Consider the following 110,723-nt stretch of genomic DNA (forward strand, 5'->3'; position numbering starts at 1 on the left):
TTTGGTTTTTCGAGACAGGGTTTCTCTGTGGCTTTGGAGACTGTCCTGGAACTCACTCTGTAGACCAGGCTGGTCTCGAACTCACAGAGATCTGCCTACCTCTTGTCTCCCCAGTGCTGGGATTAAAGGTGTGCACCACCACCGCCCAGCTGTTTTCTTTTTTTAAAGAAGTTTGGAGGACAAGGTTTCACTATGTAGCTCAGGTTTGAGCTCTAACTTGTGATCCTCCTGCATGAGCTTTCTGAGTGCTAGGGTTATAAACATGACCACCATGCCTAACTCCATTACTCTTTTATGATAGCTTTACACAAACATAAGGAATTCCAAACTAATGAGCGGAAGCCACCACTGATGCTTTGAATAGCAAATCAAATCCTAAAAGTTAGAAACTGGGTATGCCTTGACTCAGTAGAAACTAAAAAGTAAACATTCAATCATGTGATTCTTTTCAAGTAACTACACTTACTCTATCACCCATCACTGACTCAGTGGCCTAAGTTGTGAGCAATCCTCAAGTGAGAATGTGAGCTCCTAACTTCCCAGTGTTAGACTTGCTCTATACAGAGTCCAGCCTCCAGGGAGTAAGATAGATCCCACCAAGCTCACTCTACACATAGCACTTAATGTTTCTGCTTTCACTTTCTTCCCAGAGATGGACAAATAAAACTCACTAGCTGAAAATAAACTGTAAACAACCCCAATCCCAAGAGACCCTACAAATCTTTCCCATAGCAAATTAGAGACCAGACATGAAAGGAAGATCACCCCTTAACAGACCACATAACTTCAGACTCCAGTTCCCATGGCCTGGTCAACTACTTACAACAACTCCATCTAAGATGTATACAATTTAGTTGTTTAAGTCATTACTGTCGGATTTTTCGTTGGGCCTCCAGCTCACAAATAACGACAAGAGACTTATTAATATGTAAGTTTGGCCTTAGCTTCATCTTGTCCCACTAGGGCTTATAACTTAAACAATTTATTTTAATCTGTGTTGTCGAGTAGCTGGTTACCTCATCTCTGTACTACTCATGCTGCTTCCTCGGTGTCTGGCTGAGGATTCTGCCCTTCCTCCTCCCCGAGTCCTCTCTGTCCCCAGAAGTCCTGCTAACTCTTCGGAGCTTCTTATTACACCAGTCACAGCAAGTTATTTTCACTGGGTACAAATATCCCACACACCATGATTTGATTGATTTTGAGACAGGGTTTCACTATGTAGCCCTAGTTGGTCTCAAATTTACAGAGATTTTCCTGTGTCTGCCTCTAATTTGTTTGGTTTTTGAGACAGGGTCTGACTATGTAGCCCTAGTTGGCCAGGAACTCAACATTTAAACTACTCTGGCCTCAAACTTACCAAAATTTGCCTGCCTCTGCCTCCAGTGTGCTGGGATTAAAAGCTTATATGCTACTATTACCACAAAGACCCTAAGCCATTTTTTTAAACACACCTGAAAACCATCTCTTCTTATATTATTATATTAATGCACCGGGACTTCATATAAGAAGCTAAATGTAGTGGGCTCATACATTCCAATAAACACTTAGGTCATCTCTCACCTGAAGCAAACCTTCTTTACTGTCTACAGGACAGTGATCTGACCCTTAGCTGGTAATTACAAATGGTTATGTTCTAAGTGATACCTGTTTCTTTCACTTCTCTGAAAGCTCTGAAAGTTTAATCTCAAGAATGAATGAGCAGTGGTGGTACTCTCCTTTAATCCCAGCACTCAGGAGGGCAGAGACAAGCAGATCTACAATGGGCCAGCCTGATCTACAAAGTGAGTTACAGGTCAGTCAGAGCTACACAGAGAAACATAGTCTTGAAAAGCAAAAACAAAACAAAAGAGAATAAGAACTGTTATCTCTTGTTGGCAGCTGTCACCCCCAAAACAGGAACAAGGTAAAGAAAATGTACAGGACTTTGACTCTTCTACACAGGTATACATAAAGTTAAGTTTATTAATGACTATTTTTGAAGCCAGCCATTTTGTTCAATATTTAAATAACAAGCTATTTAGTATTAAAGCAGAAGGTACTGCCACAATGTGACAGAAATACAGCTCTATCCATAAACCCTTCACACAATTATATATTAAATGCTAGTTTTATTTAAGCAAGGCACCCCTACTTGTTCTAAAATATGGGGTGGCTACCCCACTGGAAAAGCAAATGAGGAGACTCAGGTTTGTTTTTTTCCTACCTAGAGTTGGTTTAATTCAAGTGAAGCTATTAATGTCCTTACCAGTCTGGACTGCTTTGATGTGTCATTTTATGATTTCAAACCTAACAAACAGCCTTAAGATTTGTTTAAAACAAAACAAAACTAAAAAGGAGACTCAGTTAAGTTTTAAGTTATAGCCTAGACTTCCCATGACAAAGACAGGCACCCACATTAAAAGTCTTTAGGTCAAGGCTTAGGGAGGCAAAGTGTTTCTAAAGACAAAACTGCCAAGTGACCACTTATGCTCAATAGCCTGTGGTTTGTATTTTTTAAAATTTCTAGCCCTAAGCAATTAAATACAAACAAAATTAAGCACTACTTGACCAAATCAGACTGGCTTATTAAAGTTCTAAAACCTTCCCTTGCTTTGGTGAGTGTTTGGCAAAAATATACCATATTTTATTCCATGAGAAGTTGTACATCAGAGCTCTCAATCATAGGCAAAAACGAGTGGAAATAAGGTTCTAAAGAGCAGCACAGAATGGAACATCATCTGACAGCTGTGACATATCCTCTATGACAGGAAACTACGTTACATAAACCAGACTTTCTCAATCAGATCCAGGACTGTTTAAACAGAATTTTAAATTTGTAGCTTATTTCGTAATCTTTCTCAATCTAAACACTCCACTGTGAATTTTTCTTAGAAGCTCTATTGTTGGATGCCCAGATCCTTTCTCCTCCAGTGGTTGCTACCAATCAACTGGATCTTTATAGCCCATGTTCAAGAGAGATGTGCAAATGAGGTGCTCCCTGCTTCATCCTGAAAATAAACAGAAGTGCTGCATGTTTAGTCACAATGAAAGATGTTTACGTGTTTTCCCACATTGCTTAGAATGAAAAATTCAGCCTCCCCCCACCCCCTGTTAATTCAATGCCAATTATCTGACAAATCAATGAGTATAAGTAAGGAAAATTAGGCATTAGTATATGTACACAGCCTGGATAAATCCAGAAGTGAACACAAAATATATTTTCCAAAGAACTAAGCTAATATGTGTTTAACAGTTAGAAAGTATTGGAGCTTTATGTCCAAAAATATATTGCCTGTGTTTTTAAAACACAGCTAAGTTCCTTAAAGAATCCATCATTACATTCAGAAAACAAATACAAAGAAATATATCGAAATATATGAAAACCAAGAAAACAGGAACTTCATATTTATAAGAGAAGAAACATCATGATGTATTTAGCAAAATGTTGCAGGTAAGTTATCTATATATGACATCTTAAGACAGAAACTTATTTTACAGACAGGTGCAGTATATAATACAATAAACCCCAGCACTCAGGATGCTAAGCTGAGAGGATTAAAGTTCAAGGCTAGCTTCATCTATACAACATAAACCATTTCTCAAAAAGCCAAAATAACCACCACCACTAGTGTGTGTGTATCATGAGAAAAATAAACCCGTTTCAAATTAACTCTGAATCAAAGTCAGACCACATTAAGTATAGCACTCACCCCTCATCAGGGAAGCTTTTTGTAGGAAAAAGACCATTACAGGGACCCAAGACTGGCTAAATGCAAATAAATGGCTGTGGGTGGCCAGTCCCCCTGATAGATGTACTACACAGCCCAAACCTAAGGCTCAGGAGCATCTCATGAGAGGAGGTGGGAAAAGGATAACGGCCAGATACTCAGCGTGCCTGCTGCAGCAGTATCTTCTAGACAGGAGAGGAAACGCTGCAGGGTGAAATCTCAATAATACGGCTGCCTATGACAGCAGACATGTCAACATGGATGGGGGAAATTTCACAAAGGTCTACTCTAGATCAAGAGCTATGTGTGGGCAATCAGCCAAGTGGTGGTGGTGCACACCTTTAATCCCAGCACTCAAGAGGCAGAGGCAGGCGGATGTCTGTGAGTTCGAGGACAGCCTGGTCTACAGAGTGAGTTGCAGGACAGCCAGGACTGTTACACAGACAAACTTGCTGGGGTGGTGAAGGGGGGGGGGGGCTGTAGAAGCAACCAATGGCTGCTGAAAGGAAGAGTCAGTTTTCTCTAGGGATGAGACCTCACAATAGTCAACTCAAATCAAACACATACACCGGCAACACTAAAGGGACTCAGGAAGGATGCATATAAAATAATCAAGAAATAACCATTAATTTGAGAGGAAGGAGGAAGCATGGGAAGAACTGGAAGGGAGACGAAGGGTAGAAAACATAACACTCAAATATGAAAGTCTATAAAGAAATGTCTTGTGTGTGTGTATATATATATGTAGTTACATATCTTACAACTGAGGAAATAAACTTCAGTTTTAAAGGGATGAAATGCTAATGTAAAACATTTTCTGTGTTATAATTACAGCTATTAGAAATAGCTGTACAATTAGTTTAGACATAAAGCGTGATGTGAAGAATTACTGATGCTTAAAGCCACTGCATAATCAAATTTTAATTATATTGATCTTTACCGAAGAGAACAGTTTCTGTCATATTACCAATTAGTGATTTGATTATTAATTACTACAAGTTTTTCCATAGTTGTAGCTTAATTACCTTATCATCTGGGCTTCTGCTGGTCTTATTTTCCTTTAGGACATGAATTTAGGAACAGCTCAATATACCTATGTTCTAAATATATATATAAAAAAAAGTTAGTTTTGTAAAGACTAAAAAATACTTAAAGCCCTTTTTATCATACTTCAGAGAGCAACACACTTTACCCTTTCCCTAATTAAATAAAAACGAAGTTCAGTGTGGTGGCACACACCTCCAGTTACTTGGAGGCTAAAGTGAAGGATCACTTGAGCTCTTTGAGATTGAGACCAGTCTGGATAACACAGTGAGACCCCCCCCCATCTCAAAATGACAATAATAACTGGGTATGTTGTCCTACACCTGTAACCCTGGTACACAGGAACCTGGGAAAGAGAACCCTGAGTCCGCTACTGCTCTAGGCTACAAAGTGAGACCCTGTCTCAAGCTAAATACATAAATGAAATTTAAAAAAAAAACAAAAAACAGGTAGACATCAAGAAAAACTAACTAACTCTAGCAGGTCAGTGGTGCAGAGACAGGTAGGTTTCTGTTGAGTTGCATAGGCCAGCCTCATTTACAGAGTAAGTTCCAGAATAGGCTTCAAAGCTACAGAGAAACTCTTGTCTTGAAAAACCAAAATAAAAATTAAAAAGAAAAGGAAAAACTAACTCTAGACAGAAATATACAAAATAATCAACAAACTAATTTTGATCCTTTACATTCAATTTAGCCGTACTAAGGAAAAAATTCTCGATCAATTCCCAAATAAATGTATAAACAAAGCAGTGTGACAGGAAAACATTGAGTCATACTCACGAACATGGGACCGATCCTTGAGCATAGCTGCAACAGCATCCTCGTGGGTATCAAAGTGCACATCAGCTTCTCCAGTGGCCTTCCCACTAGAACTGTACTCCATGGTGATTCTCACAGGCTTCAGTGGAGCAAAGAACTACACAAGGCCAATCAAAACAAACAACTGAGTTATGAATTGAAAACTGTTTTCATCTTTTCCCTGGTTAGCAATACACAGTGATATACTGGGTCAGGACACTGAAAATGGCCAGCGAGATGACTCAGCAAGTAAAGCACTTACCCACCAAGCCCCATACCAGAGTTCAAGTCCAGGACCCACATGGTGGAAGGAGAAATCCGACTCCCACTAGATGACTTCTGACTTCCATATACAGACCAATCCCCCTCACCCACCCCACCCAAATTCCACACAATAGTTTTTAAAAGATATGGCCAAGTGGAAGAATTCCCTGTCAACCTGAGAACACAATCACTGCTCCACAGAAGCTGCTGTTAGGTTGAGCAGGTGAATTGTATGACGTGCACTTTCAACTTGTGATGGGAGTACCAGGACACAACCCACTGAATGCCAAGGAACATGTCAACAGCTGCTCTGTACTGGCAGCCTGAGTCTCCTGAGTCTAAGGGCCTAAACTAAAAGTTAATAGATTGAATCAACTTACTCAAAAACCGAATTTCCTTACTCTGATTATTAAACCTACACCTTATTTGTATCTATAAAATCCTGATGTTTTTCACCTTAAATTATAATATACTTTTCTAACTACATTGGCCAAGCTTGCCCCAAACTCCTGGGATCATGTCCTGTGTCAGCCACACACTGCAGCTTCAGAAGATGGAGATGCTAGTTGACAAGGATGCTCCACAGACAGTGTCCCCACCTTCCTCAAATGCCATACAAGTCCAATCTAGATTGCTCGGGCCTATGAAGCTCACTGCCACGCACATTTATAATGTCCTGGGCATTGGCTTGGAAAGGCAATCCTCTCATGTGGACAAAGTGTAGTGAGGGCGTGGATCCAAAATCGCCAGTCTCTGGGAGTTTTTCTGACACCTCCTTGGGCAGTTCTGAGGAAGGACAAAAAGAAGTCAAGGACACAAAAGCTTCCAGAGCTATTAGCGGATTATAATTAGATATGACCTTTTTAAGATGAAATCCTCAATTCATCTTGACCCAAAACACATGAGCATTAAAGGCAAAAACCTGCAATTTCTGCTACTTAACAGCTGTCACCTGAATGACCATTAAAAGCACTTAGGAACTCAAACCATTCCCAAATGAGACTTTATCTCATATGACAATAAGATAAAATGGCCATTAATTAAACTAAAATAGGAGACACTGTCTCATCTATAGGTATCGAAAACAAAAAGATAGCAAATACAATAATGGTATAATCCTGAAGCATTGGATTTGTAAGCATTTCCAAAGACACCAAATGTGGCTCTGGAGTTACAAATGAAAGAGAATTAAATCCAGGGGCAGACAGAAGTCTTTAGTCAACATCCCTGCTCTCTATCCAAATCAGTTCCCACTTTAGCTTAAATGTTACCATTTCACTTTGGTCTGCTACATTTGTACCACCCAGCTTATGATCAGGGTAAAACACCAGGCTGGTGGTCAAGAGCACTGGCTGCTCTGTTAACAGCATCCACAAGGTGGCTCACAACCACCTGTACCTCCCTTTGTCCGGGGGATCTGATACCATGTAATACACTGATACACAGTCACACACAATAAAACAAATAAATAACAAAAACTAATAGAGAGCTGGAGAGATGGCTCCCCAGTGGTTAGCATGTACTATAGCAGAGGACCCAAGTTCAGTTCCCAGAACCAGTATTAAGCGGTTCACAATTGCTTCTAACTCCAGTTCTAGGAATGCCCTTTGGCCTCCATGGGTAATAGCACATGTACACAGACACACATACACCAATTAAAAAGTTAAAAATAATAATTTTAGCCGGGCGTTGGTGGCGCACGCCTTTAATCCCAGCACTCGGGAGGCAGAGGCAGGTGGATCTCTGTGAGTTCGAGGCCAGCCTGGTCTACAGAGCGAGTTCCAGGACAGCCTCCAAAGCCACAGAGAAACCCTGTCTCGAAAAAAAAATAAATAATAAATAATAATAATAATAATAATAATTTTTAAAACTAACGATTAGCTATCAGTCAAGATTGTTCACTCAGTAAAGGTGCCCTGACAACCTAATTTCTATTCCTGGGTCACCTAGTAGAGAGAACCAACTCCCAAGTTATTTTCTGACACACACGTGCAAGGCCACATGGATTCATATATACATACAAAATACATGCAATTTTTTAAAAATATAATTAAACTTTTGTGTACCTAGACAAAGTACATTCTACGATCACATTCAATCTTTAACTTGACCCCCCTGCTCTGGATCTCATAACTTCACATAAGCTGACCATGAAAACAGTTCAACAAAACCTAAACATACAAGGCAATTTTAAGAGGCAGGACCTTACCTATCTCTTTATCACTTTCAAAAGCTGTCATAGGCCGAATATCTTCATTTACTTCATGTTCCTCAAATACCACTTCTGGCTCAGTTATATACTTAGCAGTAGGAGACGATACCATTTTCTTTGCCTTATGAGATCCAACATGTGTTCGAACTTCATTCCTTCTGCTTGGAAATATCTCTATGTATCTATACATTAACAAAACAAAATGAAAAGGCACAAGTGGTGTAGAGTAACTTTACAATGAACTTAAAAATAATAATTAGGTATATGTGGCTGGAGAGGTGACTCAGCAGTTAAGAGCACTTGCTGCTCTTCAAGAGGATTCTTGTTCAGTTCCCAGCACCCACCTGGGGCATCTGTAGCCCACTCGAGCACAAGGGAATCTGATGTCTTTGAGCATGTTGGAGCACTCGAACATGTGCGCACACACAACGTACCAGTTTTTTAAAAGATTAAAATAACCAGTTATGTATTGTATTTCCACAGCTTACATAAAACATAGGCACAGAAAGGTAAAAGCAAGAATAAAAAGTCCACCTACACATTAGTTTATGCCAAAGTACTTTCAACAGAATAGGCCAACATGCTAATTTTAGTAAGATTTTTACCCCAAAATATCAGGCTCATTTATGAATGTTTATGTATATGGTACTTTTTATTTAGATAGTTTTTAAATGTGTGTTTTTTGAAAGAGATTATTATTATTATTACTGCATGCAGTGCACAGATAATCATGTGAGCAAAACGTAAGTAAATCTAAAAACATGGATTTTTTTGTTTTTTGTTTTTACGAAACAGGTTTCTCTGTATTGTTTTGGAGGCTGTCGGTCCAGCCTTAAAAACATGTTTTAAAGAACATACAAAACGGTGATTTAAAAGTATGCATTTTTACTAGCTCTCCAAAAGGGAAGTTAAAACACACATCTCCTACCTCTATATAATTGTATATTCTAATTCAATATGAATATGAAACACCATATAAGACAGCTGACTTTTTCAAAAAGCAGATCATTGTATCTTTAAAAGAAGGCCTGGGCTAGGAAGAAGGCTCAGATAATTAAGTGTTAGATGGATGTGAGCGAGGATCTGAGTTCAGACTCCCAGTACCCACATAAAAGTCAGATGTGGTAACCTATCTTTACCCTCAGAGCTGGAGGGGAGGAGGGCGGACACAGGTGGATCCCAGGGGGCTGCTGGCCGTTTGTTTAGCTAATCAAGCTCCAGGTTCAGTGAGATCCATCTCAAATAAACAAGGTGGAAAGAGCTTGAGGAAGATACAATGTTAACATCTAGCCTCCAGCATCCAGGTGGGCAGGCACACCTAACACATGCACACTCATAAAAAGGAGAGGGACTGCCTGCCGTGGTGGCACACACCTTTAATTCTACGAGGCAGAGACAGGCAGATCTTTGTGAGTTTGAGGCCAGCCTGGTGTATAGAGTGAGCGTCAGGACAGCCAGGGCTACACAAAGGAACACTGTCTCAAAACACAGAAAAAAAAGGATAGGGACTACGAAAATAAAATGTGGATGTGCTCTAGTTTCATAAAATCAGTGATCTATCAAATGAACTATATTATATGAACTGCTCAGATTCTGATCACACCAATCAATTTTAAAGATTGTTATTACAAATGGGAAAAATGTGATTGTGGGCAGCTATTAGACAATCAAATAGTGCTAATTTTGTTAAATATTGTGATTATGAAAGAAAACTTCATTAAAGGCACATACTAAAACACAAACACCAAAAAGCAAAAACAACTAAGTTTTGCCTGGCAGCCCTTAATCCCAGCACTTGGGAGGCAGAGGTAGGTGGATCTCTGTGAGTTTGAGGCAAGCCTGGTCCACAAAGCAAGTTCTAGGACAGCAAAGACTACACAAAGAAACCCTGTCTTGAAAAACAAAAACAGGGGCTGGAGAGATGGCTCAGTGACTAAGAGCACACTGTCTGCTCTTCCAGAGGACCCTGGTTCAATTCCAGGTCACCCACATGGCAGCTAACAGCCATCTGTAACTCCAGTTCCAGGAAATCCCATACCCTCACACAGATATATGTGCAAGCAAAACATCAGTGCACATAAAATAAAGATAAATCATTAAAAAAAAAAAAGGAACTCAGTTCCAGGACAGCCTCCAAAGCAATACAGAGAAACCCTGTCTCGAAGAAAAAAAAAAAAAAAAAAAAAAAAAGGAACTCAGAACACAGCTATAATGGGATTTTATAAGACTACCTTTCACTTAGACCTCTCGCTCAACATTATCAAAGAAGTTAACTTGAGTTATGAGCATTTAGTGGCTCATCGTGGTACCCTAGTTTTCTATGTTTGGATAATCTGACAGCCATAGTACAAAGTACTCATCAAAATGACCTGACACTTCTGCTAACAGCTGCTTCACTCACCTGTTACCAATTTCTTCCCTGTGCTTTAAAAGCGCTTGGCTGGCCATTTCTGGTTCTTCAAACTGTACATAGGCTTCCCCTGTTTTTCTCCTTCCTCTATAGTCCATCACAAAAGTTATGTCCACTATGTTTAGTCCTTGAATACAAAAGAATTTGCAAGTCAGTGCTGCCAACAAGAGTTTTCTTCATTAGAGTTAACAAGTTCACTCATGCACTAATAAAATTTAGATACCATTTGTCAACTTCAAAGCTGTACAAGCTCCAGCACAAGCAATCATCATGTAACCCAAACCCCAGAACCTGTCAAGTAAAAGTAGGGATACAAAAGCAAGGCCAGCCTTGGCTTCAGAATATGTTTGAAGCTGCAGAATGTTACAAATAGATACATGTGTATATCTCTCAAAGTTTTTCCCCAGCCATTTTGGGGGGAGAGGGACTACTGGTTCTATCTTAGGAGACAGTATTTAAACAAGCAAAGTTACTGACAGGCATATTTTTCAGCTAGAAGTTAAACACTGCTTTTCCTTCCTCTTCCTCTTCCTGGTGTTTGGATTATAGATGTGCACCACAATACCCAGCTTCTTCAGTACTAGGATCTAATTACGGGGCTTTGTGAATGCTAGGCAAGCATTCTACCAACTGACCTACATCCCCAGCCCAGATGCTTTTAAGTCATGTAAATTATTATTGTCTTGGACAAGTATGAGCACTATTTTAAGAAAATAGTTTCTTCATAGTTAAACAATGTCATGGAACGGTTCTGAATGTTGACACGACCCAAAGATCTGCCTGAAAGACTGAAACACCTCAAAGGTACAAAGGGGAGAATCAAGATGGGAAAGAGAATGTAAGTCCAAACATGCCACAGCTGCCAGGCACCTGCAAAGAAGTCGACAATGTCTTTCTCGTTGCAGCTATAAGGAAGTCCTCTCAAGCGAACCACACCGTCATTTACCACAGGTGAAGATTTGACATGCAGGCTCTTCATTAAGGCATCTACGTCTTCATTGTTTATCTCATATACTGCAAAGAAAAGCACAAAAATGGATTCCAAACTTATATGACAAAGGAAATCCAACTTTAAAAAATCAAATTATATCTTTTCTGTCAAGAATATAACAAGTGACATTTATTGAATATTACTGTGTTCCAGCTATAACATATTTAGTCCTTACAACCTTAAGATAAAGTTGGGCAATACTGCACAGGCCTTAATCACAGCACTCAGGAAGCAGAGGCAGGCAGATCTCTGGATTCGAGGCCAGCCAGATCTACAGAGAGAGAGAGTTCCAGGACAGGCTCCAAAGCTACATAGAAAAACCCTGTCTGGAAAAACAAAAGAACAAAAGCAAAACAAAACAAAAAGATCTGAAAAAGTCAGAGCCTGAGCTCACACACCTTCCACATAGCGCTGCCCCATGTACATCCGGTGCTTCTCTAAGGCCTTCTGCACGTCCTGCTCCGACTCCATCTCAATTAAGGCATCGCCCCTGCGTTTCCCATCTCTATTTAAGAGGAAATGGATTCCATTCTCACTGTTGCGGACTCTGCAGTCTAAAAATACACAATTAAAGTCACTTAAAAAGAGAAATCAAAGTTTCGTCTCAATTTCACATGTCACTAAAATGATACTTTTGACAATGCAGGAACTAAAAATGCCTACCAAATTCTTTTTTTCTTTCATGGACAATATACATTTATCCTATTTTCCCCTCCTCCAACTATTCCACTCCCAGATTCTTTACTGAAACCATCCAAATGCTAATGAAGGTGGTGGCAGAGTCTAAAAATGTCCCAAATAATAAAGATAAGTGGGGCACGCCTTTAATCTCAGCACTTGGCAGGCAGAGGCAGGTGGATCTAAGTCTGACGCCAGCCTGGTCTACAGAGTAAGTTTCAGGACAACCAGGAGCTACACTGGAAGGCCCTGGGGGTTGAGGGGAGCATAAGAAAAGCAAACCAAGTACAAAAGTTCATTATTGCCCACAACCATTAAATGGCAACTCAAGTTTATTCCTAATCATCTTCCTTTAAAAATATATCCATAAAGTGTCTTCTGCAAAAATAATCACTACAATAATCTAACATTCCCCCCTTTTCCTTACATCAAAAGACAACTTTATACTGCCCATTTCTTATCATGGAAACCCAAGACATAAGCAGTGAGTGGCTTATAGAGAATGTCTGACCCACACGACACCATCGAGTTTACCAGAGTTGACATGTTCAATTTAAGAGGAAGATTTAAAATCACAGAGTGGTAATAAAAACTGGCCATACACCAGGATGTTTCCCAAATGTATTAGTAAGATAACTCAGTGCAACTGATCATCTAGATGTATGACATGAAGGGCTATTCTTCTACAAATGCCCATGAACATAGTCATGCACAGAGCAAAACTTGAGTGTTAACTGATTTCACACTCTGTAATTTTAACATTACTTAATTTTGTTATACTCAGTCTTTAAATCTATCTGCACTACATAGAGCAGGCACCCACAGTGACACATGGCACGAACGGGTAATTAGCCAGAATAGGGACCATTCCTCACCCTGAGCTACCTCCAGAGCATCTAGACTTGGATTTTGTAGGACTACTTTCCAGTTAGACCAAAGTGCTTACTTACAACACACGTAAGATATATATACCTGAGAAAAAGTTAAGAACATCTTCCACAGTGCAGGACCAAGGCAGCCCCTGAGCTCGAATGAGGTACACATCATCCACCTCCTGTCCTAACTTGGACGGGCTCAACTCATACTCAGACAGTGGTGGGAGGTCTTCCAGGTAGGTCGTTTTGGACTCCTTTCAAGAAAAAAAGAATTGTAAAAATATCTCTTGGACAGCCTACCTAGAAAATGCTTATACCTACAAACAGATGCACATGTTACTTCTGGTCAAAAGGACACGTCTCCATCCTCCGCTTTTGCTTCGGTTTGAGAGTGTGTCTCTCCATGTGGCCCAGGCTGCCCCAACCTCACCATAATCCTCCTGCCTCGCCCCCCAGAGTGCTGGCTACAGGCTCACTATACCAGTGTGGCTTTGTTTTGGGCTTATATTTTATATCCTAAGACAATGTGCTTGTATGGTGATAGTACACGCACTAAAGGCAATACTGCCTTCCAAACACTGCAGTAAGAGTGCTCTCACTAAGATCAGTACAATGGTCCTTCAACTGACAATACTTAAGGGCCCCATACACACAAAACACATCAGGACATCATCTCAAAGCACTGACTACCTAGAATAAGGCAAGATACAGAACAAGATGTGTTATGTTACAATTAAAACACAAAATACTGTAGATTTTTTTTAAATACAGAAAAAAAGAATAGTTACTGGATGGCCTTACAAGAGATAGAAAAAATAGGACATTCCGATTTGAGAGGCATGGGGAAAGCAGCATTTGAAAAATAGCAGTTCCATCTGTCTAAATTGGACATTAAAATAAGAGCCAAAGACGAGCTGGCAAAAGGAACTCAGTACCATACAGTAACGGATGGCCTTCCGATGTTGGCCCTAATGAAGGAAACGTCACTTGGTAGGCAAATGAAGTCAATAAAAAGGCTTTGGGATGTAGGTAAAAGATCAACATCAGAACAAGTGGATTCGGGAAAGAACATAAAAGACAACGGAGGCAGTAGCCTGAGACACGGCTCCTTTCCGTGTTTTCCCAGAATTCCATAAACATCTCAGGCTTTTGCATAAAAGGGCAGCAGAAAGTATTGGGCCGGGATTCAAATCAATTAGCTCAGCTACTGGCAGACATCAGCCATGCAGATTAACCTCCCAGATATCATTAATTCAAGCAGACGCAAAACTGAATTAAGATAAACATGGCCCGTGGCATCAGGGGGTTGGTAGACCAAAAGCGTGCGGACACTTCCCGGATGCCACGTAAGACACTTCACAGACAGAGGACAAAATATTTGCAATATGAATTTTTAAAATGTCTTTCTTCAAAGACGGGAAACTATAAAGAAAACGAGCATAGGCTCACAACTGAAGCACCCAAATCCTCACCCACCGACGCCCCCGCCCATCACACGTTCTCCCCAATTTCCCAGGTCACCCCAGAGCGACCCGCGGCCCCGAAAGGCCCTTCTGTCAAGGCAAGTGGACTTGCAGAGGTGACCTTCAGTCGGGTGGCCGGCCGCCTCTCCCCGCGGACGCGAGAGAGGGGCGCGCGGGGGCCGTTCCCAGGCTAGCCCACGGTCCCGTGCGCGCGGGGCTGCGCGTCGGTGGCCGGCCGAGGAGGCCCGAGCCGCCCGGCCTACCGCTGCCACCGCACGGCCGGCCCCGACTCTCGGCGGGCTCCGACCTCTCAGCTTCACCTCCAGCGGGGAGAAGGCTAGGGGGACGCGGGGTGGGGGGCGTCGGCGGCCCCCCAAAACCTACCATGGGCCCGGCGGGAAACAAGGCCTCAACATTCACCCCAGCCACACTTACACTGCCCAACCGCCCAGACTCGGAGGGAACAAAACAAGGAGAAAAGCCGGGGCCGGGAGAGCGTCCCTTGTTCCCGTGCCCAATAGGAGGACGGAGCGGGAGGGAGGCGGGGGTGCGGCGCGTGCCGCGGATCCCCGGGCGCGCACGCGAGGCGCACGCGGACGGACGCGGACGGACGCGGACCGACGCGGGAGCGCGGCCGCCGAGGGTTCCCGCCCCCCCCCAACCCCGCGCGCGGCGTCACCTACCTGACTGTAAGCCCGCGCCGGGCCCGCGGCTGCAGCCAGCGATCGCGGTAGCAGCGGGGCGCGCAGGGCGGAGTAGGACGCGGCGGCGGACGCGGCGGCGGAGGGCCGGGCAGGGACGGGACCCGCCAGTCTCCCGGCGGGCGCGGGCCCGAGCTGCAGGCCGCGCGTCTGCGAGGCGGCGGCCGCGGCGGCTCCGAGGAGCAGCAGCAGGCGGCGGCGGCCCGAGACGCCCGACGGGAAGGTGCCGGCGGCCGAGTAGAAGGGCAGGCAGGCGGCGCCGGTGCGCCGGCAGCTGCTGCAGTTGCAGCCGCAGCCCCGGAGCAACGCCCCTAGCACCCAGCGCGTCCCGGCCATCGGCTCCCGAGGCGGCGAGAGGACCGGAGGTGGCCGCTGCGGCGCGAGCCGAGGGGAAGTGGAATCCAGGGCGGGGGAGGGAGCACCGCGCACATGCGCCGCTCGCACCGGGAGCTGACACCGAGTCTCGGAGGTGGAAGAGAAGGAGCCGCTCCGCCCTGGGGGCGGGGCTGCCTGGCCGGTAGGGGTGCAGACCGGGTGACCTGAGAGTCTCTGGAGTGACATCATCAGATCCAGGCCCCCTGCTCAGGATTGAGTGGAGATGTTTCTGGAAGGGATGTGCTACCTGACTTTAAGACATGTGGGAGCCGGGCGTTGGTGGCGCACGCCTTTAATCCCAGCACTCGGGAGGCAGAGGCAGGCGGATCTCTGTGAGTTCGAGGCCAGCCTGGTCTACAGAGCGAGTTCCAGGACAGCCTCCAAAGCCACAGAAAAACCCTGTCTCGAAAAACCAAAAAAAAAAAAAAAAAAAAAAAAAAAAAAAAGACGTGTGGGAACGATGCTCAGGGGGTGTTGGGATACCCTCAACCTTGAGATAGGTACAGAAGGCCAACTCTGATTTGAACTGAAGCACTGATTTTGTGTTACGTGTGTATAATTTATATGTTGTATATAATAGATATTATGAAACCTTCCTTAATAAGACAGTATAGTCACAAACGGACATGCAGAGATTTGCAAATAAATAAGTAATGAGTGGTTGTGCAGTTTTCCTCCTGTGGCCAGGACCTGTCAAAGGCAAAAATGATAAAGACAAATGGAAGTTCTTGGGTTTAAAAAATGGAGGGGCTGATAGTGTGGGAGAAATCTCTGTGAGTGGGGTGTATCTTGGTGACAAGGTAATAAACTAAACTGCCCCAACGTACTCATAGAGGTGTGGATAAAAAACAAAACCTTCCTTCTGTAGACCAGGCTGGCTTTGAACTCACTGAGATTCTGCCTCCTGAGTGCTGGGATTAAAGGCATGTGCCACTACTGTATCTATTTATTTTTTGTGTATGGGGAGGGTTGCAGGTGCCATAGTACCTGTGTGGTGGTCAGAAGAGAGCTGGGAATCAGTTCCCTCCTTCCGTTTATGTCCTCGGAATGGGACTCTGGATAGTGGGCGAAATAAGGGCTTTATCCACTGAGTCACCATAATTAAACTTTTCCTTCTTTAAATTATTTTATTTTTATATATTTTAATAATGTATTTAACTTTATTTTGTGTGCATTGATGTGAAGGTATCAGATCCCCTGGAACTTAACAGACAGTTGTGAGCTGCCATGTGGGTGCTGGGAGTTGAACCAGGATCCTCTGGAAGAACAAACAGTGCTCTTAACCACTGAGCCATCTCTCCAGTCCCCTAAACTTTTCTTTCAAGGAAGAAAATGGGTTATCCCTTAAATGCAGAGTACAAATTTGCAGAGTTAATGAAGATCTACTTATATTCCTTTTCACTTTTTGTATATATGTATGGGCTTGTGGAGGCCAGAGGTCAACGTCAAGTGTCATTCTGCCACTCTCAATCTTATATTTTAGACAGGGTCTTTCACTGAACCTGGTGCTCAGGTTTCCACTGACTTGGCTGTCCAGCGAGACTCCCCAGATGTGTCTCTCTACATGCCCACACTGCTGTTATGGATGTATACTGTGTATCTAGCTATTACACTAGAGCTAGGGACACTAAAGCTAGGGATGCAAACCCAGGTCATCATCTTCACATGGCACTTTACCCACTGACACATCCCACCCACTACTCTTTTTTTGTTTGTTTTCAAGACAGGATTTCTCTGTGTAGTAGCCCCAGCTGTCATTGAAATTAATCAAAATTACCAAAGCCCAAAATGCATAAAAAGATAACTTGTAGCTTGTGTGTGTGTGTGTGTGTGTGTGTGTGTGTGTGTGTGTGTATGTGTGTTTTTGAGACAGTGTCTTACTATGTAGCTCTGGGTGCCCTAGAACTCACTCACTATGTAGACCAGTCTAGCCTGGAACTGACAGAGATCTCCTGCCTCTGCTCCCTGGGTGCTGGGATTAAAGGAATGTGCCATCACACCTAGCTTTTAATCAGGAATAAAACCAAGGATTCAAATAGAAAAGTCCTTTTTACTTAGGGGAAGTTGGGAGGATTATAAAGGAGAAAGGAAGCAGGACAATTATTCATTTGCCTAACAAACATGCATTAAGTTCTTTTTCTGTTCCATTTGTAACTTGTACACTCAGAGATGTCTCGGGCTTAGGGTGAACTATAATGTGATGTTTACATGGGTTCATGTCTAGATTTACAGAGAAAATGGTAAGTTTTGTAAATTGAAACTAATAACATTTTGGAACATTGTAGCACTGCTGGGCATGATGGCACAAGCTTTTAATTCCAGCACCAGGGAGGCAGAAGCAGATCTCTGTGGGTTGGAAGCCAGCCAGGATTACATAGCAAATTGTGGGTCAACCAAAGCTTCCACAGAACAATGCTGTATCAAAAACAAAGAAACACATAAAAGTCCACTATGAGTGGATGAGTGGCGTGTGTGTGTGTGTGTGTGTGTGTGTGTGTGTGTGTGTGTGTGTGTGTGTGTGTGTGTGTGTGTAGCTGTAGCAAGCATTCTTAACCCCGGACACAGCTCTCCAATCCATGTTACTCTTTCAGAACAAACCAGAGGTGAAGAAATAAAAACAAAAGCCCCCAAAAGGCGATTTGTAGGTGAAGAAGGGGTTAAGGCAATCCAGGAAGTATAGGTCAAAAAGTTGAGATATGTTTGGATTTAATTTGATGCTATCAGAGTGATGTTGGGAAGGGCATAGTTGATAAGGACTAAGTAGCCCAGAGAAGCCAAATGGGCTTGATATATGATGAGTTCCAAGGAAGGTGAAAAACCAGGCTCAAAGCTCAGGTACAGAGATAACTTCAGAGAGCAGAGATCACTGCCATTTTCTCTGTAAGTTAATCATAAAACACTGTTTTCTGGTTCCGTTGTAAGTAGTGTCTTAGCCATAGCAGCTTGTCAACCTGCTTAGAGCTAGTCTACATTGCTGGAAACAGTAGTTGGGGGAGAGTAAGGAGAAAAGTACCAAGCCCTCACAGCTCAGCAGAACCCATTACCATGAGGGCATTGCTGTGGTTGCTAATAAAGGAAGAGTTCATTTTTATTGTCCGTGCCCCTCCATCCTGAGAGGTGAGCATCCTCTGATGTGTAATGAAGCCAAATTCATCTCAAAGGACCCCCCATACACAACCCTCTTTGCATTTGAAAGGAGCTGAAAATCGTGAGCCACACTTGGCAACAAGCCTGGGGTGGCAGGAGGAATGGGAGTCAAGTCCCATAAAGAAATGGCACCCATTTGTGTAACCTTGGGTTGAGGTGCTAGGCAACATCCGAGATTAAAGGCAGTTTATTAGGTTGAATGGATGCAACAGAGCTTTAAGAATTGAGGCTACCAGTTATTTCCAAGAAAAGACAAAGAAATACCTTTGTCACTGCCATCACTCCCTATTCCTTTTATCTGAGAGAAAGCCTGGTCCTCCAGAGTCACAAACTGGGACTCATCGATGGTGCGGTGACATGTTCAGCTTGGTCAGTTGGCCTATATTCGCTATGGACAAATCTATACTAAACAGTTTTTGTCTCTCACATAGATTCCTTCTGTGATGAATAAAATATATATGATTGACAGCTGACACACTAGTACATTTCCAATTGCTGCCACATCTCCTCTGGTTAAAATTGAACCAGTCCTCTGTCAAGATGTTCAGTCAAGAAAGAATAATTTCAATAAAAAATCAAATGGATGTTTTAGATTTATTTTTTAATTGCATTTTATTAATTTTTGCAAGATTATGGCAAAATTGTCCTGTATTTTTTTTTTCTGGGAATATTTTTAATTATTTATTTCTATTTTATTTGTATGGATGTTTTTTTTTTTTATATTAATATTTTTTTTATTTTCCATTTTAAATTTAGATAAGAAACAAGGTTGCTTCACAAGTCAGTACGAGGTCCCTCTCCCTTTCCCTCCCCTCCTCCTGTGCCCACCCCCTGTCCTGTATTTTTCCTTCTTGAGACTGAGACTGCTGTGTTGTGCAGTCACAAAACTGTGAGTGCTGAGTCAGAGCTACTATGAGAAGCGCAGTGTGGGGATACTTAGAAAGTGGAATGATGGACTATGGCATCTTCAAGCCATGTTCATGGAGGCAGGGTGGAAGACGTGTTTGCTGTGCAGCTACTGAGCAGTTATGTCTCATGTTTCTCCTAGAATGATAAACAGTAGTTTATAACCATGTAGCCCCAGATACAAAATGTAGAGGGACTATGAACTCTTGCTCAATAGGAACCGTTCTCAATAACCATCACATAAACAGGGTAAAAGAGAACCAGTAAAACTGCAAGATTGTATCTGCACAATACAAGTATGTGTGCACACTGTTTCTACCCTCTGCTTACTCTAGTGCAAGAGTGTACCTGCACACATACAAGTGTGTGTGCACACTGCTCCCCTCAGCCTACTCCAGTGTCATCCAGTCCTGGAGGTAGATGCTGTTCCCACTTTCTTGTGTGTCCCTTCAGGATGGTCATGCAGCGGATTTTCACATGTAGATTTAGTGACTCCTTTGTACCTCAGGTTCTGAAAAGTTTTGTACCTGCTACAAAAGGGCCTGCTGAAGCTGCTGTGCTCCTAAACTGAGGAAGAGGAAAAGGGAGTTCAGTGGGTAAGCCAGACAGAGCTTGTATCTCAAGGAACAGAGGACACCGAGGAAAAGATGGAGATGAAAGCCAGCAGCAAAGCCCTGAGGACATCTGAAAGAATGTCCTTCATCAGCAACAGAGCTTAGAGCATAACTTTGAGGTTGGTAGTTTCTTTTTCCACATAGTTTGCTTCCAAGTAAAATTAATTTTCCTTAGGAAAGAAACTGCCCTGCATCCTTTTATGCCAAACCAATATTACCGCAGAGTTGGAGGGAAGAAACATACATACAAGACTTTAAAACATAAAACACAAAACCTTAAAATTAGACATTTTAATGTGGCTGTATCATATCTAGCTTTGTTTTTTTTTTTTTGGTTTTTTTTTTTTTTTTTTTTTTTTTTGGTTTTTCGAGATAGGGTTTCTCTGTGGCTTTGGAGGCTGTCCTGGAACTCGCTCTGTAGACCAGGCTGGTCTCGAACTCACAGAGATCCGCCTGCCTCTGCCTCCCGAGTGCTGGGATTAAACATATCTAGCTTTGTGACTTGGATCAAGGAATGTATCTCTCTGAACTTTGTTGTCCTAATTATAAACACTGAGATGATGCTAACGACCACATAAAGTGATGCGGTACCTCACACATAGGAAGACTTGGTAGTTGGTAACTATCATTATTTTGTTAGCTGTTGTTAAAATAGTAATGATAGTAGTTTTGTGTTTCTTCCCTCCAATTCCATCTCAGTATTTACTTGTTGATAATCTATCTTGACTCCAAGAGGGTACAAGTCAGCTGCCATCAAAACAAATTGTCTTTTAAACAAACTCTATGGAAAAAGGAACTGTCAAGCTTAAGTTATGCTTCAATAGGCCTAGTTAGCATATCCAACATATTAAACAGGTAAAAGCCCAGCTAGACAGCAACACATAGGAGGGATGCAGGTTTGGGGTTTGATTTTGTTTGCCCACAGTGGCCTGGGAACTTGCTATGTAGCCCAGGCTGGCCTTGAACTTGTAGGGCAAGTCTTACTTCAGCTTCCTGAATGCTGTTATTATAGATCTGCACCATGTTTTATTTTTACTATCTCTAGCCCCCCCCAAAAATGTAAACAGTCAATGATAAACTTGATTCTGGATGGAACACTTTTTTCCTAATCAATATAGAAACATACATTTAAAATTTTTATTCATGTGTGTCTGTCTGCATGTGTGCCAGTGCTCTCAGAGGGCAGAAGAAGCATCCTGTCTCCTGGAGCTGGGGTTTCAGTCTGCTGCAAACTGTCTGACATGGATGCTGGAAACTTGGATCCTCTTAAGAGCAGCCAGCACTCTTAACCACTGAGCCATCTCTTCAGCCCAGACATGCTTTCGAGTAAACTTCCTGTATGTTTTAACTGTATGCGTAGGTTCCTTATAAAAGGACTAGAAGTCTAAGGAAGCATGCTTCCAGCAATCTGTGTTGTCATTTAAACAAAAGCCGTACCTTTACTTACAGGATAGCATGGGAAATAATTCAAATAGTGTATAACTCCACTATGTTCAGTTGTAGTCATTTACACAACATCAGTTCATTGTTCTATCTGCTTTATTAGGGAGAGTGGAGATGCTACCACTAGTGCTACTGTGGTAACTCAGGGCAAGTACAAGGCAAATGCTCCATCAGCCACAGAGCTATACCAGCAGCCCCTCTACCAACTACAATGACCATAATTCAATCTAGATTTCAGGATGGGATCAACTGGAATTCACAGGCCTGACTTCCAGGTTTGGTTTGGCTTGTATGTTTTTGTTTCTATGTGGTTTTAGTTGGTTGGGTAGAGACAATGTCTAACTATTAGCCCTGGCTGGCCTGAATCCAGCTCTGTGTAGACCAGGCAGGTCTCAAATTCTCTATGTAGATCAGGTTGGCCTTAATATCACAGAGATCCACCTGCCTCTACCTTCTGAGTGCTGGGATTAAAGGCATGTGCCACCACACCTGGGTTGGTAGGTTTTTGTTTGTTTTGTTTTTGTGAACATAAAATAGGAGAGTATGATATCATAAGAACTGTCCCCAGAGCCGGGCATTGGTGGCACACGTCTTTAATCCCAGCACTTGGGAGGCAGAGGGTGGCGGATCTCTGTGAGTTCGAGGCCAGCCTGCTCTATAGAGTGAGTTCCAGGACAGCATCCAAAACAATACAGAGAAACCCTGTCTCGAAAAAAAAAAAAAAAAAGAACTGTCCCCAGAAATTTCCAAGAAAGTTAACTGCAATCCACACCACTGTCACCATCCATGACACTCCTTATACACTGTGGGTATCGCCTGAAGTCCTAGGTCTCTATTAAATGTGTATGTTGAGGATATTTCAATAGTGTACCCATCCATGCTATGATCTGGTCCTTTGCAGTCTCCCACTCAAGGATTTGTTGCTCTGTCATTCACTGAAGTTCTGTTACAAACGGTGAATCTGATTAATCCTTCTTAACGACATGGAATCAGGAGTTCTCTGTTCTGAGATAATTCCTTCCAGAAATGGTAATGTGCACATTTTGTGGTAGAAAAAAAATTGTAAGTGAATATAGTCCTCTCTTTCAAGGTTCTCACAGTATGGAAAACACATAGGAAGCCAACTGTAGAAGAATGCAGTTAGTAATTAGTTGCTGTAATAAAGTGTCCTTAGGATGCCATGGGACTTCAAAGGAAGGGTATTTCACATGCTTATGGAATGGAAGATGACAAGAAGTTGACATCAAAGTTGGATTGTAAAGAAATAAAGATTAACAAAATAAAGGAAAGACTTGCTATTCAAAGCCCGGGAACTTTTTTTTTCTCCCCTGAAAGAGAACCTGGAGAATTTGGTGAATTTCAAATGGTTTACAGCAGGGATTTGGGACTGGCTAGCAGAGGTAGGAACATTAAAAGGCCTCACACACGGGTGTGTGTTTCTTTTCTTTGTAGTGTTGGGCATCACACCCATAGCCTTGGTCACACTGGTTAAGTGCTCTGCCATAGGAGGCCATCTTCAACCTTTATATTTGAAGCACTTGAATTTTATCTGGAAGAAGATGGATGGACTGTCTATTGAAGTAGAAAGTGGAAAACCAGATTTATATTTAGAAATGCAATGGATTTGAGGAAGGACTATAGAAAGATAAAAGAGCAGAGGTAGTTAGGGCTAAAGCAGTAACTCAGGGGAAAGCAGGCCCTGAAGCAAGAGAGCGATTTCAATAGATTTCAAAAATTGTATGGACTGTCTCTGAAGATCATATCCTGAAAGGGCAACCTGGGGAAGGCTTCCAGGGAGAGCAGCCAGCAGAGCTGTGGGGGGAGGAGAGATAAAAAAGGTCCTTTTGGGTATCTGAGAGGATAATAAAGTGTTTGGGAAGAAAATAATATTAACAATGATTGAAAGATTCTAATCCAGCTTAATCTTTTTACAATATCCCCTGACCTATAATGACTCTGTCTACCTGAAGAGTCGCAATAGGAGCAAACGTGTATTCCTTAGGAAAACGATTAGGGGGAGAGGGGAGGGAGGGGCGAGGGGGAGAAGGGAAGGTTATTCAATCAGACTTGCAAGTGGAGCTCCAGGTGCTGCCTAGCGTTTTCCATTGATGTCATTTGCACCCTCATCATGAAATTCACCTCTGCGCAGTGATTTGTATACGGAGGAACAGATTTTTACAATGGGTAAAAGGAAGTGATTCCCTAAGGCATTTGTGGGGCCAGGGAGCAAAGCTTTTCTTCCTTCAGCCCCTCCCCACCCTAACCTAAAATAAGGTCTCACATCCACCATTAGCATTTCTGAAGAAACAGCACATTAAGTCACGTTAAGGTGTTAATGACCTATCAGATAGCCTTCATCCTGGCACAGGGACCCTAGGAAGTACAGAACAGCCAGCAAAAGGTCCCTGAAAGAAGAGATGATGCCCAGGTTCCCAGTGATTGGCATGGGGGAGGGGTAGGGGAGGGGATAGCTAAATGCTTTAGGACCTGTGCAACATACTAGTTCCAGGATTCCCTCTTGTGTTATTTTGTTTTGGTAAATCCGGGTTGGGTTTCTGGGAGATTTTTGATATGTAGCCAAATTTAAAGGTTGTTAACTGTGCTGTCTCATCAGCTAACATCACCACCAAGACTCCCACATCACACAGACACAGGAAGTCAGTGTCTTCAGGCTGGTGCATGCAGCCATCTTTGTTCTAGGGAGCCGTCTCATGCTAGACGCTAGGAAGCGTCTCTGAGGCAGATGTTCAGGGGAAAATGGCACATCAGATGCCCGATGAAGCGTGTTGCTGACACTCAAAGGTTCTGGGTGGCCCTCAGCAGCTTGTGTGTGAGTGTAATGTGGTGTGTGTACCTGTTAGTGTGTGTATGCCGTGCAGATGCCCCTTCATACACATGTGAAGAAGGCAGCTGCAGCGAGTCAATGTGTGCCTATATCCTTAACCCAGTCCGAGGAGTAAGAAATGACTTTTGAATCTCCTGTGAGATGCGCAAGGTTCAAAGTACTCAAGATGAATTTGAGGAATGAAGGGAAAATTTAAGTGGATAGAATAAAAGACCTTTATGGGCTGGAGAGATGACTCAGTACAAAAGAGCAATGGCTGCTCATGCAGAGCACGTGAGTTAAATTCCCAGCACCCTCATGGTGGCTCACAACTGCCTCTAACTCCAACTCCAGGGGACCCAGTGTCCTTTCTGGCCTCCAAGGTCACCAGGCACAGATATACATGCAGGCAAAGCACAAATGCATATAAAGTAAAATATTTCTTTTCCTTTCTCTCTCTCTCTCTCTCTCTTTTTTTTTTTTTTTTTTTTTTTTTTTTTGGTTTTTTAAGACAGGGTTTCTCTGTATCTCTTTGGAGGCTGTCCTGGAACTCGCTCTGTAGACCAGGCCTCCCAAGTGCTGGGATTAAAGGCGTGGGCCACCAACGCCCGGCTCCTTTCTCTCTTTCGATGTTTCGTTTGGAGACAGAGTCTCACTATGTGGGCTTGGCTGGCCTAAGAGTACACAGATGGAGCGGGGCAGTGGTGGCGCACGCCTTTAATCCCAGCTCTCGGGAGGCAGAGGCAGGCGGATCTCTGTGAGTTCGAGGCCAGGCTGGACCGACAGCCTCCAAAACAATACAGAGAAACCCTGAAAAACCAAAAAAAGCCGGGCGTTAGTGGTGTATGCCTTTAATCCCAGCACTCGGGAGGCAGAGGCAGGCGGATCTCTGAGTTCGAGGCCAGCCTGGTCTACAAGAGCTAGTTCCAGGACAGCCTCCAAAGCCACAGAGAAACCCTGTCTCGAAAAACCAAAAAAAAAACAAACAAAAAAAAAAAAAAACAACAAAAAACAAAAAAAAAAGAGTACACAGATGGAACTGATCCTGAACTCAACAGATCAGAGGCCTCTACCTCCTGATCCCTAGCATTAAAGGTGTGGGCCACCATACCCATCAAATTGCTTCTTAATTAAATACTAAATGCTTGGTAACAATTCAATGGCTGAAGAACATGCTAATTGGCTGCTTATTTAAAATACTATACCTTCTGTATATTTGGTGTTACACAACTTATGAAATATTTAATGTAAGAGTTCAGATATGAATTCAAGGAAAGGATCATGTCTTATTATTGTCGTCTCTCTCCACGATCCCAACTTGCCAGTGACTTTTGTAGCATCATGTAATTTCTTCTGGTCAGTGAGACACAGGTCTTCAAAGTCAACTACGCAGGGCTTTTGCTGCAGCCCTTTCCTACAATGCAAGTATTCACTCCTCATACTTCATGTTAAAGCATGCTGTGTATTTATGTTTATAGCCAGGGTTGTAAAGTGCTACTTCAGTCCAGTTCTCAATTTTGCCATCACTAGTAGGACAAGATAATGTACTTACTACTGTGCACAAGATAAATTATAGTATCATTAGTCATTTTCTAGGCAGATTGTGTGTCTTGAATCAGTATACGCCTTTTACATCGCTTTACATTTGTTTAGTGTTTGTGTGTGGGGAGTGGTATTAGGGGACAGTTTATAGGAGTTCCTTCCCTCCTTCCACTGTGTTTGCCCTGGAGATGGAACTCGGGTCTTCAGGCTTGGATGTGAGGACCTTTGCCTGCTGAACCTTCTCACTGCTTATCGCCTTTGTATTGAACGTCTGGTCCATGGGAAGCACGGGAGTAGAAGAACAAGCTAACTGACTTCATGAGAAGCCACTGGACAAATTCTGAGTGGGTACATTTTGTAGAGTGTGTGATCTCTTCAACAGGTCCATGTCAGGAAAGAAGAGTGGAAGCGGGAGGTGGCAATGTTGCTTTAAAGAATGCCCAAATACCACACCTTCTCTGTTTCAGTGTGGTCTATGGCCACTTGTTCTCACCCAGAACAATATGGAGGCGGCAGGGGGGGGCGGGAGGGGGCTGTAATGAGCAGCATCAGCACCTATGTCAGCGCCATCTCACATGGGTCCCACCCTCCCGCAGTTCATCTGATGCCTGCGTTTTGTAATCTCTCTCCTGTCCAAAGCTCTCCTGGAACAATGAGATGCTTGAAACCCAGAAAAACAGTAGCGGCCGTGGCAAAAATCTTCGTCAACCGGAAATAGCTAGTGGATAAATTCCTCACGGACTTCTCTAAAACACATTGCTTTGTTCACTCGGCCTCCCAGAAGATGGCCCCAGAGGACCAAGCACTCAGTCACCCTGGGTCGAAGGAGCAGCATGTACAGTACACATTGACTTTAACCTCTGCACTTTGCATTGACACAAAAGGGAAAGGTAACCTGGAAGTAGGAGCCGATGCACTGGAGGCTCTGGGATGTAGAAAGATAAATGCATTTGAAAAACTTTCTCTAAACAAAGAGAGCGTGGGGATGGTGTGCTTAAGTAAAAGGTCTTCCTGCTCCAGCCGTTCCTGCATGGGGGGCGCGGCTGCGCTCATGGTCCAAAGCTACCGACGAAACATTATGCCTACAGCAGAACCTGGCACTGTCCACATGGCTCTAGTTTTGAAGGAGTGACAGGGTCATTGAGGTTTTCAACAAAATTTTTAAGAAAAACCGAAGAAGTCGGGCTATTTGTAGCAGGGTCAAAGAGTCCTTTGAAGGAACCCCTGAGCAACCTACGTGTACAATTGTACAGTGAAGTCTAACTTGCAGTGAGGACCCTGGAGTGTTGAGGAGACCACAAATGTGTGCTAAGAAAAGCTATAGATGCTAAATGGGAGAGGCTGTCAGTGCTACAGGTGGCAGTGTGGCAGGCACAGGGCGGTTCAAGTCCATTAAGCACTTACAGGATGACATCATGTACCTCTGACAGAAGACGTAGAGCTTCAAAATTCACTGTTTGCCCTGCTGGGTTTTGGTCTCGGTCTTTTCTTGCTTTTCTTCTGTTGGTCCCTTGACAATGGGGATATTTGCTTTGTGTCATTGTGGATTGGGAGTATGTAACTTGTTTCCTGTTTTTTACAGGGTAAACAGTTAAGATTTTGCCTTAAGTTTTAGAAGCATCTTTGAACTTTGGAATTTTGAACAGTTTGGGTACAGCTAAGATTATGTCCCACCCCTTAAGCTTTATTTTGTGTTTTTTAAGATTATTTATTTTTTATTTATACAGTATTCTGTCTGCATGTAAGCCCGCATTCCAGAAGAGGGCACCAGATCTCATTACAGATATTGTGAGCCACCGTGTGGCTGCTGGGAATTGAACTCAAGACCTGTTGAGAGAAGCCTTTTTCTTGGTTTTTCCCCACCAGTCGCCTGGGCTCTGCTGCATTGTAATCCCCAAATAACACACAAGACGCTGCATTAATTATGAAGCTGTTGGCCTTGCTTGTTTCTTACTGGCTAGCTCTGACTTAAGTATTTATCCCATAATTGTTCATCTAAGTATTTCTCTTACCGGAGAAAAGTTCTGGATATCTTAGTTCTCTGGCGGGCTACATCGTGACTCCCCGTATTTCTCCTACCCAGAGTCCTCCTCAACTCCTAGTCCCACCTATCTTGCTTCCCTATTGGCCAACAGTGCTTTATTGACATATACACAGGACTTCCCCCATCAAAGACCTCTAGAAGAGCAGCCTGTGCTCTTCACCTCGGAGCCATCTCTCCAGGTGGCCTTATTTTGTTTTTAATTATGGGTAAATATATGTGAGTGCAGGTGCCCAGGGAGTCTAGAAGAGGGCACGGGATCCCCTGGAGTGGATTGCAAGTGATTGTGAGCCACCTGAGGTAGTTGCTGGCAACAGAACTTGGGTACTCAGCAAGAGTAATATATGCTCTTGACAACTTAGCCATCCCTCCAGCCCACACATTTTACTGGGAGGGAAGACAGAGACAGAGACTGAGAGACAGACAGAGAGACAGAGAGAGAGATACACCAATGACTGACAAGCGGTAACTAACCCAGTTAAATATAATCAAGATAAACTACCTAAAAATATATCTGTTTAGTTTTCTAAAATATCTTAGTAAGTCAATCCAAAACTAACTAGAAAGTTAGTGAGATATGATCCAGCACCTAGTATGAAATATGAAACCAGATTTGTTTCTACTTAATTGCATGAAAGAGATACTGCTTTAACTTTTCTTCTTCTTCTTCTCCTCCTTCCCCTTCTCCTTCTTCTGGTTTTTTTTTTTTTTTTTGGTTTTCTTTTTCTTTTTTTTTTTTTGGTTTTATGAGACAGGATTTCTCTGTATTGTTTTGGAGGCTGTCGGTCCAGCCTGGCCTCGAACTCACAGAGATCCGCCTGCCTCTGCCTCCCGAGTGCTGGGATTAAAGGTGTGCGCCACCAACGCCCGGCTGTTTTTGTTTTTTGAGTCAGGGTTTCTCTGTATTGTTTTGGAGGCTGTCCTCCTAGAACTTGCGTTGTAGACCAGGCTGGCCTGGAACTCATAGAGATCCACCAGCCTCTGCCTCCCAAGTGCTGGGATTAAAGGCGTGTGCCACCATGCCCGGCCGGTACTTTTCTTTTTTAAATTTTATTTTTTGTGTGCGTTGATGCTTTGCCTGCATGTATGTGAGGATGTTTGATCTTGGAACTGATGTTGCAGACAGCTGTGAGTTGCCATGTGGGTACTGGGAAGGTCCTGGGTCCTTTGGAAGGGCACCCAGTGCTCTTAACTGCTGAGCCATCTCCCCAGCCCCTAACTTCAGAGAAGAGCATAATTGGTGAAGTCGAGAGAGCTTGCACAAAGTGTTCATTGTTCTGGTGGAGTACATCAATGTTATTGCAACTCAGACTCTAGCCTCCCCACCAGTCTGACAAACAAAGCTAAATTTCAAATAGAACACATAGCCTTTCAAAAAAAAAAACATAAAAACATCTCAGCAGTCACATGAGAGAGAAGGATGGAGGGGACCAGGCACTGGCATAGAGTAGCAGATAGTGGGGTTCTCTGCTCTTTGTGTGGCCTGACAGTAACTCTTGCTTTAGTTTCCAAACCCTGACCTTCAGGAGGATGGTAAAGGAGTGAGTGACTCAGCAGACGTTTTTCTGGGGCTAGTGCTCTCTTTGCCAGGGATCCTTGGGAAGCCAGTGTCTCCATCTCTGAACTCTCTCTCTCTGAGATGATGTATGCATGGGGACAGTCCGAGTTACAAAACTAATACAGTGTTTTAAACAGGAATTAGGTCCAATGACCCTTTGACATGTGGCTGCCTCTGTAATCCTCTGGGATATGTGATATGATGTCAGGTGTAAACCCTGGCCTGACAGATCTCAGACATCATAGATCTTCATAGGCAAACAAAAACTTGTAGAGAAAGCAAATAAGGCAAAGAGAATCATCTGATCATGTGGGTTCACTCTTAACATTTTGTGTATATGTTAATTATTATGCCGTATAAACTTGTCATAACAAGACCTTTTTAAAAATACAGCAACTTAAGCCGGGCATGGTGGCTCATGCCTTTGATCCTAGCACTAGGAGTGGGGGGGGGGTGGAGGCAGGTAGATCTCTGTGAATTAGAGGCCAGGTCTACAAAGAGAGTTCCAGGGCTGTTACATAGAGAAATCCTGTCTCAAAAAACCAAATAACTAAAAATAAATAAATAATAAAATAAAATACCATGACTTAAACAGGAGAGACATTTCGCTTATATGGAGCGTTCTGGGCTGGTAAGAAGGTTCTACTGTATTCAACATACAGATCTGGTCTCTGGGCCCAAGCTAGGTTTGCTTTCACATCCTATTAAGAGCACAGGAAGAAAAACATGTAAATGGAAGGCCGGATTTTGAGGGTCTTATTTCTGTTTGTTTTTGAGGCAGAGTCTCATTGTGTAGTTCATGACAAATGCTAATTTCTCTAAGGAAAATATCTAATGGTGACAGAAATCATTTCTGTTCATATTCCATTAGCCGGGACTTAAGACAAATGGCCCCAGAAAGCTGTAATTGTCTGGTTAGGTGGCACAGAAAAATTACAGTGCTGCTATGAAGTGCTTTACCTATCATTAGTCTGGGTGTCTGAAGTTTAGATGTGCATAAAACTGTTGATCAGAGCTAGGGCAGGGAGTAGGGGGAGTTCAGGCGTAGAGTATTTGAACAGCACACACAAGGCCCTGGGTTTGATCTCCAACACACCAAAAAAGGTAATTCGTGTCATCTTGTATATTAGTTACATCTGCAACCTGCGGTTTCCCAGTCTTGATGCCTCAGAATATGGAGGCATGGCGCCGTTCATGGTAATGAGACAATGGGACGGGGACTCTCCATATGGCAGTGGGAAGAAAGAATGGTACTAGAATCAGGGGCTAGGCCTAACATCTAAAAGCCCTCCTCTACCGCCCAGCTTCCACCACCCAGACTCCACCTCTGAAAAGTCCGCAGCCTCCCCAAATAGCTCTACAGCTGAGAGAGATGTACATTCAAGGGACATTCTAATTCTAAACATAATATTCCACCCTGTCACCTATAGACTCTTGGCAGTCTTGTGATGCAAAATACATTCGGCCCAATTTCAAGAGTCTCCATAGGGCTGGAGATGGCTCAGGGTTAAGAGGAGCTTATACTGCTCTTCTGGATGACCCAGGTTTGATTCTGAGCACCCATGTCAAGTGACTTATAATGAGTTGTAACTCCAGCTCCTGGGGATCCTATGCCCTCTTCTAGATGTGAACAGGACTCCCACCCCCCCACCCCCGCTTATATACACATAATTTAAAATATTTTTTATTAAGTGAAACTGAGCTAGTGAGATGGCTCAGGGCTCATCATGTAAAAGTGCTTGCAGACAAACCTTAAGACCTGAGTTCGATTCCCAGAAATAATATGGTATAAGGAGAATACTGTAATCCATAGTTCTGACCTTTATATTCATGGTGTATACCCTCTTGCACAATACAGAAGCATATGAAGATTTTTTAAAGCAAAACCAACATACTAAGATTTTATGACAAAATACATTCTCCAGAAAGAGAATAGAATTCTATATAACATGTTATAATTATTTTGCTTAGCTTATACACACACCCCAAAAATCATATTGGGTAATCTTATTATTTTGTGTTTATTAGTGTTTTTGTCACAAAATGGCATCAGATCTCCCAGAACTGGAGCTACAGACAGCTATAAACCAGGATGTGGGTGCTGGGAATAGAACTCAGGTCCTCTGGAAGAGCAGCCAGATGTTAACCACTGAACCATCTCTCCAGCCCCATATTGGATAATTTTAAAACACACACACATGCATGTATGGGCGCTCAGGCTATAGTAATTATAGATTATGGTGATTCACCGACTTCAGTATAGGTAAGTCATTTCTGCAATGCAATATTTTCCCATGTAAAATAGCAATACTTTTTTTTTATTTGATTACTTTATTTGGGTACCTAATATGTGTGTGTGAGAGACAGATACAGAGACAGAGAGAAAGAGATGCAGAGAGAAAGAGATACAGAGAGAGAGAGAGAGAGAGAGAGAGAGAGAGAGAGAGAGAGAGAGAGAGAGAGCGCAGCTGCCTGCAGAGGCATTGGAAGCCGCAGAACTGGATAGACAGGCTGTTTTGAATTGTCTGACATAGGTTCCGGGAATTGAACTCAGGTCCTCTGGAAGAGCAGCAAGTATTCTTAAAGGCTGAGACATCTTTCTAGCACCATTTTTTTACCTTTTAAAATACAATGCGTTTTTTAACTTAAGAATTTTATGCAACATATTTCAATCATATTCATCCTCTAGTGTTTTTTCTTTCTTTTCTTCTTTCCTTCCTTCCTTTCTTTTTCCGAGACAGGGTTTCTCTGTATTGCTTTGGAGGTTGTACTGGAACTCACTGTGTAGACCAGGGCCTCAAACTCACAGAGATCTGCCTGCCTCTGCCTCACAAGTGCTGGGATTAAAGGTGTGAGCCACCAACACCCAGCCTCTAGTGCTTTTTCTACCTCCTCCCAGAATCCACCATCCACCTCCTAATTTTGTGTTCTTTTTTTCCCCCTCCAAATTTAATAACTCACCGAGTCTAATTGGTGTTGCCCATATACTGTAAATATGGGACCATGTGTGGGTGCATGGTTTGCCCTCCAGGGGCCACAACCTTAAAGAAAACTAACTTCCCTCCCGAGGAGCCATCAACTGTCCACAGTGCCTCAGTTAGAGGTGGGGGCTCATGAGATCTCTCCAGAATAGAATGTAGACTGACTTTATTTTGTGCAGGTCTTGTGCAGCAACTATAGTTGTAGGTTTATGAGTGTAGAGGTCCTGTTATGCTCACTAAAACTCCAGTTCTCCCTACCCTCTTGCTCTCACAGTCTTTCTGCTCCCTCTTCCATAAAGGTCCCTGAGCACTGTGTGTGTGTGTGTGTGTGTGTGTGTGTGTGTGTGTGTGTGTGTGTGTGTGTGTGTTGATATGTATGTCACATTTATGGCTGAGCACTCCACTAACATTCATTCTCTATACGTTGACTAGTTGTGAATTTCCATATTAATCACCATTTCACTGCCCAAAGAAACTTCTCTGATAAGGTCTGAGAGCTGCACTCATGGATGGATACAGAAATACAAATTTAGAAGGCAGGTTTATACTGTGTTCTATAGTAGCAGGTTCACTCCTGAGGCCTATGAGCTCCCCATTCATGGGTTCTTGGTCAGATTTACAGTAACAGGCATGTGTTTCCCATGATGTTGTTTGTTTGTTTGTTTAATTGGTTGGTTGGTTTTCTGAGACAGGTTTTCTCTGCAGCTCTGGCTGTCCTGGAACTCACTTTGTAGGCCAGGCTGGCCTAGACTTGTCTGCCTCTGCCTCTCAAGTGCTGGGATTAAAGGCGTGTGCCACCATATCTGGCTATGCGTTTCCTATGTTGTGGGCCATATATCCAAATCAGGAAGTGGTTGTTACCGCCATAACATTATTGCCACTGTTGCATCCATGAACATTTCTCAACACATATTTACTTTTCTTTCTTTAACAATTCTTTCTCTACCCTGTCAGCCAACTCACAAATGATACGGAGACTTATTATTAATTATGAAAGCTCAGCTTATAGCTTAGGCTTGTTCCTAGTGAGCTCTTATAACTTAATTTAACCCATTTCCACTAATCTACATTTCACCTTGTGCTTTTTACCTTTCTTTCATTCTGTATGCCTGAACCCTTCCATGTCTCATTAGCATCTCCTCTGCACCTCAATTATTTCTTCCTACTTCCTCTCTATGCCCAGAAGCCCCGCCTATACCTCTGGCCATGCTATTGGCCATTCAGCTTTTTATTAAATCAATCACAGCAATATATCTTCACACAGTGTACAAATATCCTACAACATCTTTCTTTATATCCCGTGACCCCAAGACAGGGTTTCTCACTGTGTAGCCCTGGCTGGGCTGGATATTACTGTGTAAAACAGGCTGGCCTCAAACACAGAGAGTTTTGCCTGCCTCTGATTTCTGAGTGCTGGGAAATATATTTAAAAATATTAACAGTATGACAGTTATGTAGGTAAACACTGGCGATACAAAGTATAAATAAATTATCCCCAGCAAATTTATATTCGAGTAGGGAGATTTTAATTTAAATAGTATATAAACTCCTTAAATGTGTTTGTATTTTAATTATGAAATAGAAATTCAAGTTTTAGATTTAAAAGGCCTCAGCAGTTAAGAGCTTTGTCTTCTCTTCCAGAGGGTTCAAGTCCCAGCATCCACATGGCCGCTTACAGTCATCTGTAACTCCCCAGGGTAACTGATACACTCTTCTCTGGGCACCAGGCATGCATGTAACACAAATACATACATATATGTAAACAAACACTCACACTGAATAAAAATAAATGAGCATGGTGGTCCACACCTTTAATCCCAGCACTCAGGAAGGACAGGCAGGAGGATCTCTGTGAGTTTGATGCCAGCCTGGTCTACAAAGTAAGTTCCAGGACAGCTGGGGTTTTTAGATAGGCTGTTACCCTGTCTCAAAAAACAAACAAAAAAGTTAAACAAACAAAAACACCTTTAGATAACACGGAGTCACACACCCAAATCCCGTGAGAGGTACTGATTATAATTGCTAGCTCAATGGCTGCATGGACAAATGGCAGACCCAAAAATAAGGAGGGGTACACGTATAGAAATTAAGGTGGACCTACAACTAACTGTTTCTAAGGACAAAGCCTCCCCATTCTCCCTGTCCCCTTACTTTATCTGTCAACCTCTGGGGACATGTGCCCTCTATCACAGCTGCTGTCACAGGGTTGCCTTGATTGTTATTTGCCTAAGTCCTCCCTGGATCATCTACCTCCCTCTTGGGGCCAAGGGCTGGTTCCTCCCAGGAGGACTATGTGGTTACTGTGGATAGGACTGAAAGCAGCCCTTGTTCTCTGAGACATCCTGGGGTCAAGATCCTGGTTGTTCCTGTTTGGCCACAGCTGCTCAAAGAGAGCTTGCATAATCATGGAAGCACATGAGAATATGGGCCAGGATTGGAAAGAGACCCCAGAGTCTTCAGGGAAAAAAAAGGAACGATTTTTTTTTCTGTTCTGTATGTAATTTCTGCCAATACTCTATGCATCATTTAATCCTCACCACAACCCTATAACTTAGAGGATGTTGTTTTATGATTAAAAATGTCATCACATCTGATATTTGACCTAGTAAGAAGCAGATCCAGAGTCTGAGTCCAGGTCTGTTTAGTCCACATAGAGTCAGTTTGTCCCAGGGCTTTTAAGTGGGGGGAAAATAGCATCATGTAGCATTAAATCACATATCAAGAAAGTTCTCTTTAACTTCACCTTCTTAAATGGAATGCTGCTTATCGACCCCACTCCCAGGGCTCAGGGACCATTATGGAAGAGGTAGAAAGTCAGAGCCACTGGATGGAGAGGTGTATAAGTTATTTCTCTGTTTCTATGATTAAAATGCCATAACCAAGCAACTTACAGGAGAGGGGGTTTAGTCAGCAGCATCTCTCTCTCTCTCTCTCTCTCTCTCTCTCTCTCATCGCTATCCAACTGGTGCACATGTCTCTCTCACCTCTCAATTATAATAAAACAAAAATATTTCTAGACATTGTCAAAGTCCCCAGGAGACAAAAATCGCCTTTTGCAGAACTGTTTATGAAAACTGTACTTTGAGATGACAGATACCTAAAAGTATTATGGGAAAACCTGAAGCTGGAAAACTTACTCTAAATAAATACTATTTGAAAACTAACTCTAAAAATAATAATTTACTATTTTTATGTGAAGGTTATTAATACACTCAGTTTCTTATCCAAACTAAAAAGTATTCAAACTTTAAGAGTGAAGTGCTAGTAAATGCATGAAATTCATTTTAATTTTCCTTCACCTCCCTTTTCTTCATGAATGATGTTTTAAGAAAAAAAATTAGGGGCCTGGAGAGATGGTGCAGCACTTAAGAGCATTCACTGCTGTCCCAGAAGTCCCGGTTCATTCCCACACCCACACGGCAGCCACAACCACCTGCAACTCCAGTTCCAGGGTATTCTACACCCTCTTCAGGCCTCTTTGGGCATTGTACACACATGTGTACGGAGACATGCATTCAGGCAAATACATACATAAAATAAAAAAAATAAAATCTTCAAATAAAAAAATAATAATTTTTAATTTATTTTTTTGTTTGTTTTATGTGTATTGACATTTTGTCTCCATGTGTGCCTAAAGTCATTAGAGGTCAATGATGTATGCTCAGCTCCAGCGTTGTCTCTGAAGCTCATGAGCTGCTGTGGTTAGATAAAATGGTATAACATGCTGGAAGTCACCTGTCAACAAATGCATAGTTATAAAGTATCTTTCCTTGAAGGCCCTCTCTTAAAGAGTAACAAAGTGTTAGTGTATCAATGCTCAGAGAACAATGAGAAGAAAAATGTCAGAATGCTAAAACTAAAGCCTTATTAAGACAAAAAATGGGATGCTTTGGAGAACTTAACTACAGGGTTCAGAGTTCAACTGTGTTCTGCCCTCATGTCCTTTAATTAGGTTAGGTGGTTTTACTTTCTTCTGTCCCACCAACTGCAAGGTTGTTTTGGTATTTGTCACTCAAAATGCCAAGATGATGAGGGTGAGTGACTCCATTGATAACTCATAATTGGGGGCCAGGGTGCAACCACACGAGAGACCAGAGACCAGGTGGTGGGGAGGCTGCTCATGGTCTCTGTGACTAACGTTTTATCAAAACCAGTGCGAATCAATCATCTCACGCTATAGTATCCATATAAAAATAAACTGACTTAAATAACTAAGGAAACATGTAGCATGAATTCTAATTAGTATTTGATAATAAAAACCCAGAGGCAGGCATTGGGGATAAAGCTGAAGATCAGAAAAGCAAAGCAGAGCCAGGCGTTTGTGGCGCACGCCTTTAATCCCAGCACTCGGGAGGCAGAGGCAGGCGGATCTCTGTGAGTTCGAGGCCAGCCTGGTCTACAAAGTGAGTTCCAGGACAGCCTCCAAAGCTACAGAGAAACCCTGTCTCGAAAAACCAAAAAAAAAAAAAAAAAGAAAAGAAAAGAAAAGAAAAGCAGCCAGCCACCAGAGAGTTCTCACCTCTGCCCATGTTCAGAGGGAAGGGGTGATCCTGTCCTCAGGCTGCATCTGTCTCCACAAACTCAGTTTGCACTGAGCTCCTGTCTCCTTCCATTTTGTATTCCTCTCTAGTGATGGGATTAAAGGCATGGGATCCCAAGTGCTGAGATCACCTTTGTGTGAGCTCTTTCTCTTTTAGACTGGGTCAGTTTCGTGTAGCTCAAGGTGGATGTGAAGTAACAGAGATCTGTCTGCCTCTGTCTCCTGAGTGCTGGGATTAAAGGTGTGTACCACCACTGTGTGGCCCCGTGCCTGACTAGTGTGACTAGCTTTTCACTCTGATCTTCAGGAAAGATTTATTTGTTAGATCATAAACAAAATATCATCATAGGAATTTCACATTATATGAAAATATCTATAGCAGGCCATGGTGCTAGCATCTGTAAAATTTAACTGAAAGGGTGCACAATGTCAGGTTAGTCTAAAGTACTTAACAAGGTCTTGTCTTAAAATAATACAAAAATAGTGCTATAATTAAAATACCAATTGGCCTTTGTGTACCTCCAATCATGTAGCTGCTGTCAGTCTTGTCAATAATTCCTTTCTAATCTGAACTGTCCACTCATTTTGAACAAAGCATTCTTGTTATTTGCAAACAAAACAAACATTAATTTAATGTAATCCCATACCTAATAAAGACAGCATAGGCTAAGAGAAAAAGGAACTCTTTTTTTTTTAATCACTTTAAAAATTTTTTTCTTTTCTTTCCTCTTCCTTTCTTTTAAATTTAAGTTAGAAACAAGCTTGTTTCACATGTCAATGCCAGCTCCCTCTCTCTTCCCTCCTCCCCTGCCCTCCCCACAGAGAAAACAGGAACTCTTACACACTGCTAGTGGGAAAGAAATCTGGTACAGCCATTATGGAAATCAGTACGAATGTTTATCAAAAAACTAAAAATAGAACTAACTACTTGATGACCTCACCGCACCACTCCTGTGTATATATACACAGGGCCAACGTCAACACACCGCAGGGGTACTTGTACCTTGATGCTTCTTACTGCTGTACTGACCAAGGTAGTCAGGAAATGGAGGCAACCTGGATTCCCATCAACAGATGTGTACAGAAAGAAAATATGGGTCTTAGACACAATTGAATATTATGGTGGGGTAAAGAAAAATGAAATGTTGATATTTGCAAAAACATGAATGAAACTAGAGACCATTAAACAAAACAAAATAAACCCAATTTGGAACAACAGACACACCTGTTTCCCCACATGTGGACTCTACATTTTAATATATGTATGATACAGATAATGAATTCGTACACATCTCCCTGTGTGTGTAGGTCATGAAAGTACAAAGAGGCTACAAACGGGACTTTAGTTAGTGCCCAACCCACTACCCCTTGCTTCCTAGTCAATATATCTTTCTTCCTGAAAGATAGAAAGGGGACCATGAATGAGAGAAAAGAAACAAATCCTAAGGGATGGGGAAGGGAGAGAAAAGGCGTGTGATATGAAGACAGAAGGGAAATATTTGAGGAGAGGAAAGGGACTAGCAAGGACAACAGGGTTACGGGGGAGCGCGGTGGGGGATGGAATGAAGAACAATGTCTAATATTGTGTGTGTGTGTATCTCCAATGTTAAGTTAAAATTTAAAATAATTTTAAAAATAGAATCATCAGAAAAGTTGAAATATACAAACTCAACCAGGATAATTCTAAAAGTGAGGAGCATGAGGAGGAGGGAGTAATATAAAGGACTATTCAGTTAACATCTTTGAATACCTGAAAGGAAAAGTAGGTCAATGAAAAGAACAGAAATGAGAGAAGTACCAGGGTGTGGTGGGTCACACCTGTAATCTGAGTAATTTCCAGGCTGAGGTGGGAGGATCGCCATGAGTTCAAGGTCAGCCTGAAGTATGAGTTACAGTTCAGTATATATAGAGAAAGACCCTGTCTTTTTTTTTTTTTTGGTTTTTCGAGACAGGGTTTCTCTGTGGCTTTGGAGGCTGTCCTGGAACTAGCTCTTGTAGACCAGGCTGGCCTCGAACTCACAGAGATCCGCCTGCCTCTGCCTCCCAAGTGCTGGGATTAAAGGCGTGCGCCACCAACGCCCAGCTGAAAGACCCTGTCTTGAAGAAACAAAATAACAAGATTAAAATTGAATTCATGTTTCCGTGTGTGTGTGTGTGTGTGTGTGTGTGTGTGTGTGTGTGTGTGTGTGTGTGTGTGTGTTGTGTATCTCTCTGTCTGTCTCTGGAGATGAAAGACAGAGCCTTATAACATGCTAGGTAAATATGCTATCATATCTTCACTCTGGAGAGAATTTTCAATAATCTTAATCTTATTAGGAAAAAAACCATTTCCAAATTAACGTAACTCTAGAACCCATAAAGATATTCAAATCAGTTGTCAATATAATTGATAAATGTGGTATTTTGGGTGTAATTGTCCCCCAAAGCTCATAGGAAGTGGTACTATTAGGAGGTGTGGCTTTGTTGGAGGAAGTGCATCATTGTACAGGTGGGCTTTGAGGTCTCCTGTGCTCAAGCCACATCCAGTGCCTCAATTCACTTCCTGTTGCCTGCTGGTTAAGATGTAGGACTCTCAGCTCGTTTTCCAGCACCATCTGAACACTGCCATGCTCCCCACCATGATCACAATGGACTAAATCTCTAAAAGTGCAAGGCATCCCCAGTTAAATGTTTTCCTTTGTAAGAGTTTCTGTGGTCATGGTGTCTCTTCACAGCAATAGAAACCTAAGACAGTGCTTATCTGTGTTTATCATCATTTCCCAAGTCTGCTGATATGGTATGGAAGTCCCCCTAAGACTGATGTTGAAATTTCATTCCTTTGTAACAGTATTGGAGTGGAACCTTTAAGGGATGATTGGGTAAGGAGGCTCTGCCACCTCCTGGCTCTGTCCTTATGCATGAAGTAATGCCAGGAACGAGTTCCTGATAAAAAGGACAGGTTTAGCCACATTTCTTCTCTGTCTTGAATGTCCTCACTTGTCCTTCCAATCTAGGCAATTCGTCATTTGAGGTTCTATCTTCCCAAGTGACTGGATGATATCTACTTGAAAGCTGAAGATAACTAATACAGATACACAAAGAAGTAGAACTCTAGGGCTGGGGAGATGGCTCAGAGGTGGGGAGCATGGGCTGCTCTTCCGGAGGACCTGAGTCCCATTCCCAAACACATGGTGGCTTCACAACCATATATAATGAGACCTGGCGGGCAGGCGTACATGCAGGCAGAACTCTGTGTACATAATAAATAAAAAAAAGAGAACTCACAGCTTCAGACAAGCTACTGAACTCTGGAACTCTTGCTGGCCATTGTCCTTCCTTGTTAATGTGTTACTTCACCTTACTTTCTTCTTAACATTAGAAAGTTTGGTGTTGCTTACATTCCGGTCTATAGAGAAATGCCTGCTGTTAGCATGCTCACTCATCAAAACAGCACACTGATGACTGGTGCATAGATACTCTTGTGATGTCTCGAGATTTGGAGAACTTGACTTCACTCATTCAATGCATCCCACCCTATTCACTGAGGACTTAAAGTGTGTCCCATAGGACTGGAGAGATGGCTCAGCCATTAAAGGCTAGGCTCACAACCAAAATAAAGTGTGTCCAGTACTCTGAAGGTACTACATAGACAACAGGACAGATACAGTTTGTTGTATCAACAAGACCAAGTCATTTATTTTGTAGTCTCCTTATTTAACCAGCATTTTTGCTATACAACTGACATTTTGAGATTATAACATAATTATATCATTACCCCTTTTCCTTTCTTCCCTCCAACTCACCCCATATCCCAAATTCATGGCCTTTTTTTTCTTTGTAACATATACATAATATATTCCTGAATATAAAAATACAACTTGCCCTTATAATATTGCTTGCACATATGTGTTTTCAGGGCTGACCATTTGGTATTGGATAACCAATTGGTTTGCTCTTTCCTGGGGAAGACCGTGTCTCCTTCTCTTAGCATTCCTTAGCTGCCTGTACTTCTTTGTCTAGGGTTGAGGCCCCGTGAGCTTTCTCTACATAAACAGCTTTTATTTTTAAACATAAAACCTCAGATTGTCATAGAGCATTGTGAATTAATTGCCCTTGTTGTGCTGGGGATTGAACTTTTGCCCTCACATGTGCACTATAATCGTTGTAGGGATGAACCGTATCCCTAATTCAGTTTTCTAAAATTTGCATATCAATGTCAGATTTCCTAAAATATAGCTTCCTCAAGAATAAGCAGCCAATACAAAAATTGAATACTACTAGAACTAGAAAGCAAACTATTTGGAGGGAGAAAGGGAGACTCTGGGATTCTGGGATGAGGGAGGGGGACAGGAGAGTTATGGGGGAGGATGAACAACATACAATGACATGAAAATATCAGCATGAAACCCTTTGTTTTGTATTTCATATGCCAACTGGAAAGGAAGACTGCTACTACTGAAATACAATTATAGATTTATCCTTATTATTTTTACTTATATGTGTCTCTGTCAGACGATTGTGGGTTCCCAAGATGGCCAGAGAGAGTGTCATATCCCCTGGACCTGGAGTTCCAGGCAACTGTGAGTTGTCGATGTCAGTGCTGGGAACTGAACTCAGGTCCTCTAGAAGAGCAGCAAGTGTTCCTAACCACTGTTCCATCTCTCCAGCCCTTGAAATATATTTTTTTTTGTTTTGTTTTTTCGAGACAGGGTTTCTCTGTGGCTTTGGAGGCTGTCCTGGAACTCACTTTGTAGACCAGGCTGGCCTCGAACTCACAGAGATCTGCCTGCCTCTGCCTCCCGAGTGATGGGATTAAAGGCGTGCGCCACCAACGCCCGGCTCCTCTTTCTGTCTTTACTGTCCATCAAATTTTCCACACCTGGAGAAGGTCTACTAATTCCTTAAGATAGGTTCTTGGTGCTGGGGGAGATGGTTCAGTGGGCAAAGCTCTTGTTGTACAAGCATGAGGACCCAACCAAGTTTGGCTATCTGGCACATGAAAAGCTGGCTGTGGTCTCTCAGCACTCAGAAGATGGGCATAGGTAGATCCCTGGAGCTTGCTGGCCAGTTGGCCTAGCCTAATCAGTGAGCTCCAGCATCACTAAGAGACCTTGTTTCAAAAACTAAGGTAGAGTACATTTGAGGAAGACCCCTGATGTTAACATCTGGTCTCTGCATGCATTTTCACCACCCCCACCTCAGACACAGATAAAAAGATGGGGCTGCAGAGATGGCTCAGTTGTTAAGAGCACTTGCTGCTTTTGCAGAAGATCCGGGTTCGGTTCCTTGAACATATCAGCTAGCTCCCAAACACCTGTAACTCCAGTTCCAGGGAACCCAACATGTTCTTCTGACCTCTGTGGGCATACTGTGCACATACACATATGACTAAATTTAAACAAATACATAAAATTTAAAAAAGAAAATTAAAAAAATGATTGGTTTTTTCCTCCTCGACCTTCTCATGATAAAGTAACCCCATGCCATCAGATGGGAACCTCTAATCCTATGTATGTAGTCCCTGTCATGAGGAATCCTTTTGTGCTATGATGACTTCTTACAGGCCAGTTCCTGAACCTAGAAATGTTATTTGAAATGGTGATGCTGTCTGTCTCTTTCTTGACCTCCCTGTTACATCATTATTGATTGGGTTATAACAGGTGTCTCTTAAATGTTACTGACAGTCTATAGGAGATTCACCAGGAAGGACCCACTAAGGTCCCAGGGCTCTCAGAATCAGTCACTACAAGGCTCCTTCTTTTTGCTTTTTGTTTTTTTAAAGATAAGGTTTTACTGTATGATCTTAAACTTTTAATTCTCCTGCCTTAGCCTCTGGAATGCTGGGATCATAGGCATGTGCCATCATGCCCAGGTAAGGTTTTCTTTTGAAATTAAATGATTAGTGGGGAAACATAGAATTACTTGAAAACAAATCAGATTTCAAAATGGATTATTTTGATTTTTTCAGGGGTGGGGGCCGGTGGGTACTTTGAAACCATAGAGTTCTCAAGAATAGTAAAAGCCAGGAAGAATTGCATTTGTTCTCCTGACGCAAAAGAAGATTCTATGTGATGAGACTCCTGCAGGGGCGGGGCAGGGTAGTTGTGCTGTGTAAGGTGGAATATCATGTCTCCAGCTCTAAGAGGATTGTAGCCTGCTCAGGTTGCTATGGTTGTGACTATGACAACTAAAGAAAACATGACTGAGATGCCAAGAAGCAGGTGTAGCCATTGCTGAGGGAGAACAAATGGCCAAACGAGGGAGTGCCTGGGGTCCTTGGAGTCCATCAGTCTCACAGGCAGGGATCAAAACTGTACACAAAGATGAATTCTCTCCTCTCCTCTCCTCTCCTCTCCTCTCCTCTTCTCTCTTTCCCTCCCCTCCCTCTTTCTTTTCTTTGGCCCAGAGCTCACTATAGAGCTGGGCTCACAGCAATTCTCCTGTCTTTGCCTCTGGAGGGTTCCATTATTTAAATTTATACAACCCCTTAAGTTCTCATAACTGATCCCTTTCATTCTCCCAGGCGGCTTTTTGTTATTGTGAGGTAGAGAGCTGAACAGGAGGGCACCCCACCCCCAAAGGCAGCGGCTCTTAGAACAAGTGTTGTTTTATTAAGCCAACTGTAAATGTGTGGGAGAAAGTAACAGCTGTTTGTTCCTAGAGTATTTTTAAGTGGTACCCAGTTGGGATGCTCTTTATGTCTATATATGGTCCTTCAGGCTACAGGGCCTCCAGGAGATGATGGGCTAAAAACATCGCCTCCTTGAAAGAATGCCTTCATCTCTTGACCTCCCTCTGACAGCACATCAGCAGCCTGCTCTCTGGGAAATCTCAACAAGGTTAAAAGTTAAGCCTCCTTCTGGCCAACTCAGTTGTGACTCCTTCAAACCCCACACCGTTTCCAGGCTTTTCAGAGATCTCAAGGAGAGACTTGTTTAGTCTCCATATATTTCCAAGCTGCTTAGTTACCGTATCTTGTGCACAACACGCACTCCAGGCCAACGAACTTTGTAAGAGTAGACTGGCTTGAAGCAGCAGGGGAACCTAGCCAACTGAGTCCCCCGAGCCCACGTGCTATATGAAGCAAACCAAATCACAGCTGGTGGTTAATTTTAGACTTCAGACCTTCCTTGGCAATGGCCTTCCCCTTTGTGAAAGGTAACTGTGGATAACTTTTAAGAGGATTCTCTCTCCTCATCAGCATGCAGCATACCAATGAAGTAACTGTGTGTTTGTGTCTTGCGGGGAAGACAACTGTGGGCAGCACTAAGCTTCTTGATCAAGAAATAAAACTCTGCATTTACTAAAAAAGTACAAGGTTTGTTTTATCTGACATTTTAAAGATTTGAGTGTGTGTGGGGGGCGGGTGTGTGTGCCACAGTGCCTATGCTACAGTGTGAGTATGTAAGTCAGAAAACAACCTTCAGGGGTTAGTTCTCTCCCTCAACCATAGGTTCTGGGGATCAAACTCAAGTCAGCAGATGACTTCAGCCACACAGGCATCTAGACAACTCAATTACTTTCTCAGGTGCTGCGGGTTGATCTAGGCCTCGGAAGAGTGTCTTCGGCTTCCACAATGCATCCTGGGTCCTCTACGCTCAGTGTACAGAGACAAATTGCTGATACACAGTTTCTAGTTATACTTATTTACTTATTGTCAGCTATGGAATTCATGAGAGAGGCGAGATGTCTTCTACACATTTCCCCCCCCCTTTTTTTTTTTTTTTTGGTTTTTCGAGACAGGGTTTCTCTGTGGCTTTGGAGGCTGTCCTGGAACTGGCTCTGTAGACCAGGCTGGCCTCGAACTCACAGAGATCCGCCTGCCTCTGCCTCCCGAGTGCTGGGATTAAAGGCGTGCGCCACCAACGCCCGGCTTCATTTCCCCCTTTTTTTCTCAAAGCCCATCATAGACAGTAAATGCCTGTCAAGTGGGCAATTATGATTTGTCACTAAAATCTAGTCTTTCTGTGCACAAACCCATGTATAAAGAATTAGCAACTTGAAGATGAAGTATTTTAGGTTTGTGATCAAGAGATTTATTTTTCTTCCATCTTCAGCAAAGGGTGATTGAAAATAAGCTTTTGTTCTGCTTTATCATTTTTTTCCACAAAGGAATACATCAAGAGACATCAAGCTTTCTGAAGCAACTTTTCATGCTTCCAATCTTGCGTGTGTTGAATGTGTGTGCGCACGCACTTGCCTATGTGTGCACATATGGAGGCTGTCTGTATGAAACGCTCAGTGTTTTCCTAGGCCACTTTCCTCAGTTTTTGAGACAGGGTCTCCCACTGATTTGGGAGCTGGTCATTTTGGTTGGATTGACTAGATAACTAGCAAGCCTCTGGAATCCTCCTGTGTCTGACCCACCCCCAGTGTTGTGGATACAGACATGACCAGTGCAACTGTGTTTCTTTTTTGCTGTTGTTTGTTTGCTTGTCTTGAGATAGGGTCTCATCAAGTATCAATGGCTAGTATGAGACCCATGGAGATCTGCCTGCCTTTGCCTCCTGGGCTCTGGGATTAAAACCATGCCCAGCTATGCTTGCTTTTTTTTTTTTTTTTTTTATGTGGGTGCTGGGCATCCAACTCTGATCTTCATGTTTGCACAGTAACCATTCCTGAGCATCTCCCCAGACTTTCCATTAAACTTTTCTAGGCCAAACTATTCTATCCATAGAATCATTTATAAATATAGTTTATCTTTGATGAAACACAAAGTCAGGTTGAATTGCTGACTATAAGTAGAATTGTGTAACTTGCCAAAATTTACTTAGAATATATTCATTTTAATTCAGTCTAGCTGGGAGGGGGGAGGGTGGGGAAATGGAGATTTCTAAGTTCAGACTGTACTTCATTTTGTTTATAAAAACATATAACATTAACCTCCTGAAACAATATGAGTCATAAATGAAAATAATAATCAGAAAAGAAATAAAATATGTGAAAATTTAAAGTGGTTGGCTCATAGGAATATTTGATAAATTGCAGCTGCAAAAACAGTCTCATGCAATGAATTAATCAGATAGAAAAATTATCGTAGCTATCTAAATATTACACAACCAAAACATCCCTGTAGGACATATTGCATCTTATCAGGTTACTAAGGCTTTGTCACCAGATATCTTCTTCTAGATTTGTTGTTTAGATGCCCAGTCTACCAAAAGCAAATCACATTTCTGAGTCAAAAGAGAGCAGCTGCTTGCGGATTCTGAAGGATTTGGGGCTGGAGTAAGCATTTCTTCCTTCTGACATTAGTAATATCTACTTTTAGTTTTATAGTTGCGAGATAGTATCTTTAAATAGATACCGAACAAACAAAAGCTGGCTAATGTGGGGTAAAGAATGATTCCTGTAGTTCATGAAGCATTATCTTCCTTTCTGGCAACTTTATTCACTGACAATTCATACCTATATATAATGTATCATGATAATACCTACCCCCACTCCCTCCTAGTCCCTCGGGACACAGAGACAGATGTTGGGTTTAAGCTGAAGATCAGAGAAGCAAAGCAGCCAAGTTACTAGAGAGCTCTCACCTCTACCAAGGCTGGGGAGATCCTGCCTTCAACATGACTGGAGACTAATTGCCCAAGACTGAGTGCCAGCTCTGAGACCCTATCCCTGTCTTATATTCCTCTCTGGTGCTGGGATTAAAGGCCTGTGCCACCACCACCCAGCTTCTATGGCTAACTAGTATGGTTGCTGGGATTAAAGGTGTTTACCACCACTGCCTGGCCTCTATGGCTAACTAGCATTCTGATCTCCAGGCAAACTTTACTAGATCATAAACAATATATCATCACAATATTTTCTCTCATTTTCAGGACCAACATGTTTGTTTTCTCAGATGTCAACTCAAGGAAGCATTTCTAGTGATGGACCAGAGCAGGCTTCTGCAGTTTCGTGTGCAGTCTTTCCTCTGTCCGTCCTTTTCCTGAGTCAGTGTGATAGGATGTATAGAAGTGACATCAACCAAAGGCAGGACCACTTAGGCTAAGTCGGGGAGCAGGGAGGAACTGTGTGCCTCTGGCAGGATAGGACTTTATAACTGGAAAGTATCTCAAAGGTGATGTAATAGCCAGTTCATGGCGGCGCACACTTTTAATCACAGCATGGGAGGTAGAGGCAGCAGATCTCTAAGTTGAAGGCCAACCTGATCTACATAGTGAGTTTCAGGACAGCCAGGGCTACACAAAGACATCCTGTCTCAAACAAAAACAAAACAAACAAAAGATCATATAATAATCAAAGCTTTATTGGGCTGTGTTTCTGACTCTGTGTCTGGCTATACAGTCCCGGGCTGGTCTCACACGAACTATCTCTTGCCTCTGCAGCCTTCCTTCCTAAGTACAGCCATGTCTGGTTTAAAGATGGGTGAGATGGAGGCTCTGATGTGTTGCCTCAACTATTCTTTCTCAAATATTTCCTAACCTGGTGAGACAAATCTCATTTTACATCACCAACCTACTTATTGCTTTCATTACAATAAATCCTCTTTTTTTTAGACCTTGTCTCTGGTTGATTTGGCATTCAAGATGTAGACCAGACTACAGGCTAGCTTTCAACTCACACAGATCTTCCTGCTTCTGCCTCCCTGTTCTGAGATTAAAGGCAGGCTTGAGCCACCACATCTTGGCTTCTTATCTTTTGAGGCTGTCTTTTCAAAAATTATTATTTGCTATTCCTGAGAAAACAAGGTTCAGCTTGCTTGCATTTAGTTTTAATTTAATTTTTTTTAAAAACCACTCAACCAATGCAGCAAATTACTGGTATATAAATCAAATAGGATAAATTTAGCATTCGAATCACCACCTTCAAGTGTTTTTTTCCCTTTTGGAGTGGTAAGCTCAAGTTGGGTTAATATCTACACTGTGTTTCATTTAGATTCCTTGAAAACTTAACCTGTAGAGCTGATGGTGTAAGTAAAAAAACTTTTAAAAAAATGTCCATAATGGAGGCTGTCAGTGTCGTGTTGTAAAAAGCCAAGCGCTGCCACTTCCACCCCGCCCCCACCCCAGACCTTATCTTCCTGTGCTGTCCTGGTTTACCTCAACGTGTGATCTTTTGCCTTCATCTCTTAGGTGTAGGGGCAAGCACCACCATGCACAACACCAACCATTCTTTAATTTTTCTTATTTATCTATTTATTTATTTGGATATTTACTTATTATTTACTTGTGCTCATGTGAGGGAGAGGACAACCTGTGGGAACTGGTTCTCTTTACTATTTTGACTATACGGATTATCAGATTTGGGGACAAGCGACTTTACTGGCTGAGCCATCAAGGCCAACCATTCTTAGATATAAAGCTTTGCCCTCAGCCTCTTAAGCATGTGGGGATTAGAGTTTCTCCAAGTGCAAGGCTGAATAACTCTTACTTTATCAAGTGCTTTGCGCATCAGTACTTAGACTGGACCCCACAACTGGCCACGGAAGATCAGCTTCCTGCCATTCTGGGGTTCGTATGTACTGACCTCAGCTCTCCTGGGCTCCCTCAGCTTCCCTATCTGCTGCCGACAGCCTAGTTCGCTTGTCCTTCGAGTCCAGTGTTTTGTCATCTGCCCATTAGATGAAAAATTTCGAAAACTCACTGAATCCCTTTCCCCCAAATCCCATGCCCGAGTCATTCCAAGCAGAAGAAATGTCTGTTTCTTTTTTAATGCGAGCATAGAGGGATTGGGGCTGGTGGAGTGCTTGCCTAAACCCAGCACAGAAAGCGAGCCCGTGGCCTTCCACGTCCTTGCTGGGCACTCTTTGACAGCGACGTCCTCCCTCTCTACAAAACCCAGGGCTGGAATGGCAGCCCACCTCCCTCCTAAGCTCCGAACACTGCCGAGCAGCTCCGAGCAGCTCCGGATGCCCTCGGGCCAGGACCCCGGACCACGTGCTCGGGCAAGCTCTCCTGCTGGGCCGGTCTGCGTTCTCTAGCCGAGGTGACCTGAAGGTGATCCCGGGGTGGGCGGGGCGCCTGGGCTCTCGCGAGATCTCTTTGAGGGGGCGCGGAGCTGGCGAGGAGGACGGGCGGGCGGTGCTTCCTTGGCTGCCCCGCTTGCACTCGGCGGAGCCAGCCGAGCTCTGGTCTTCCACTTCCGCCCCCCTTCGCCGGCCGCTGGGAGTACCGAAGCCTAAGAAGTCGGCGACCGCCCCGCAGCCGCGCGTCCTCCTCCCGTCGTCGCCGGCCGCGCCGCCCCAGGCTTCGCTCTGCCGAGCCCGCAGCCCACGCCGCGGCCGACATGAGCTTCTTGTTGTGAGTAGACCGGCCGCGCCGGCTTTGTTCCGCCGCCCCCTGGGCCGCGGGCTCCCGAGGCCCTGTCCCCGCCGTGGTTCCCGGCTCTGCCTCTCCGTCCTCCCTGTGCTGCCCCGGCCCTCCCTCCCCGTCCTCCGTGAGCTGTCTTGCCGCGCCTCTCCGTCCTCCTCGACCCTGCCTCCCTGTCCTCCGTGTGCTGCCGGGCCCAGCTTTGGTCATCCCGGTGCTGTCGGTCCTCCCAGGCCCTGCTTCTTCGTCTTCCTGGTGCTGCCTTGGGCCCTACCTCCCTGCGACCCACATATATTTATACGCATATGCATCTGTGTATACATACATAGAGAGTGATGTGTACATTGTGTGTATGTCGTTGTAACTCACCTCCCACTCGTGTGTGCCTGTGTGTATTTGCACACTTACCTCCCACTCTCCCGTCTGGCTTCCGACGATTGCCAGTCTCCCGTCTCTGTGTCTGCTGCCCATTGCTGTTTTCCGAGTCCCAAGCATAGAGGATGAATTGTTGTTCTCCGACTATCCCCATACCTTTAACATCTTAGGTCCTACAGTTGAGAAATTGAGAGTCAAGTTCCATAGAGATAACTTCAAAACGGGGCTGTTTGAGGGCCTGGATTCCCTGGTGACAGCCTGGGACCCCCGCCTCCTTCTTGGCAGTGCTTTCTTGATGTGTAGGGGTTAGGTTTTTTTTTTTTTTTTTTTTTTTTCTTTTAGATATCCTCCAGGTAGGATCTGGGTAATGTGAGCCGGGTTAATTTAGGTCCACTGGGATGTAGGTTTACCAGTCTTGGTTTTTCGAGACAGAGTTTCTCTGTATTGCTTTGGAGCCTGTCCTGGAACTCACTCGGTAGACCAGGCTGGTCTCGAACTCACAGTGATCCTCCTCTCTCTGCCTCCCGAGTGCTGACCAGTCATTTTTTAACACCGACTTCAGTGTTACATTTAGTGTTGGTCTTTATTTTACTAAATCATTTCTTTCAGACGAATTTGATGTGAAGGTGGGGTTGGGGCAGAAAAATGGGACAGCAAGACTAGGTTTTGTAAACAACAAACTTCAGGTCCCTGGGGTTACCCCTGAAGAGTAGCCCTTTTGAAAACTTTCTGTTTATAACAAAAATAAAAACAAGCCCTTTAAGGGTATAATCCACCTCATACGCCTCTTGCCCCTTTATTGGTGTGGAACAAACAGCGTTTAGTAAGTCCATTCAGGTTTCTTTCCCCACTCCCATAAATTTTAGCTGTTACATTGGTACCTGAATCCTGGGTATTCACTTTTATTTTTGCATGCTCAAATACTGGATATCATTTCTTTTCAGGGTGTTTAGGCAAAACTGAACTATTGGCTCACCCTGGGAAGATTTTCCTTCTGGGCACAGTGTCTGGCTTGTGTCAACCTGCCTGATATGTTTGAACTTGTTAATTTATTCTAGGGCTGATTCTGAGTTTGTCAGTAGATGAGAGAAACTGAGTGGCTTATACAATAAGCCGTTGATTCATATTTTGCCTTTAATAAATATGCCCAAGCAACTCATGTTGAGTGCAGTTTTGCATTACTTATATTCAGTTCTCAAGAATTTAAATGGAATGGTTGCTGCTGACAGGCTGTGTCTTTTGGAACTCATAAGTTAGAGTGGTTGAAGTGAAGGAGGGCCATATTTGGCGGGAGCTTGATGATGGGAAAGGTTCTGTTTTTATGTGGCTCGTATGAGGAGCAGATGCATGGTGGGTTAGTTCTTTTTTTTCTGATGAATATTAGCTATAGAAGATGTTACTGCTCTTACTCATGTGACCATCTAGAGTGTGTGTACTAATTAATTGAGGAATGGTTTTCTAGCAAGGTCACAAATAGAAGTTAATATACTCTCAACAGGTTTTGCCCATGGGTTTAACAATCCAGGAAAGTTAACCTGGAGGGAACCAGGCATGGTGGTGCATACATTTAATTAGAAGGCAGAGTCAGGTCCTGCCTTCTGTAAGTTCAAGGTAAACCTGGTCTACTTAGAGAGTTCCAGGCCAGCCAGGGCTAATAGTGAAACTCTGTCTAAAAAACAAAAAGTTAATCTGGCAATTTTTGTTTTATAGTTTCTTGAGTATTGTTTATGAAGTATCAGTGGAAGCAGAAAAAGAAAGAAAAATTAATAAGTTAAGTACAGATGCCCTCTGGTTCTTGGAACCTTTTTGGGAAGGCTACTGTAAGTAGAAAAAGCAGAGGAAATGGGAGAGTGAGAGATAGGTTAGAACGTGGTGAGTTGTGTCTGAGGAGGAAAGCCCTGTTGATTAGAAGCCTCACAACTTCCACTGTGTTCTAGCAGTATCATTTATGTGAGATAGACAAGCTTCCTGTTTAGTGGAGTGTATCAGTCAGTGACCACAAGTGTTACATGTCAGTAACTTACTGGGGAAGAGCAGATGTGCTGTGGGACAGAAAGGCAGGGCAAAGAGCTTTTGGGTAGGACGTGGAGGCAGTTACGGGTAGTCCTGGGGGGTGCACAAGCGGTCTTCCAGAGTGATAGTATAGCTTTTGTACAAATGCTCAGGATGCATTTTCCTTGCATTATGTGAAAAGGCTGGCCTAAAGCTGTGGTTGTACTGCACATTGGCTGCTGCGTGTCTGTAGATTAAACTGAACCCCTAGATGGTGAATATAGAAACTTGACAGAAACTAAGCCAGCTTTGTAGGTTCAAATTCTTTTTGCCACCAATGCCCCAAATTCTTTTTGGTTTTTACAAGATAGGGTTTCTCTGTAGCTTTGGAGCCTGTCCTGGAACTCTCTCTGTATACCAGGCTGGCCTCAAGCTTACAGAGAGATCTGCCTGCCTCTGCCTCCCCAGTGCTGAGATTAAAGGCATGCGCCACCACTGCCCTGCAGGTTCAAATTCTTAACTCCTTCTTCAGCTATGTGGAGAGTTAGTAGATGGTATATCAAAGTCATCTCTATGGGCATAGTCCACTCATGAAGTTCCCAAGTATAGGAGCAATTTGTTCTAAGTACGTTTCAAGAAAAAAGTGATATGACATCACTTTTGTATTCTATGAAAATAGTTGGGTGATACCTAGTGAAAGGTAAGATTTCTTTAAGAAAGAAAGGGGCCAGTGGTACATTTTACTTGGGAAATAGGAAATTGCTTGTGAACTGTCCATTTTGAAGTATGTATAAGAAGCTGCAGACTTTTGAAGTGATTAGATGGGCTTTTCCTAGAAATAGCCTGTTCCCTATTTTACTGAAGGAACAAAACCACAATCACCAGTTTAGGATTGCTGGCCCAGTCTTTGAAACATAGGCTCTTTACTTAGGTTTATTATTTTTTTTTAATCTTGATAGTTTGTCTATGTAAAATGCAGAGAAATTGAGGATAAAAGTGATTCTTGGTAATAACCAAAAAGAATATTGAGTGTTGTAGAGTATTGTCTTTCCGCCAGCCTGGTTCCAGAGCCGCATCAGTCCCAAATGAACACATAGGGGGCTATATTAATTATTAAGCTGTTGGCCATTTGCTTTTTTCTTACTGGCTATCTCTGACTTAATTATTTAACCCATAATTGTTAATCTAAGTATTTCTCTTACCGGAGAAAGGGTCCGGACCTCTTAACTCCTCTGGTGGATACTTGATGTCTGCCTGTGTCTCTCAGAATTCTCTTCAACTCCTAGTCCCACCTATCTTGCTTCCCTATTGGCCAACAGTGCTTTATCGACATATTCACAGGACTTCCCCATCATCTCCTCTTTTCTGTCTAAATAAAAAGAAAGGTTTTAACTTTAACATAGTCAAATTATATATATATAACAGAACAGATATCAAGTAAGAACTATAGTTACAATATTTAGTCCATTAACATTTAGTAAGATTTAAAGAAAATATCATCTATCCTATCTTTGTGAGTCTAAAGTCTTATATGTAACTTATCTTTTATCATAACTAAGGAAAACTATAGCTACAACTATCTGTCTTTGACTCAAAGACCACAGAAGGGTAATAATATATAAACACTAGAATTCTCAGAGACATCTCGCTACCTGGACAGTCACCCAAAGTTCCTCTGTAACGTTGGGGCATCCATCTTCAGCTCATAGGCCACAATGTGTCTGGAAGACTTCTCAGCAAAGCAGGAAATTTTAAGCTGTTCATCGGCATTGGCAGTCTGTCATTCACTTTTCTGTGTCCTGTAGAAAGCCTGGTAGATTCTTCCATGAAGCAGGAACCCTATAAGACTGAGTTCAGCAGTCACTTTCCTGTGGGTCCTACATGTCCAGTTTATACAGCGAAGTCAAGCAGTCCAGGCAAGAGCAGTTTCTTGCCCAAATGACTCATCTTGCCATGTTGAAAGCAAACTCCATAATGAGTCTCTTCGATGCCCATCCTTCCACGTGATTGGTGCTGCCAGGAGCAGACATTTCTCATTGTCAAGAAAAACCCTAAGCCATTTTAAATGTCATGTTTTGAAGGTCTTTGAAAGGTCTGAAAGACTATCTATCTCAAATATATCTCTGTATATCTAGAAAACCTAACTAACCTAACTATAAGTTCTGACTATTATAAGTAACAATAATCTGTATTTAATTATGCATTACGTTTTTAAAAGATTAGTATAAAAACAATACTTAATCAGGAGGAGAAATATACATATCATTTTTCTTTTGTAGCAGTAAAAAATGTAGGAAAAAGACCAGCATTTTATGTGAGTTCATGTGTCTTTCTCTTTTCTTCTTGCACTTTTTTCTGTGTTCCTCCATCCTTATTTCTTGTTTTTAAACAGATGAGTTAGCTTATTTTAGTGCTTTACAGTTTTCATTTATAACAGAAGTTAATTAATAAATGCCAAATTGTAACTTGATGAATTTTACTGTGAGCCAGGCACTGAGGACTTGAAAGGTTTACTTACTTTTATTTTATGATATGAGTGTTTTCCCTGCATTTACGTATGTGAACCATGCGCATGCAGTGCCTGTGGAGGCCAGAAGAGGGCATTGGACCTGAGGAAACTGGAGTGTCATGTGGTTACTAGGCTCTTATGCTGTCTTGTCTGTACCTCATGGTTATATTTTCTATATCCTCCCTAACACTGGTGCTGACTAGAAAGGTGTTCCATCAGCCCATATATACTTGTATTTTTCAAGTTGGCCCTGTTTTTCGGAATAGTCTGTTAGCAGGCCCCATGCTTATACTGGTAGGATTTTTTTTCTAAGATTTTTGTCACTAATTCAACAGAGGAAGACAAAGGGGAAACTTTTAAACCTAATAATATTATAACTTATTCTTATTAGTATTAAAATAAGTTTACTGGAGATACTACAAAATGCAGTTAAGCAAAGAAAGAAAATAATTCCTGGTGGGCATGCTGGTACATGTCTGTAATCTCTGGGAAGCAGGAGGATTGCCAGTTTGAGGCCAGCCTGTACTGCATAATGAGGACCTGCATCAGAAAGTCAAAGAACATAATTTACAACTAGAACTTCACAGATAACTATAGTTTATATTTTGAGTATAACATTGCAAGTATTTTCTGTCTCATTATACAAGTTGATAATTTATCACAGATAAGTATACATACATAGACCGGGTTATTCATGTGTCATTTTCTTCATGATGGTGCATAGACTTTTGGGCAAATGAAATGACTCAGCTGGCCAAAGCACCTGCATGCAAAGCCTGACATCCAGAGTTTGACAAGGACCTTTTACAAGGCTAAGTCTCTTAAGGGTTCCACTGACATGCAGTAGCATCCTGGGAAGCAGCCCTTTATACACTAATCTTTCAGGGGATACTGCCCATTTCCAAACTGTAGCACTAATGAACATAAGACTTTTTATAACACCTTCAACTTGATAGTAACATGTGAAAATTATAGAAAAATTTTATTAGAACTCTTAAGAATCAATAATTAAAATTATAACAATTACAAATCATAGCTGCAAAATCATTTCATTTGCTGAATTGTTTAACATTTTATTTTTTGCTAGGCCTGGTGGTACAAGTCTATATCCTCTATATGGGGGGGGGAATACCATGGCGTGTGTGAAGAAACTGGGTCCAGGTGTGCTTAACTGTCTTTTATAGAACAGTGTGATTCATATATATTACATCCAGCCTCTTACATACTGGTTCCCCACTCCCAAGATAGGGTTTCTCTGTAGCCCTGGCTGTTTTGGAACTCACTGTGATCCGCCTGCCTCTGCCTTCCGATTGCTGGGACAAAAGGTGTGCACCACCAATGCTAGGCTCCTCTTACGTACTTTTAAGCTCATGTCTTAGTTTACTTACACAGTGGAAGTGCAATACTGTCTTTAGAGAATGGCAGGGAAACAGTATATTTAATTTCCCCAAGTATTTTCAGTTCTTGTTTGATTGAGTCAATTTGCAGGCTCATATGGAGGGCTGACTGTATATATTTGTATGTTACATATACTGCACTGCATGTGTATATGTATACATTCTGAAATTTGAACAATTAGTTATATTAACTACCCATTTAACCAAAATTCTGCATTAAGATTGATTGCAAATTCTTCCTATAATTGGGTAGAGGAACAGTTAGCTTCTTTTCCCCTTGCTGTTAGAGAAAACACTTTTGTGTATTAAAATGACAAACAAGGCTGAATAAGAAATCAAATTGCTAAATACTTATTATGGAAGTGCTTTGTAGTCTGTAATCTAGAGTGGTTAGTTTACTGTGGGGAACTGGATTAGTTACAGCTGAAAGTTCTTTTTCTCCTTCTGAGTTGAATTAGAGGATATAGTGAATGTTTGTATGTGGTTTGTGTTTTGGGTAGATAACACAGTCATTACAGTAACTACATTATTGCTAGGATTAATATAGCTAGTGCAGTTTAAGTTTGGGGGCTGAAAGTGTAATTCCTACTAATTTTTTGGATATTTAAGATGACTTTTATTTTACCCAGTAATAAATTGTAGATTCTTTCACTTTCATTGAATTCTAGGACGTCTTTAATTTCTTTCTTATTTCTTCCTTGACCCAGAGATGATTCAGTTGAGCATTGTTCAATTTCCACGAGTTTATAGGGTTTCTGCAATTAGTATTGTGTTGAATTCTGACTTTAAGCCATGGTGATCTTATATGATACAGGGGGTTATAAGGTTTGTTTTGTTACTGAGTAAAATTGTAGATTCTATTGATAGTATTTATTTAAATAATAAAGTATCCCTCCTCCCTTTTTTTCTGCTCATAGTGGTAGTCGCTCTTCTAAAACTTTTAAACCAAAGAAGAACATCCCAGAGGGTTCTCACCAGTATGAGCTCTTAAAACATGCAGAAGCCACACTTGGCAGTGGCAACCTCCGGATGGCCGTCATGCTTCCTGAGGGAGAAGATCTAAATGAGTGGGTTGCAGTTAATAGTAAGTAGCCTTTCTGTTTCTCAGCAGATTCTGCATTGGGTCAGTGACCTTACTGCAGGTGAAATGTTGAGGTACTATCTGTTGTAGGACCTATTTTCCTCATAGTCACAATATAGTGATGTCCTAATCCAATATTAGTCTTCATGTTATTTTATCTGAGGATGAAATTTTATGAAATGTCAGTAGAACTTCACTGTCGCATTATTTTTGAATTATGTAATTATGATGTGATTATAAGTAATATGATTTCTGGACTGAGAGTTTTGTTGTTAGAAATAATAAAAAGATTTGTTTTTTCACTTTATTGGTGAGCGACATCTTACCTATAAGATGATTTTTGTGACATCTCAAAGATAATCAGAATAAATTTCTTTTTTTTAAACTTTTTTTTAAGATTTTATTTATTTACTATGTATATAACATTCTGCCTCCATGTACGCCTGCAGGCCAGAAGAGGGCACCAGATCTCATTACAGATGGTTGTGAGCCACCATGTGGTTGCTGGGAATTGAACTCAGGACCTCTGGAAGAGCAGCCCGTGCTCTTAACTTCTGAGCCATCTCTCCAGACCCAGAATATATTTCTAATGTACGTGTACATTATTACAGGGTCTCACTGTGTAGGCCTGGCTGGCCTAGAACTCACTATGTAGATTAGGCTTGTCTTCAATTTAGACAGATCTACCTCCCTCCCAGTTGCTGGGACTAAAGGTGTGTGCTACCATGCATGGCTCTGCTCTGCCCCTCCTGTTCTTCCTCTCTTTTTCTCTCTTCTCTCTTCTGCCTTTTGACACTTGTTTGTGCTTTTGTACTTTTGAGACCCCATTTATTTATTTGGATTTTTCATATTTATTTATTTGTGTATTTGCATGTATGTGTTAATGTGTATGGGTACACATGCCACACCAAGTATGTGGAGGTCAGAGGACAGTCTTTTCTCTGTACTGTGTGAGTCCTGGGGATCGAACTCAGGTTGTCATGCTTGGTGGCAAGCACACCTACTCACTGAGTCATTTTGCCATTGTGCATATGCTAATTAAGAATGGCTGTGTAAGCCGGGCAGTGGTGGTGGCCCATGCCTTTAATCCCAGTACTCGGGAGGCAGAGGCAGGCGGATCTCTGTGAGTTCGAGGCCAGGCTGGACCAACAGTCTCCAAAACAATACAGAGAAACCCTGTTTGTAAAAACCAAAAAAAAAAAAAAAAAAGAATGGCTGTGTAAAACCCTTTATTGTAGAACCCAAGATATTAGGTATAGAAGCAGATAATTACCTTCTGTCTGTATTTTCTTTTTCTGAGTAGCTAAAACTGAGTGTCTGTGGTCCTGGAATAGCCATCAGTGTCTTTCTCTAGCCCCCGAATGCATACACAATTCAATTCACATTGTGTTGGCTTTTTCTATTTTGAAGTAATGTTTTTGCAGGGGGTAGCTTTAGAATGGCAACCCATTAGCATTTAAATTTGTGATTTCATTCTGTCAACATTTTTCATAGGATTTTGATTATCTAGAAAGGTTTTTTTGTGAGGGGGCATTTTAAATTGTTACTTTTCCTGGTGTATTGGCTTTTCTTTCTCACATATAGTTCTCTGTCTATTTTATGTATACATTTTTTTATGTGGGTTGCCAATAATTTTTCACACTCTTTTCTTGCTCTCTATTTTATATAGTTAGCAGTTGGGGCTTTGATGTAAGCTTTCCACCTGCTTTGGTAGGGAAAAAAACCTGGGGTTCTGCTTAAATAGAGTAAAGTTACTTTTTTACCGTCTTTTTTTTTTTTTTTTACTTATAATGGACATTTGCTTTGCAGCTGTGGATTTTTTCAATCAAATCAATATGCTTTATGGAACCATCACAGACTTCTGTACAGAGGAGAGTTGTCCGGTGATGTCAGCTGGACCAAAGTAAGATATGGTTAATAATCAGTTTTCCTTGCTCTTAGGTGAGAAGGAAGTGTCTAGCCTTGCACTTCCTGGGTTCTAGCAGTTCCCTCAGTGGTCTTCCTGTGCTTGCCTTTCCTCTCTGTATACGGTATCTTTCCCCATCCACCTGAACTAGCTTCCTGGAAACTCCTTGCCAGTTACTGTTTCTTCTGAAAAGTTGCTTCTTCTATCCTTCTTGGACATTTTTCTTCCTTTGTGTTTCTTCTTTTTATCTTACGTTAAAGTTTTAAAATATCTCACCCTTGTTCCAGGCCCCTGCTGAACATTTTGTCACTGGAGTTCTTCAGTGTGGATGGGCTCTTTCTGCCCAGCCTTTCCATTTTAAAAGATTGTTTTTAGTGTGTGTGTGTGTCTAAGTGTGTTCATGTGAGTGTAAGTGCTCAGAAGCATCTGATCTGGAGCTGCTGCAGGTTGGAGCCTATCTCAGATCCTCTGGAAGAGCTTTGCAGGCTCCAAATAGCTGAGGCATCTTTCCAAGCCCTAGTAGTTTCTCTCTTATAATGATACATTTTTTTTATTATGTTGTGTTTAATCCTGTAATATTATATTAGGGTTCAAGCTGAAGATCAGAAAACCAAAGCAGCCAGACCAGTAGCCCTTACCTCTACCAAGCTGAAATTGCAATCCTGTCTCCTCGAATCCTCAGAGACAGTGTTCTTCAGGAATCCTCAGAGGCAAATGCTCAGACCTCCTGTCTCCTCCCGCCTTGTATTCCTCTCTCTGCCCAGCCATATCACTGCTGTCTCCACCTCCCTAGTACTGGGATAAAAGGTGTGTGATCCCAAAGGCTAAGATCTCCTTTGTGTGAGCTCTTTCTCTTTTTAGACTGAACCACTCTTGCGTAGCCCTGGGTGGCCTTGAACTCACAGAGATCCATTTACTTCTGTCTCCTGAGTCCTGGAATTAAAAGTTTGTACCACCACTGCCTGGTCTGTATGCTTGTGGCTAGCTTTGCATTCTGAACCCTCAGAGGAGCTTTATTAAATCATAAATAATATCACCACAATATTGTATGTGCGGTCAAGATCAAATCAAGGGTGTCAGGTGTGCTACTCAAATTCTTTGTTCTTTTAAATCTGTCTTTGTGTAAAGATAGCATTTATCACTTCCTCAGTAATCAGTATTGGTTGGCTCTGCCCTTTTGAAATTAGCTTTTATAAAGGCCACTGCTATTTATTTAGTGATATGTAAATATATCATGTATCATGACGAACATACAGAATTTAGTCAGCTGATGATAGATAAACTTGCAGCAGAGATATGGAAGCTCGGGAAAGGTGGTGTTGCTATCTTAGGAGGTCAATACACATTGGTCATTCTTACTAGAAAAGCAGAGAGCTCTGTTTTGCCCTACATTACTTTATTGCCCACAGGAGGGAGTTTCTCCACATCTCACTTCCCTGCTTCTTTTAGATTTCATCTGTTAGAATTGTAACTGGTGGTTTTCACCTCTTGAGGAACTCTTTATTTTGGAGAACTGTTCTTTATGGAACTTTTGTTGCTGCTTTTTTGAGACAGTCTTTGTGTAGCCCAGTTTGTCCTGTAACTCCCTATGTAGATCAGGCTAACCTCAAACTCACAGAGATCTGCATGCCTCTGTTTTCTGAATTCTGAGATGAATGGTGTGTACCACCACACCTGACCCTTTGTAAATCTTTAATCAGAAATGCCTTTTGTTTTCAAATTTGATTTTAAATGAATTAGATGTTGCTTTGGCTAAATATTGTGGTTTGGACAGATGAAAATGTCTTAGTTTTATCATATTTCTGTCCCTTGTTATTTTAAGATCTCATAAGAAAAAAAGGCATTGGAGAAAATAAATTTCCTTTTATAACTTAATTCCTATTGGTACTATTGGTGTTCAGTTCAGATGTTTAAAGTCTCCTGTGGAAATAGATGGTTTAAATTTTGTTATTACACGGTTAGTATGTATGGAAGAACAAAGTAGCTCTACCTTTGGGAAAGAAAAGCAGATTCTTCTGCAGCACATTGCCTGCCCACCTGCTCCTCACATCTTCCCTGTGCAGTTCAGGTAGGCATTAGACGAGAATCCTTCTTAGTTGTGTTGGGATTATAGCTGTGCCCACCATGCCCAGCTCTTTTTCCTTTTCCTTCCTTCGGTTTTTGAGAGTTTTCCCTCCCAAGGCAGGCTTTTTCTGTGTAGCCCAACCTGTCCTAGAACTTGCCAGATTGGCCTCAAACTCAGCTTGCCTCTGCCTCCCAAGTGCTAGGATCAGAGGTATACACCGTTACCACCAGGCAAATGAAGTCATTTGTGTGAAAAAAAATATCTGACAGAAGAGACTTGAAGAAAGGCTCAATTTTGGCTCATAGATTCAGGGCATTTCAGTCTGCCACAGTGGGGAAGGCATGGCTGATGGGTTGGCATGGAGCAGAGATGATCAGGAAAGATATTGGAGGATCAGGAGAGACAGCTCCAGTTGAAATCTTCAAGGCCTGTCCCCGTGATATACGAGCACCATTTGTACATGAGCCTGTGACACATTTCAAACTCACACCATAAGAAAATCTTAATTATAAACATAACAAAAGAAAAGACTAGGGAAGGAATTATGGTTTAAGTGCTAGAGTTATAAACAACATATAGTTGTTTAATTTTTCAAAAAATCTTAGCATATTGAAAGTTGAGATTTTGTAAAACTCCAGGATATTGAATATGAATCTTTCTGTCCCACCAGCCAGTGCCCAAATAACCACAGAGACTTAATATTAATTATAAATGCTCAGCTGATGGCTTAAACTTTTAACTAGCTCTTATAAGTTAAATTAACCCAATTCTATTAATTTATATGCTGCCTCAAGCTCGTTTACCTGCACACTCTCCATCTCATGGTGTCTCCTTGAGACTCTTGAGACTCTGCCCTTTTTCCTCCTAGTCTGACCTTCCCACCCAGTCTCTTCCTGCCCAGGTATAAGCCTGTCAGTCATCTCTTTATTAACCAGTGAGAGTGATACACATTCACAGTGTACAAAGATTGTTCCAGAGCAGTTCTCCTTTTTGTCTAATTAAAAGTAAAATTGTACACAACAAAAACAGTTATCAAGTAAGAATACAATTACAACATTCAGTCCATCTATATTTGGCAAATTTAGAGAAAATACCCTATTATTTATTTTGTCTTTGTAAGTCTAAAATTTTATATTCAATTTACTTTTTATCATAACTTAGGAAAACTTTAAGTCTAATTAATCTTTTTATTTTTTTGGTTTTTCGAGACAGAGTTTCTCTGTATTGTTTTGGAGTCTGTCCTGGAACTCGCTCTGTAGACCAGGCTGACCTTGAACTCACAGAGATCCGCCTGCCTCTGCCTTCTGAGTGCTGGGATTAAAGGCATGCACCACCAACGCCTGGCTGTCTAATTAATCTTTTAACTCCATCAAAGACTCCAGAAGGGTGGAATGTTACCTAATGACAGGGACATCTGGCTGCCTGGCCAGTCACCCAACAGTCAAAAACCACAATAACATATGGGGTCCAGACTCTGTATTTTTCATCTTTACATGGCTTATTATATTTTTTAATTGCTTTCATCCTTTTTAAGGACTTTATTATTTTTAAATTATATTTTATTCTATGACTGTATATATTCTCTTTTTTTCTCACAAGCTTATGTGTATCTTTAACACACTGTAACGTGTTTAGAAGTTTCTTTTTTTTTAAGATTTGTTTATTATGTAGTATTCTGTCTGCACATATGCCTGCAGTCCAGAAGGGGGTGCCAAATCTCACTACAGATGGTTTTGAGCCACCATGTGGTTGCTGGGAATTGAACTCTGGACCTTTGGAAGAACAACCAGTGCTCTTAACCTCTGAGCCATCTCTCCAGCCCTAGAAGTTTCTTTCATCTAGATCTGTCTTTATCGAGCACCTGTAGTGTTCTCTGATTTCATGAGATGAATCCTAACCTGCTATGCCAGCTGCTGGCTCAGCTTAGAGCATGGTGGCGGGAGGCTGGCTCCATCCTGCAGGCAGCTGCGGGAAGATGAATCTCTGTACTGTGACTGGCGTGAGAGACACGAGACTAGGAAGCCATGTTTAGCTCCATTCTTATTGTTTAGAACCGTTTTTAAACTCAGGTCTTATGTGGGTGTATGCCCCACATTGAAATGGCATTTGTAGCTGGACTTTTCTGTCCCATCAACCAGTTCCCAAATAACCACACAGAGACTTAACATTAATTATAAATGCTTGGCTGATAGCTTAGATTGGTTTTAATTAGCTCTTACAAATTAAATGAACCCATTTCTCTAAATCTAGATGCTGCCCCAGAGTCTCGTTTACCTCATGTATGTGTTTCCCATTCTGTTCACTCTGCATCTCATGGCGTCTCCTCAAGATTCCTCAGACTCTGCCCTCCTTCCCAGGATCCTCCTAGTCTGGCTCTCCATCCCAATCTCTTCCTGCACAGCTATAGGCCATTCAGTTCTTTATTAACCAGTGAGAGTAATACATATTCACAGTATACAAAGATTTTTCCACAACAAATAAGCTAACAAAGATGTTGTGATGAAAGGGTAAAGGCTTTCAAGTTTCTTTTTTTTTTTTTTTTTTTTTTTGGTTTTTCGAGACAGGGTTTCTCTGTGGCTTTGGAGGCTGTCCTGGAACTTGCTTGGTAGTCCAGGCTGGTCTCGAACTTGCAGAGATCCGCCTGCCTCTGCCTCCCGAGTGCTGGGATTAAAGGCGTGCGCCACCAACGCCCGGCCTGGCTTTCAAGTTTCTTAATGTAGAGAGAAAATATAGGTGCCCCTTTGTTTCTTTTTAAAAATTTTTTTTATTTTATGTGCAATGGTGTTTTGCCTACATGTATGTTTGGGTGAGGGTGTTGGATGCCCTGAAACTAGAGTTGTAGACTAATGTGAGCTGCCATGTGAAGCTAACAATTGAACCCAGATCCTCTGGAACAGCAGCCAGTTCTCTTAACTAATGAGCCATCTCTCCAGCCTACCTTCTTGTTTCTTTCCTTTTTTTTTTTTTAGTTTTTCGAGACAGGGTTTCTCTGTATTGTCTTGGAGGCTGTCCTGGAACTCGCTTTGTAGACGAGGCTGGCCTCGAACTCACAGAGATCCACCTGTCTCTGCCTCCCAAGTGCTGGGATTAAAGGCGTGTGCCACCAACGCCCGGCCTACCTTCTTGTTTCTTAAAGATTCATTTGTTTATTATTTCATATGTATGAGTATGTACCATGTATATTCAGGAGCCTGCAGGGGCTAGAAGAGAGTAAGTATCAGATCCCCTAGAACTGGAGTTACCAGGGTAGCTGCAAACTACCATTTGAGTGCTGGAAATTGAACTCAAGTCCTCTGCAAGAGCAGTAAGCACACTTAATTGTTAAGTCATCTCTCCAACCCTAAGTTCATGTTTCTTTAGTGAAAAGTAATGATAGTCAAATCTTACTCAAAGAAAAAGAGGCCTAAAGTTGCACTATTTAAATTTTATAATAGAGGAAATTCTGACTATGAAAGTGATTACCCATCACACCAGGGTACCAGGAAGTGTTGGGAGACTCTCTCCTTTGAGACTTCACAGTGGATTTGATGGTCATTCCTTGTGGTTGAAAGTGATAATAAAGCCTATTCTTTTTTTTTTTTTGTTTTGGTTTTGGTTTTTCGAGACAGGGTTTCTCTGTGGCTTTGGAGGCTGTCCTGGAACTTGCTTGGTAGTCCAGGCTGGTCTCGAACTCACAGAGATCCGCCTGCCTCTGCCTCCCGAGTGCTGGGATTAAAGGCGTGCTCCACCAACGCCCGGCAATAAAGCCTATTCTAAGAATGTTTATTAAAGTGTATTGTTGCTTAGATGTTTTGGATTACTATTAAGGTGTAGATTTGATAAATAGGAAGGATCATCATTCATACTATTTAAGATCATTTTTACCTGTTCAAACACCATGTAGTAATTCTCTGTTACATTGCTATTTTGTTAGGCTCACTGGCCTATTCTTCAGTCAGGTCAAACTCTGGGGGAAAGGTTAGAAAACAGTTGATTTAAAAAAGTGAAGTAGTAGCCGGGCGTTGGTGGCACACGCCTTTAATCCCAGCACTGGGGAGGCAGAGGCAGGCGGATCTCTGTGAGTTCGAGGCCAGCCTGGTCTACAAAGTGAGTTCCAGGACAGCCTCTAAAGCTACAGAGAAACCCTGTCTCGAAAATCAAAAACAAAAAAACAAAAAACAAAAAACAAACAAACAAAAAAAAAAGTGAAGTAGTAGCTGGGTGGCGGTAGCACTAGCCGTTAACCCCAGCATTTGGGAAGCAGAGGCAGAAAGATCTCTATGAGTTCAAGGCCAGCCTGGATTACAGAGAGTTCCAGGACAGCCAGGATTACACAGAGAAACCCTGTCTTGAAAAACCAAAAAAAGAAAAGTGAAGTAGTGCTGGGTGGTAGTGGCACTCTCCTTTAATCACATCACTTGTGGTGGAGGAGCAGGTGGATCTCTGAGTCCAAGGCTAGCGTGGTATACAGAATGAGTTCCAGGACACTCAGGGCTATACAGGGAAACCCTAACCCAAAAAACAAAACAACAACAAAAAAAGTGAGGTAGCAGAAGAAATGTTGGAACCTAAAAATCTCCATGCCAATTCAGTTTATACATTTCTGTATTTTGGAGTTTCAGCTGTTTACTTAGTTCCTTAAGCCTAGGTTGATGTATGTGAATACTGTACAGTCTGTACTCATTTTACAATACACACAGGGAGGTGTGTGTGTGTGTGTGTGTGTGTGTGTGTGTGTGTGTGTGTGTGTGTGTGTGTGTGTGTGTGTGTGAGAGAGAGAGAGAGACATGAAAAGCTGTTTTTAAGAAAATAACTTGAGGGTTTAGCCTGAATATAGATCAAGTAACTTGTTTTATATTTGCATTTATAGATAGATATTTCAAGGGTAAATTGTTAATTTTAGACAGGTAGTTCATACATATTTTTATTTATACATTTATGGCCATCTGTTCTACTAATCTGCTTTTCAGAGTAGGGGAAGTACATTTCATTTTAGTGTTCCTTGTTCCTGACCTTGTGTTTCTCACATGATGGTTGCATATTAAATCAAAGGGTAATATTAATACTGAAAACAAGAGCATTTTTGAGTTGCCAATTTCTTTTAAGGGTATATTAGTTCCTTGTATAAATTACTAAACTAATGAACCATTATTTATATTAGCTTTACTTCAAATTTTCTGTCATTCTTTATACTTAACCCCAAATTTAAAGTTCCAAGTAAAAAGAATTACACTGAATTTTATGTAAGGAAGGAAAACAACTATAAAGTTCAGAGGTAGCCATGGAGTAATAACTTCCATTTCAGCAATATATTATTTTACTCTGTGTTAGAGAGAACTCTGACGCAGGGGCTGTGCTTGGCAACCTATGCTTTAACCCCACTATTTGGGAGGCAGAGTCAGGTCGATCTCTGAGTTCCAAGCCAGCCTGATCTACACAATGAGAGACTTTTTTCTCTTTTTTTTAAAGAAAGAAAAAAGAAAGAAAGGAAAAGACAGAAAATGGAATAAGTGAGAACATCTAAATAGAGGATGAGTTTGATGGAATCTCCTTAGGTTGGATTGTGATAACAGCATAACAGGCTGCTGTTGATTAAAAATGTGTACTTACTTGGAAGAACAGATTGTTTACAACACGTCTGTGTACACATTTATAATACATGCACATATCTGTGCACATTCATACCTCTCCTGATGTTCTGTGCGCTTTCCGTCTTTTCATCACAGATACGAGTATCACTGGGCAGATGGAACAAACATAAAAAAGCCTATCAAGTGCTCTGCACCAAAGTATATTGATTACCTGATGACCTGGGTTCAGGACCAGCTGGATGATGAAACATTATTCCCATCAAAAATTGGTAAAATTATTTTATGTAGTTGGGATAAATTGTGATGTATTTAATTTTATAGTTCTATAATTACTGCCTCTTTCTTCCTGTCCTAACCATTTGAGTGATTCCTTGGGACTGTGTTGATGAATGTGTTTATTATGCAGTTTCTAAGAAGAGGCACCAGAGCCGGGCGGTGGTGGCGCACCCTTTAATCCCAGCACTTGGGAGGCAGAGGCAGGCGGGTCTCTGTGAGTTCGAGGCTAGCCTGGTCTACAGAGCGAGTTCCAGGACAGCCTCCAAAGCAATAAAGAGAAACCCTGTCTCAAAATATCAAAATAAGAAAAAAAGAAAAAGAAAAAGAAAATAAAAAAAAAAGAGGCACCAGAGCTTGCTGAGTCATAGCATAAGCAACTGTATCATGTAAATTGTTTTTTTCACTCTTTCAACTAATGTTTTAGATACATATTAGTTGAAAGTCTACACTTGAAAGAAAAGATCTACTTCTTGACTTAATTTACTATTTGCTAAAATTTAAGTTCTTTTTTCTTCCAAGACACGGTTTGTCTGTGTAGCTCTGGCTGTCCTAGAACTTACTCTGTAGGACAAGCTGTCCTTGAACTCAGAGATCTGCCTGCCCCTGCCTCCTGAGTGCTGGGATTAAAGGTATGTGCTCAATATTCAAGCTGCCTTTTTTTTCCCCTTTCTTTAAAGAAAAAATTATAAATACTTAGTAGTTTTCCTTTTCAGTAGCAAATTCCAGATGGAAGCATATTACTGTTCTAGCAGCTATAGCAGGTTACCACGTCAATCAAAATGTTTCTAATTTTATACATTTCAAGAGTGTTCTTGTGTCCCTTTTCCCACTAAATTTATTAACGATACTGCCTTACAGTTTTAAGTGATGGGCAGATGAATTTATGATATAGGAAGGTAGTAAAATCTGGCCTATCCTAAGACAGCTAATAGTACCTATTCCTGTAAACTTTCTTTTTCCCCAAAGTTCACATAACTTGTATTTAGTTTTATACTTACGATAAAGAAGAGTGTGGTTTCACGGGGCGTTAATCCCAGCACTTGGGAGGCAGAGGCAGGCGGATCTCTGTGAGTTCTAGGGCAGCCTAGTCTACAGAGTGAGTTCCAGGACAGCCTCCAAAACAATACAGAGAAACCCTGTCTCGAAAAACCAAACAAAAAACAAACCAACAAACAAAAACAAAAAAAAAAAAAAGGAAGAGTGTGGTTTTTATGGCTCATAAAATTTTTTTATTTTGTTCTTTTGAGTTAGGGTCTCTCTCTAGTTCAAGCTGGCATCAAACCCGTGGCAATCCTGTCTGAGCCTCCTGAGTGTGGATATAGGCATAGGCCATTACACATGATATAGATTTTGAAATCAAGATATGTGAGAAGAAAAAACTAGATTTGAGGATTTGGCTTGACATAGATTGAGTGACTGCTTTGGTGTATTTGCTTAAAGTAGACTTGTCAATTCTACCTTGTTGCCATTGGACAGTTAATATGTGTTTGTACCTTTTCAAACTGTTACAGCTATGTTTTTAATTGATTAACCCTTAGAGTGTTGTTAAACAACTTTTGGCTAAAGCACTGTTCTCCTATCTTAGGTCTCGTTTGTGTTTTTCAGGTTTTCTTAGTAATGTCCTTTCTAGCTAAAGATCATTGGTAGTGGTTTTTATACAGTGCTGTGTCTAGAATATGTGCACTTCAGTCCTTTTTCTTCATGACTTTGCTATTTTAGAATGTCCTTTGGTTGTGGTGTGCTTGTTTCCTTATGATTTATGAAATGGGCAATAGTATTATGACATTGAGCCAATAATACCAGTGTTTGCTTGTATTGCCAAGTTAAACATTTAGAATATAGGATTTTATATTCTTTTAAAAAAGTTACAGCCGGGCGTTGGTGGCGCATGCCTTTAATCCCAGCACTCGGGAGGCAGAGGCAGGCGGATCTCTGTGAGTTCGAGGCCAGCCTGGTCTACAAAGTGAGTTCCAGGACAGCCTCCAAAGCCACAGAGAAACCCTGTCTCGAAAAACCAAAAAAAAAAAAAAAAAGTTACTTATGACTACTGTGTATATGCATGTGTGTGCATGTGAAGTTAGAGGTCAACTATGTGGAGTCGGTTCTCTCCTTCATCTTCTTATGCTTTCTGGAGATTGGACTCAGGTGATCTGGTTGGCCCAGCAAGTACTTTACCTGCTAAACCATCTCCCTGGCTCAGATTCTTATTAGAATAAAAAATTTTATATATTTGTTATAGATATGATGCTAAGATATATATTGATAGTAAAATAGTTTTTATAGTAAAACAAATTAATGTGCATTGTGTTACAGTTAATCCATTTTATTCTTTTATGAAGCAGCTATAATTACCCAACTAATAAAATCTCAGTAAGGTATATTATTACTAGTTTTGTTCTTATATTTTATATTAGATCTTTAAACTTGATTATCTTGTGTCTTTGCTATAGACATTTTCTATATATCTCTGACCTACATTCTCTCAAATCCTAGCTCTTTAACCCAGCAACCATGATTTTATTCTCTCTATATATTATTTTCTTTTTCACTCAAAATGTAAGATTGAATCTTTTTAGGTCTAGTGTGCACTTAGGATAATATCCTCCCAAATTCAAATCTCCTTTTTTTCTTTTTCTTTTTTTTTTTTTTTTTTTGAGATAGGCTCTTGCTATGCATCCCAGGTTGGACTTGAACTCACTACCGTCATGCCTCAGCCTCCGACGTGCTTAGATTACAGATAGGTGTCACTATGCCTGGATCAGGATCTCCTTAAGGCTAATTTGTGTGTATCTGTGTGTCTGATATATTAAATATAACAAAAGTGGTTAATATATTTATTCATGCTGGGTGCTGGTGACACACTCCTTTAATCCTAGCACTTGGGAGAGAGAGGCAGGTGGATCTCTAAATTCAGGCCTGGTCTACAGAGAGCTCTAGGACAGGCGCCATAGCTACAGAGAAACCCTGTATTGAAAAACCAAAACAAAAAAACAAAAAACAAAAAACAAAAAAAAAACAAAATAAGAAAGAAAGAAAAGTACATTACTCATGTTGGCACATATTTGTGTGGAGCTTAATGCTAACAGGTCTAACGATCTGCTGCCTTGTAGGTGCTTATTTGTAAAGTGGCAGTATGTTAGAAGTACAATATGCCATAAAGAAGAGTCATTCTTATTTTTAAAAATTTACTTTCTTTCATCATGTGCCAAGAACTTCTCAAAGATTTTATGGGCATGAAAATAGGGATTCATATATATTAAATCTTTCAACCCTGTTACTGCTTGATGGCAAATCATGCTACTTTGTTCTCTTTTCTTATTAATAGAGGGACCTTATCTCTCTACTAGGTGTTCCGTTCCCGAAGAATTTCATGTCTGTGGCAAAAACAATTCTCAAACGACTCTTTAGAGTTTATGCTCACATTTATCACCAACATTTTGATCCTGTGATCCAGCTTCAGGAGGAAGCACATCTCAATACATCTTTCAAGCACTTTATTTTTTTTGTTCAGGTAAGTTGACTCATAAGGCTTTTTTGCTTCATGTTTATTTTTAGAATTCTGTGATGCATATACACAGTCAGACGAACAGAACTTGTTATCTCTAATCTATATCCTGTTTTATACGTTTTATGATATAATGACAGGCTTTTGCTTCTTAATTTCATTAGTCTACAAGTTCATGGTAGTCAGCTCTGAAAGAGTCCCAGAATGCCTTGTCTTGCTTGGACTGCGTCAATTTCCAGGCCATATGAAAGGGCTAAATAAGAAGTCTGAATAGTGAGTCAGATATGATGTTATTTGTCTATAATCTTGGCACTGGAGAGGCTGAAGTGTAAGGATTGAGTTCAAGGCCAGCTTGCTTCTTAGCTAGTTTCAGGCTGTCTTGGGCCATGAAATTCTGTTTCAGCAAACAACAGAAACAAGCAACAAGCAAAATCAAAACCAAGCTGGGCGGTGGTGGCGTACGCCTTTAATCCCAGCACTGGGGAGGCAGAGGCAGGCTGATCTCTGTGAGTTCGAGGCCAGGCTGGACTGACAGCCTCCGAAACAATACAGAGAAGCCCTGTCTCGAAAAACAAAAAAACCAAAACCAAAGTAGGGGAAAAATGGAATCAGAATGTGAACTAGTTGGGCATACCTGTAGTGAGCTTGGTATCAAGTGTTCTAGTACTCCTTCTCTTAAACTTCTACTTTAAAAAGAAAAATTTAGGATTTCTATTAGTGGATTTTCTTATCGATACACATACACACGCACGCGCGCGCGCACACACACACACACAAACAAATATAGGCATATATATATGTATATATATATTACAAAACATACACATACATACTTTGAGTACTACATAATTATTGCCTCACTTGCTTTTTGTTTTTAAAATTTTTTTGTTTTTTGTTTTATTTATTTATTTATTTATTTATTTATTTATTTATTTATTTATTTATTGTGTATACAGTCTTCTGTCTGCATGCCAGTGGAGGGCACCAGATCTCATTCAAGGTGGTTGTGAGCCACCATGTGGTTGCTGAGAATTGAACTCAGGACCTCTGGAAGAACAGTCAGTGCTCTTAACCGCTGAGCCATCTCTCCAGCCCCCTTGTTTTTTTTAAATTTTTTATTGTATACTTAAATTAGAAACAAGCTTGCTTCCCATGTCAGTCCCAGCTCCCTCTCCCTCCCCTCCATACCCACTCCCTCCACAGCCCCCCAAGCCACCCCACCCAATCCCCACTCCATTCCGAAGGGACGGTATGGCCCTCCATGGGGGATCTCTAGAGTTTGTTATTTCGCCCTCCCCCAACTGTCCAAATTGAGATGGGCACCCAAAGTCCATTTGTGTGCCAGGGTTAAATACTGATCTACTACTCAAAGCCCCATAGGTTGCCAAGGCCTCCTCACTGACACCCACATTCAGGGGTTCTGGATCAGTTTCATGCTGGCCTCTCAGCCATCAGTCTGGGGTCCAAGATCTCCCCCTTGTTCAGGTCAACTGTTTGTCTGGGTTTCACCAGCCCAGTCTTGACCCCTTTGCTCATCACTCCTCCCTGTCACTGGGTTCCAGGAGTTCAGGTCAGTGTTTAGCTGTGGGTATCTGCCTCTGCTTCCATCTGTCACTGGATGGAGGTTCTAGGATGGTATATAAGATAGTCGTCAAAATCATTATCAGGGTGGGACATTTAAGGTAGTCTCTTCACTACTGCTTAGTTTGCCAGTAGATCTCTGGAAATCTCACTACTGCTAGATCTCCCCTCAAACCTAGAATGACTCCCTCTATTATGATATCTCTCATCCTGCTCTCCTCTATTCTTCCCCAACTCAAACCTCCTGCTCCCTCATGTCCTCCTCTCCCCTCCTCTCCCTCTCTTTTTCTTGGCTCCCCCACCCCAGTGCTCCCAATCTGTTCAGGAGATCTTGCCACATTCCACCTTCTCTGGGGTGCCATGCATATCTCTCTTAGGGTCCTTCCTGTTTTCCAGATTCTCTGGCAGTGGGATTGTAGGCTGGCACTCCTCTGATCCATGTTTAAAATCCATATATGAGTGAGTATATACCATGCTTGGTTTTTTTTTTTTTTGTGACTGGGTTACCTTACTCAGAATGGTTTCTTCTAGTGCTGTCCATTCGCCTGCAAATTTCAAGATTCCATTGATTTTTTTTTTTCCTGCAGAGTAGTGCTCCATTGTGTAAATGTACCACATTTTCTCTATCTACTCTTCTGTTGAGGGGCATCTAGGTTGCTTCCAGGTTCTGGCTATTACAAATAATGCTGCTATAAACATAGTGGGAACAGGAGTCCTTGTTGTATGAACGTGCATCTTTTGGGTATATGCCTAAGAGTGGAATTGCTGGGTCTTGTGGTAGGTTTATTCCCATTTTCCTGAGGAATCTCCATACTGCTTCCCAAAGTGGCTGTACGAGTTGGCACTCCCACCAGCAGTGGAGGAGTGTTCCCCTTTCTCCACATCCTCTCCAACATAAACTGTCATTGGTATTTTTGATTTTAGGCATTCTGACAGGAGTAAGATAGTATCTCAGAGTTGTTTTGATTTGCATTTCCCTGATTGCTAGGGATGTTGAGCACATTCTTAAGTGTCTCTCAGCCATTTTAGATACCTCTACTGAGAATTCTCTATGTAGTTCTGTACCCCACTTTTTAATTGGTGCTTTGGAGACTTGCTTCTTGAGTTCTTTGTAGATTTTGGAGATCAGTCCTCTGTCAGATGTGGGGTTAATGAATATCTTCTCCCATTCTGACTATGTTTTTTATCTTACAGAAGCTTCTCAGTTTCAGGAGGTCCCATGTATTAATTGTTGATCTCAGTGTCTGTGCTACTGGTGGGTGTTATTGTTCAGGAAGCGGTCTCCTGTACCAGTTCGTTCAAGGGTACCACCCACTTTCTCTTCTAAGAGGTTCAGTGTGATTGGATTTGTGTTGAAGTCTTTGATCCATTTGGACTTTGTGCATGGAGATAGACATGGATTTATCTGCAGTCTTCTACATGCCAGCATCATTTGTTGAAGATGCCTTCTTTTTTCCATTGTATATTTTTAGCTTCTTTGTCAAAAACCAAGTGTTCATACATGTGTGGGTTAATATCAGGGTTTTCTGTCGCGTCAGCTGCTCGGCCTGTGTCCGAGAACGTGCAGAGGGTGTCGGGAATTGACAACACAGAGACTCGTTCAACGATGTAAAGAAAACTTTAAGCAGGTCCCAAAAAGATTCAAGAAAACTTCCTAAGAAAGGCTCCCTCCAGAGAAGCTTCTGCTCTCTCCTCTACCCTGGCTGGTTCTGCTCTGACACCAAAAACTGATCTGGGTGTGTCAGAAGAGGCGGTTAGTCTTTTGACAAGGTCAAGGTCAGGGCGGTTTCCATGGGCAGGCCTTTTCCAGGAACATATTGCCCCGGGCATTGTATTGTTTTTAGTAAACATTGTCTTACAGCTGCCTACTCCCAAGCCGAAGGGGAAATGGGTCTCTGCTCAAGGTCTGGTGTCCCCACAGTTTTCATTTTGATTCCATTGGTCTACCTGTCTATTTTTGTGCCAATACCAAGCTGTTTTTACGACTATAGCTCTATAATAGAGCTTGAAATCAGGGATGGTGATGCCTCTGGATGTGCCTTGTTGAACAGGGTTTTTTGTTTTTCCATATAAAGTTGAGAATTGTTCTTTCAAGGTCTGTGAATAATTGTGCTGGGATTTTAATGGGGATCGCATTGAATCTGTAGATTGCTTTTGGCAAGATTGCCATTTTTGGCCGGGCGTTGGTGGCGCATGCCTTTAATCCCAGCACTTGGGAGGCAGAAGCAGGCAGATCTCTGTGAGTTCGAGGCCAGCCTGGTCTACAAGAGCTAGTTCCAGGACAGCCTCCAAAGCCACAGGGAAACCCTATCTCGAAAAATCGAAAAACCAAAAAAAAAAAAAAAAAAAAAAAAAAAGATTGCCATTTTTACTATGTTGATCCTACCTATCCAAGAGCATGGAAGATCTTTCCATTTCCTGGTGTCTAATTTCTTTCTTTAAAGACTCAAAGTTCTTGCTATCCAGCTCTGTCACTTGTTTGGTTAGGGTTACTCCAAGGTATTTTATGTTGTTTGTGTAAAGGGTGATGTTTCTATCATGTTTATAGTAGGGCTACTGATTTTCTTGAGTTGATCTTTTATCCTGCCACTTTGCTGAAGGTATTTATCAGCTGTAGGAATTCCCTGGTAGAGTTTTTTGGGTCACTTATGTAAACTATCATATCCTCTGCAAATAGTGAAAGTTTGGCCTCTTCCTTTCCAATTTGTATCCCCTTGATCTCCTGCTGTTGTCCAGAAAATTTTCCATTTCCTTTAAACTTTTGAATTTTGTGGAGTACAAGTTTTCAAAGGATGACCTGATGATTCTCTGTTGTTATGTTCCCCTTTTCATTTCTGTATTTGTTAATTGGCATGCTCACATTCTGTCGTTTGGTAAGTTTGGATAAAGGTTTGTCTAGTTGATTTTTCTGAAAGAACCAACTCTTCATTACATTGATTCTTTATTGATTTCAGCCCTCAATTTGATTATTTCCTGGCGTCTACTCCTCTGGAGTGAATTTGCTTCTTTTTGTTCTAGAGCTTTCAGCTGTGCTGTTAATTCTCTAGTGTGACTATTCTCCAGTTTCTTCATGTGGGCACTTAGTGCTATCAACTTTGCTCTTAGCGCTGCTTTCAAAGTGGTCCCACAAGGTTGGCTATGTTGTGTCTTCATTCTCATTGAATTCTAGGAAGTCTTTAATTACTTTTTTTATTTCTTCTTTGACCCAGGAGTGGTGCAATTGTGCATCATGCAATTTCCATGAGTTTGTAGGGTTTCTACAATTTGTGCTGTTGTTGAATTCTAACTTTAAAGCATGGTGGTCTGACAAGATGCATGGAGTTATTCCAATTTTTTTTGTACCTGTTGAGGTTTGGTATGTTGCCAAATATGTGGTCGATTTTTGAGAAGGTTCCATGTGGCACTGAGAAGAAGGGTATATTCTTTTGTTTTGGATGAACTGTTGTATAGATGTCTATTAAACCTAATTGCGTGATAACTTCTATTAGTTCCTTTGTTGAGTTTCTGTCTGGTATTCCTGTCTAGTAGTGAGTGTGGGGGTGTTGAAGTCTCCCGCTATAAGTGTGTGAGGTTTTATGAGTTTTAGTAATGTTTCTTTTACAAACCTGGACACCTTTGTGTTTGGGGCAGTATTGAGACTTCATCTGGGTAGATTTCTCCTGTGATGAGTATGAAATGACCTCTTTCATCTCTTGTGATTGATTTCAGTTTAAAGTCTAGTTAGATATTAGAATTTCTACCCCTGCTTGTTTATTGGGGCCATTTGACTGGACCCAATAAGTTAAGTTACCCTTAACTGAGGTAACATCTGTCTTTGAAGCTGAGGTATGTTTCTTGTATGCAGCAGCGGGATGGATTCTGTCTTTGAATCCATTCTGTTAGCCTGTGTCCTTTTATGGGCAAGTTAAGACCATTAATATTGAGGGATATTAATGACCATTGATTGCTCATTCTTGTTTGTTTTGGAATGATTGTTGTTGGTGGAATTGTATGTGGATTCCCACCCCTTTCCTCTGGTTTTCTCATGGAATATCTTGTTTTCTCCATCTATATTGATTGAAAGCTTTGCTGGGTATAGTAGTCTGGGCTGGCATCCGTGGTCCTTAGTGTTGATAGAAGACCTATCCCAGACTCAGAGTTTTCATGGAGAAGTCACATGTAATTCTGATAGGTTTGCCTTTATATGTTATTTGACTTTTTTCATTAGCTGCTGTATTTTTTCTTTATTCTGTATGCTTGGGGTCTTGATTATTATGTGGCGAGGGGACTTTTTTTTTGTGGTCCATTGTATTTGGTGTTCTGCTAGCTTCTTGTACCTTCGTTGGCATGTCTTTATGTTGTGAAAGTTTTCTTCTATGATTTTGGTGAATATGTTTTCTTCCCCTTTGAGATGGATTTCTTCACTTTCTATACCTATTAGTCTTAGGTTTTGTCTTTTCACGGTGTCCCATATTTCATGGATATATTGTGTTAGGGATTTGTTGGACTTAAAATTTTCTTTGGTCAATGAATCTAATTCTTCTAGTGTGTCTTTAATGTCTGAGTTTCTCCCTTCCATCTCTTGTATTCTGTTGGTTATGATTTGTAGTAACTGTTTGAGATCCCTGGAGGGGACCCCCGCAGGGATGAGGTGATGAGGGTTGCTACTAATTTTGTGGGTCTTCTCGAGCAGATCCGATCTTTTTTTTTTTTTTTTGGTTTTTACGAGACAGGGTTTCTCTGTATTGTTTTGGAGGCTATCGGTCCAGCCCAGCCTCGAACTCACAGAGATCCGCCTGCCTCTGCCTCTCGAGTGCTGGGATTAAAGGCGTGGGCCACCACCGCCCGGCCAGATCCGATCTTAAAAAGCAAACTTCAAGAGGTTAAGGGAAACAGGCTCAAGACAACTTTTGCTGATCAAGAGCGTTTATTTTTGGGGTGAGATAGTTTTCATAGGAAGAGAATCTCAGGGGGCAGTACAAGCATGCCAATCAAGTCTCAACTCAAATATACACCAAATAAGGTAAAGACGAAGCTGTAATTTTCCATCAGTTGCATTCCACAAATGCTTGTCAGCGTAAGCCAGGTGCAGGAATTAAGGAGGGGTAAAAAGTATTCAAAGGAATACATTAACCTTGTGTTAACAAAGACAATTGCTCTATAAGGGTTACTTCCGCCTATCATTATGGTAAAAGCATCCAAAGGAACACATTAACCCTTTGCCAACAAAGTCAATTGTTCTATAAGGGTTACTTCCCCCTGGCTAGGCGGGTGGGCTGCCCTGTGTAAATTTAACTTTTGTGGTTAGCTATTTCCTTTGTCTCAAGGGCATGTGTGCCTGCAGTCACGTAGGCAAAAGGCCCAGAAATGGTTGACAGACTCCATTTTGTTCAAGGTTCTTAGCAGTCCCCAACAACTGTTTCCCCAGTTTTTCTATTTCCAGCATTCCTTCAGACTGTGTGTCTTTTTTTTTTTTTAATTGTCTCTATTTCAGCTTTCAACCTTTGTACTGTTTGAATTGTTTCTTGTAATTTTTTTTGTTTTTGTTTTTTTGTTTTTCGAGACAGGGTTTCTCTGTGGCTTTGGAGGCTGGTTTCTTGTAATTTTTGCTTTGTGTTTTCCTCCCTTTCTTAAATTTGTTGGATTTTTTGGTTTGTTTTGTCTTCCATTTCTTTAAAGGATTTTCTCATATCCTCTTTGAGGGCCTCTATCATTTTCATGAAGGTGTTTTTAAGGTCATTCCTTTCTGCTTCATCTGCATTGGGGTGTTCAGGTCTTGCTGTTGTAGAATCTCTAGACTCTGGCAGTGTCTTATTTGTTTTTCTGTTGCTGAGTGTGTTCTTTTTTTTGTTTTGTTTTGTTTTTTCGAGACAGGGTGTCTCTGTGTCTTTGGAGGCTGTCCTGGAGCTCCTTTGGTAGTCCAGGCTGGCCTCGAACTCACAGAAATCCCCCCTGCCTCTGCCTCCCGAGTGCTGGGATTAAAGGCATGCGCCACCAACGCCCGGCGAGTGTGTTCTTATATTGTCTCTTTCCCATCACTTCTTCCAGTGGGTGCAGAAAGGGCCTCTTCCTCTCCTGGTGGGTAGGCGACTAGGGTTCCCTTTCGGGGGGTGCAAGCAAATCCAATTCTCTCTGTCCTCTGCCCTCCGCCCTGAGTGTGGGCGCGAGTAGACTGACTCTCTCTGCAGGCTCCTGGTTGCTTGGTTGTCCTGGGGTGAGTAGACCTGGTTGCAGTCCCCAGGCCAGGAGATCTGAGAGAAGGCGCCTGGCAGGAATTTGGGTCTAAGATGGGGGCCCGGAGCTCACCTCTGCCCTCTGCCCTCTGCTCTGAGTGGGAGTGGGAGTCACTTTTTGGGTTTTTGAGACAGAGTTTCTCTTTGTAGCCATGGCTGTCCTGCTACTCACTCTATAGACCAGGCTGGCCTCAAACTCGCAGAGATCTGCCTTCTTTTGTCTACCAAGTGCTGGGATTAAAAGCTTGTGCCATCATAGCTCAGCTCTCCCACTTCTTTTTAAAAGCATATTCTAAGTGATTTTGCAGCTAATGACTATTCATCATGTGTTAGGAGAGAAAGGGTCATATGTGTTTTAGAGGTCTCTTACATTTGAAGTGACTTGCTGGTTCATTCCCCTTGTGTTTAAACCTCAGAGAGCTGGCCCTTTCGATGTAGACTTAAGAAACCAGGCATGGTGGCCTCTACACACAATCCCAGTCAGTACTCAGGAGGCTGAGTCAGGAGAATCTGGAGTTGAAGGCCAGCCTGGGTTTACCTGTCAGTACCTTGTCTCAAACAAATGAGGAAAGAAAAAACTATACATGAGTATGCTTTTATTTACTTCTCTAATTAGAGAAATAATAAGGAAAAGTGAAAGTTGGAATTAGATGGGCCAACCTGTTCATTTGTTTCCTTTTTCTGTAGAGATTAGAAGAAGAGGATGGTGGTTGGGAGAAAGCAAGTTTATTTGTGTTGTTTTTGTGTGTGAGCATATGTCTATAAATGCCATTTTTACTTTCCACTAAAGAAACGTGTCCATGTTTGTTAATATATTCCTTACACTAAAGGCACACTTCTTTTAAATTATCTGTAAAAACACATTTTAAGAGGTTGTAACTTTCTAAAACTTTCTTGAGGAGTTGACAGTCTCATCTGCAGACCCATAGCAACAGAAAACACTTAATATTTTAGTTAGCAGAAAATGATTGCCAAAGTTTAGATTGTTGGTTTAAGAGAAAATACTCTTCCTTTGAAAGTGTTTTACTTTACTTTGTAGCTGTACAGCATACTGTTGGCTATGTGCTAGCAAGTAGTGGGGAGTCAATTTAGAGCATTTACAAGTCTTACCCTCCTAGCAACATCCTTTGATTAAGAAGCTCACTTACTTGGGCCTTGGAACTTACTTGGGCCTTGGAATTTAGAGAATCTTGCTCTGACCCCATACAGTCTAGACACTACAGGACCAACAACATAGTCACATAGTATGTATTCCCATGTATGTATTCTCACATGTTTTTGGTCTGGACACCATAGATCTGAGTGGGTAAGCTTCTAATAGTGAGGCTCATACCATCTATGATGAGATCTGGTGCCCTCTTTTGGTATGCATGAATACCTGCACTATATCAGTACCTTGGTTGTTGGCACAGTTTCCACTTACTGATTGGTAGTGTGTTCCAGGTATTATATGAAGTAGTTTACCACATTTACTCTCCACAATAATTTTATGAGTTGGGGATTTATTTTTATATTAGAGATGTAAAAACAGTATCAAGAATGTTAAGTGATTTCTTTAAGGTAGTGAACAATTTTAGAAATGAAGTTTACTTGCTAGTAGTCTGCTTTGGAATTAGAAGCAAATAATGTTTTGTTGTTTGTAGGAGTTCAACCTTATTGACAGAAGAGAACTTGCACCACTCCAAGAACTGATTGAGAAACTCACCTCAAAGGACAGATAAAAGGATGAAAAGCTGCAAATTCTTCCTCCACTGGAGCTGTGTGGGTGTATTTGGGCTTTTGTTATATTTTGTTTGTATCTGGATTGTTTGTCTTAGGTTTTGGGGGCTTGCTTGGGTTCCCTTTTCTCTTCTTAATATATAAAATCATATTTTGTTGCTAGAAGAAGCCAAGAAACATTCTCTACATTTGAAAAGGGCAAATTTTGTCTTAGTGGTATACAGTATTTTCTTTTTATTAACCTGGTTTTGGTTACTTGAGGACTTTTTATGATCCTGTATGCTGGGAACAACTGGCTGAGTGAAATGCAGATGGATTGGATTCTGTGCTGTGTAAATTGTGGCCCACTTGGAAGTTCCTAAAAAAGACTTATGTGTTCTTAAGTGCCTTGATGGCTCACTTCTGAGGTGCAAAGCACAGATATAGGACGGAGCAGAGCTTGAAACAATATTAGGATTTCTATCTAGGGCACTTACTTGTGCATGTTGTAAAGTAATCTGTTATGAAAGCCATAGTTTACTCAAGTTGATGATGTCCAGCTTTTACTACATTGAAAAAACATAATTTGTAAAGTTGTGCATGTAGAACATAAATATAAAACAACAAAAATATTTCTTAATTATTTTTGACATAATTTGTAAAGGTGTGCATGTAGAACTAAGTGTAAAACAACAAAATTCTTAATTATTTTTGATATTGACTAATATGTTCTGTTCAATGGACATTTAAAGTTCTACAAGCAGGTCTTTTTCCATCTTTTAATATCTGTGATATTGTAATTTGAGGATGTTGAAATGTAATAGCTATTGCATTTCAACTTCTTTTTACATGTTAAGTGTAAAACTTCAGGTTATATATAGACTTGCCATCTTCAGAAAGATTGCTGAACTGTGAGGTCTCCTAGCGATTGCCAAATGAGCCATAAGTGCAGAATCCCCTTATACTTCAAAGAGGGAAGAAAAATGAGAATGGTCGGTGGCAGGCATTAGTTGTTTGGGAAATCAAAAAAGAAAGGATTAAGTGTGGGGAGTCAAATTCTAGAAAGTGGGGTAGAATAGTGTTTATTACTTATAAACAGAGTCTTGAAGACTTCCTTTTAGAAATCAGCTTCCATGAGAAGTTAAAAATAAATACTTAGTTTTAGGTACAGACATTAAACATGAAATTTAATGACTATATGGGAAAATCAATCACTTTTTAGCATTTCCATTCAGTGAATGGAGCTGGTATTTGCCTGTCATTTTAAATGATAACACTACCTTGATTATTGGTGCAGTATGAAGCATCCTGACTTCTTATTTTTCCACTGTGAAATCTCTTTTCTTTGTGGTGATATCAAGTAATGAAAATGCTAGCTTAGTAGTTAATAACTTCTAAATTTTAGTTGACATGACATTCTGTTGAATTGTCATCATCAATAACAAGTTCAGGAATTTGGTTTTTATATTAAATGTTGAGCACCCCCTTCAGTTTTGTTCTTGAGAAATACTCTGCAGACTCTGAGTTTTAATTTTGTCAATTTGGATAAATCTGTTTCCCTCAAAATTTTCTCTCTCTCTCCTTTTCTCTCTGTAGTTAGAGACACATACCTTTCCTCTAGTAAAGTAGAAATGCTTGCTCTGAATTTGTATGCAAATACATAGTGGAGGAGTCGAAAATTAAGTCAATTTGGTTTTGTCATTAACAAGAATACAGTAATAGAATTGAATGCCCTTGCAACTATTATCACTAGGAACTGCCTTTTTCTCCATTTCATTTCTCTAATGGTGATTGCTCACCAAGTACCAATAATAAGGAACAAAAGAGCTTGGAAGAGGCAGATAATACTGAACATTTATTAGTAGTGCTTATTTATGAACTGACAGCTAGCTGATTTTCTTAAAATAATTTTTTAGTATCTAGATATCAGGCATTATGAGATGCTTCAGAATTCTGATGTGAGTCCTCTCTGTTCAGGAAATGAAGCCCATAATTACTGAAACAGTCTTCCATAGTATATTTACTTCATATCACCCTAGTAACAAGGGGCTTCCATAGCAGCACCATGTAGAGAGAAGAGTGAGAGGTTGTTTCTGGTCCTTTAAACCTTACGTACAGTAACAATGGAAAACTAGTCCTAGAAATGAGTGCTTGGTAGTAGGATTTGCCTTCCCACCACATTAGGTAGGAGTTATTTTCACTGTGCCAGAATCTCAGGTGCCATGGTTCCAAGAGGTCCCTCAGTTTGTGGGAAATAATTCATGGTGTGTGTGTGTGTGTGTGTGTGTGTGTGTGTGTGTGTGTGTGTGTGTGTGTGTAGAAAGAGTAGAAATACTTTGTGCATGCGTGTGTGTGTGTGTGTGGAGAAAGAGTAGAAATACTTCGCGCATGCGTGTGTGTGTTTGTGCGTGCGTGTGTGTGCATGCACGTGAGTGCGTGCGTGTGTGTTGAGAAAGAGTAGTTCTCTTGAAGGCCTGGCAAGTGTACATGGTGGTAAATGGCTATAAGTAAGGAAACACTAGAAGTCAAGAGAAAGTCAGTTTAATAAAAACTTGCTTTGAGAGCACAATGCCCTTTTATAAAATAAGAATCAAAGTTTATTTTGCAGGAGAGCTTGCTTATAAATGTTTCTTAGATTCTTTTCAGATCTGTTAATTTATAAATAATTATCTCCCTTTTTTTTCGTCTCTTTTTTTGAGACTGGGTCTCTCTGTGTAGCCATGGCTAGCCTGGTTGAGACCAGGTTGGTTTCAAATTCTCAGATCCCTTGCCTGTGCACCCTATATGCTGGGATTAAAATTATGCACCACCACACCTGGTTACTCCATTTTTTATACAGTTGTAACAGTTCAAGTTAGTTTTCCTCATTTTTTCATAGGCTCATCCCATACAATTGGGTGTAATAAAGTATCATTAGGTTGTTACAGTGCTTTGATTACATGTGGATAGGATGAAGCAAGTTTTAGGAATGATTTAGATATCAGAGTCATGGGGATGAAGAGAAACTGACTGAGTGAAATGTTTGTGGTTAACAGTAGGTGAGCTGCTGGCCTTATTCACTCGCTGACTTTTTTCTTCTCTTCCCACAAAAGCCATGCCTGAGACTGCCCCCAGACGTGAGCATGAATGTGTTGGTGGGTGGCTTTGGAGCTCTGTGTATCTGAAAATGAGTTTTAGGTTGTTGCCGATTTCAACTCTCTTAGTCATTGTAAATTCTAAATGGTCAACATAAAATGTATTAGGTAGCAGAGTATATATATATATATATATATATATAGTATGTTTCTGGATTATCAGGATGGATGAAGCACTACAGGCTCTTCCCAGAAAAAATAGGAATATGGTATTTATATTTTGTATATGTACTCACTAGGTTCCCATTTTATGTAATGAGCATTTTCCTTGCTATGGGAAAAGTAGCAAAACAACAGATTTCTTTTATAGCTTTGTCTACATCCTCTCTGAGAGAGGTTTTGATAACCACTGAAATAGTAGATTATGTGAGATGCAAATACTAAGTTGTGGAACTTTCTTTTAAAATGAGTATGTTGTACATTAATGTCCAAATGAGAGTTGACTTTCAAAGCAGTTCTCTTTGGACCACTGTTTATTTCAATTCTGTTGCAAAGTATGTTTCTAGAACTTTGTAATGTGTCATAGGTGCTTTGAGAATTGGCTTATGACCATGTAAGAAAAAGAACCTTTATTTTTTCAGTTGCACAAAAACAATATTCGAAGCTTACTAGAACCCACATTAATTACTAAATCAAGTTTACTAACTTGGCTTTTCTCTGAGAACCAAGCCAGTGTGGTAATCAAGAGTGTCTTTTAGGCTCTAAATCTTTGGAGAAGACTGCTATAGACATTGACTGCATCCCAGAATAGAATGCTTTCCTGGTGTCACAGCTGGAAGTAGGAATCACCATGTACATGTGAAAACATTTTTAAAATTCAATTTAACTACTTTGTATTTAAACAGAATTGTAAACCTAAGGTCTTTCTCTAGAACTTGCTCTGTTTCTTCCCCCTCCCTTTTCCTTAAAACTTTTGAATTGAGTAGGACAGTTTTGATTGAGAGAATAGTGTGAAAAAGTGAGCGCAGTATTTAAAACAGCAGTTCAAAGAAACAAACCCTTTACCTCTGTTGTATTACCTCTGTTGTATTCTGTTTTATTTTAAACAGGTTTTTCTTTCAATTGACTTTAATTAAAGACTAGATGTTGATATACAGGAAAATTATGATAAATTTTATTATGCAAAGTTTTAACCTATCATGAATAGCATTGGAAATAATGTATTCAGCACATATTATTCATAACATTAAATTCTGATTGTTTTTTGAAAATATACTGGATCGAAAGTTCATTTGTAATTTGGAATGTGATTGTGTACTAGGAAAACATCTTATTTTGAAACTCAGCTCAGTCTTGCTCCTAGTGGACTTTAAGCTTTGGGTTTTTGCCATAACAGAGATTTACCATAGGAGCCTCTGTTACCACATGATTATATGTGAGTGATAAATAGAGGTCTGTTTTGAGATTTAGTAGGAAAGTTTAACTAACAACAGACATGCAACAGGATTCTGAATGCAAATGGTTTGAATTTTTAAGGCTTTCTTCAGAAGTTCATCTATGAGACTACCATCTTCTCTGTGTACCCCTCATAGTTGGACTTATTTGTATTCGGACAAGAGAGAAGAAAATACAAACTAAAATAGTGGGCCCTTGATTTTATAAGTGCTTGGCGCAAGTTCCTCACGCAGCTTCCCTCCTTCCTCACCTTTACAGATGTGTCTTCCCACTCCGCATCTGTCATGTGCACCCGCTCACATGCACCCGAGGCTCACTTTACAGTTTGTCATTGTTAGCGTTCTGAAGTATTGCTGACATACAAGTTTTCTTTTGTTTGTTTGGCAGGTTTTTTTTTAAATGTCACCAAAGTTGCAGTTATTGGTGATGTAAAGTGACGATTTTCTAATTTCTTTCATAATTATTCTTTTTTTTTTTTTTTGGTATTTACGACACAGGGTTTCTCTGTATTGTTTTGGAGGCTGTCGGTCCAGCCTGGCCTTGAACTCACAGAGATCCGCCTGCCTCTGCCTCTGAGTGCTGGGATTAAAGGCATGCGCCACCACTGCCCGGCTCATAATTATTCTTATAGGTGGATATTTCTTATAGTTTTGCACAAATTTGCATTTTTGTTTCTGAAATAGTTGTATAGGTTGTAAAATATATTAGTGCATTGTCATTTCAGAACACCTTTTTCCTTAAATTGTTTTGCAGAAATGACTATTTTTAGGGAAAATAGTTTTACAGCTACTAAATTTTATGTTATTTTTGTATATGCATAGCCAGGGTGGTGAAATCACTAATATTTTAGGGAGAACCTTTGTTCTATTTAATTTTTTTCTACACATTTAAGGTATTATTTAAAGTTGTTGGTAGAAATAGTGTCAATGAAACAAAAAATATGAAGAACACTTAAAATCAGAGTAGCAATCATTTCTGAAGACAAAAATCAGAAATACTGCCAGTACCCAGTGATGGAGGCAGAAGGCAGCATTGGTATTATGCACTTGCTTAAGATATGCATGGAGACGAGAGTCTGTTCTCGAGGGGACAGGTTCTCTAGTAAGGTAGTTAGATGGGAAAAAATGATCTAAAATAAGGACTGCAACGTGGGCGCCATATTGTAAATTGTGTCAAGATTATGCAAATTGTAGTTATTGATTAAAGTTTAATTGCTTCATTATTGTTATTTTAAAGGAAATACTGAATGTTCGAAAATCTGTAATATGTTTTATTTGAGAGATGTAAATAATGTACACAGTCTTATATGTAGTGGAATGGGAGGTATTTAAATCCTAGGTTTTTTTTTTTTAAGGAAGAAAATGTTTATAAGAAAAAAACCCTAATAAATAGTTATGTTTGGCCATGAATTCTGACTTTATTTTTACTGTAGTTATTTCTACCCTGGACACATTTCAAAGCAAGGTGAAGGCATATAAAACATATTGAATATTTCAAAATTTGTTAGGCAGAGCTTCCTCACAACACTGGAAGTTACCTTACATTCTAGAAAACTAAAGTCCAGAAATTGTACATGTTACTGGGCCTAGGGCTTAAAGGCTCTTATATATGCCTGAATTTAAAACTAATGTTTTATTTAGTATTTACTATTCCTGTGAAAACAAAGCAAAACTGTGGTAGAATATTATTTTCAGGTGTGAGACTTTTATTTCTGCTGCATTTGTTTAACTCTGTAATGCTGTGTTACAGTGCCTGTCTAAAACACCTGGTGGTCCTAATGAAGAGCTGAGCGGCCACTAGCTAGCAGGAGCAAGGAGAGGCGGGGCTGGCAGGCAGACTGTATAAATAAATAGAAGGAGGAAGAGGAGGGTTGCAGCAGCCAGCCACCCAGTCAGCCAGAGTAAGAACGTAAGTAAGATACACAGAAGTAAGAAAGATAAAAGCCCAGAGGGAAAAGGTAGATGGGTTAATTCAAGTTAAGAAAAGCTGGCTAGCAACAAGCCTAGCTAAGGTTGGGCATGCATAACTAAGAATAAGCCTCCGTGTGTGATTTACTTGGGAGCTGCATGGTGGACCCCCCAAAAGCAAAAAGAGTAAAAGACAACCTCTGACACAAAACGGCATAATAATGAAATATTGTGGACCTTTCTACTGAATTAAGAAATGATCTATTTTGCTGGGTGGTGGTGGTGGCACAGGCCTTTAATCCCAGCAGCACTCAGGAAGCAGAGACAGGTGGATCTCTGAGTTTGAGGCCAGACTTGTCTACAGAGAGAATTCAAGATAGCTTCCAAAGCTACAGAGAAACCCTGTCTCAAAATATAACTAAAAAGAAAAAAAAGTATTTTATCTTCATTATAAATCATCCCACATATATATGTGGTGGAAAGCTGCTAAGGAACAATACACACACACAATTTTATGTTTGTATATGTATGCCTGAGTGTACATATATGCACCAATATGCATGCTGGAACCTGTGGAGGTCAGGAGAGGTATTGGATTCTCTGGAACTGGAGTTATAGATGGTTTTGAACTGCCATATGAAAGCTGGGAATCGAACCTGGGTCCTTTACAAGGGCAACCAGTACAATTAACCCATGAGCTATCACTCCATTGTCTTAATTGAAAATTTTTTTCCATAAAATATATTCTGTTTATGGCTTTCCTTCTCTCAACTCCTCCAACATCCTCTGTCTCCCCACCCATCCAAATCTACTTTTTTTTTTCTCAGAATACAAACAGGCATCTAAAAATAGTAATAAAATATGATAAAAACAAGCCAGCATAGGATGAAGCAAGCAAACTACAAGGAGAAAGCCAAAGGTACAAGAAGCACATACAGACTCACACACACACAGGAATATAAAAACATAACACTGGAAACCGTAAGATATATGCAAAAGACCTGTAAGGAGAAAAAACAAAATAAATGAAACTAATGCCCAGACAAAGCATTAAGAGCCAAGGAATCTCCAAAAATGCCATTGAGTTTGTTTTGTTTTGTTTTGGACATTTATTGCTGGGCATGGGGTCTGTCCTTAGTAGAGTAGTTTGTATCCCCAGTGATGCTCCATTCGGGAAAATAATTTTTCTTTTGCAAACGATTATCAATCAGAGATAACTGCTGGTCTAGGGATGGTAGGAGCAGGGCATGTGTTAGCTTCTTTGAGCTCTAGGACACCAACTGGCTTAGACCCATGCAGGGAATGTGCATGCTGTCACAGTATCTGAGTTCATATGTGTGTTGGTCCTGGGCCTCGTTTCCTTGGTGTCCTCCATCATCTCTGATTCCTACACTTTCTGCCTCCTCTTCCATAAGACTCCCTAAGCCCTAAGGGGAGGGGTTTGATGGAGACGTCCATTTAGGGCTTAGTATTCTAAGGTCTCTCACTCAGCACTTTGTTTCTTTGTGGGTCTCTGTGTTTGTTCCCATCTGTTATAGGGGGAAACTTCTCTGATGCAGGCTGGCTGAGGCACTGACCCAGGGGTATAGCAGAATGTCATTGTCTTATTGCTATGTTCCTTTGGCAGAACAGTATTTGGACTTCCTCTAGGTCGCTGGCCTATCTAGTGTCAGGCCACCGTAACAGTGTCATCTCATAAAAACAAGCAAAAAAGATAATTATCACGTGCTAGGCGGTGGACATGCAATGTTAAGTTACAGCCATGCTGCCGAGAAACATACCTAGTGCTATATAACTTTATAAACAGCACAATGGAGCTTGCAACTTAAAGCCAAGAGCAAGCCCCTCCCCCAGTCCGCCCAAGACTCACCTTGAAAGCCCCGCCTCCTGTCCTCGATATCCTTGCGCAAGCCCCGCCCCCTGCCCTCCGAGAAGCTCCTAGCGCAAGCCCCGCCCTCTGCCCGCCCGTCTCGCCGGTAGGAAGCACGCACTGGGCGTCACTGGCTGGAGAGGGAGAGGCGTGGAGGGTGGAAGTCCCGGCCGTCTGGGCGTGGCCGCTCCACGGGCCCGCCCAGCCGTCTGCGTCTCCGCGCGCCAAAGTCAAAGTGCGGGTCCCGCCTGCGCGAGTCTGACGCTGCAGCCCCGAGCTCCAGGTGCCGTCGCCGTTCTCCTGCAGGTCCCGCGCCCGAGCCGCCGCCAGCAGCCATGGCCACCCCACCCAAGAGGTTCTGCCCTTCTCCTTCCACCAGCTCCGAGGGGACACGCATCAAGAAGCTCTCCATCGAGGGGAACATCGGTAAGGCGACCCCTCTCCGGTGCCGGTACCTCGGCATCCCCTTCGCGTCGCCTTGCTCGCGCCGGCGCGCTGGCTCGCCTGGCCCTGCGCCAACCCGGGGCTTTGTGAGGCGCACGCTCTGGGCCACTGCAACCTCTTTGTTGGGAACTTCCAAACGCGAGGGTTCGGGGCTGCTTTTCTTGAGATGTGACTTGGGTAAGCGACACCCGTTTTAGGTGTGCTCTTCCGGTAGGTTTCCCTGACTTGCCATGTTACCTCGGAATGAGACCATTTTCCTCACCGCACTCTCCAAGTTCCCTTTGTGCTTCTTTGTAGTCAGCTCTTTCTCCCTTCTCATCCATCCCTTTACCAGCCCCGACAGGCTTCTTTTTAATTCCTGCACGTTTTGTTTTTCTACAGAGTCCTGAGCTGAACCAGTGTCAGGTTTTCTGTGCCTTGCTTGGTTTACCAGATTGCTTAAGATTCACTCATGCTGTATTTCTGTAGTACTTTTCTTTTCTTTTTGTTTTATTTGAGACTGGGTCTCTATGTGATGTTGGTTGCCTTGGAACTCACTATGTAGACCAGACTGGCCTTGAACTCTCAGAGATCTGCCTGCCTCTGCTTCCCAAGTGGTGGGATTAAAGGAGTGCACCACCACCACACCTGGCTTCTTTTAAATGTTAAGTAATGGCGGGCGTTGGTGGCTCACGCCTTTAATCCCAGCACTGGGAGGCAGAGGCAGGCGGATCTCTGTGAGTTCGAGGCCAGCCTGGTCTACAGAGCGAGTTCCAGGATAGGCTCCAAAACAATACAGAGAAACCCTGTCTCGAAAAAAAAAAACAAAAAAAAATGTTAAGTAATATCCCACTGAATAGTATACACATTTATTCCTCGGTTGTCAACATTTGGATTGGCGTTTGTAGCAATTCCTAAGACTATCTGGCATAGAGGGAAGAAGTTTTTTAATGATTTTGACAGTTTGGAGTATTTTTTACTCCGTTTCCCACATAACATGTAAACACTGGAGTATGACTCAAAGACCAGTAGAGCTTCTGCCCTCATGGGAATAAAACTACTTAGTGCATGTCATTTTTCAAGGTGAACATCAATCTCCCATTCTTTTACATTTCATACCACAAGAAACCCACTGATGTTTCCTGTTTTGATACAACTGTTATTTTTTGAGCTGCAGGTTGAGTACTGACTGTTCATGTATGCAGCAGATGTTTTTATTTGTACTACATTCAGAGCACTGACTCTTTAGGAAGGCAAGCAGATGTAGATGCATTCAAGAGAGTAGGGCTGAAACACAAGCAAGAGGACTCATTTTACTTCCACACTGAAGACACAGGCCAACAGAAGAGACCCTTATTTCAAGGTTCTCTGGGATGTCATGCTTCCTAGCAATACTCCACATACATAGCCTCTTAGTGAATAAAGATGACCATGTGTAACACAGGTGGAAGTTCTCAATAATGTCGTCTTTGAAGTGAGTTTCAGTGGACAACTCCTGGGGTTCAGAACCTAACAGATTTTTCTTCCTTCTCTCAAACCCAGGCAGGCAACTTACATACATCTAGAAGTCTCCTTTCCTCCATGCATATTTAATCTTCTCAGCACTGAAATAATTTGTGAATGGGTCACTGTTTCCCGTGAACCTGCTCTCAGAGGTGCTTTTCCACACACAGATGCAGTTGTGTTATCTGTGCCTAAAGTTCTTCACTGACCTCCCAGTTGATCTGAAAAGAGCTGGACGTTGATGGCCTGCATTTGCACTCTCTTAGGAAAAATTAGTTACAAGTATTGACATTTTCTTTGAGCATCTAGATCTTTGACCATAAAAAAAAAGAATCTGATGGTTTGGCAACTAGACTTACAATTGTGTTGGAGGAACTGTCATTTAGATTAAACATGTTTCTCAGCACTTGTTACCTTTCCTACAGTAGGGAGGCGTCATCAGTTGCCTGTTGCTTTTGTATGGTTGCTTACATTCCCCTCACTTAATTGTCAGGTCCAAACAACCTGTTGATGTAAAAATTGCGCAATCCGTGAAGACTGGTTTGTAATTCTCCTGTTCTTCCTAAAATTTGAAGACTGCTTGGTCATTTTTAGTTGCATAGTCGTGTAACCTGTTTTCCCTTGCGCAACCTGTTTTCCCTTGTTATGTGTTACTGAGCTATTTCCATAGATTAGATTTATGGAGGCTTTATTGGTTCATTTCAGTGTGTTCAGAGTGAGTGTTAGTATGGTGATGATTGCTTGGGTTAGGAATTGTTTGCTGCCATGACTGGTTGTTTGTGTGAGATGGTTTCACTGTACCGCCCTAACTGGCCTGGAGCTCACTGTGTAGACTGGGCTGGCCTCCTTTAGACTAGAGCGCTCCACCTGCTTTTGAATGCTTGGCATCCAAGTCCTGTGCCACCACCTCTCTTACTGTGACTTGTACAACTATTAATAGGTTTTCTTGCTCATTGTGGTCATTCACCTTCATAGGATATTAGTTTCTTAGCTTTTTGCCATCTCTGATCTCCCTCCAAAAGTTAAGGAAGGAACTGAGTAGTGACTATTTGGGAACGTCAACTGACTATGATTACTCAGCTTGAAGTAAATTTTAGCATTAGCAGTTTTAAAGTATGGCTGTGTGTGCTATTTGTGGTTGTTTTCTTTCTTTTTTTTTTTTTTTTTTACGAGACAGGGTTTCTCTGTATTGTTTCGGAGGCTATCGGTCCAGCCCGGCCTCGAACTCACAGAGATCCGCCTGCCTCTGCCTCCCGAGTGCTGGGATTTAAGGCGTGTGCCACCACCGCCTGGCTATTTGTGGTTGTTAATCGATGTCAGAAGAAGGCTTAATGTGATAGCCTAAGTGTTTTTAGATTCTGGTCTAGTTTGAGCTATTTCAGTGTGTTTCTTGTCTACCCTGAGTATCCTGTTCTCTTTTCCACCTAGTCGAACGAATGATGACTGTTTAAACCATTCTTCTCAATGCATTACTCTCTGTAAACTTGCCCTTTCCACACAGCATTTCAGTCACCCATGTTCTCCCCACAACCCAGTAGACACCTGGTTTATGTTTGCATTTGTTGCTTCCCTTTTTTGGATTTAATACACGTTGTTCTTCACCTGTCCTGTGACCTTATTCACCCCCATTTCCTTGACCTGTGCATGCCTTTCTAATGCCCTGGCTGATCCCTTCTTGTCCTGTGTAATGTTAGAGGTTTGAGTGTACTTCTGCCAGTCAAAGGTAAGCTCTTTGTGCCCATCCTGAATCCATTTTATAAAGAAGAGGACTCTTGGCAAAGATATTGAAGCTATATAGTTGTGGTGTGTGTGTGTTTGTGAGTGAGTGTGTGTGTGTGTGTGTGTGTGGTAAAAGGAAGAGGAAGAAAGAATATAATACTGGTCAGTGATGGATCATTTATAACCACATTTGGTGACTTATGATAGGAAGGGTGTGGTGGTCATTAGAAGTACTGCTACACCCTTTTAGTCATAAGGTCCAGACTCACTGATACTGAAATGATGACTATAGTATGTCCTGATTACACATAAGCTATTTTTGTCTTTTTCTAACCTACATATCTCAGAGACTAGTGAAATTTTGTGAAAAGTAAAGCTATCTTTTTTTTTTTCACTTTAAACGGTTTAGTAGAGGACACAGAACCATAACATCCAGGCAGGTTTCTACAGCTGTCACTCATAGGAAATGCTTTGCAAGACTTGACATAATTTCTGTTACTTATAGGCTTTATTAGGGTCAGATCAGATAATAGTCACATACATTGCCTCTTCATATTGATTTTTGTGGTTATTTCTCAATTGGTTTATTATTGGTAACTTACTTTGGTTGTATTGGGGTCCTTAGTCTTCTTTTCCCCTTTAGAAAAAAAGTTGTTCTTTTTTTGGGTGGCAGGCATGGTCTTACTCTGTAGCCCAGGCTGGCTCAGCACTCACTGTGCAGCCCTGTTTGAAATTGAACTCAGAGCAATCCTCCTGTCTAAGCCTCCCAAGTGCTACAGTTATGGGTGTATGTGTTATTACACCTGCTGTAGTCTCATTATGCAGCCCAGGCTGGTGTGGAATTCAGAATCTGTTTACTTTAGCCTGCTGAATTGGAAGTTACTTGCAGGCCACTCAGTGAGTTCTTTAAGCTGAGAAAGTAGAGTTAGTAGAAAGGAAGGTTTTGAAAATACAAAAAAAAGAAAAGACTAGGAACGACTGTCACTTTACTGATCATCACAGTCTTGTCTTCCTGTGCTACAAGGAACCAGGGTCAGGACTTAGTCAACTTCACTCACCTGGTTGGAAGGACAGGCTTCACCACTCTCCAGAAAGTTCTTTTTCTAAGTGCTTGGCTAAGGAAAGCTAGGATAAAAAGCAGATTCTTTTTTTTCCTGTCATAACATCTTTCTTAAATGTAACCAGGGTTTTAAGTCTTCTTTTCCTTGTTGTTGGTAAACTAAAAATAACACATTTGTTCAGCACAGTTGGCTAGGGACCATCTCTAAGTTTTAATTTATAAAAAAGATGAAGAAAAAGGCCTTACTGTTTCTGTGTATGCATTGTTCTCTGTGAATCATGTAAAAACTAATGACCATTGGTTATGTTTTGCTTTTTTAAACAGGTTTTCATAATTTTGTCTTTTTTTTTTTATGGCAGCTGCTGGGAAGTCAACGTTTGTGAATATCCTGAAACAAGTCTGTGAGGATTGGGAAGTGGTTCCTGAACCTGTTGCCAGGTGGTGCAATGTTCAAAATGCTCAAGATGAATTTGAGGTGTGCAAGTAAAATTTAACTCCATACAATAAAATTCCTTAAGACTGGGGATGGCTCAGAAGGTCCTGTTCTACAGGTTCCCAGTACTCATGTGGTAGCTCACAATTGTCTGTAGTTCCAGCTCCAGGGGTTCTGATGCCCTCTTCTGGTCTCCATGGGCACCAAGAACATAACTTGATGCACAAACATACATTCAGGGAAAACATCCATTCACATTTAAAAAAATTTTTAAAACTCTTTAGGTTAGAGAAGCAGTGTATTTTGTCTCTTGGTCACCCCCCACCACACGCATGCACACACACCTTTCCTTGTAAGATTTATGCACTATTATATCAAAGTTTAAAAGGTTTTAAAAGTTTAAAGACTTACAGCAGCCAGGCGGTGGTGGTGACCGTTTTTAATCCCAGCTCTTGGGAGACAGGCAGGTGGATCTCTGTGAGTTTGAGGCCAGCCTGGTTCTACAAAGCAAGTTCCAGAACAACCAGAGCTGTTACACAGAGAAACTCTGTCTAATCTTTTCAGCCTTTTGTCATGTGTAAGTCCATTTATATTCTTATTTCTTTGAACTATACCATCATTCTTCACAATCTTTTATTCTGGACATTTTTCATCTTACTATCCCTTTTCAATACAGCATCACAAATGAGAGAATAGGGGAAATTTCATTTTTTCATAGTGGAAGTTATGGCTGTCTGTGGTAATGATTGCTAAGAGTTTTCATTTCTGGAGAAATGAAATTGAAAGTAGAAAAATTGGAAAGGACTGCCAGAAAATTGTTCAGTCTAAAAAAAGTTGAAAAAAAAAAAAGGTAGAGCCGTTGATGTGAGGATTTCTGGGAATTATTGGGCATTTAAAATGTAAGTCATGCCGGGCGTTGGTGGCGCACACCTTTAATCCCAGCACTCAGGAGGCAGAGGCAGGCGGATCTCTGTGAGTTCGAGACCAGCCTGGACTACCAAGCGAGTTCCAGGACAGCCTCCAAAGCCACAGAGAAACCCTGTCTCGAAAAACCAAAAAAAAAAAAAAAATAAAATAAAATAAAATGTAGGTCATATGTATATATAAGGACAATCAGTAACAGGAACCTATAGCTTTTGTAGATTGTCTTAGGAAGGGTGACTATTGCTGTCGTGAAACACCATGACCAAGGCAGCTTTGGGAGGAAAATGTTTATTTGGCTTACACTTCCACATCACAGTTCATCATCTAAGGAAGTCAGGGCAGGAACTCAAGCAGGGCAGGAACTTGAAAGAGGGAGCTGATGCAGAGGCCATGGAGGAGAGCTGCTTACTGGCTTGCTCCCCAAGGCTTGCTTAGCCTGCTTTCTTATAGAAGCTAGAACCATCAGTCCAGGGATGGCCCCATCCACAATGAACTGGACTCTTCCCTCATCAATTACTAATTAAGAAGATACTCTACAGGCTTGCTTACAGCCAGATCTAATGGAGGCATTTTCTAAATTAAGATTCCCTCCTCTCAGATGACTATAATTTATGCTAAATTGACATAAAACTAGCCCACATGGGGATATTTGTGAATTTTTTCCTTCCTTTTTTTTTCTTTTTTTTTTAGGTTCTTTTAGATATAAGGTTTTGATAACTAAAAAATATTTCTTACACTTTTGTTTGCAAAGAATAGTTAATTTTAGGCTGGGGTCACAACTAAATATATCCCAATCCTTTGAATATCAAGTACAAAACTTTAAAGGGACTTCCCATATGGAATTCTTAATTTTTTATGTATGAGGCTGTGGTCTTCTGCACTTTAAGTAGGGCTCAGAAAATGTGGGAAACAGTATTTTGTGGATAATGTGAAACATGAAACATTGAGTAGGTAGATGGCTTCTCTTTTCCCTCAGTAACTATGTGTCTATCCTCATGCTTAGCTTATTTGATTGTAGCTGTTTATGTAGTGTTTTTCTCTAACCTGCCATCTAGTGGCTGAAATGTTACTGTGCTACTAATGGGCTACTAGAAGTCTTGTCAAAATAAGACATGGTAAAGTACAAAGATTACATGGTTTCCTTTTCATTCCTAATCCTAGCAAACAATTCTTTTGAAAACCAGCAGATGATTATCATTAATCTCTGTTTTACAGACTCATTCCCAGCAGTGGTTTACTGTCTTCGGTGATTTACATGGCATGGTCCCAAAGCTTTGATTTAATTGCTTCCTTTTTGTTTGTTGTTTGTTTTCCAGACAGGGTTTCTCTGTGTAGCTCTGACTGTCCTGGAACTCACTCTGCAGACCAGGTTGGCCTTGTACTCACAGAGAACCAACCACCTACCTCTGCCTCCTGAGTGCTGGGATTAAAGGCGTGTGCCACCACTGCCTGGCTGATTTTTTTTTTCTTCTCATTTTACTTACAGATTTCCAGAATAGATAATAGATGCTTTAACTATCTCCAAAAATGACAAGTTTTTTGTCTTTTTGTAAAGTACTATGAACTCACAGATTATTACCGTCCATGTTTTTGGATGTTGAGACTTCTTTAACAAATAGAAGCTCCCTTGTGTTGGCTTTTTGCCTTGTGCAGTACCAGGAGATCTCAGATGGTTTCTTTGTTTATTGGAACAAGGTGTATGAAGCCTGGCTTCCCGACTTAGCATCTGATACAGAACACCTCAGCGGGAAAAGTGTTTAGAAGTCATAGCCTTGATGGCATTTCTGATTGTTCTACAGGATTGTTATTGTTCATAAACTTTTGGCAGACTGAGCTGGGAAGCTGTATTTTATAGAAATTAATTCCAGGTGCCCTTTGCAAAATTCCTATTTAAGATGAAAGAATTTTAGACTATTTTTTTCTGTTTATATTTTTTTCTCAATGCTGAAAAAGTTGGTCCTCACAACGTGGCTATTGAATTGCAAGTTTGGGACACCTAAAGGGCCCAGGCAGTAAGTGATTACACCCATATTTAGCTCTATTTACAGTGGTCCACCTTATAATAGGTTTTTTTTTTTAACTTTACGATGTTGTGAAGCATGTCCATACAGTATTTTTTATTTTTATACCTGGGATTTTCCTAGACTGGAGGAATGTGATATGACAGTCTCTTGTGCTAGACGCCAGCAGTGAAGTCAGAGTGGCTTGAGGCAATGACAAGTTTGCTGTAGTGTTATATCCTTTTAAGCTTTGGTGTATTTTCACCCTTTGATAATTTTAGTTTAGGATTTATTATAAGGACAAAACCCCCATTGTAAGTGGAAGATCTGCTAGAAAATCAGAAAATCGGGGAAGTTGGGAGCTGATAAAACTGAGCGTATATGTGCCTTACCTGAGAGACACATGTGTGACTTAGCTGTAGCTGATTTTGTAGAGGTTCGTTTATTTTATTTTATTTATGTGTATGTATGTGTATCATGTATGTACTTGATGCCTGCAGAGGTCAGAAGAGGGCATCAGATTCCCTGAAAGTGGAGTTACAGTGAGCTGTCCTGTGGGTGCAGGCAACTGAACCCGAGTCTTCTGCAGGAGGAGTCAGTGCTCTTAACCAATGAGCCGTTGCTCCAGCCCCCATGGAGATGATTTTTTAAATTTGTTCCTCCACCTCTGTATGGGTTCTGAGGACCAAGCTGGTGTCATCAGGCTGGGGTGGTCAGCGCTTCCTCTGATCTTGCCAGAGATCATTATGCTGTTTATTCTGAGAAGGCAGTATGAGTACAACACTCTTGTTTATCTTTTCCTTTTTAAAAAAGAATGTGTAAATCAAATATTTTTATTTAACTTTTAAGTGTTGATTTTTTTTTTTTCTGTAGGTTGTTAGTAATTGTGAGAAAGAGCTAAGGGTTATTTTAGATCTCAAGTTTTATGAGAGACATACTTTAGAAAAGAGTAAGGAGAAGGAATCTGATTATCTTGCTAATAATGTGTTTATGAGTTTTCTTTTTTAAAAAGATTTATTTATTCTGTATGTGTTTTGCTTGTATATATGTCTGCATCACATGGGTGCAGTGCCCATGAGGCCAGGAGATGGTGTCAGGTCTTCTGGGATTGGAATTACAGTTTTTAGCCACTCCATGGATGCTGGATGCTGGGAGCCAAACTGTGTCCTCTGTAAGAGGATCAGGTGCTCTTAACCACAGAGCCACAGAGCCTTTTCTCCAGGACCCCTCCCCCCAACTTCTCCTTTTGAACTTCTTAAAAATAGCCCTGCATAGTGGCACACACCTTTAATTTCAGCACTTAGGAGGGAGAGGCAGGTGGAGGTCTCTGAGTTCCAGGACAGCTTGGTCTCTATCCTGACTTCCAGGAGAGCCAAAGCGACATAGTGAGACCTTGTCTCAAAAAAACACAAAGCAAAGAAGTTAAAATAACTCTATAGACAATCATATTTTTCTTTGTTGTTTCTTTTGCCAATTTAAAATAGGAATTGACAACGTCTCAGAAAAGTGGTGGGAATGTTCTTCAAATGATGTACCAGAAACCCGAGCGATGGTCTTTTACCTTCCAGTCATACGCCTGCCTCAGTCGTATCCGAGCTCAGCTTGCCTCTCTCAACGGCAAGCTCAAAGATGCAGAGAAACCCGTATTATTTTTTGAACGATCTGTGTACAGTGACAGGTATGCAAATGGCTTATATTTGGCTCTTTGGAGCTTATAACTAGACAATTTCTTTTCTCATTTCCTCGTAGTCAAATTAGAGGCTGATCTGGAGATTTTAGATAGAAAATGACATTGAAAAATACCTTTAGCATTGAGGGCTCTAATGTCTTTAGGACAGAGCCCCTTTTTCCTCCCAACCCTTTAGAGTCTTCATCTGTTCTGATTATATCTGGATTTATATCCTTAGATTCTCAACTAGAAAAAGGAGATAAAAATGAAAAATTTCTACAGGTGCTTTAGCGCTACTCTGCCTTTTCACCTTAGTTATCTTAGTTTTTGGTCTCAGAATTCCTTTTCTTTCATTGTTAAGTAGTCTAAAGAATTTTGTCATTTGATATATATGTTATTAGAAATTAAGGTTGAGTGAGTGTCAGTATACAAATATAAAATGATCAGTCAGAAACATACTCTGTATTAATGTAGAAACTTCTGATAAAAGGTTTTAAAACAAGTATAGTGATAAGGGTAGCATAGTTTTACATTTTTGTAATTCTTTAGTGTCTGAATTAATAAAACTTGTTTTTTATCCATGTTTGACTATATATGTGAATGTGTGTTTTGTTTGAAGTATAGTAGTGTGTGAGGTAACTGGAAGGAACTTAGGGACCTCCAGGGATCCTTAGCCAACATTTTGAAATCTTCTGACAAAGAACCTGTTTCCTATACTTGGAAGGACATTTTCTGTTTTTTCCAAGGCCCTTGTTGCCATAGGATTTAGGAGTGTGTCTTATACCCGTTTCTTTTATGAACTATGTGTCTGTGTTTGAAAGGGCATATATGCTGATGGAGATTCTCTTTCAGGTATATTTTTGCATCTAATTTGTATGAATCTGACTGCATGAATGAGACAGAGTGGACAATATATCAGGACTGGCATGACTGGATGAATAGCCAGTTTGGCCAAAGCCTTGAACTGGATGGAATAATTTATCTTCGAGCTACTCCAGAGGTGAGACTGATAAACAATTGCTTGTGCCATTGAGATTTTAAAGTAACATCAGATTACAAGAGGGATGTAGTAGCGACAATTTAAAACCATCTTCCAAGCTGGAGAGATGTCTTAGTGGTTAAGAGAACTGACTGTTCTTCCTGAGGGCCATGGCCATGTTCAATTCCCAGCATCCATATGGTGGCTCCTAATTATCTGTAACTCCAGTACCAGAGACTCTGATGCCAACACTCACATATGTAAAATTAAAAATAAATAAAATCAACTCCTAGCTCATCTCCTACAAACTCAGAGCAGTGCAGACTTTCTCAGCTAACTAGAAATCAAGATGTTGCAAGTTTGGTCTTCTCTGTTCTTCACCAGCCCTATCTTTTTTTGTTGTAATTTTTAACTTGCTCAGCTTCTCATCCCCTCTGAGTAGAATAAGAGACTTGCCAAAGCAACTTCTAAAATATAGGTTTAATGACGTGGACCTCTGTTTAAATATTGTAGCTACTGTTGAATTCCTAGGGCCAGTGGAAGGTCTGGGACATAGTGGAAACTTAACAAATGATTGCTTTATGACTACGTCAACTGTTGGAGGGTCACTTAAAGAAGCATTTTATGGTTACTTTTGACTTAGTACAAATAAATAGTGGCACACTTGCAAGGAGACAGATCTTTTCAGCTAAGAGAGCTCCCTGAGAAATACATCCTTTATAATTACTTGAATTTTTCTTATTGCTTGCTTTTAGAAATGCTTAAATAGAATCTATTTACGGGGAAGAAATGAAGAACAAGGCATCCCTCTTGAATATTTAGAGAAACTGCACTATAAACACGAGAGCTGGCTCCTTCATCGAACACTGAAGTAAGACTTTCTTACTGTTTGCTGCTTGCTGTGATTCCCTTATCACATTTTAATCTAGAAGGCTGGATGATATGAGTAACAATGTATAAATATATTTTTTATCCTTGGTTTTTTTTTCAAGACAGACAGGGTTTCTCTGTGTAGCTCTGATTGTCCTGGAACTCACTCTGTAGATCAGGCTGGCCTTGAACTCCGATCTGCCTGCTTCTGCCTCTGCCTCCAGAGTACTGGGATTCATATTTTTCAAGTCACTTGTTCTAGTCATATTTTTACTTTAGGTGATAAAGTAGGGCTATGTCTATGTATATTACTAAGATACACTCAGAAATAGTTTTAAGGCGGTATAGTCCGATGTTATATTCTGTTTTAATTTTTATACTTCCAGTTATACATAACTAGCCTTACTCCAAAAATACTAAATGTGAAACTTCAGAACGAATTCATGAATTTAAAGTTGCTTGCTAAGTTGGCTGTGCCTATCTGTAGTCCTGTCTCTTGGGAGGCTGGGACTGTCCTCTTGCCTGAGCCCAGGAGCTTGAGGCCATACCGGAAGACATCGCTGTCCATTCTGAGTAGTGTTGAAACACTGCTGTCCAGCTCTGTCCGGTTCCATCCAGAAGTGCCCAGGATATAAGCTGTCACTGTGTCCAGCTTGTCTAGGCATATACAGGATGTGCTTTATAGTCATTTAGTATCTGTTCTGAGATTGAGGATCACATAATGATAGTGCTATAACCAAGTGTCCCTTGTCTTACTCATTAATGGTTCAGAAGTGGCAACCTTATGCCAGAGAGAAGAACTGTGATGTGCTTTAAATGGAAAAGGAAAAGTTCTCAACTTAGGGACAGGAAATGGCAGTTTTAAGGTAGAAAGTGTGACATTTGTACATGCATGTTATGTGTAAGAAAAAAATAGTACATATGGGGTGGAGTGGATGTTACCCATGATCCCAGACTTGGTGGGAATCTTGGACTGTATCCCATGTGGCCAAGAGAAGTTATTGGGATATAGTTTAAATTTGTGTGTGCAGTCATAGCTTGGGAGATAGTAGCCTAGTTAATTGTAGAAACCCATTGTTGGGGGTCCTTCAGTTGAATCCAGCTGATTTGCCCAGTTTGTACCTGAGAGGGGGAGTGTGGATTGAGAAATTGGCAGGTAAAGATACTAAGGAAAAGATAGGCACACAGAATAGAGTCAGGAGGGCAATCCAGTGAATACTGAACAAGCCAAGTTTATTTATCAACATCCTATATACCCCAACCAAAAGGGAGAAAATGGCAACAGGCTTCTTTATCAAGAACAAGGAAGAAACATTTACTAAGCATGCCTTAGACCAAATCTCTTGTTATTTAGGTTAGACATCCACACCTTAGACCACACATCCTTCAGTAGCCCGGCCTTACACCTTTAGGTCTTATTACTTTAACCTAGGAAGAGTAAGGATAGTTTTGAACTCTCTGACCTTAAGCCAAGATGAAGCAAGCCATTTTTATGGGCCCCAACAGTTAATGACATAAACATTGTGTTAGTCAGCACTTAGGCAGTATGTAACTGCACAGTACCTGTGGTCTTGAATTAGCTGAGTTTTCTTCTGTTTCTTGGCAGTGTTAGGAATGTAGCCTTCTGCCTTGGACATGCTAGGCAAGCACCCTACAACCACACCACACTGGGAGCACCCTTATCACTAAAATATAAAACCTCTCATGTCTTTTGCTTTTGAGAAATGACATCATAATGTCTAGTTTCATACATTCCCTAACTGAGATGATTGTACGCAGAGCAGTAAATCTGCATGTAAAGAGATCGCTAGCGCTTCACTGCAGGGAACATTTAGTCTAGAATGATTGACAATATTTTGACTTTTGAATGATATGAGTTGGTTTTTAATATTTTTCCTGGATTTAGTGCTTTTCTGATTTTGTTCATCTTTCCTTTTAAACAGAACTGACTTTGATTATCTTCAAGAGGTGCCTATCCTCACACTGGATGTCAATGAAGACTTTAAAGATAAAGACAAGCATGAAAGTCTGGTCGAAAAGGTCAGTTGAGGAAAAGACTAGTGTTTGTCTTGTGTACGATGATTATTTTAATTTGCGAAGACAGCTGCTTTCAGAAAAGCTTCTGTGAAAGTACATCTGGTGTATCTCTGAAGCACAATGCTTTTTCCCATTCCTTTCTCCTGTCTTGTCCCACCTGTTCCTCCCCCATCACTGATACTAACATGATCTAATATGAGCTGCTTATGAAATTAGTTTAGCTTTTTCAAGGAATTCAGTATGGAGGGTATTTAAAGTTGTAGGATATAGTCTCATTCGTTTTTAGCTGACGTTTGGAGAGAAAGCATTGTTAGGTTAAACCTTTGTTGGAGACCAAGATGAACTGGCCTTATCCAAATCATTGAGTCATTATATTAGGTTAATTTAACCTTCAGAAAATTGATCGTTGATCATTATCTGAATGAGTAATGTAATTTATACACATATGGGAGAGACTTACTGAAGAGCGATAAGATAATAATAGGAAGAATTGTATAAGTCGCCCTTATCTACTTTAATTGGTGATCTCATGTCTAAGGAGAAATATGTATTTGTTTAGTTTTGAAAGAAACTTAGGAGCTATTTTTGGTGTTTTTCCTCATGAAATATCTGGCTGTAATAAAACCTTGACTATATCTCAAAAAATTGAAACCATCAACATTTGAAACACTTTGCTGTATATAGTTGGTTGCCCTATCATAAGTAATACATATGTAGAAAATTTAAGTAACTTATTATTTGTGATATTAAAATATAAGATAGAATTAACATATGATACTATTAAAATTAGTAGCAGTTGTAATAACACCAAGCATGAATTTAACTGAACCTCTAAAACCACTTTAATTTTATTTTGTTACTTAAAAGTTCTGTTTGGGTACCAGACATACATGTAGTACATAGACATATATGCAGGCAAAATTTCACACAAGCCTGGTGCCTTTAATCCCAGCACTCAGGAGGCAGAGGCAGGCGGATCCCTGTGAGTTCGAGGAGCGAGTTCCAGGACAGCCTCCAAAACAATACAGAGAAACCATGTCTTGAAAAAGTAAAACAAAACAACTATTCACACAAAGGAAAAATTAAAATAAATTTGTGCCTTAATATTACAGATTTATATGTTTGATTGCAAAGGTGATTAATCTCTTATAATTATCAGTATTAAAACAGTACATATCATATATGTTTATTTGTTTACTTAAAAAATAGAGACCATAGCCTGGAGGTGGTGGCACATGCCTTTAATTCTAGCACTCTGGAGGCAGAGTTCTCTGTGTAACAACCCCAACTGTCCTGGAACTTGCTCTGTAGACCATACTGGCCTTGAACTCACAGAGGTCCACCTGCCTCTGCCTCCTGAGTGCTGGGAATAAAGGTGTGCGCTACCACTGCATGACTCTTCTGTACTCTTAAATGAAGATGAATATTAGATATCAAATTAATTGAAGGAATTGTATTAATTTTTTCCCTTTCTTCAGGTCAAAGAATTTTTGAGTACTTTGTGATTGTACGGGACGACTACAGGCGACAGAATGTCTCCAGACGTCATTGTAGCTTGATGTTCAAACGAAGGTCTTTACAGGATTCAAGGTTTTAAACTTTTGGGTTTTTTAGGACAAAATTTTCTTTATGTATGTATATTTTATTTAATAATCAGAATCATCTGTGAAGCTTTATGTCCCTCCTTTACTCCTTTACACCCTCCACTTCCACAGTTTAGATCAGAGATGTTTATCTCACACCAGGAAGTCTGGAGGTAGATGTTCCCAGAACCAGTAAGCTGAGTGGACAGCTGTTACAAAAGGCTCAGCCTTCTGCCTTCTTGGTTTATCCTGAGCAGGTTGACATGTTTTCATTGTTACCGAGATTTACTGGTGACCAGTTTACCTGGCCACTTTATGCTCCATATAAAGGGAGTGTGTCTTATGTAAGTTAGCGTACCTATTACAAACTGAAAAGTGAAGTTGGGCAATCCCTAGAATAGGATTTGTTGGAAGTGTTTTTTGTTTTTCTTGTTCCCTTCAGTGGTGCTGGACATTGAACCCAGGGTCTCACTCATGCTTGGGAAGCGTTCTACAGTGAACTGTCCCCAGGCCCCAAGTGTTATTTTTATCAAGTGCCTCTCCCTTCACCCACTTAATGTCGATGATAAGACCCTGGTACATCACCTCATTGATGTTTACTAATGTGTCTGTGGTGCATTTGTAGAGGAAGAGGGTCAACTCTGTCCCCAATATTGTAATGGTGTAATTACTTTGTAAATCATTTAATCTTTACCTGGTTCTTCATCTGTGATGAGTACTCTCTTTTTTTTTTTTAACAAATTTTGGAGAATGGAAGAAATCTTTCTGTATTTAGGAGGTAGCTAAGACTTTTATTACATGAGTATAAAGCTTCATTGAATTAGCTACTGCTTTTCTCGGACTACTACAATTTAAATTACGATTTTTTTCTTTTTTCTTTTTTCTGGGTCAGGGTCTCTCCAGTTCTGGCTGTCCTGGAATTCACTATGGAGATCAGACTGGCCATGAACTCACAGAGATCCACCCATCTCTGCCTCCCTGCTCCCAGGGCTGGGACTAAAGGCATGCAACACCATACCAGGCTCTGACTTTTTGAAATCATTTGAGATACAAGTATGGTTTTTCCTCAGTTTTTTAAAAAATTTTTATGTAAAATGTTGATAGACCATAATGACCAGTTTTCCATTGGCTCTGTGTTGATAGTCTCTCTCTACCTTTATACATGGTGAGACATTGAGCTAGACCGAGCCAAGATGGAATGTTTCTTAGGTAGTCTGTTAACTTCATATTTAAGTCACACATTTCTGCTGTGAGAATGTTGTGATCACACTTTGTTTCACAGTTTGCTTTATAGGATTTTCCTTAAATTTCTTGTACTCACAAAAAGTATTGATAAGACAATTTTGCTTTATATATAGTGTATCATGGAAATGTTACAATTTTTGTTGAACTAGGAAATAACTTCAAATTCCAGGAGGCTTAAGGCGCCAGTTTAATGCACGTATCTCTCAACCACTTTCATGTTTAGCTATAAAAGTCTGCTTGTATTCAACTGAGGCCTGTATGTAATTAAAGAAGTATTTTTATTGTTTTCTCCAGTGTAGTTTTTTTTAAGTCAAGATGTGCATTTTTACTAGGTAATTAGCCTTTCTAATTCACATTAGGAAAATAGTTTCTTGAAATGAAGAATCACATTTATCTTGAAGCTACAATTTTCCTTTCTAGTGTTACCTTTTATGTTTGGTTTCTTTTCAAAGATAATAATTTAGTGGGTTAACTGGTACAGTAACACTGATCTTTGAAAAGGGAACTCAATTTCAAATCTGTAATAACCAAAAATAAATTGTCTTGTGATATATCAGACCTCTTTTTATTTTTGTTTGATATAACTAAATTTGCCAATGTAAATGTTTGTCAATAAATAAATTGAAACCTTTTAAACTATAGTGGGGGAGTTTAAATTTTCTGAACCAGAAATCATCTGGTCATCTTGTAAGAATTTTATGACTTTGCATTTTCCATTTAAATCTGTGATCCATTTCCAGTGTTTGTGAAGGTGTTAGGTTGTGTGTGTATGTGTACGTGTATACCTTGTGTGTGGGTGTGTGTGTAATGCATTCCTTGTGTGTGCATGTATGTGTGTACGTGTATAAGCTTGCTTCAGCACCATCTTTGTTTCCTTGTGTTGGTAAAGGTCAGCTGACTATCCAGGCCTTTTCCTGGAACACACACACACACATACATATATACATACATACATACACACATACATAAACAAACTTCAGTAGTTTCCTTTCTGTTGCTGTGATAAAAGTACTTGGACAAAAAGCCTCTTAAAAAAAAGGAAGGGTTTTTTTTTTCTCATGGTTCCAGGTTCCAGTCTTACTGCAAAAAAGACAGCATCAGGAGCTTGAGACAGCTGATTATATCATACCAGCAGACCTGGAGACAGGACCACTCTTTTGTCCCTACTTTGCTTGCTAGTTGGGCGGTGGGACAACATTCTGGGAGAAATTGGTAATCAGTTGTTTCAAATCAGGAAGGGCAAAGGTTTTTCTATCTCCCAGCACCAAGGGTCTCCCTGCTTTGAATGACCACCCCAGCAACTGGTGGGAACCCAGGAAACTGGTAGTGTAGATTCAGACTTAGCCTGGCCAATTACTTTGGTGTAACTCACTAATGTTGGTTTCTCAGTGCCAGAGGGTTCAGGCCATGACTATTTGGTTCCTGGGCAGAGCATCATGGAAATGAGATGTGTGGCAGAGGAGAGCTATTCTTGGCTAACCAGGAACCTGAGGGTGTTACTATAGGCCACAGATAGTATTGACGGGCCCACTCCCCGAGGACTTCCTTTGGCCAGATCCCATATTCTGAAGTTTATATGATTTCCCCAAATAGGGAGATAAGATCTCACTGTCTGTCCCTGGAATTTGGTGAGTGCTGGTAGTAAAGATGTGTTCTACCAAGCCTTGCTCGGGTCAAGCATGAACTTGTAGGGGAATATTTCACATCCAAAACATAGCGCCCTTAGAACCTGAAGGCTCATGGCTAAGTAATACAGGAAGTTCAAGCAGATCGAAACCAGCAGCAAGAATGAAACAGTAAGAATCAGTCAAAGCTAAGCCCAGGGCCAGATGGATTCACTTGAGAATTCTGCCAAGAACTAACAAATGCTAATACTCTGAAGACTTTTATAAAACACAATGAAACTCAATGACACTGGTACTAGCCTGATACCCAAACTAGGTAAGGATACAGAGGAGGTAGGGTGAGGAAGGCGTTGCTGTTAACCAGTTTTCTTGGTGACTATACATAGCTGTAGTAAGTAGCAGGAACTGTGGTATTGGCATAAAAGCGGACACATAGACTAATGGAATAGAGAAGACCCAGAAATAAACCATGGAAGCCACAATCATGTGACTTTCCAGAGTGCCGAGAACATTTCAAAGCCAGTCTCTTCAGTAAAGGATGTGTGAAAAAGCAGATAATTCACTTGTAGGAAGCGTGGATTCCCGTCTCCCCATGCACAAAGTCTATTCAAAATAAGGAAAAGTCCTTAGCGAGACTTGAAGCTTCTAGACGAAAGCAGGCAAATGCTTCAAGGCACAGACACAGACCAAGGTGTTTTGAGACACTGTCCTGCTATGTAGCCCAATGCTCACAATCTTCTTGCTTTAGCTTACCAGCTGTCAAGCTAGATTACAGGAGGCCAGTGTCATTGTGCATAGAAGGCTATGATCTGAATAGGACAGTGCTCCAGAACATAATAGCAAAATTGACAAAAGTGGTCAAATCAAGTTAAAAGGCTGCCACACAGGAAAGGAGACAATACCAGAATGAAGATGTGGCCTACAGCATGAATGATCGTTCTCGAACTATTTATCTGACAGTAAAATTCAGAATATATAAAGACTTCAGCATTAAATGCTAAAAGAACAAATATTTTAGTTATTAAATGAGGAAATGTATTGGACAGAAAATTCTCAAGAGATATGTAAATGGTGGCTAGAGAGATGGCTCCCCAGTAATGACAAACTTATTAATTATGAAGGCTTGACCCATAGCTTAGGCTTGTTTCTAACTAGCTTTTATAATTTAAGTGAACCCATATCTTTTAATCTACATTCTTTTTTATGTTTTTATTTAAATTAGAAACATGCTTGCTTCACATGTCAACCCCAGCTCCCTCTCCCACCCTTCCTCCCTTGTTCCTCCACCAGCCCCCCCTAGCCCCCACCCAATCCCCACATCATTCCCCAGGGATGGTGAGGCCCTCCATTGGAGGATCTCCAGAGTCTGTCATTTCATCCAGGGCAGGACCTAGGCGCTTCCCCATGTGTTCAGGCTGAGAGAGCATCCCTCCATGTGGAAAGGGCTCCCAAAGTTCATTCGTACACCATGGTAAACACTGATCTACTGCCCAAGGCCCCAGAGATTGCTGAGGGCTCCTCACTGACACTACATGCGGGGAGTCTGGATCAGTCCCCTGCTGGCCTCTTCAGCTATCAGTCTGGGGTTCATGAGCTTCCATTTGTCAGGTCAGCTGTTTCTGTGGGTTTCACCAGCATGGTCTTGACCTCTTTGCTCATCACTCCTCCCTCTCTGCAACTGGGTTCCAGGAGTTCAGTTCAGTGTTTAGCTGTGGATGTCTGCTTCTGCTTCTATCAGTCACTGGATGAAGGTCCTAGGATGGCATATAAGTTAGTCATCAACCTTATCATCAGGGAGGGGCTATTAATGTAGTCTCTCCACTATTGCTTAGTTCTCTAGTTGGTGTTATCCTTGTAGATCTCTGGAAACCTCACTAGTGTCAGCTCTCTCCTCAAACCTGTAATGACTCCATCTATATCAAGGTATCTCTCATCCTGCTCTACTCTATTCTAACCCCGACTCAACCTTCCTGCTCCCCCATGTCTTCCTCTGCCCTCCTCTTCTCCCCCTCTCTTTTTCCCGGTTCCTTAATCTACATTCTTTTATGTGGCTCCGTTACCTTTTTTTTTTTTTTTTTTTTTTTTGGCTTTTCGAGACAGGGTTTCTCTGTGGCTTTGGAGGCTGTCCTGGAACTTGCTTGGTAGTCCAGGCTGGTCTCGAACTCACAGAGATCCGCCTGCCTCTGCCTCCCGAGTGCTGGGATTAAAGGCGTGTGCCACCACCACCCGGTGGCTCCGTTACCTTTACTCTGTATTGTCCATCCTGCTTCCCTTCCGCTTTCTTCTTCCCAGAGCCGTCTGTCCAGAAGGCCTACCTATACCTCCTGCCAGCTATTGGCCGTTTAGCTTTTTATTAAACCAATCACAGCGATACATCTTCACACAGTGTAAAGGAATATTCCAGAACACTCCTGTCTTCACCCCCCCCTGTGCTGCCGTTACATGTCATGCCCTCCCCCCACCTTGGGGTTCTGGGGGGTCAAAGTAAAGTCTTCTGGCATGCAAGGAAAGCACCTTCCTGACTGAGTCATGACCTTAACTTAATGGTTCATCTTTATTGTCAACATGGGTTGAGACATGTACAGGAGATTGGTAAGGGACACTTCTGGTTATGTCTCTGATGATATTTGTGAAGAGGATTATACTTTTTAAAGATTTATTTTAAACTATATATGCATGCTTTTTTTGAGTATGGATATTTAGTAAATGCCTCCATTAAGAATGTGAGTAGATTTCACTAGAAAAGGAGATATGCCAATGAGGGGTAAAAAAGAAATACCTGGCTCATAAATTATGGTTTCTGGTTTTGTGTTTTATGGGTTTTCTGTGTGTGCGTGTGTCTCTAAGTGCACATGAGCTTCTTGTGCTTTTTATTTGTTTTTACCCCTGCTGTTTGATTGTTTTATTCTATCTTAATTTTTCTTCTTTTTTTTTTAGTTGCCTATTTGTTTTCTAAAGAGAAAGAGAAAGAAGGCATGGAGTTGAATGGGTGGGGATGTGGCGAGGATCTGGGAAGAGATGAAGAAGGGGGAACCTGTGATCAGAAAATATTGTATGAAAAAATATTTTTTAGTAAAAACCAAGCAATCGCTGGGCATTGGTGGCGCATGCCTTTAATCCCAGCACTCGGGAGGCAGAGGCAGGCGAATCTCTGTGAGTTCGAGGCTGGGCTGGACCAATAGCCTCCAAAACAATACAGAGAAACCCTGTCTCATAAAAACAAAAAACAAACAAACAAACAAAAAACCAACCAATCAAAACAGAAAAGCCAAGAAATACCATGAATACAGAAAACCATCAAATTTTATAAGATACATAGGAAGAAATAAGTTAGTTGAAGAAAATCAGAATAAGATGTAAGTTTATATGCCAAGTGTTGGAATAGCACCTAATTTTACAAAAACAAACCTCCACTAGACACAAAAAGGTTATTTAGGTCCCAGGGTAACAGCGGGTGACTTTGAATACCAAGAATAACTTAGTATAACTGGATAAAACACCCCCAAATTCATGTGAGAGCACAGAAGACCAAGTAGCTAAGGAAACGAGCAAAACCATATTGGAAACAAAATAAGACAAGGAAAGCACGTCAGCATGTTGGCACAGGTGGCGTTCCTAGATAAGACTTCAAAAGGCGAGAAAAGAATTGACACCTGGATTACATCTAAGGGTCTGCCTAGCAAGTTAGATGGTCTTTGTCCTGTCAGCTACAAAACGAAATAGCTAGTGGTAGTTTGAATAAGAATGGCCTCCATAGACTCATTTATTGACTGTCTGGGAAGGATTAGAAGGCACAGCGTTGTTAGCGGATATAGGTCACTGTGGGCAGGCTTGAGGTAACCAAAGAGTGGAGCCACTCTCTGCTCTCAGCTTGTGATGAACTTTCAGCTCTTCATGATGACGTGCTTTGACATCATAGATTCTAAGCCTCTGGAACTGAAGGCCCAATTAAACATTTTCTTTTATCAAAAGATTTATTTTAAAATGAGTGATTTTGTGTGGGTGTGTGTACCAAAGTGCAGTTGCCTGGTGAGGCCAGAAGAGGGCATCAGGTTACTGGAGCTGGAGTTACAGGTAGATGTGAGTCACCAGCTTGCTAGTGTTGGGAACTGAACTCTTGTCCTCTGTGTGAGCAGTAAGCATTATTAACTGATGAAACCTTTCTCCAGCCCCTCCAGAGAGGATTGTTTCAGGGGAGAAAGATTGCATGTGGACAATACCATCTACTTTCTGAGGGTCTTGAATGGAATAAAATGAAGAAGGAAGCCTATTGATGAAGAATTCTCTCAGCTGCTGACTCTCATGATGAAGCTCTTGTGTTAATCATGCCCTCCCTCCCTCCCTCCCTCCCTCCCTCCCTCCCTCCCTCCTTCCCTCCCTCCCTCCCTTCCTCCTAGCTAATGGACTAGAAATACAGTTCAAAAGAAAATCTCAAGTTGTTTTTCTCAAGTAGTTTGGTATGAAGACCAAAGTCTGACTGTGACAAATGGGGACTCAGGATAGCTCATGCTGGCCTTAAACAATTCTGCATTGGCTTCTGAAAGTTGATAGGATTGTAGGCATGCGCTGTTATGCCCAACTCTATTAGCTGTTCTTTATTTATTTATTTTATTGGAAACAAGGTCACTTCACACGTCAATTCCAGGTCCCTCTCCCTTTCCCTCCCCTCTTCCCACGCCTTCCCACCAACCCCCCCTCAATATCCCCTCATTTCTCCAGGGAGGGTGAGGCCCTCCATGGGGGTGTTCATAGTCTGTCATTTCATCCAGGGCAGGGCCTTGACCCTCCCCCAAGAGTTCAGGGTGAGAGTGCATCTCTCATTGTTGGATGG

The 110,723-nt window shown here is 41.3% G+C and overlaps 3 protein-coding genes across 4 annotated transcripts; 2 read left to right on the forward strand and 1 right to left on the reverse strand.

Moving 5' to 3' along the window:
* Positions 1 to 1,944: 1,944 nt before the first annotated feature.
* Positions 1,945 to 15,536, reverse strand: Grsf1 (G-rich RNA sequence binding factor 1). Of its 2 annotated transcripts, none has more exons than XM_040747365.1 (10): positions 15,125 to 15,536; positions 13,076 to 13,232; positions 11,824 to 11,979; positions 11,305 to 11,448; positions 10,426 to 10,561; positions 8,022 to 8,206; positions 6,477 to 6,598; positions 5,531 to 5,666; positions 4,733 to 4,807; positions 1,945 to 2,987 (listed from the first exon to the last, which is right to left on the reverse strand). In XM_040747365.1, exons 1-9 carry the CDS (start codon positions 15,476 to 15,478, stop codon positions 4,758 to 4,760), a joined length of 1,440 nt encoding a protein of 479 aa, XP_040603299.1. In that variant the 5' UTR covers positions 15,479 to 15,536; the 3' UTR covers positions 1,945 to 2,987; positions 4,733 to 4,757. The 2 variants fall into 2 exon arrangements, with proteins under 2 accessions (XP_040603299.1, XP_040603301.1); XM_040747367.1 differs by lacking the exon at positions 15,125 to 15,536 and adding an exon at positions 14,826 to 15,050.
* A 33,647-nt stretch (positions 15,537 to 49,183) lies between these two features.
* On the forward strand, positions 49,184 to 85,454 carry Mob1b (MOB kinase activator 1B). Its single transcript, XM_005068165.4, has 6 exons — positions 49,184 to 49,340; positions 56,540 to 56,706; positions 58,513 to 58,606; positions 66,380 to 66,513; positions 69,868 to 70,031; positions 79,462 to 85,454. Exons 1-6 carry the CDS (start codon positions 49,327 to 49,329, stop codon positions 79,537 to 79,539), a joined length of 651 nt encoding a protein of 216 aa, XP_005068222.1. The 5' UTR covers positions 49,184 to 49,326; the 3' UTR covers positions 79,540 to 85,454.
* Positions 85,455 to 87,987: 2,533 nt separating this feature from the next.
* On the forward strand, positions 87,988 to 104,908 carry Dck (deoxycytidine kinase). Its single transcript, XM_040747368.1, has 7 exons — positions 87,988 to 88,248; positions 92,887 to 93,002; positions 97,369 to 97,562; positions 98,406 to 98,553; positions 99,288 to 99,403; positions 101,346 to 101,442; positions 102,918 to 104,908. The coding sequence occupies exons 1-7, from the start codon at positions 88,158 to 88,160 to the stop codon at positions 102,942 to 102,944; spliced, it is 789 nt and encodes a 262-aa protein (XP_040603302.1). The 5' UTR covers positions 87,988 to 88,157; the 3' UTR covers positions 102,945 to 104,908.
* The last annotated feature ends 5,815 nt before the right edge of the window (positions 104,909 to 110,723 follow it).

This window comes from Mesocricetus auratus, unplaced genomic scaffold (genome assembly GCF_017639785.1).
Source record: "Mesocricetus auratus isolate SY011 unplaced genomic scaffold, BCM_Maur_2.0 Super-Scaffold_100006, whole genome shotgun sequence".
In the NCBI taxonomy this organism is placed as follows: Eukaryota; Metazoa; Chordata; class Mammalia; order Rodentia; family Cricetidae; genus Mesocricetus; species Mesocricetus auratus.

What these genes read in the sequence shown, in the direction of transcription:
- Grsf1 (XM_040747365.1), bottom strand. Translation starts at nt 15,478, where the DNA reads ATGGCCGGGACGCGCTGGGTGCTAGGGGCGTTGCTCCGGGGCTGCGGC. An exon ending in TGAAAGTGATAAAGAGATAG is followed by an intron (nt 6,599 to 8,021) that starts GTAAGGTCCTGC and finishes GTCCTTCCTCAG; the next exon opens with AACTGCCCAAGGAGGTGTCA. An exon ending in CAAGGATCGGTCCCATGTTC is followed by an intron (nt 4,808 to 5,530) that starts GTGAGTATGACT and finishes ATATATATTTAG; the next exon opens with AACATAGGTATATTGAGCTG.
- Mob1b (XM_005068165.4), top strand. An exon ending in ATTATTCCCATCAAAAATTG is followed by an intron (nt 66,514 to 69,867) that starts GTAAAATTATTT and finishes TCTCTCTACTAG; the next exon opens with GTGTTCCGTTCCCGAAGAAT. An exon ending in ACTTTATTTTTTTTGTTCAG is followed by an intron (nt 70,032 to 79,461) that starts GTAAGTTGACTC and finishes TGTTGTTTGTAG; the next exon opens with GAGTTCAACCTTATTGACAG.
- Dck (XM_040747368.1), top strand. Translation starts at nt 88,158, where the DNA reads ATGGCCACCCCACCCAAGAGGTTCTGCCCTTCTCCTTCCACCAGCTCC. An exon ending in CGATCTGTGTACAGTGACAG is followed by an intron (nt 97,563 to 98,405) that starts GTATGCAAATGG and finishes ATTCTCTTTCAG; the next exon opens with GTATATTTTTGCATCTAATT. An exon ending in CTCCTTCATCGAACACTGAA is followed by an intron (nt 99,404 to 101,345) that starts GTAAGACTTTCT and finishes CCTTTTAAACAG; the next exon opens with AACTGACTTTGATTATCTTC.